The 132,149-nt window shown below is 35.2% G+C and overlaps 2 protein-coding genes across 2 annotated transcripts; one reads left to right on the forward strand and one right to left on the reverse strand.

The window, feature by feature from the left end:
* Positions 1-10,209: 10,209 nt before the first annotated feature.
* Positions 10,210-78,101, reverse strand: LOC150101089 (cytochrome c oxidase subunit 5B, mitochondrial-like). The gene is made up of 4 exons (XM_090402082.1): positions 77,896-78,101; positions 61,055-61,128; positions 36,575-36,674; positions 10,210-10,496 (listed from the first exon to the last, which is right to left on the reverse strand). Exons 1-4 carry the CDS (start codon positions 77,981-77,983, stop codon positions 10,372-10,374), a joined length of 387 nt encoding a protein of 128 aa, XP_090258208.1. The 5' UTR covers positions 77,984-78,101; the 3' UTR covers positions 10,210-10,371.
* Positions 78,102-78,294: 193 nt separating this feature from the next.
* On the forward strand, positions 78,295-112,872 carry CSN5 (COP9 signalosome subunit 5). The gene is made up of 6 exons (XM_090402081.1): positions 78,295-78,570; positions 84,383-84,617; positions 93,145-93,273; positions 100,059-100,124; positions 103,454-103,651; positions 112,411-112,872. Exons 1-6 carry the CDS (start codon positions 78,437-78,439, stop codon positions 112,645-112,647), a joined length of 999 nt encoding a protein of 332 aa, XP_090258207.1. The 5' UTR covers positions 78,295-78,436; the 3' UTR covers positions 112,648-112,872.
* The last annotated feature ends 19,277 nt before the right edge of the window (positions 112,873-132,149 follow it).

Consider the following 132,149-nt stretch of genomic DNA (forward strand, 5'->3'; position numbering starts at 1 on the left):
ATTATGTTGTCAAGTTTTCAGGTAAGGACGCGAATAGAAACTGGTTTGTCGCTGTGTTTCAATCTTAGAATTTCAATCTTAGTATATAAGGAGTAAAGTGAAGAAATTACACTGGCCAACAAAAAAAAATTTTTTTTTCTGCTGATTATGATCTGACACTTGTTTTTTACTAATTTGGGTGCGCTGATTTCAAATATCAAACCCATTTTTCTCTATCACGTCATGTTTTTCCCTCTATGGCATTTTCTTTTTGCTAATTTGTAAGTTTTTGATAGTTTTAAGGAGGCAGTACTATTTAGAGGATCAAAAATATCGATTTTTTAATATTATTTTCTGAAAGTATGTACTTTTAAAAATCTGTTCCTAACTTTTTATCAAGAAATTCGAAAAATTCCGGAAGATATAGCCTATTATTCAAAGCGGTGCGCAGATCAGAATCGGAGCGCTCACCGCTCTCGCTTGTTAGTAAACGAATAAATGCGTAAGAACCTGTAACGGTACGTACTGGTGCTTTGAATGCGAGAGAGGCCGATAACCGACCTAATACATTTAGGTGATGAAAAGTAGGCGATGACAACTGCCTAAAACAAATGAATGCTATATGCGTCATAGCGGACAAAGAACGATCGAAATCAGTCAATCGATCGTGAAAGTATGATGAGCATATAACGTTTCAATAAAGTCTCTGGTTTTTTTTTTTTTTTTTTTTTTTTTGTCTTGTTAATTGCATGTTAGTCGGCAGCGAAGAAAATACATCATGTCTACTACTCGAAATTGTGTCAATAGTGTAGATTCCTTCTGCTACATTTGTGGCAGCTTTTACTGTTCCCAGTCAAAGGACAAATATCACTGATTTCGTTAAGAAAGTTTGCATACTTTGACGTAAAAATTGCAGATCGGGACAAGTCATGGGCTCCAAATAAAGTGTGTAAGTCATGTGTAGAAAATTTATGACAGTGAAGCGAGGGAAAATGCCAAAAATTAGCTTTTGGCATTCCAATGATTTGGCGTGAACCGAAAAATCACGTAGATGATTGCTATTTTTGTTTAGTTCAGACTTCTGGTTATAATAAGAAGAATAAGAAAAAAATTGTATATCCAAATCTCGACTCAGTAATTCGGCCAATTGCTCATTCCAATGAAATAGCCGTGCCAATTTATAAAGGACTTCCTTTACTTGAGAACGAGCATGATCGGGATATGCCAGATGTTCTTGAGGAGCAAGACCCAGATGTTGATTTAGACAATGAAAATTTAATTTCTAGTTCTGGACCGCAACGTTTTACTCAAGCGGAATTGAATGACTTAGTAAGATATTTGAGCCTATCAAAGGAATCATTGGAATTGTTAGCTTCAAGATTAAATGAAAAAAACCTACTGGAGCAAGATACGAAGATAACTTTTTATCGTAGCAGGGAAAGTAATCTTGTACAATATTTTAAACACGAGTGTGGGTTTGTTTACTGTAACAATGTGTCAGGTTTACTAACTGAAATGAGTGTTGTACAATATCATCCAAATGAGTGGCGTTTATTTATCGACAGTTCAAGCAGAAGTCTCAAGTGTGTCTTACTACACAATGGGAATGTATATGGCTCAATTCCTATTGGCTATTCAGTCCACTTAAAGGAAACATATGAGGACATTAAAAAGGTTCTGAAGTTATTAAAATATACAGACCATAACTGGATCATCTGTGTGGATCTTAAAATGGTGAACTTTTTACTTGGCTTTCGAAGAGGATATACAAAGTTTCCGTGTTTTCTATGCTTCTGGGATAGTCGAGCTAGAAACTAACACTGGAGTCAGAAACATTGGCCTCTTAGAATATCCTTAAATGTTGGAGAACAGAATGTTATAAATCAACCTTTAATCGACAGAGAAAAAATCATTTTTCCACCTCTACACATCAAACTAGGTCTTATGAAGCAGTATGTTAAAGCTTTAGATTTACAAGGTGACTGTTTCCAATACATATGTGAAAAATTTCCACGACTTAGTTATGATAAAATTAAAGCCGGTGTATTCGATGGACCGCAAGTTAGAACTTTAATGAGAGACCCAAATTTCATCAATTCTATGAACGAAATTGAGAAAGAGGCCTGGACTTCATTTACGATGGTTGCGAATAATTTTCTTGGAAACAAAAAAGCGTGCAATTACAAAGATCTAGTGGAAACAATGCTTGAAAATTTCCAGCGCCTAGGTTGCAACATGAGCATAAAGCTTCATTTCCTATACATCTTGATAGATTTCCCGAGAATTTAGGTGCTGTAAGATTTTGGAGTATTCAAAGGGATTGCCAAAACAAAACACGCAGCAGAAATTGCTACAAACAAAAATTTATTCCCTAAAACTCATGTGTAAGTAAAATTGTTATTTTTTATAAATATTCTTGTAATTTTTAATGAATATTGTTAAGTAGTTATTTATCTAATTATCGGCCTCTCTCGCATTCAAAGCACCAGTACGTACCGTTACAGGTTCTTACGCATTTATTCGTTTACTAACAAGCGAGAGCGGTGAGCGCTCCGATTCTGATCTGCGCACCGCTTTGAATAATAGGCTATATCTTCGGGAATTTTTCGAATTTCTTGATAAAAAGTTAGGAACAGATTTTTAAAAGTACATACTTTCAGAAAATAATATTAAAAAATCGATTTTTTTGATCCTCTAAATAGTACTGCCTCCTTAAAACTATCAAAAACTTACAAATTAGCAAAAAGAAAATGCCATAGAGGAAAAACCTGACGTGATAGAGAAAAATGAGTTTGATATTTGAAATCAGCGCACCCGAATTAGTAAAAAACAAGTCTCATATAAAAGTCAGCAAAAATTGTGTTGGACTGTGTTATTAATGGAACGTCTAATGAATCCAAATCACGTTAATATCTGCAGTAACATCTGTCATAGCATATGCATACATATACAGAAAAAAAAATTCATAAAAGGTGAAATCAGTGAATGATATAAATCGCATTCTTTTGCATCGAGAAAAGTTTGTTAAATCAGGAAGGAGAATGGAAAAGACTGTAGAGGAAAGAAAGGGCAAAAAAAGATAGAGCCTTTGGTAGCCTAGCATCATTTGCGAAGTTTCACAATAAAGATCCTTTTCATCAACACAGGATTAAGTCACCAGTAAAAAGTAAAAAATTGCAAATCAGGATTTGAAGCTTTTGATCACTCTATCGTATTTTTCAGATGACTGTGTGATCAGATCAGAAAAAAACCAGCACGCAGTTGTGAACTGAGTGCTTTCATTTGGAATGCTGTACTCTAAACTCATCCGCATTGCAGGATTTCACATTGTGGTTGCTGTACTACGCAAGTAAAATTGGTGATTGATGAAACTAAAAGTCGAGTTTCTGTTAGAAGAAGATCTGATTTTGAAAATTGCCGATGCAAATGGACATTAATAAGGACAAAGTGGCGTTATGATATTTATGCAACTATTTAACTCTGAATGGACGCACTGGTATAACTTGCAGTCAAGTTTCTAGCTCATCATAAAGCTGATCTACGGAGTTTACCGGAACTCTGTTCAAGCCACCTAAAGTTTTTTACATCAGTCTGTTCCATAAAGCTGCTACAATGCAAGTAGCATTGTAGTTCGATCAAGGCTTAGCATTTCTGCATTGTATTATGAGACGTTCACCTAACTGATTGGAAAAAGTTTAATATTATTCATCTCTTCATATCAATGAGTTCTAACGAGTTCTTCACACTACTGTAGCGTGTATTGTTGATTGCCGTGGTTAATGTTTAGCTTACATGCAACACCCCTTCCACAGGAACCCAGACAAAGCAAATATTTGTGTAGCTGTACACTACTACTACATATATACCGACCACCGAATTAGAAAACATTATGCGTTATGCAGATATACGTAAACGTCTGCAGAGTATATGCAAAATAATTAGTCACGTGTTCTAGGCAATAGCCGTTGGTCAGTCAATCGTCAATAGTGTTGATCACAATGGGAAAAACAAATGATCTTTCGGGGTTCGACAAACGACCCATTGTGACTGTCCGTCTAGCTGGAGCCACGATTTTGAAAACAGCACAGCTGATTTGGAGAGCGGTGGTCTCAAAAGGTGAGATAGCCTGGGTATTTAATTAATAGAAAAATAACCCACATTGCTTGTCTAAGACAGCGCTTTTTTAACTTTTTCCACTCGCGATCCCCTTTTCACCCGAGAAATTTTTACGCGACCCCGAGTATATAGGTATACAAATCAAACATTTACTGATAATAAATCATAAAGAAATTTATTTTAAAACAATTCTTTGGTATACATATAATTTTACCATTTACATAAAGAATTACAAACAATAGCCTCAAATATGAATTAATTTTTGGTCGCCGCGTTCAGAAACCTTTTACTGTTGCCAAATTTTTCGTGACCCCCCCCCCCCCCCCCACACACACACACATTCGTTTACGCGACACACGATTTAAGAAGCTCTGGTCTAAGAGGCGTTAAGTGTCGTCCTAAAAGTCTGTGAGGAACGAAATCGCCGTAGTCTGAGAAAGCCTGTGCGAACAAACAGAACTTCCTGTGTGCAGTAATTGACCAAACCATTTAAAGAAGAAGTCCGACCCATATCTCACTGAACTATGGGAGGAGTATTGAAGATGATCAGTATTGGCAGTCCCATGCCTATACGAAAACCACTGATTTCCGCGAAGAACCGGAAAGTCCTCTACGGTGGTGTCAGGAACGCTGTGAATGGACAGTGGAAGACTAGAAAAAAGTCATGTGGTTCAACGACTCACGGAACACCTTGTTCTGTAGTCAGAGGTTGGAAGTGTCATGAAGCAATAAGCTTGCCTTGTAAACACAACTCAAAAGTTCTGGAGGTGGTGTTATGGTGTAGGGATTGTTCTGTTGTTACGGAACGGGTCCCCTGATATTGCTTGAAGGTCGAGTGTCCTCCAAGGAATATCTGTACAATGTTGCCGATAAGTCCATCCTGCAATGTTTGACTTTTTATCCAGCAGATGACGATCGTTTCATTGACGAAAATGCTACTATCCATCGAGCAAGAATTGTTCAGCAGAGGGTGATTCAACGAACAAGACAGCGACTTCCACCATCTTCCCTGTCCAAATCTAAACTCCATTGAGAATGTATGAGGCATATTAGATTAGAAAAACAGATCCGGGAGCAAAGTCCTCTTCCGTCAAATCTGAGCCAGTTAAGGGCCTATGTGGTGAAAGCCTGGTATGTTGTAGACGTAAATGCAATCCAACACCTTGTGGAATCTATGCCCAAACAGCATACGTAGTATAATTCGAGCTAAAAGAGATCCAACACGGTATTAAATAAAAGTTTCTAATTCTGTGTACAAACCTGTATACTCAGTGAACTACTGGTTGATCGTATTTGCATCAAACATACTGAGATTTTCGCATCATTGTATTGATAATGTCAGCTGCAATATCTTCTTATTGCAGCTGACATTATCAGCTGACATTATCAGCTGCAATATTATCAGCTGACATGTTGATGAAACCCTCAACATGTCAGCTGATATTGCACACAGCGAATTCTCCGTGATGTCCTCTTTTACCAATCTCACAACACAGATGGACCACTGATGTGGTAGCTTATAACAGCTCTCTCGAAGGTCTTTGGTTTTCCGCACGTGCCATTCACTGCTATACAGTACTCCGGTCAGCTAAGGTATGTATATTTTATATGGCAGTGTAGGTCATATACAATGACAGACCATAAATTTCATTCTAAAACAAATAAATACACTACTTTCCATATATTATATTAAGGAAGAAAGAGAAAAATAACGATAACTCAAAAACTATTTATTCATCAACATTAACAGAATGCTTGTTCCAATTATTTTTAATAGAATTTGTGTTGAAAGGATGTTTTTGAACTCTAAACATTCTTTGTATTATATATATACTTTTTTTCATAAAATGAAAGCAACGATTGGAATCATTTGCTTTTATTTTATAAAATGGCAATATGAATATTCGACTTTATATAGATCGTCACTTGATATGTATATCCTCAAGGAGCCTCTGTGGCTTATTCAGTAATGATGCCCTTTGATTAGGAAAAACCTAGGTTTAAGTCAATCTAGGATGCAATTTTTATAGAGGCTTTTCAACTGTAGGTGAAGTAGCAATCTCGTACAGAGATCGTGAGTTTCTTCTCCTGGAAACTTCTATTTTTTATTCCGAAAAGGAGGTAAAACTGATCTGAAAATATACTCAGTTACTAAATATAATCCAGTGGTTGCAGTGCTATACTTGTTTCTCTGACTGTACTTCTAAACAAGCACGCAGAATAGTATGATAGTACAATTGTATAAAATCTTACACATCGGTGTTCTAATGCATTAACTTCAGTCCAACTAGATCTTGGTTTTCCCTTTTCTCTCTCTCTGGCATCAAACACCTACCTTTCAAACTAATACCAAATTCTTTCTAATTTTTAATGATCCTGTCATTGATGCCAACTGTTCATTGTAATTTTCTTCAGAACTCTCATGTCTCATATAGTCTCCAATAATCGCTCAGGCGTTTTAATTCTAAACCTTGCTTATATTACACTATAAATTAAACCAGCTTTGTTTATTTTATAGTCTTCTTTCATATTTAGTTTCTCATCTTTGCTGAAATTTGTATCTAAGTAGCTGATACATTTTACTTGTTCTATACATTCTCCACTCGTTCTTTCAATAGTGGTTATCTCCATTGTTACATAAGAATTTTACATTCGACTATCTGCATATTCTATATAATATCAACCTCACACCATTGTAAGGTATATGATTAAGGTGTTGCCTTAATCATATACGCTGACAGCTTTTTCATCCATATTTCGGCCCTGTGAATTATGTTGTGCAGTCACTATTAAAATTCTTATACCTTCACATTTGATCATTTCTGTTAGAACATTATCTACTCCTGTATTCAGGAGTAGATAATGTTCTAACGGAACCGACTGTCACCTTTAGAATCTATGATTCTTCTTTCTTCCATTTCTAAGTTTTTTCAATAACCACCAATACATTTTTTCCACCTCCATGATATTTATCATCCTTCTCATCTTTCCCATGATTTTAATTATTTTAAGGCATATCTTTCTTATTACATTCTCTAACAGCACCAACCTTACTTGTCACGACAAGTAAAATTCACTTATGACAAGTTCAGATTATTCAATTAGCCATGAAATTGATCTTCCTACCGTCACAAACAGCTTGGCACATTTCGTTCAGATTTTACCACTTAAGGTCAAGTTTTGGTTTTTTGACTTATGGGCCACCCTGTGTGTGTGTGTATTAACCACCCTTCAATTATTTGAATTAACCTCTCAAACTGGTTTTCCACAGCACTCTGATAATTGCATAACAGTTGTGATACACTGGCCTCACAGCCTTAGTTGAACCACAGATAAACAGGCTCCTTAGAGAAAGATTGCATGAACAAAGTTTCAAAACACACATTGTTCAAATCTTAGTGGATCTAATTGGATTATTGCAATCCTATTATAAGAAATATTACTCGATGTTAATTCAGTTATTTTGTGTGTGCACATTTTTACTAAAATCTGCAAGAATGTTAATTATAATTACACCATGCCAATTTACAATTCTTAATCTGCAGTGTTAGCCTTGCTCATTTACCCATCCTTAAATTGTGCTGGTGACATATTCAGCAGAAACAGTCTGAATGAACCACATTCTATGTAAATATTCCAGCACGTATTATATATTTAAGTTTTTTCACTTGGTTAAACTATAAATTTAAGATGCCAAGAAATTATATTCTTCGTTTAATCTTGGATAAAGATTAAACAAAGATTAAATATAATCTTTAATCTTTAAAAAGAAGATTAAAGCAAACTTTAATCTTTATCCAAGATTAAAGTTTGCTTACACTTGGATAAAGGATTAAACCAAGAAAATAATTTCTTGGCATCTTTAATTTATAGGATGTATTATAATTTAATATCAACTTACATGTAACAAAAAAGCAAATCAGCAAATATGTCTCAACATTTTGTCGAATAATTTTACTCATGTAATATTAGAAATGACATTTTAAAAAAAAAAAAATCTTTTTTCTTGACCGAACTATTAATAGAGGTTCTTTCTACATGTCATGTTATTTGTAAAGCAAAAGTTGTAAATAATATAACTTTTGCTTTACAAAAGTTATATTATTTATAACTTTTGTAAAATATAATTTATTTTAAAAAAGTAAATTATTTCTGCTACTATATGACTGCTTCAAATTTTTGCTCACTAAACTTGGCTATCTCTCTCTCAGAAATTATTAACAGGACTAGCTTGAATACTTCAGATGCATGTTACTTCACCAAATTTACTTGGCTACTACAATTCATATCAGTTCAAAGCACCAATGAACTGATGCCCAGGATGTTCAGTTTATTGCAGAATTGCAAAACTAGATTCTATGGGACTACAGTAGACATTCAAAACCTACTAGATGTACAAGCACACGCACAGAATGCAATAACTATATTGTTTGAATACAGCATATTGATAAAAAAATGAGTGTGTGATAGCCTTATCAGAGATTTGGCAAACAATTTAATATTATGTACTACATCTCACTTTAAAGTGTGAATTGAGACGTAGTATAATTGTATATTGTGAATTTTCGGCTTCACCTAACTTGTTTAAAAAAATTGGCACTAATTCTCAGCTCACAATTCCTAATGAAAGCTACACATCACCAACTCCTCTATTTGCATATAAATGCAAATAGAGGAGTTTGTGATGTGTACTCTTATATGCATTTATCTGTATATAAGATTTCAAATTTACAAGAATAAATCAAAAAATAAAGGCAATTTGCACATGAGAATAATGCAGCTCATCAAAATTCAAGGTTGTCATACTTACTATGTAGTTAAACAAGTTTAAGTATGTCCTCAAGTTGTCAGTGCTCATAATCAAAAGGGCATGTCAACTCAACTTTCAAATTGCATCATGAGTAAACAATGTGCTATTCGATTTCTGCACTGAACAGAACAAATTTTGCTTGACAAAAATCATTCAGAACATAAATTTTGCAACAGCAAAGAGTGTTCATTGAGTTAATGCTCTTACAACAAAATATATTATGTTACTGTTTTTGCCAAAGTGATTAACATCAGCTTTGAATTTGCTTATTTGACCATGCATAATGATCAGAAATATCAGTTTACTAGGTGGGTCCTTAAACAGCTCAGATGAACACAAACTGAAGCACATAGAACTGTACACTGTTTTTGTAGCAGAATGCCAAAGGGAAGATACTACTATAGAAGACAAAATGAGTGCACCATGATTAAAAAAAAAAAAAAAAAAAAAAAAAACATCACATCCCAACCAAAAAATTCATTCCATCTTTTGACAAAATCTTAGAATTTCAATAAGCCTAATTCTGGAACATTATCAGAAATATGGGCAGAATGTCACATTGCAACATATCATTTGATTCTCAAAGAAAAAATAAATAAAGCCTACTTATCATAATAAATATAAAAGAGTACTACCAAAAGATGTTCTTTGTGATATTGATCAACCTCCATTAGATGATATAACCATTGAAATGATTCAAGATCTTGCATTAATAATCCTGCCAACCCATCCTACATCAGAACCAAGACCCAAGTGATTATCAATCACTTTTCTGTTCCTTTAAAATATGCAATGGATGGATGTTGATTTTTGTACAATGAAGTCAAAAAAAGTGGTTTTGCTGGCTGCAGGAACTACCAAAAACATTCTCAGATGGCATTAAGAATGCTTGTGGATCAATTTAACATGCAGTTCAAAAGTGTGGGAAAGGAGTAATAAAATACTAAAAGTTTGTGCATTTCACTTTTCTAGATTTAATACGAAACGGCTTTCTTTCACTTTTTAATTTATCCTCAATTTATGATACAAACATTTCAGGCACCAAAAAAATGTGTAATTGCACTCATTCTTTTGTTCAAGCTTTTCAGAAAAACAAAACCAACCAAGCAATCTGACCTCTTAAAAGACATTATCACTAAAACCATTGTGGGTTTTATTTTAGAATAAATTCAAATTATGTTGTAGGGTTATGAAAGTTGCAGATGTAAAAAAAAGTGGTGTTATAGAGAAAATTGAACATTAAAAAAGTTCATTTAAAAAAAAAATTCCACTGACATTCAGAAAAAGCAGTCAAGTCACAATGATAATGGCATAATACTTTTTTTTTATATTTATTATGGTTTAAGTATCCATACATCATTCTATACCTTGAAACATGAAAAGGTTCGTTATAAGATCATATTTTTTATTTACTAACAGTTTGCATCTATACAATTCTAGAATGTGGCATAATGTTTTACAAAAATCTACATTATATTGCTTACAATGGCATCATCATCATGCACTAGCTTAAACCAATAGCCACACTGACAACGTTTAGATTCTCCTTCATACAACCACATCCAATTAACATGTGTGGATTCCTCTTCACCTAAAAGAAGCAGTTCAAGTAAAAATATCAACTCAATCCAAACAATATCCTGATATTCTGTTAATTTCAATTCATAACAGCAATTTCAATGGAAATCTCTAAATATAATTCAAATAATTTTTTCTCATGTTATTTAACATGCTTTCGTAAAATAAAACAAATTTTATGATGTTTTGTTTCTGTTAGGAAGACAGACATTTTTCATAGGTGGTGTGTGTGTGGAGGTAGTAATCACTCTGAGCTCCTAAATTTTTGATTTACATATTATATTATAAATGCAGAAATTATTCAACTCCATTGAATTATGCATAACGAATCAACTTAAAAAAGTTTAATGAATGTAAAGTTTAATGAATTTTATTTTTTCTGGCATGAGTACAAAATGTATGAGAAAAAATGAAGGTAAGTCCAGAGAAAGAGAATTTGGACAAGAAAGTTTGATTGTGTGATAATTATTTGATAATATTAAGTTTATTTGTAAGCACCGTTTAGATATAGATGAAACAAGGCAAATAGTACAGACAGCACTATTCCAGACTGACTTAAGTGGAAACTTTAGGCGGGATCACTGAAGAATATCAAATTAATTAAATGTGATATGAATTAAATGCAGAAATCATTTCACTGCAGCAAATTACAGAGAAATGATAAATATAGTAGGTGATCTGGTAGAAGATAAGTGTTCCAAGTATTGAAAGCAACAAATCAGAGACAGATAATACTAGTGATGATAATAGTGATACCAAGTAAAGGGGATAAAAATCTCTTATTGTTTTTCAGCCAGTATGCGAAACTCTAAGATCGAAAACTACGATCTAAACGTTTCATGCCTTTCATACTTATCAACCTCACCAGAAAATAAAAAAAAATAAAAAAAAATAGCCGTTTGGCTTTTCATCTTAGTTATAATAGTGATACCGATTTAGGTGAATATATTTGGCTTTTAGTGGATGAATCCTATGTGAAGAAGGATTTTAATAGTCAGGAACCCTTGCTTGATTGAAGATTAAAATTTATGGTGATTCTACAATAAGAGGTTGGAAATATTTTTTGCAGGTGAGATTACAAATATGTTTGTCTGTGGGTAGAGTGATCAATGTTTACTTGAATGGGAAAAGTTTTAAAGCTGGGATTACTTTAAAAAAAAGCTGAGAGTTACAAATGTTAAATTTATTCATATAATGCCCAAATTAGATAGCAAGGAATCCATAATCAGAGCAAAGAATCCATTGCCCTGACTGCAGATATTCTAAGTTATACAAAGCATATGACTATGGCTTTATTAATATACTGGATCAGTTTTTAAATAATTGAAAATAGTTTGGTGATGGTGGTATCCACCTAAATACTGATGAATCAACAGAAAGGCCAGAAATTCCATAGCATTTTTAAAAGACTTAGAAACAATACCAAAAGGATTTTTATGGCAATTGAGTAGATTTGAAATGTATTCCAAGTAATATTAATAAGGAGGCTGCAAATCATGTTAATTGGAAGGAAAATCAAACATTAACTGTACCTTGAATGGTATCATGTTCTTATATATGTCAAATTATTAACAGGAGAAAAGAAGTTGCATATGTGAGGATTTCTATATCATGACTTACATGATGTTCATGACATCTAAGTGCATATTGATAATTATAATGTTCAAAAGAGAGTGAACAGGTGAGAGGGAAAGTCATAATAGGAGATTTTAATATGGGAGATATGAAGCGAGAATGAAAGAGATGAAATAATAGATCTGGTAACAAATTTATGGAAAAACTTCACAATAGTTATCTAAAGCAACATATACGAGAACCTACTAAAGGGTATAAGATTTTTGATTTCATAAACAACAACAAGGAATTAATAGACTATATTAACTACTCAGAATCTCCAACAGTGATTGTTTGACCATGGAAGGAGAATTAAGATTCATTAATTATTCATAAATTTGTGAATTCATAAATTCATTCACACTGCTTGCACTCAACATCCAATGGCAATCATTCCAATCATGCACCACCCTATGAGAGAAAAGTCTAGCTAACCCCCCCCCATCTTAGCAGCATTCATTCTCAGCTTCCAAGGATGTCCTCTTGTCATTTCTCCACCCTCCATAAATTGAAAAATTCTATCAATAAATCATTCCATCAGAGTTAAACTTTATACAAGAACTCCAGTGTATTCTAGATGAGATCACGAGTGACCATGTTCTCATAACTGGGGATATGAATACTGACTTGCTGAGATATAGTAGCTCCTCTCAATATCCCCATCAGAAAATTCAATGGTAGTGTATCATGCCTAATCCCATATTTGGGAGAACTTTAAGTAGCAACAAAATTCAAGCAGCAGTTCTGCATCAACCTCTCATGGATGACTTTTTAATCAGTATTAAAATACAATTGCAGCACAAAGACAATACAACCAAAAATATCTCTTAACAATTAACTATAGAGTATTGAAACATAACTTGAGCACTCTCTTGGGAAGAGGTAATGATGGAAACAAATATTGATAACTCATATCATAAATTGGTTAATATATTAAACAGTAAAATACAAGACTCAAAGTTAATAAAATAGACAAAATGAAAGAAACTAAGCACTGGATTACACAGGAAATCAGACACTACACAAAAATTAGAGATAAAGTGTATAAAAAGCTTAAAATATTATAAACCACACAATATTATAAACACAGCTTCAAGTACTATAGGAATCCAATACACTATAAATTAAAAGAAAGTGAAACATACCACAGAAACGAATTCCTAAAATGCCAAGGAATCTCCAGAAAATAATGGAAGTTTGTGAATACATTCATTGGCAAAGATATACGTGAACAAATCCTGCCCACACTTACAGATATCAATGAGAATGAAGAAAACAAAGACAGAGGATCAGATGAAGAATTCAATAGTCACTTTGTCACAGTCAGTGAAAGCATTCTAAGGAATACCCACTCTTCTGAACTGCACTCCAGAAAGGATTGATAATTCAACATACCTTTTCCCCACTTATGAAAACAAAATCAAAAAAGTGTTATAGATGGCCTAATAATAACCACCAAATAATCTTCGAAATACAATGGCATTAACACTAGCACTGTAAAAGAATGTCAAATATATATATTACAGAACCCCTAATGCATATTTTTAACTTATCATTGATGACAGGTATGTTTCCATCAGATTTTAAGAAGGCCATAGTAGTAATAGTACCAATTTAAAAAAAGGGAAACAAAAATAACTTGAAAAATTACAGACCGATCTCTGTTCTACCAGTCTTTTCAAAAATATTATAGAAATTGGTAAAATTTAGACTGACAAAATTTTTGGACAAAAATATCTTTTCAAAAAAGTAATTCAGGTTCAGAGAAAAGTTTAGCACAGAATATGCTTTGCTGAACTCTACAAACACAGTTTATACCTCCCTAGATGACCATAAACTGATATTAGCAGTACTTTTAGATCTACACAAAGCTTTTGACACTGTATCCCATGAAAATTTAATTTTAAAAAAATAGTAATCATAGGATACAAGGTACCCTAAGTTGGTTCAAAAATTATTCAACTGGTAGATCGCAAACTAAACATAAACAAAAGCAATAGCAGTTTCCAAAATGATTGACTCTGGTGTACCACAAGGATCAGTCTTAGGACCGATTTTATTTAAAATTTATATCATCGATGATTTTTGCAATCTTAAACTAAACAGTGAATTAAACACTTTTGCAGATGAAACAGTCCTAATCTTCTCTTCAGACACAGCCAAACAAATGCAAACCACAGTGAATGCTGATCTTTTAAAAGTAACAAATTGGTTCCAGACAAATAAACTCAATCTGAATGTCTCAAAAACTAAATATGTAAATTTTAATTCACGAAATACAGCAAGTGAAATAAACTCTGCAGCACATTTATTTTTACATGATTAGAACTGCAGAACAAATTCATATTGCAACTATATAGAAATAGAAGAAGTCAATGTAATAACTTATTTGGGATAAAAATTAATAGCAATTTAAGTTGGAAACTGCACATCACTGAAGTCATAAATAAAGAGAAGATTATGTTAAACAGACTTGACTTTTAAATATAGATTCTTAAATTTAAATATGTTAAAAATATTATAATCGGCATGAATTCAAAGCCCACTACAATATGGTATTTTAAGTTGTGAAGGAATCTATTGTACTACACTGAAACCTCTAGTTTTGACTTAGAATAAAGTAATTCAAATCTTAACCAAAAACAAATACAAGGATACTGCCATGTGCAATAAATACATCATACTAAACATACAATGCCTTAAATATTTATACATAAAAGAAATAATGAACATAAATATTAAATGATGTTTTCTTTAGTAGACATAAGTGCATAAAATATAATAGTTTCTAAATCAAATAAAGAAGCCATATGCAAACATACTTATTTAGCACCAAAAATATTCAACACACTACCTTTATCAATAAGAAATGAAACCAACTCAAACTAATACAAAACACTAATCAAAGAATTTTTTTTTTCAAATTAATTGAAATTATTAGGTTTCAGGTAATGGTTTCTAGCATGTCTATGTTCAAAGATCCAGGCTCATGTGCAAAATGTAAAATTTAAATACTATTTATCTACTTTGTTTTATTTTGTCTCTAAACCTAATTAATGTTGCATGCAACTTTCTTTCGGTATATATATTAGCATGTTATTCTTCTCTGTATATATAGTGCTTGGTTACATATAAACAATCCCTGTGAATAATGTGCATCATGCCATGAAATGAGTCGTGTTTGTAGCTGGTACAAATTAGAAGAATATGATGCTCCCAAAATCAGTGCAACTGTTGACAAATTGGGTCAATAATCAATGATACAATATACTAAGATGGAAGTGCAGAGAGTCAACTGTAAGTGGTGGGTTTGTCCCCCTAAGGGGACAAACCCACCACTTACAGTTTAGATGTCAATTTAATATTAGATTATTGATCTTAGATTTACTCATCAAGGTTTTTGATGGATATCAAAAAATCAGAGGTACACGGAGAAGATTGACATGTGTAAAGGCATTGTGTACCATGATAGTTATGAGAATCAGTTGGTTAGTTGTAATCTAATGAATTTACCTAACAGGAGACAGAGGAGATTTAAATGGAGTTTATAAGTTAGTTCAAGGAACATGAAGACAGGTATAATGCATTTTTGGTTGAACCAGTCTTTATTGGATGACATAGCATAAAGATAGTGAAGAAAAGCAAACAGATATACAAAGTTGTTTTTAAGGAAGAAAATCTGGAACGGCTGTTATCAATGGGTTACAGACGGGGGTCCAGAAATATCACGTAAATCGTGATATGAAATCGGTCACGAAAAAAATTTACTCACCCATAATATGAATTTTGTCAGGTGTGTGTGCATGATTGAGTGTGCGCACATGCATGCATGCACACACATGTATATACAGTGCAAATGAGTTTGGAGAGGAATACAAATGTCTCTTCCACTTTTTATCTATCCATCTCAATAATGGACAAGTTTCCCCTCAATCTGATATATCTATAGAAATATAGATATTTCTATAGAAATGTAGTGAGTCTTCTTCTTCTATAGATATAAAAGAAAACTCACTACTGAAGTCTTTCATTTCCTTAACTAATTTTTGTTTAATGACATCAGCAACGACTGACACAAATTCTTCATATTTCATGTCATTTTGATACAGTTCTACTATCGAGACTATGAGGTTTTTAGTTAGAACCCATCTTTCTTTGAAAAATAGTCAGAGGAATGTTATCCAGGTGATTTCTGGTAAAGTCTCTGTTACAGCATTTTTTGTGAAAATTGAATATCTCATGAATCCCAAGTAACTCCGACTTTAAATGGCTTCAAAAATCTTGTATTAATCTTGAGATTCTGTCAGCATTTCAAGGATATTTTTATACATTACAAAATGCAACTTAGCCTTTGTAGCACACTGCCACTTGATTTCTTTGAGCCATTTGTCTTAGAAAAGATGCATTAATTGATGACACAACAGAACTATTTTCTCCAGTATTTTTAATGCTTTCCCTTACCTTTGCCTTTAATTTTGCACTAATTCCCAAACCTAAAAAAGTGTAGTTTGCATTTCCCATCATACGTTGTGCATAATGATGGTGAATTTATAAAACAACCATATACAATAATTCAATAGGAATACAAATAATGAAACACGAAAACAACTAAAAATGGTCAAGACAAGCAAAGGAGACAGACTAACATTTCATGATGTTAATAATATGATCTGGTCTCTAATTAATCTTTGCAAGACTAGTTTTGCAAGTTGTTTCTTAAATAACACTATTAAAAATAAAAAAGCTTTTCCATCATGTAAAAATATTCAGGTATATAATTACTCCAAGCCAATTCGTGTTGTGAAAATAAGCTTATGCTAATACTCCATTACAATGCATATTTACTTAACAGTTAAAGAGAATGCTGGGAAAATAAGCATATAAATTTGCTTTATTTCATATTACAGTTGGCAATGAAACAAATAAAAATTGGCCTCTTAAATTATATATATAATAGACAGTATCTTTGTGTGAATAACTTTTCACAGGGAGGACAAAGTCTGTCTGCAAAGAAATTAACATTAAATTATCCTGGTTGAATATAAATCTTAATTGTTATATTCACTGGATGCTGTGGAGAGCAAATAACTTGATAGTGAATAAAATGATGTTTTGAAATGAAATAAGAAATATATAAATTATGCAAAGAAAATGGAGAAATATAGTTTGAATACATTTAGAATGAGGTTAAAGATTCAATTGTCACTTCTCTCTAATAACTCCTTTGGTGAGTGGATTTCTAGAAACCTTGCTACAGATGTGGCAAATTTATGTAATTAATTTATGTAACCTTCGATTTTACCTTCAACCAACTTTTTCACTACTTTAACCGCTACTCTGGAGATGCTCATTGGCCTGTAATTTGGTACTTCTGTTTTGGTGCCACCTTTCATTTGTAACTTTTAACCCTTGTAACCTTTCCAGAGTCAAGACAAACAACTTCATCAGAGGCACTGCCAATTCTCTTGCACATTCTCATAATACATGGGCCATCATGCCATCCTTCGTCCTTCCATACTCAGTCTTTGTCTTACTCACTACATAAAAAAATCTCTTGGATTTGCTTTGGCCTGCTTAGCTAATTTTCTCTCCATCTGAATTGTCTTTTTTTTTTTTACCATACTAGTGTAAAATTTTATATACAAATTTTTATGATATATAATAAGTATAAATTTATTTTTTTGATTGTGTTTATTCCTCTAATGAACTTATACCCTTTCTTTAAATTTTGACTTATGTTGTATTATTTGTATTTTTTACTTGTTACTTCTTCAACTCTAAAATTTTGTCCTATACAATTCTTACAGACTCTATCCTTATTATTACCTCTAACCCTTGGCTGCTATTAGTGTATTGCCCACGTGTGCAAAACTCTATAGACAAAGGAAATACCTCTGGCTAGAGCCAATTCCTTTGTTAGAATACTAGTGTTAACCTTGTTTCAAATTTCGGAAAATTTATTTGTTTACGCTACACCACCAAAATTCTATAGATAAGAGAAATTTCTTTATCTAAGAGCAAACACCTGGTACGGCACACGATCCTGTATCCTTTTCTTCTCTATTTCTAACCACAGTAATCGAATATATTCTTATTTTGCAGTGCAGTCGTGACTATCCCCAATATATTTACACATAGGTTCTCTTTATGAGTGGTGCATTGAGATTAGTGATGAGGCAAGTTATTTGGTTGACAAGAAAAATTTTTATTCATTACTAATAAAGCAAGTTACAATTATTTTTATAGACACTAACTTAACTAATGTTGGTATGAAAGGTAAATAAGATAACTCGACGTAACATGGACATTCTAATTCCCTTACAACATGAAATATTATCAAATACTATTAAAATGGGATGTCCTTCTAATTACTTAACACTCCTAGATTATTTTCACACAATTATTTGTTCAAGAACTACCCGACAATGACAAACTAAATTATTTTCACACTGCACTTTTCCAAGTTTTCTGACTCAGATCAATTATTCCCTATTCATGGTTTAACTCCTAAAGTCCTACAACACTTCATAAATCACAATTCTAATTAGTCCCTTTTACCGTTACAATCTAACTTTCTTTGTATACAAAAATTGAAAAGTTCTTACTTTACCGAGGTGTCGGGATCTCACTGGCTTATACTTGCAATCATCAATCGGAATTATACAGCTCGCGGTTTCTTCATCTAGTCCATTTTCGACGAGATCAGCAGGCTGATACTTTCCTTAGGTTCTTGCTTCTGGAAGGTAGATATGCGAATATGATCACGATTCATTGCCTGCGATGTTCACAAAGCACTGCTGCCGATGCTGGTCCAAGAGGTTCCGCATTTCCTTCTTGGCCTATGCTGACTTTCCACTGGCCGCATAGCCGCTCTCATTCATCTCATCCAGACCCCACTGGAACTTCCTTTCTCTGGGAACAACTGGAACAGATAAAAGGCAAAAGCCAAAAGGCAAAAGCCTCGTTTTCATGTCACAAAAAACTATATACCCGCTCGATGACTTTCACACGGCACCTTCATTTCTCTACACTCTGTTCCAACACTTCTCCTTCTTGTCCACGAGAGACCCCCGCATGCAACTTAGACCTTTGCGTACGTGATGGCCTCAGGTCATGATTTAATCTTCTTATCTTGTCTGGGATTTTAACCTAATGTTCACATACTAACACATACTTCACCCATTCCTAAATTGCTTCCCTTCCCACCCTTTTTTTTTTCACATAAGACAATTGACAGTACAATATTCAGCAAATTTCAAATCAAGGATGTTATTATCATTTCATTTACATTCAATTTCTTTTTATTAATATACAAGTATTACATCAAGAATTTAGATACCTGTTAAATCTGAATGAAAGGTAATACATTATAAATTCTCTTTCATTCAAGATTTAACACTAGCCACTCTTCTTGCCTGCACTTTGTACTGTTCATGAGCATGCTGATCACCTTATTCTTTATATTCCCTCCACAATATTTTCTTTTCTTTTTTTTTTTTTGCTCCTCCTACTTTATATCTCTACTCATCCACCTAATTCCTACTTGGTTTATCTCCTGATCTTGGGTATGCAGTCTGATACTACTTCTCAAACAATCCCTGACCACATCCCATGCACTACTCATTCTTTCCTTATAACTTCTTAAGCCATGGTACTGCTCTAAGCCACGTCTCAAGTTTGTCATAATTACCAACTTCCTTCATAGTGGAGAATTTATGGAGACACAAAAAATTATTATTATTATTATTATTACATGACACCTCCAGGGAGTCCAAGGACTCATTGATGGAGGGCACCTACTCACTCCACCAACTACACTAACAACATACAGACAATCACAAACATCCATGCCCACAGCGGGATTCGAACCCGCAGCCTTTTGGCTGGAGAGCGGATACACTAACCACTCGGCCAGCCTGGCTGGCCAAGTGGTTAGTGTATGTTACAAATGTTATGATTACTTTACTTACAATTAAGAAAATAATATTCTATGTTTCAACCTCTGTATTGAGGTCATCATCAAGGAAACATATGTACAGGACACAAGCTACATGACACTACACAAAAGTAAGATGAATCTAAATGCTTTGTTAATCAATTTACCCTAGCCTGACCTCTGGTGAAAAAATAAAATAAACTTTTCATATATATATGAAATCAGTATAATAATATACAGATGATAAATAAAAGTTTTATAGCAGAACTACATGGCATGGATGTTTGTGATTGTGAGTGGAAATGTTAGTGGTGGTAGTTGACGGTAGATGGCGTTAGTGTAGTTGCGGTCAGTTGGTGAATTGATTTGTTGCTCTACAACTTAAAGTTGTAGAGAGCAACAAATCAATGCACCTGCTCTACAACTTAGAGAGTTGTAGAGGAGGTGCGCCCCTGATGAGTCTTTGGAGGTGTCAAATAGTAATATATGGGATGAGCAGTGTCATTTATGAATCAGTATGCCAACAGCTAACAAGCTGAAAGACTGCATTCTTGAATTATGCATGGTGTTTTAGTAGTTCAGTGGTTTTCTTCTCCTACTGAAATGGCAGATTTTAAGGAGCAAAGAATCTGCATCAAATTTTGCTTCAACCTAAAAATTTTGCTACAACCCACTGAATGCTTAAGGAAGCATTTGCTATGAGTCAAAGCAAAACGTTTTGTACAAACACTTCAAGGATAAATATCTGTCAATGATAATGAGCTCTGGACAATAACACCAGAAAACATCACAAAAGTACACAAAGGTATTCTTAAAGATCGTAGGCGAACTATTCATGATGTCTATGAAATCATACAACTGTCAAGGATCGATAAATGGTTTTTTTTGGACATTTTGAAGACAAGACACATTGATGCAAAAATATGTGCTAAGACTGCTGAGCAATGACTGGAAAGAATATTGCAATTGCTGTCTGCAGAAAGCTCAAGGATCAAACCTGAGATGACCCCAACTTTATCTCCAAGGTGATAGCTGGTGATGATTCATGGGTTTATAGTTATGACCATGAGATAAAGCAGTAGTCATGACAATGGAAGTTGCCAAATTCACTGTGGCTGAAAAAAGTGCATCATGTTGGCAGCAATGTCAAGTCAATTTATCATTTTTTTGACATTCAAAAGGGTAATTTTTATTAATGTCAAATTCTTCGAATTTTGCATAGAATCTCATATGGGTCACATTATGAAGGAAAGTGGTATATTAAACCTGATATCAAATTGGAGATGTTCATCTCAGCTCTTGACTTCATGCAGATTTTATACTTCTAAAATCAAGTACCAGCTGAAAGATTACCCGACTAAGCTACAATATCTGCAATAACAAATTTGGTATGAAAATCAGCAATGAAAATAGGCAGAAACATCAATATACAATTGATGTTGGATATTTCCATATGGAAATAACAGAATTAGCAAAGTTGGTATGGTAAGAAGACTGATGAATTAATTTATACAGAATAAAAAAGCTATTAGGAAAAAACTAAACCAGCTGTCTACAAGACAATGTTCAAACCAATTTTAACTTATGGATCTGGGAGCAGGGATTAGAAATTTCACACTCGATTAGAGATTGGGGCTTGCAGATATAAATTAATTTGGAAGAAAATTGTTGATAATAAGTTAGTAATGATACAACTTTTTCATGCAGTGCTATCATAATATCCTGTACACTCCATGAGGGTACATAATTAGGAATTTGAGAGTTATTTATGTATATGAGAAAGATACTAAGTGAAATTAAAAGCCTTAAGAAAACATCTGAATTACTAGAAAAATCTAAAAGAACATATATTCTCTCTCTATCACAAAGGCTTGTGGTTGAAGGAATCATAAAACGCATATTTATATAGACAAATTGGACTGTACTGGTTGTAAATAGTTCATGATTTGGTCAAAAACTAATCAGGAGGAGACAAACATATCACTCATACAGTGTATCCTATCTCTATGCCATAAAGAGGTCTAACACCAGATTGTCTTCCCTTCAGGCAACATAATAGTGTAGGTGAGAGAGGATAATGGACCAGCTGATTAAGAAGCCTTTTAAATGTGTCGCCATCATATTCAATCCTGTAAGTTTGGTGACCTGTTGCAATCTTGTAAATTGACCAGGTATTATTACTTTTGCAGTGTGTGTGTGTGTGTGCATTTTATTTTATTTATTTATTTTTTTTTTGTATCATTACTGTAAATGACTAGCTGATCAGTTTTGTATTCTGGGGAAAAAAAATTTTCTGAGAGAAAAGCTGTGCTGTTTCTACCTTAAAGTCATTGTTCCTGTCTGATAAAGACCTTCATAAAATTCACCCCATCATCAAAGATAGGATTTGAACCTAGCTCTCTTTCCCAAATAAGTGACGCACAACAATTCTACCACGAAATATGCCCTTTATATGTGGACATACTATATGGCAGAAATATATCCAATAATATGCAATACAAAGTAAGCAAAATTACCTTGTATTACATCTCTAGTCAATCATAGAAAATAAACAAGAATCTAATAGTATCTAATAGAGCTTTTCAAAGTGTGGGTCACAAAATCAATTTAGTGGGGGTCACGACAGCATTTTTTTAATGAAATAGAATAGAAAATAATATTATTATTAAACCTCCAGGGAGTAAAGGAATCATTGATGGAGGTCATACTTCCAAAGATGTCATATCTTTTTTAAACTCATTCACACTAGATGCACTCACTACTTCAACAGGCAAACTGTTCCACTCACTCATGATGATGAGAAAAAAAAATATAGCTCTTACCCCTTTCTTAACTGCATGCAAACTTTCACTGATGCCTCTCTTGTCCTCTCCCCACTTTCCTTATAATGAAAAATATTATTGACCAATATCCTATAATGTCCTCTCAAATATTAAGACTTCTGTCTACCAGCATCTGAGGTCCACATACTCAATCTACTCTTGTAATCTACATTCCATAATTCTGATATCATCTTTGTTTTCAGCAACTTCTTTATCCCTTCGGAATCCAAATCTGCACACAGTAGTCCAGTTGCAGTTGTATCAAGGCCTTGTAGAGAAGTAAAATGATCCCATATCCTTTCAATATCAATGTTTGTTTCAACATCTGAGTTGCATTTGCAATTTTTGTTATATGACCTCTGAACTTTAATTTTGTATCCATGATAACTCCAAAATCTCTAGCCTCATCAACTACTTCAAGTATAATCCAACATATAATATGCTATCAGATATCGCATCATGCCAAAATGCATAACTTTATACTTATTAACAATAAACTGACAGCCATTTTTGTTTGTCCATACTTCAAAGCCTATTCAAAATCACCCTATAAATGCTGTATCAGTAGCATCTCCGATTGCCCTGCCTATCTTTGCATCATCAGCAAGCAACTGAAAATCTCTCATCAGCTCCTTTCCAATACCATTAATGCATAGATTAAACCTATGATCCAAGTACCGATCCATGTGGCACACCACAGGTCACCTTAAATCCAGCAGATTCACATCCCCAATATACCACTTTCTGATACCTGTCTTTAGCAACCCACTTATCCAAGCCAATAGTTTTTTTCAAATCCCATATTCTCTACTTTTTGCAACAGCCTTCCATGTGGTATTCTATCAAATGCCTTAGCAAAGTTGAACAGTATCAGAGTGTACCCATTCCCTTTATCTAACTCTGGTGTAACATTATTATAAAATAAGTAAATTGTTCAGACATGACTATGTCTGAGCAATTTACTCATTTTATAGCTTATATTTTATATTTTGCAAGGAAAAGCCATGCTGTTCCTTGCAAAGTATATTTGTTCCACTCATTTCTGAATGCAAGTTTTTATCAACTTCTCTAAAATCTTTACAATTACTTCAGAGATACTGGATAGGTCAACAGATATATCAATCTTTGCATCACCTTTGTATAATCAAATGATCATACATTCTTTCCATTAATTTGGGATTTTTCCTGACTAGGCACTTGACATCTTTGTATAATTTGAGTCTGCTAAGACTCAAGCCATTCATTCACTCAAGCATTGCTAAGACATTCTTTTAGCACACATGCTGACAGCTCATCTGTCCTAATTTTGAATTCTTATTCAAGTTATGAAACAGCTCTAGAACCTCATTCTCATGCACCTCTCTCTCTTCATCAAATGTAGTGTTAGAACTGTGCACTATGTTACATACAACAGGTTGATAGATCTTGAAGTGAGCACTCATTATTTGAACTACCTCATCTACTTCTGATAAAAGGGTACCATCTGCATTAAGTAAAGTTTTTTTGTTGCCTTTAGAGTGTCAATTTCTTTTCATACTCCAACTTAGCTTTCTGTACAATCTGGCTTGAGCTTTATATATTTCATAAGTCCTCTCACTCTTATTCTCAAGATATTCCTTCTACATTATCTTTCTATGGATCTCATGTTTAATAGAAATGCACAACCATTTCATTCCCATTCTATTTGTTTTTCAAACTCTAGGAACACATTCAGATACCGCATCATTTAAGCATCTTTTCAAAGCTTCCCCAGTGCACTGCTAATATTCCTCCCATTCAACAACTGATACCATGGAACCAAAGATAGTATTCTCCTTTTGTCATAATTTCGAGATTTGTAGTTCAATATATAACATGTCCTGATTAGAACATTCATATAGTTGGCCACTCCCCAGGTCAGTATGACATGGTCACTGTTACTATCTAGTGGCAAAATAGTCACATCCTTAACTGAGACATCTTCTGACACTACGATCAAATCAATGCTCTTTGTCCTTGAGATGCTTCTTTCATATGTTGCTTGAGAAAGTTGTTATGGAACAGTTCAATAAATTCTCCTTCATTCTTATGAGTTTTCTCTAATACCAGATCAATAGTCGGATAATCTAAGTCCCCCTATAAGAATTAGTGATCTGAGTAATTTGGATATGCATTTCTTCATTCTCAACAAATGAACTCCCAGATAACATCCCACTCATATTTCATGCTGTCAACCTCCACTTCACACCAGATAATCTCAAAATCAGTACTACACAGGAAATTATTACCATCAATGCTTTCATGTGTTTCTATCCTAACTAGACTCAACTCATCTGATAACATTAGTAGTATGTCTCATCCTCTCCTACCTATCATTCCTAAAAATGCTATATCCTTTGAACTCGATTCCAGTTACAACATCTGACTCTGAGATGTCAGGTTTCACCAATGTCAGGCCCCAACAATATTCACCAAAGCAACAAACTCAACAATTCTGTTTCTGATGCTCCTGGCATATGTGTACAGACATAAGTTACCTCCTCACTTTTTCTTATACTTAAACCTACAGTGTGCTTGACCTAATTGGGCAACTTTCTCTTTTTCCTTCTCACACACATCAAAACGCCTGAATCCAAAGTGTTGTCTATCTATTCAGCAGATTCACAACCATGATCACTGTCATCTCCATCATCTACACATCCCAGCTGAACTTACACATCCTCGGCATTTCTCCCAAGATGACCTAGTTTCCCTGACTCTCTGAATTAGGTCTCATTCCAATAAATAATTTCTCAAGACACCAGATGCCAAATCCATTCAAGTGCAGGTCATCCATCCTTCTTATACAAATCTTTTCTACCATTAAACTTACTCCACACATCCAGAAACTCACTCATTTTTTCTACATAGTCTGTGCAGTGAATCATTTGCTATTGTTATCCTTCAATTAACTCATTATTCTATATCATTATTCTTTACATATTCTATCTCAGTAATAAACTAACAATTTTTACTTTTTCACCTTTCTTTCTCACTTCTTCCATCAAGTCTCTCATAACCTCTCTCATACTAAATTTGTCGCGTAAATCATTAGTTCTGACAAGCACTACCATCTCTTTTTCTTTTCTTTTCTGTTTTTCTATTGCCTATGTTACATCTTTTATTTTAGCTCATGAGAAGCTCAATGTAATGACTCCATCAAGTGCAAATTTAATTATCAAATCACTAACCTAGTTGTACAACTTTGCTTTCTTAGCTTTTAAATGACTTACCTTATTAGATATATGAAGAGCCAAAGGCTTCAATTCGGCGACATACAACATGTTTAAGTTAAGGGATATTACATCCTATATCATTTCTTAGCCGAATAAGAAACTCAAAGAGTTTCATGCTGAATATAGTAGAAACTATAGTGATCGGAGCTTGCTCCACCTTAGACATGAGTTGCCTCAGCTTGCACTACCTTTAGGGTCAGTTGCTGCAGTATCCAGGTATTTGCTTATGCTTGGAGTCGCCGAACTTTATATAGTTTCTACTATATTCGGCATGAAACTCTGAGTTTCTTATTCGGCTAAGAAACGATAATGGGATGTAATATCCCTTAACTTAATCATGACTTACCTTATTATTATTATTATTATTATATTCACTGATAACCTAGAACTTAACATGCTTTCCTTCCTGTTATTTTTCTTCTCTGTTCTCTTTTCCTGTTTTAGTTCTTGTAAACATTTTTCTGCTTTCTCAAACTACTTGGTTGATTTTCAAATTATTCTTTTTAATCTTGAAATTAAATATATTAATTTTGCTTCCTTTATGTCATCAATATAAAGGTTATCTTTACTGGGTTCCATGCTCTCATTAGCTTCCAGGTTTTAAACAACATTTTTTAAAAACTATCTTAATTTAAAAATGACTTAAAAGATATTAGCAAATGTACTGAATATGATAAAAACAGTAAAAGCCACGTAACATAGCAAAAGTACACTAAGTAATCTAAAAAAAATCACTTATTTTACAAAACTTCAAATTACACATCCTCACATGGAATAGCCTCAGACTAGACTCCTATATCAGAAGGATCCCAGAGATTTCGTAGCTTTAAAACACTTAGATTTCAACAGTTGTATAAATTCAAATTAATCTATACAGCACAAATGAACAACACACCTATTGCATTACATATTTCCTAAATAATGGAAAATAAATGCCCACTTCTTTACTATAAGCATATTTAACATCAGTGTATATTCTTTCTAAGAATAAGGCAAACATATGATACATATGAGATGTATGTATTCTGGACAATAGGCATGTAATAACACCGTAATTCCTCTGTGTTAATTAGAATTCTCCAATTAGCACTGCATTTTATCAAGAGAGAGAGAGAGAAGATAATTCAATTATAATTGCAGCAGGTAACACTGCATTAACATAAATGCAGTGGGAACTGATGCAGCACCTAAGAAAGCTGCAGTTCAACAGTGTAGTGAATGTAAGCAGAGACTGGTATCGATCCATATTATTGTGCCAGTGATGACATACATCAACAGTGTAGACTCCAGGAGAACAGACAAATCCACATGTAAGGAGACGGGTGATGGCAATCACTGCAACTCTTTTTTGGGATGCAGAGCAATTTTGGTGAATGGTAATGCTGTTCCTCAACTCATGTTGACCTGATTGAAAAGGCATCTGAGAGAACAGTGTTTCTCATGTCTGAACCAAACAGACACCTGTCTAGGAGGATGGGAGGAACAATGCACCCATGTACTTTCAAAGTAACCCACTTGCATCTGTAATAACATTCAGGGTATCTAAACAAAAAGAAGATGCTCTGAAGCCTTAACTTGTTTTTTTATATATATATATGAGGGTCATTTCAAAAGATCTGTACAATGAACATGTGGCCTGTGGGATGACATGATAGCATTTACCTTCACATTATCTATAAGCTGAACTAATAAATATCACATATGCTCATTTTCTGCTTCTGGTATTCATGTTAAACAAAATAAGACTTAAAAATGGAGGAAGAATCTAACTCAAATATCACAGCCAGGTTCCTGTGGCCTTTTAAATGATGATATGTTTCATTTGCATAATAATATGTCCTACATGTTTCCTGAAGTATCTAATCTAATGGAAAAGTATAAATGGTAAGTGCTCACCCATCCAGTCCTGACATGAATCCTCCAAATTTCAATCTGTTTCATATGGTGTAAGAACTATTCCATGGGAAACATCTCACCACCATTCGTAAGACTTCTGTTGAAGTGACCTTACTTATCAAACACACCAACAAAAACGTTTTGCACTGACAGGAATACAAGACTACTCAAACATAGGATGATAAGGCAGAACAGAAATTATACTGAAGCCTATAAATATATTTTGTTAAATAAATGATTGGTTTAACAACATAAGTACTGTGTATAGCAATTTTGAAATTGCCTTGTATAAATGTTTCCAATCATATGTTCCTATAATAACATACACACACACACACACACAAATTTTATATAAATATTAAATGTGCATGTTTTATAATTTATATTATATTTAAGTGGGAGATGAATTTCATTGCCTGGGGGAACCAATGGCACTCTTACTGGAGGCCTGAAGTGGCTTGAAAAAAGTTCCATGTTTAGTCTCTAGAGCAGGGTTTCCGAACTATATAAAAATAAATAAAAAATTACAATATATATAATTGATAAATATGGAAGAAAAAAAGTCCTTAGCCCATCCACAGTATATATGTACTGTGGATGGCTTACTAATTTATTTATAGGCTTACTAATAACCTTTCATGGGTGAGAACAACATAATAAATATACATTATGTAAAATAAATATTTATTTATGTAATGTATTTCACACTGATTTATGGTGACCCACAAGAGAAAGCAAAATGCATGCTATTGATGGCTGAACTGAAGTCATCAACCACAGCATGACGATTCCAAATACAGTATTTGGCAAGGCACCACCACCACCACCACCAGCATTAAGTGGCATTCATGCAAGGATGAAAAAACTTGAGGAAAGCATCGTCAGCATTTTGAAAAAGGAAAAAGCAACTGAAATGGGCACAACAAATCCTTGGAATGCCTGCTACCTTCCAAGGAGGTCCATTCATTGTGCTAGTAATAAACTGCAAATTCTGTGTGTAACTATCTACAAAGTTCTGTATGGCTATGGCTCTATCCAACATAAGCTACAAGTGGTTTAGAAGATAACATGTAGTCATATCAAAAGGAAAAACACTATTCACACAACATACAGTCTGAATCACAATCCAGAGTACCTGAACTTGGTCATAATCCCCAGTGAAGCAAACAATTTACTCATGGGAAAGTTGAACAGAACTGTTGCATCTAGGAAAAGGAGAATCCACCTCCCACCCATAAGGTCAAGAGACCAAAAGTTAATGTTTGGTGTGTAAAAATTTAACAGATCACATATACTTTGGCTGCTTGTGACACTACTGACAACTTATTCTCATATTCAAGCAAGATGGGGGGGGCCCTTCAAAACTTAAATACAATGAAAAAAACGAATTTATAATTTCAAAATTATTTTTATTTTTCAACATAATCTCCCTTAAGACTAATACATTTATTCCAGCCATGCCCCTCCAGCACTTTATTCCATCCCTTTAGTGGTTCTCAGTAAGATCTGCAAAATATCCCTCTACAGATGCAGTCAGCTCTTGATCGAAGAAAAATGCTGACCAGCGAAGAAGAGTTTTAGTTTTGGGAAGAGTCAGAGGGAGCCAAATATGGGGAATAGGGTGAATGTTTCAACAATTCACAGAGCAGATCCTTTAATTTTCCCATTGCCAAAACACCTTTGTGGGCAGGTGCATTGTCCTGATGAAAGATGATTTTTTTTTCTTCTACAAACCGAATCTTTTCATCTAGTCTGGTTAAAAGATGAGAATAATATTCTCCAGTTATTGTTTTACCCTTTTCAAGATAATTAATAAACAAAATGCCTTTACCATCCAAAAACACTGATGCCATGAACTTTCCTGCTGATGGAACTGACTTTGTCTTCTTTGGCGCTGAACAACCAGCTTCTGTCCACTGTTTTGAGTGCTGTTTGGATTCTGGTGTGTAATGGTGAATCCAAGTCTCATCCATAATAATAAATTGAAGCACAAAATCAGTTTTATTCTTAAATTAAAGGGACAAAAATCCCTTATTATTTTACAGCAAGTATGCGAAACTCTAAGATCATAAACTACGATCTAAGAGTTTCATGCCGACGAAATATCGGCAAATCCAAGCGTAAGTGAACACCTGGTAGTACAACACCAAGGCAACTCAAAGCAAGGGTGGAGCAAGCTCCCTCACTATCCTTGATATTTTCTCATAATGTAAAACACAGCTCCTAGGAGATGTACTACTGCCTTACATTATGAGGAGAGGTCACTACCCAGACTGGTATCAACATTTTGTGAAGTCTCATCAGTGAGTAAGTAGACTTTTAAGTGAAAAGAACTTACATACCTTCACTATATGAATGCCAGAAAGGTGTGCCCATATATTATAAATAAGACAAATTTTTTGGAGATTCTAGGAGATAGTGAGGGAGCTTGCTCCACCTTTGCTTTGAGTTGCCTTAGTGTTGTACTACTGGGTGTTCACTTATGCTTGGATTCGCTGATAGTTCTTCGGCATGAAACTCTTAGATCTTCAATCTCAGAGTTTCGCATACTGGCTGTAAAATAATAAGGGATTTTTATCCCCTTAATTTAATTAACTTCGCCAGTTAATTAAATTAAGGGGATAAAATAGAAAAAATAACCGTTTGGCTTTTTATCTCAGTTTTATTCTTGTTGAAATGCTCGAGGCACTGTTCAGAGATTTTCATGCAAGTGCATTTTTGATCCACTGTGAACACACGTGGCACCCATCTTGCACAAAGCTTTTTCATTTTCATTTGCAAAATATATCCTACATGTTCTTTTGAAATGCCTACAGTCTCAGCAATTTCACACACTCTGACTGGCCACTCATCCAATACCATATCATGCACCTGATCAATGATTTCTGGTGTTGTTACACTTTTTGGACGTCTTTCACATGGATCATCTTCAAGGCTGGTAGGTACGGCCACGTTTAAACTCGGCAGCCCATTTCTTAATTGTCGAAAACAAAGGAGAAGAGTGCCCATAAACTTTAATGAAATTCAAATGAATTTCTTTTGGTGATAAACATTCTTTTACAAAGAATTTTATAATCGCACAATACTCAATTTTATCCATTTCAAGGGATAAAAACAACAGTTGCTTCAGACAGCTGTATAAAACAAACTACTTGATAGAATGACTTGCAATTTCACATGGATGTATGACAGATATACCAACTTAGAAAGAAAAAAAAAAATCTTGCTGATAGTGTTGCCATCTATGGTCGAGAACTTTTCAGACCACCCTCGTATAGACTGCCTATGAAGTTCAACCATCACATATATCGCATTACATACTCTATATGTGATGGCTGAACTTCATACCAGCAAAGATGTTGCTATATACCACATGAAACTGAAGTATACTATATATATGTAAATATTCCTCTTTCTACATTCTTCGGTAAAAAAAAGTTAAAGATTCAACTTTTTTTACTTTGATTTCTATATAGACATTCTGTTTATATCATCATCATCATCATCATCAAATTCCTGCCATGTACCCTCAAGGGGTGTACAGGATATGACAGTACTACATGAAAAAATTACATCATTACTAACTTCCTATCTACAATTTTCCTCCAAATCAGTCTGTTGCTTGTCAAGACTCCAACATTATCAGATCTTATATTTCTATCGTCTAAGGCACTTTGTACCGTATCAATCCACCTATATCTTGGTCTTCCTCTGGGTCGTTTTCCTGCCAACCTGGCAGAGAACACTTGTTTTGCTAATCTTTCCTCTCCCATTCTATTTAAGTGACCATACCATCTGAGATTAGCTCTGCTAACGCATTCCTGGATGCTGACAATGTCAAGTTCTTTCCTAATATCCTCATTTTTAATATGATATTGCCATTGATGCCATCTGTTCCCGCCTCTAATCTTTCTCAGGACTCTCATATCTGCGGTCTCTAGTCTTTGGTCAAGTGTTTTACTTCTGACCCAGCTCTCAGATCCATAAGTTAAAATTGGTTTGAACACAGTCTTGTATACAGCTAATTTAGTGTTCCGACTAATTTCTTTCTTATTCCATATGAATTTATTCAATTGACTTCCCACGATACCAGCTTTGCTGATTCTGTTGTCTATTTCTATATTTAGTTTACCATCTTCAGTAAAAAATTGTGCCTAAGTAGCTGAAATGTTTTACTTGTTCCACAGGTTCTCCATTCACAACACAGTTGACATTTTCAATGATTCTGCTTATTTTCATTGTCTTTGTCTTTTTATTGCTGACCTTCATACCATATCTATTACAACAGCTATTCAATTTAGTCAGAGAATCTTGCAGACTTGTAGCGGATTTATTTAGAAGTATAACATCATCCGCATAAAGCAAAGAGCTGACATTAACATCTCCAATTTTGATATCAGGTTTAATACCACATTCTTTCATAATGTGATCCATATAGATAATGAATAACAGAGGGGATAATGTACATCCTTGTCTCACACCAGATTTAACATTAAACCATCTTCCTGTACTTCCTTCAATTCTAACTGCTGACTCACAACTCAAATAAAGACTAAGTATTGCTTGATATAATGCCCCATTGACACCATATAACTGCAGTGTATTGAATAGCTTCTCTCTTGGCACCTTGTCATATGCCTTTTCCAAATCGACAAAACTTAAATACAGATCTTTGTTATATTCCCATGCTTTCTCGACTATTTGTCGTAAAGTGAAGATCTGATCCTGACAGCCTCTATTTGGCCTGAATCCAGCTTGTTCTTCACCAAGCTTTTCTTCACACAATTCTTCTCAACCGTTTCTCAAGTATACTTGCATAGATCTTGCCAGGAACACTCAGTAGGGAAATACCTCTGTAATTCTCACATTCAGTTTTATTTCCCTTTTTATATATGGGTACTATGAGAGCTCTACTCCAATCATCGGGAATTCGTCCCTCTGTCCAGGCTTTCTGAACTATGCAGTGCAGCCACTGTAAGACTCTTATACCACCATACTTCAGCATTTCTGGTCGAATATCATCTACTCCTGCTGCCTTTCCACATTTCAAGCCTTTGATGGCTTTTTCTACTTCAAGTATGGATATGTATTCCTGACTGCATGCCTGGTCAGTGTTTTTTTTATCACTGTGCTGTCATCACTGCTTGTTTCATTTAGCAGTTTTTCAAAGTAATTACTCCATACTTCAAGGATATCTTTTTCTCCTGTTTTCATTTCACCTTTATCATCTCTAATTCCTTTTACAGCACTCTTTCCTCCATTCCTAAGCTTCTTCAACAACCTCCAGAATATTTTGCCACCTTCTTGATATTTATTTTCTATATTCTTGCCAAAGTCCTCCCATGACTTTTGTTTAGCTAGTTTTACACACTGGTTAGCTTTCTTACATTTGTCTCTGTATTCTGTAAGAGTAAAAGCTGACTTATTTGCCAGGAACTTTTGATATGCTTTCTTCTTTTCCTTCACTGCCTCTTTAACTTCCTGTGTCCACCAGGGAGTTCTGATTTTTTTATCCTTGCACACAACCTCACCACATGCCTCTCTGGCAGAATCAATCAATGTTTCCTTCAGAGTTTGCCACTGAATCTCCAAGGTTTGATTCCTGTTCTCAAACTCTTTCATTTTCTTTTCAATAATATTTCTGTATTTTAGTCTACAGTTTACATCTGAGAGCTGCTCAACTTTTATTCGCTTTAAAACTTTCTTACATGTTATTCTTTTCAATATGAAATTCAATTTTATCCTGCTCAAGACTAAATAGTGATCACTTCCAATTTCAAATCCTCTGTACACTCTGGTGTCCTGCACCAGAGAGAAAACATCACTATCAACAATAACATAGTCAATGAGACTTTTCTTATTCCTAGCCTCTTCTCTCCATGTGAATTTGTGCACATTTTTATGTTGGAACATGGTGTTAGTAATAACCAGTCCATGTCCTGAGCAGAAATCCAACAGATATTTGCCATTATTATTAGCTTTGCTCTTTTCTCCAAATTTTCCCAAAATATTTTTGTATGTCTCACAATCATTTCCTACTCTACTATTTAGATCCCCAACAAGGACCAACTTTTCCTATTTCATTGTGTCAGGTGCTTTTTCTAAAGCCTCAAAAAATTGCTCCACTTCTACCTTAGTAGAACCTTCTGTGGGACCATAGGCACAAATAAGTCTCATTGTCCAGTTCCCCATTCTCATATTTGCCCACATTACTCTACTTGAGACTGACTGCCATTCAAGAAGATTAGCCTCGTATTTTGTGTTGAATACTATGGCTACTCCTTCTTTTCCTTGATTGTCATTGCCTGAATATAACATTTTGTATTTATTGCTCAGAAAGATCTCATCAGTTTTGGTCTTTTTTGTTTCAGTCACCCCTATTATGTCGATCTGGTACTTATCTAATTCCTCAGCTAGTTCCATTTCTTTGCCATTCAGGCTTCTTACGTTGATAGTACCGATCTTTAACTCTGGTGATGTTGAGTTGGGGTTTGTTTTCAGATTTGTTCCAGTAGCTGACTTTTCACTGTTCGCCCTGGTTCCCTGGCGAAAACAACGGGGGCCTTGTTTAACCGGGCGACGCCCCAGCCGGCATGAAATTTTGTCATGTTGTACCATCATTTTTTATTTTGGTTTAACCAATAAGAATACAATTTGGTCGGCTAAATCCCAAATTGCCAGCCCATCCTCGTTCGTTCAGTATCCAAGTAGATACCCAACATTCTGTTTATATGTATGTATAAAATTTGATGTTATGCTACTAACTTCACTTTTAGTAGAAAGAAAGCCAAAGAAATCTATAATTTGCAGACAATGTTTATAAATTACTAATAATTTATATAAAGTAAAATTAAGTATTAGCAAGTAACCTCAAATGCACACTTCAACAATCAATCAGTTAAAAAAAAAAAAAAGCATACCTAACTTATGACATATCAACTTTCAACTACAGGGAACTTGAAAGGATGATTGAAGGACTAAATGTCCAAGCAAAAACTGCACTACAGGGAATTTCCTTTTACAGCACTAACAACTGTCTTAGGCCAGAACTTTTTATTAGTTTGATTAATATGTGCAAGTCACCATAATGATGTTTGCAATATATATAATATGCATATACATACATAAATATGTATATATATATATATAAATACATTCTTCAGACTGTGTGTGTGTGTGTGCACACAGTCTTGCCATAAATACTGTTACAACTTCTGCACTCTGCCCACAGAATTGGGTAAGCCCAGTTCCATTAGTGACACTACACACAAGCAACACTGCGTGTGTTAATCAGTAGTGAGAGAGTGGTCTAGCTGTATAGGTTAACATACAGTGAGGAGATTATGAGGACTGTGTATCTGTACACAGTTCTCATAATCAAATGCAGCTGCCTGTTATTTTCAACACACTAGAAGCACTCGGGATCAGTAGGACATTTGCGTATCAGACTATTAACCATTATAATGATTCAAAAGACATATCTAACCACCAAAGAGCAAGTTGACCATGCTGTGTTAGGATGCAAGAGCTTGTGAGGACTGTGAAGGCATGTCTCCACCATAATCCTGTGATGATGTTGCAAGAGATGAATGCTTTGCAGAGAATGATGTCACATGTACTAAGTGATAACCTGGGAGTGAAAGCCTAACATTATTCTACTGGACACTTCCTAACACCACAACTTATGCATCAGAGGGTGATAAAATCAAAGGCACTTCTCTAGCAGTACGAACAACAGGCACAGAAATATCCTGTTCACAGATGAGAAGATTTTCATGAAAGTCATTTAACTGCCAGAATAACTGGGTATATGTCCCAGATGGACAAACAGTACATGCCACAGAACCCAGGATTCAGAGTGGTCATAACTCCATGTCAGTGATGGTTGATGGGGAGAGGATACAAGTTTCATTTCTGCAAGAAATGAGTGAAAACCTCAAAGTATATCAGGACACTATGCTGGAACCTGTGTTCTAACATAGTGTATGATCCCTAAACAACCTTGTTTCATGGTGGGCAATCAACCTTTTAAAAGGACTCGATCCCCACACACAAGGTGAGAACCACACAACAGTTGTTGGAGGCAAATGTGCCCAACCGCATATCACCATCTGACTAGCCATCTGGAGGTTTCAATCTGAATCCATTAGACTTCAAATTGTGGTCAGAGCTTGAGAGAAAGTAACATGTATTAAACGACATGCCAGCATCACCAGCCTGAAGGTGGATTTGGAGCAAGTAGCAGCAGCGTTTCCATCTGATGTTGTGCATACTGCCATTGATATGTGGCCTCAGACTTCATGTGTATGTGAAGGCAAAAGAGATATTTCAAACATTGAGTACTGCTATATGCACATTATGCATGTGGTTTATATGTGCTGAAAGCTGCAAATAATTTGCTGATAGATTAAAGGTTTATGCAATGTTCAAGTTTTAAAAGTATTTATGGCTAGTTCAGGTATATATATATAATGAAAGCAAATAATAAATAAATTGTGCATTTTCACAAGCTCATAATTTTAATCTTATCCTAATAAAACTAACTGCAATAAAAGAAACAAATACTTACATATACAACCCATTATACGCTTATCAAACGCTGAAGGAATCAAGTTGGGATTATTCTTAGTTCCTGGACCTCTCTTATACACCCTCATATCAAATGGATTCTAAAATTTAAATGGACATATGCATATGACTTTCTTTGAAATTCAAAGAAATTTAAAATGAAAATTAATAAATATTCATAATTTCTAATTATCTATTTATATTCATACACAAGCACAAATTTAAAAGATTGGGCCATAAAAGGCATCATAACAGTTCTAATAGCTAACTGTCTTCATTAACACATTCACATACTAATGGTCATACATTGTACATAGGGTGAGACATGAGAAATTCTCTCTCACTTTCATTTGCATACCCAACAGGCCATAAATTGTGATGTACGTTTTCAACTGAATCCAAAGCTACGTAGAAGAGAAAGATTCAACTAGTTTCAGGATATAATTATCCAGTAATTAAGGATTTCTCTACACAGGTGATATATAAAATTAGCAAAAAGTATGAATAAATTACCAGTGAACCAAGAACCTAGAATAATGCAATCTGAGCAAGTTTAAGATGAAAAAGAAAAAAAAAAAATTGAATACAGAAAAATAAATGCCCAATAATTTATACGATTTCTGTATGCAGGTGGTATAATAATTACACATGAACCTAATTAATCTTTCATAATACAATGAATCACACCCAAATTTTTTATGATTAAGGGAGCAGAAAACATACAAGAAAAGGGATTCATTTGCAAAAAAAAAAAAAATAAATAAAAGAATCAACAGTGTTTACACATACTATAGTTTATATAAACTAAATAACTTAATTCAGGAACAAACCTCTTTGACAAAAGTATGTATGACTGATGATTTGTCTGAACATTACAGAAAATCATGTGACAGAGAGAGGACCCCCCCCCCCCAAACACACACACACAAAAAAAAATGCAGGATTTTATTTTCAAAATATTCAAGAAAAATTATGCTAATCCTTTTATTTCATTTTTGGAAATCACATAAAGTAAAAAAATAAAAATAAATTACAACTAAAATTGTAAGAATTACTGAACTTATTGATGTGCCATAGACTAAAAAAAAAAAAAAAATTTTTTCTTTGGTAAATGAAATAATCTGACTTAAGTAAAAAAGCACAATAACAATGTGTTGTTGTTGCTTTTTAAATAATGTTTTAAATATTCTATTGTATGGCTATATCAAAAGAGCAGAGTAAGAAATGAAGCAGTCCTCACCTTAATGTTCACATTCATTAGGTAAAAAGCTGATGTGACAATTACATGTTTTCTCTTGCTACATTTGAAGATCATGCTATAATTCAAATTGAGCTCCTGCTATACATACAAATATCTTCACTCAGCAAAAAACAAATTCCAATAATAAATAATATTTTTAAAATTAAATAATTTTTAATTATTTTACATATTTGTAATATTCTTTCTTTTAAGGTTACACGGTGGTTAGCATTCATAGTGAAGAATTTATGGAGACAAAAACATGTTGGAATAATTACTTCATTTATATAATTAAGAAAATAACACTTCACCTTTCCCCTCCAATATAGCTAATAAAATAAGGATGGAAACAGCCAACATACTAAATTCCAATAAACAGCTAAGTTGCAATTTAGCCAAAATAGAAAAAATAGTCCTTAAATCTTTAAGAAATAACCAAGATATCATTATTACCAAAGCAGATAAAGGTAATACCACCGTCATCCTTGATCAGAGAGCATACCTTGAAAAAATGGACCAACTGGCATCAGACCACAACACGTACCAAATAGTTAACCACAACCCTACAAATTACATCAAAAAGAAAACAACAGAATTAATCAAGTCAGTGATCACGTAGCCAGAGAAAACAATTAAAAAGCTATTAGTGCATTGTGCCCATACTCCCAAAATTGATGGCCTGCCTAAAATACACAAAACAAACACACCACTACAACTGATAGTTGAAGGAATCGACAGCCCCAATTATCACTTAGCCAAGAAACTGGCAGCTACACTCAAGGAGTTAGTAGGTCAATCCCCTCCCCCTCTTACATAAAATGCACAACACTTCATAAACAAAATTAGAAACATCACACTCAGTGACATAGATTTATTAGTCAGCTTTGACATAACTGCCCTTTTCACTGATGTCCTGATCCATGATACTATTCTTCTCATACCGAACATATTTTTGCCCAATATCATGACCCTCCAGGTATTTCATGTAGCAAAATAATTTCTGTCTGAAAAAAAAAAAAAAAAAAAAAGCTATAGCCATGGACTCATCCTCCTCCCCCTCTCCCATAGCTAACTTTTACATGGAAGCATGGAAGACTCGAGCAACAAGCTCTTGATTCAGCAAGCATAAAGCCCAGTCTGGCTCAAACATATTGATATTTTCACCGCTTGGCTCCACAGCCGCAAAACATTAAATACATTCCTAAGCCACCTGAACAAACAGCATAAACATATCCAATTTACCATCGCGTTTGAAACAATAACTCTCTTCCTTTTCTAGACACATTTGTCATACATCTTCCCTCAGGCTACCTTTTTCATGGTCTATCATAAACCTACACACACACACAGGCCAATACATATATAAAAATTCATACCACCATCCAACACAAAAACTAGGGGTCACGGTCATCTGCACCTTCAAACATAGAGCCCGAATAATTTGCTCGAGTGAACAGGCACTGGGCAGGAACAAAGAATACGAAATTATTAGCCAAATGTTTATAAAAAATGGTTACAAAAAAAAAAAAAAAAGAAAAGAAAAGAAACAGCTCACAAGATTCTCCACAAAAATACCATTAAAAGCAAAAAAGATTACAATACCATAGCCATACCATACATTAGGAGCATATCAGAAAAAATAGAATACAATACTACATAAATATAATATTAAGGCAACTTTCAAACCTCCCGCAAAATTAAGAAATTTACTCAGCTCATCCAAAGATCCTCTTCAATACCTTGCCCACCCAGGGGTTTACAAAATACAGTGCACCTGCAACTTATTCTACATAGAAAACAGGGTGCACCATCCCAATAAGAATAGATAAACATAAACACAGCATTAAATTTCTCCACTATGGTAAAACTGGCCTGTCAGACCATGCACTTCTAACATGTCAGAGAATCAACTGGAAAGGCACCAAATTACTACACTGCACCAAAACTTGGTTTGAAAGAAAGTTCAAGGAAGCCTGTGAGATGTGAACATCATTTGAATCGAAACGAGAATGACGGATTAATATTTCCATTTCCACGGAAAAAAAAGACGCTAGTGTCCTTGGTGAATGTGGCAGTCGTGTTTAGTTAGGCTAGAAAAAGTGTTTTTAAATTTAAGTATAGTGTGGCTTTTTGTCTCAAATTGTGCTGCAGTTGTGCATCGGTAGCTACAAGTGGCCTTCAGTGGTGTTATTGTTTGAAACCGTGTTGTATATATTGTGTTTTCGCTGCCGTTTGTTTCACTACTTCAACATGTAAAGATGGCGTCCAACAAGAAACGTATGTCAGCAGCAAGCAAGACTTCTACTTTTACACGAAAGGCTAGCTCAGCGTTAGATTTTTTGCAATGGATGTGTTGCGGAAACTGCTACATGTATGCACCGAAGAATGTGAAGGATCTGTGGTCGGTCTGGCTAAATGAGAAGAACGAAAATGTCAACGTATGTGAGAAGTGTCGGGATAAGCTGGAGTGTTTAGGAATGGAAGCTGACATCGGGACCATAGTGGAAAAACTTCAGCAGGAGTTCATGAAATTGAAAAATGACCATCTTCTGCATGAAGAATTGGAAGTGCTCAGTAAGGAGATACTGGAAGTTAAAACTGAGTTTAATGTGTTAAACAGAGAAATTAGGATTATAGAGATTACTTTAGCTGAAGTAACTAGAACAGGATTACGTATGGGTGAGTCTTTGATGAATGATGAAGTAATAAATGATATGCGAGTGATTGGGAGTCAACAAAATAAAACCACAAGAGGTCTAGAAGAAACGAGATATTGTGAGAGTGGAGGGGTAAGTAAAAGGGCGTTGAGTAATGAAACTGGGAGAGTCATGCTGAATAGCATAGAAAATGAGTCCATGAGTGATGCTTGTGTGGAATTGAATGAAGTTAAGAGTGGTAAGATATATGGTGATTCTATGATTAAGGATATGGAGAGCGGTATGCCTGAGGAGTGACTTGGCTGATGGGACAATAGAAAGAGTGGTTTAGCAGTGGTGAGCTATAAGGGGCTCGCGCGAGCCCTTTGTTAAATTTTTCTCAAATTTGCGAGCCCGTTGTTCTTGTTTACTTTTTTTATTTTTTCAAAAAAAAAAAAAAAACGTTTTGAAATATATTAAGCAACACTAAATTATTCATATGGTAACCTAACAAAAATTAGTCTATTTGGAAGTGTATAGATCAGTGTTTCTAAATCTGTGGTCCGCAAGCAGACTTAAATTAATTAAAAATATTTTTTTTTAATTATTCAAACAGAAATTAAAATTGAATAAGTAAATAAAAATTATTGAAATCAAATGGAGACTTAAATAACCAACAAACAGCGTCAAAATGTTCAAAGATGGAATCAATAAAACTATATTGTTGTGCACTTCTGACTTTACCCCTCTTTTATTATTCGTCATTCTGCCGCTAAATTTGTAGCAGCAGAATGACGAATAGTAAGAGGGTGTGAAGTGAACAATATAGTTTTATTGCTTCCTCCTTCCCTTGCTGTTTTGTCAGATTTGAAGTGAACATGTGTTATCCACATTTCAACCCACTGCTTGTTGTTTATTGATTTTTATTATTGAAGGTTCCCTCCTTCAACCAAGGTTCAGATCTTCAGAAGTGCGAAGTGATACTTGGAGAAAGTGTGTCGTGAGTTAATCCCAGTATTTATATATTTTTTGAAAACTTTTTTTTTTTAATAATGGGAAAGTGGCTTAGAACTAGGACTTTGAAAAGAAGGGCAAATGAAACAGGTGATGCTAACCCTAATTGTGATGCACGTGTTGTAACGGCGAGTAAATCTGATACTATTAAAGTAAAAGAAACAAGCAGTTCAAAGAAAATATACAGTAGGAAATACATATGGAATTCAGGTTTACTTAGTGTGGGATGAAAGTGAACAGAAACCTCAATATGTTTTGTGTTATGAAGTGTTGTAAGTAAGTAGCATAATTATATCATATTATTTATTTGTTTAAAAAATTAAAGCTTTGTTCAATGATGATACACTTTTAATTGTTTACTTCCAATTTCATTATGTTTCCATATGTATTCAAAACATGCTTTTAGATTTATTATGTTATAAATGGCAGTTTATCCGAAATGTTAGTAATTCCTACATAGGTTTTTAAAAAAATTACAAAAAGTCAAAACGACGTATAGGGAAATAAATTAAAAACACTGTTTATTTTTGTTTTACTTATTTTTTGATATTTTTTGTTATTAATGTTTATTTTTGAAGTAAAACGTTAATTCCAACATTATAAAATGTTATTTTTCTTGCTTTTCTGTTCGCAAAATCATCAATGACATTGTCGAAGTCTATTTCATCACTCGGTTGCTGTTTTATAGACAGTATGGCAAGATTTCTCACACATCAAAAAAGTGCCTCCGGAGCGGATCGTCTCCCCCCCCCAAGAGACGCTTCTGTCGCTTAGTGGTCCGTAGAATTATTTTAGGCATTTTACTGGTCCTTGGGCTTAGAAAGGTTGAGAAATGCTGGTAAAGATTATTTGGAATTATTGTTTCAATTCCTCAATAACGAATGCGCAAAGTTTGAAAATAAGCGCATGCGCTTATTTTATTTTTTATCAATTTCTACCAATCGTATTTTACCATACGACTGGTAGCCAATCGGATGGTAAAACAAGTAGCCCATCAAATGTTCATAAAACTGTCATCAACAGGTTGTTCCACTGGGCATTAGTTCTGTGTTCGTCAGTACACTGATGTATAACAATTGTGTTTAAAATTTAAAAATAATAATAAATGTAAAACTGTATATTCAGCAAATTTTATTTTTATAATTATAAAAGTATTTTTACCCGTGAAACATGAAAAGACAGTCAAATTTATTAAATTTTTTTGGGAAAGAAAAAATAATGAAAAGTGATTCTGTTGATTCTACTGCAGTTGAAAATGAAGTCGAAGATGAAGTTGAAGATAATATGCACATTGATTCAATGAGTATGCAACAAGTTGGAGGAGAAAAAGAAAATCATTTACCTGATTGCTGGAACGAGAAGCAAGTATCATATTTCAAAACGCAATTATAAGTGGTTAGAAGTTAAAAATGGCAAGTTAGGATGTAGTGTTTGCTCAAAATATAAAAACTTAGGTGTTGAAGGAGAAAAAAGTTGTCACCTATCAAAGGAATGGGTAGAAATGAAAATAGAACCGAATGGATATAAACCGCATCTTTGCGTAAAAAGTTATCCAAACATAATGAATCATTTGCTCATAATAAAATCATAAAAATAAATGAAGAATGTAACAAATCTATATTACTAAATGTAATTGACAAACTAAATGAAACAGAAATTTTGATAACTTCAAAAATTTTGAATTCAGTTTATAGTCTGGTGAAGAGAAACCGACCAATGTCTGATTTACCAGATTTAATCGAGACGCAAATTAAAAATGGTATTGATCTAGGATTATCATTGCATTCTAGATTCTCAGGAATTAGAATAGTTGAACATATTTCTAAACAAATAAAATTAGAAGTATTCTCCAAAATAATAGAAAAATATTGCAAAATTTCTATAATAGCAGATGAATTGACAACATTATCAAAAATAAGTGTTTTAGTTATTCACATACAAGTTGAGCTCACTGAACCACGTATGATTTTTGTAGATCTTGTAGAACTAGAAAATACCACTGCGGAATGTATACATGCTACTATAATTGCTATTTTAAGTTCATATGGATTTTCTGATAACTATTTAAAAAATCATCTCATTGCATTTTGTTCTGATGGAGCTAGTGTAATGTTAGGAAACAAATCAGGTGTTGCAATCAAACATCTACAAAAATTTCCCAACATTGTGATTCGGCATTGCTTAGCTCATTGTTTACAATTAGCATTAGACGATTTGATAAAAAAACATTCAAGAAATAAATCATTTTGAAATATTTATGGATAAATTAAATGCTTTTCATCATCAATCACCAAAACATCAACAAGAATTAAATATGATTGCAAAAGACCTTGGTATCGAAATTTTAAAGATCGGCCGTGTATTTGGACCACGATGGGTAGCTTGCAGTTTACGAATGGCTCTTGCTGTGCGGAGAAATTACCCAGCTTAATGCTAGCATTTTGCATCGAATGATAAATATAAGGACTTTTTAAACCAACTTCTCAATTTGAATTTTTAAAAGATCTAGCATCAATGATTGATATCCTACAAGAATTATCATATCTATCAGAAGCTCTACAAAGTCGCAATATAAGTATTATAAGGACTAACTCCTTAATCATGCAAATAATTAATGCAATTAATGATTTTAAAAATTTCTGTAGGTTCTTGTAAATCTAAAATTGATACCATGTTAAAATCAAAGCCATTTGAAGGAATAGCAATTGAAAGCAAAATCAGATTTCACAAACTACCGCGAGAAACATTACTAAACTCTCTTTTTCTTTAAAGGTCTTTAAAGGATAGATTAATGCAGCAAAGAAATTTTAAACTTAAAAATGAAAATTATGAGGATTTGGAAGATAAAGAACTGAAAAACATTTTAAATGTATGTTATCCTAAAACATGGAGTATGGAAGAAGTTATGTGTCCATGGTTAGAAGGGAAAAAGAAGATAAGATCATTAAATTTTATTTTGAAATATGAAATTAAAATTAATGATTTTAGAGATTTAGTGGAAATGGCTTTGACTGGAAAGTTACAAAACGAAATTCCCAGCACAGCGAAAAAAGCCAAAGTGATTATGGCAACAATTGCAGTTTGCAGAGCTGAAACCGAACGAGCTTTTAGTGTGATAAATAATATCGTAACGACGAAGAGATCTTCTCTCACTATAAAACATATTTCAGATTTAATACATGGGAAACCCTTGAATGAATTTAATCCAAATCCCTATGTCAAATCTTTTCTAGAAAATCATCGCTTGGCTATAAATCCTCCTAGAAGAATACAAGACGTGAAGGAGAAAATAAGGTGTGGCAGCTGTTGTCATGAGTATTTCCTTAAAGTAATTGTTTGTAAATGTTAACCTGTAAAGGAGAGAGTTTTTTCTGGGTAAATGTGCACCAGATAGCGAGTTCTTTTTTTTTTTTCCATGTAAAGTCGTCTCATAGTTTTGAAAGTGATTTTATTAAATAAAATGTCATAGTGTTACTACCATTTTACAAATAAGAATTCACTTTTGGTAGTCTCATATAAATAAATAGGACTATAAAATAATGTCCCTGGATTGGTACCGTTGATTAACGCTTGAAGTATAAAAACAAAAGAGAAATATAACGTATTTCAATATTATTGTGTTTAGATAATATTTATGTATTATTTATAGATTGTTTGTCATAAAAACTTCTATTGCAAACAAAACAAATTTATTTTGTTTATAAACATCCCGCAAACATCCATTAGCATTCACAAACATCCTGCCATGGGAATGGATGTTTGTGATTATCTCTGGAAATATAGTAGTGGCGGTCGGCAATGTCCATTGATTGGTATTTTTTTTTTTCACTCGACGATGCGAGCCCTTTGTTAAAATTTCCATAGCTCACCATTGGGCTTTAGCAATAAAGAGAGGGCATGATGCAGACAAGATGATAGTTATGGTGGGTACAAATGACCTGAGTGGTGGTATAAATCGGATAGCAAAGATTTAAGAACATTGTTAGATATTGTGAAGAGGAAAAGTGTCAATGGAAGGATAGTGTGTGTGCTGCCTTGTTTTGACAATTATGAGTTAAGTAGACGAGCAATGATAATGAATGATATGATTGCAAGAATGTGCAAAAAAAGAGGTCTGGAATTTGTTGATGTCTGGAGTGTGTTGGAAGGAAAAAGACAGTTGTATGCTAGAGATGGGCTGCATCTGAACATGGAAGGACATAAGCGATTGAAGAAGTTACTATTTTCTGAACAAGTTGAAGTAATTGGGCAGGGAAACTAATATTGAAAAGGTTGAGTGTAAGAGAGAGAAACTTTAGCAGTGATTGTATATTTATTGATCCTTATTCGCAGAATAAATTGCAGAAGAGAGGGGATAAAAATCGGCATGGGACTACTGAAATCAGCGACTTGTATATCAGTTTTAAAGCCAGTACAAGAACTAGAGGGAATCTGCAATTTTTGTATACCAATGGAAGAAGCATTCGAAATAAGAGTTTGATGAGTCTTCTGACATCATAATAATAATTTAATAGAAATCTTAAATACCAAATTTCATCCAATTCCATCTATTACAGTGAAGAAATATATCAGTATGAGAATGATTTTGCCAAATGACCAAAGAAACTGAACTGAACCACCCAGATACATTTTAATACACATCCAAAATTCCAGATTCTATCCACAGCAGAATATAATAATATTTAATGTTCTCTTTGGTACCCTTGCAAATGGTCACATTAAAATAAAAATTGACTTTTTTGTATGGATTCCAAATATCAAATTTAAACAAAATGATAACATTCAGCCAGAGTTCATGAATAATTTATGGTTGGACAGACAAAACACTTTTATGTGCTTCTGCAAAATGTACCTGGTGTATTCTAGAAATAGGAGAACATTTGCACCTAATATTTGCATATGGGCAACTGCAGGCTGCTTTACTAGATGTAAACAGTACAATGGAATCCATCCATCTATTCACTGGACATCACAGATACTGTATGGTTGCTCCATTCCTCAATGATGTGCCACACCAGTCTGCATGAAGTCTTGTTATATAATTTTCTGGAGGTTCAACAAAGTCTTTCAGCTTTCTTCTGTCAAATCCTTAAGGAACCTTAAAGTTTCACCAATCCTTTCTAGCACCATCCAGTTGTCTGTTTTCAGTATATGATATCCTCAATAGCCTTCTGTAACACCACATCTCAAAAGCAGCTATCTTTTCTCTATCAGACTTCTTTAGGTTCCAAGTCTCACATCCATAAGTTGCTGTTGGGAACAGCTACATTCAGAATCCTCAACTTTGTTCCTGTGGAGATAGATCCATACTTGCAGAGTTTAGACAAGTCTCTGATATTGTTTTAGCTATTCCTAATCTACTTATGTCTTCTAAACAGCAATTTTTCATATTAATAATGTATCTCAAGTACTTGAACTTGCTGACTTCAATTCTTTCTCTGTTAAGATACACTTGTTTCACAAGAGCTTCCCTGTCTACATTACCTTGAAGAACAATAATATTTGTCTTGCTAGGATTGATTTGACATACTCTGTTCTTACTGATCTCAATAGCTTTATCAAGGATTTGTACTAGTTCTTCCTTGTCATTACAAAGGAGTACTATATCATTAACATACCTCAGATTACTGATCAATCTGCTACCTATAATGATTTTAGTGCTCGTGTTAAGCTCATCCGATGCATGATGTCCTCAGCATAGATACTAAACAGGTAAAGAGAAAGTAGGCATCGTTGCCTAACTCCATTGCCAATCTGAAGCCAATCAATTAATTCAACACCTGTTCTTATCATGGCTCCTTGTCCACTGTACAAAGTTAGCTATCAACCTGATAATGTGTTGAGGAAAACCCATTACTTTGATTAACTCCCACAATTTCATATGCTGAGCTTTGGAGTAGTCTATAAAACATATTACCATAGGAAATCTAATTCTTTATACTTTTCAATTATCGTTGCCTAACTCCATTGCCAACCTGAAGCCAATCAATTAATTCAACACCTGTTCTTATCATGGCTCCTTGTTCACTGTACCATAGGAAATCTAATTCTTTATACTTTTCAATTATCTGTCTAAGGTAAAGGATCTGATCTCTGGTACCCTTTCCAATTCTAAAACCTGCTTGTTTTTCTTGCATCTCTGCTTCACCTTTGGCTTCAATTCTATTTAGAATGATCTTTAATAAAATCTTGTTTGCATAAAAGATTAAATTAATAGTTATATAGTTCTTGCAATACTACATATCTCCCTTCTTGTGCAGTGGTATAAAAACAGACTTCTTCCAGTTTAGGCCATGATCCTGTCTCTCATATCCTTATAACCAATCTATGAAACACTTATCCCTCCATTCCATGTGGCCTTAACTCTACTCAGATTCTATTTGCATCCAGGGCCTTGTTAAGCTGTGAAACCTTCTCCTCCAATGTGGAGGAGTTTCCAAATTGAAATTTTCCTGGTGAAAGGGCTCCTTGAAATATTCATTATCCTCTCTGCTGTACGGTTCCTTACAGTACACTTTCTGTTTTGTTTTGTTTTTTTAATATTTCCAGTTATTTCCACACTTTGATGACATTCATTTTGGGCTTAAACTTGTACTTTAGGTCCCAAACTAAACGAAACAATACATTTTGGAAAATTATGGAGACAACTACCGTGTTTGAGTAAAACTTTAGTTTAACATAAACTAAAATCCACTTTTGATGTTTCAACCTTTATATCAAGGTCATCTTCTGGAGCATATGCACTATATACAGAAAACAAGCTACACTACAATCTACATGGTTTGTTAAAGTTACTGACCAACCGTTACAACAATTATTGGCCTGACCTCTGGCAAAAGAAAAATAAAATAAAATAATAAATAAAATGAAAAGAAACGAAAAATAAAAATATACATCAATGCTAGAGTCCTATTATTAATATTATCTACTGGTTGTAAAATTACATTGGGAGCAACAACAAGTCTATGTATGTATATATATATAAACACCATGATCATACATATACATTCCAACCAGTTGGTATGGAATGGTTTCCAATACTGGCTGTAGGTTGCCTAGAGTCCTGACGAATACGTATTAGGTGAGTTGAATGTGTGCCATCCAGATTCTTGGAATTTTCATACCACCATTATTGTTGATATTTGGGTGGTTTATCAGAATTTCACAGGGCTTCTTTAAATTTTCTTTCATACCGGGTTTTTGTATGGTGTAAAGAGCAGATACTTTTCCAGTCAATTTGGTGTAAGGTGTTGAGAGCATGATCCGAGAGGCCTGCTTCACCAAAATGGTTATATCTAATGTGTCCTTTCTTACGTATAGGGATTGTACATCCTGTTTCACCAATGCAAGGTAAGTTACAGGTGCAGTGGATGCAATAAACTCCAGGATGTGCTAATGGGAGGAGAGGATCCTTAGAGAAGTTGAATATGTTTTTAAGTTTAGTAGATGGTTTAACAGTGGTATTGAGGTTACAACAGTGTAGGATTCTGTTGATTTTTTCAGATAACCCTTTAATGTATGGGATGGCTATAGTTTTACTGTAGTCTAGATTCTTTTTTGTTGATGTTTTATGAAGTATTTTATTGATAGTATTTTTGTTACAGCCATTATTTATGAATGTGTCGCTGATGATTTTTAGTTCCTGTTTCAGAGCTTGCTCGTTGGAGCAAATTGTTATAGCTCTGTTTTTAAGGGTGTTAATGACTCCATATTTTTGTGATAGGTGGTGGTATGAATTAGCATGTATGTATTGGCCAGTGTGTATCGGTTTGCGGTAGACCATGAAGGAAGACATGTGACCAGTGTATCTAGGAATGGGAGCGAGTTCTGCTTTTCAATTTCGATGGTAAATTGTATGTGTTCATGTTGTTTGTTCAGGTGGCTAAGGAATGTGTTTAGCGTTTATCGCCCATGCGGCCAGATAACGAACACTTCGTCAATGTATTTAAGCCACACTGTAGGTTTTACAGTGGCGGAATCAAGAGCACTTTGTTGAAAAGTTTCCATATAGAAGTTAGCGATTGGGGGGGGGGATAGTGGCGAGCCCATGGCTATACCTTCTTTTTGTAGGTAAAATTTATTTTGCCACACGAAGTAACCGTAGTACGTGGGCAAAGAGGGGCCATAATGTCAGGCGGAAATTTGTTCCGTAGTAGAAGGATTGTGTCATTGAATGGGACATTTGTGAAAAGGGCAGAAACGTCGAAACTGACTAATAAGTCATCTTAGTCGAGTGTTGTATTTTTAATTTTGTTTATAAAGTGTTGTGTGTTTTTTACGTAGGAGGCGGAATGACCTACCAACTCTTTGAATGCTGATGCTAATTTCTTGGCTAAGTGGTAATTAGGGCTATCTATTCCTTCCACAATAGGTCGAAGCGGCACATTTTGTTTGTGTACTGTCGGGACACCATATATTCTGGGAGAGCAGGCGTAGTGGGGTATAAGTGTTTTAACCGTGTCTGATGGCCATGAAGTGACGGATGACTTAAGTAGTTTCTCTGTTTTATTCTTTATCCAGTTTGGTGGGTTATAGTTTACCAGCTGATAGGTGCTGTTATCGGATACTAGTTGATTCATCTGATGGATGGATGCAAGAACGACAGTGGCATTGCCTTTATCCGATTTCGTTATAATGATGTCTTGGTTGGCTTTCAATGACTTTATTGCTGCTAGTTCCGTTTTTGTAAGATTGTTATGTATGGTTTTCTTATTGTTTAGAATATTGCTAGTTTCTAATCGTATTTTATCGGCTATATTGTTGGGTAGGGACCTAATGCCTCTTTCTGTGGTAAATAAAATCTAATTTATTGACATGGTTCTTGCTTGTAGGTGGTTGGTCGCTCCTTTTCGCCCTTGTTTGTTGTGCACTGTTGGAGCTGTTTACTGGGGAGGAGATCTCCTGATTGGCTGGATTTGTATGATTGGCAGCCATATTTTGCCGTTGTTTCAAAATGTGAAATTTGGCCTTGAGTTTTTCTTTATTATTTTCCAGGATATATTTGTCCGAATTTTCAAGTACTTGTAGAATATCTGTATCTGGATTTATATAGCTCAATAGTTCGGATTGCAATTTTGAAACCAAATGTAAAAGTAAAACTAAAGTTTTACTCAAAAACAGTAGTTGTCTCCATAATTTTCCAAAATGTATTCAGATCACCATGTAAGCCTAAAAGAAAGGATAAACAAAACAACTTTTTATAATTGTGCTTCCTCATCTAGAACTCTATCCCTTCACATTTATAAGCATAAAAATTTTCCTGGTCCTGCATAGCTTTTCTAACTTCTCTATGTAATCTCTTATATTATTCAGTCCTTGCATCTCTTTATTTCTCCAAATGCCTCCCTTCAATGAGATCCCATGTTGAATCTGATATCCATGGGTTTATTGGGCTCCTAATTGAGCCTAGATACTTCTTGACAATATCCTGAATTATAACCTTGACTCCTTCCTGCAGCATCTCAAGTGAGTTCTCCTTGATAGTGTCCAAAAAAAAAAAGATCCTCCAACTGTGTCGATGTTACTTTTGTGAACCCACTACGGATTACTCTGATATCCAGTCTAGTGGGAGAGGCTCTTGGAAGGTTTCAGAGTGTCTTAGTTTGGCTTTTACTAGTTGGACAGTACCGCAGTGTGCTCCAGGACAAGTATGCACATCAAAGATGCTTGTTTTCCACAGTTGGAGAGCCAGGATGTAATCAATCCTGGTGCAATGACCTATCAAATATTAGATGCCCAAGAATAGGTACATTGTGGGAAGGGGGGGGCTGGAAGAAGGTATGGGTAATAACTAATCTGTTAACATGGGCAAATTCCAAGAGTCTTGCAATGACTTCACTCCAAAATCCTAATAAGGTTATGCCTTATTAGGATTGTTGTGCTGAATAATCAGAATAGCATTCAGAGTTTAGGCAGAGGGTCCAGTTCCAGAAGTTTATTAAAGTCTTCGACATGTCATCATTACTGTGAATGAGGAGTATACAAGGTATCGGATTAGCCTTAGAGGTGAACTTTACATAGGTATATGGAATGTGTGGGGTCTACAGGTGGGTACTCATGATATTGTCTAAAGATGGAGAGGTATAAAATTGGCATCCTGGGAATTACAGAGACCCGATGAAATGGAGAAAGTCATTTCGAAAGACTTGAAATGATTTTCTCCCAGAAAATAACACCCTATGTGAAAAGTCTTTCACATTGGGCGTTATGTTCACCCAGACCAAACATGCCATACTCAGTCCTAACTGTCATACTTTTTCCTGCTAAATCCTTTAAGATGAAAAGTACATCCCACCTTGGTAGGCAGTACAAAACAGTGTATAGGCTTTTGTAGAATTCCTCTCTTCATCAGACCTATCTGCACAGGATGCATAAACTACCATGATTGACACATTGGTAGGATGAGCTTTAAGTCTAATACAAAGCATCCTATCATTAATAGGATTTTAACCAAGAAGAGTCAATTTTCCTCAGTATCACAGCTACCTCATGATTGACAGACCCCCTGATATCACAGACCCCCTGAATATACAACTAGCTCACCATTAAATCTTCTGAAATGACTTTCTCCATTCCATCTGGTCTCAATAATTCCCAAGATGCGAATTGTCTACTTCTCCATCTCTTTACAGACAATAAAATTAGTACCCATCTGTAGACCCCCAAACATTTCATATGGCTATGTAAAGTTCACCTCTAAAGTTAATGCCATACCTTGTATACTCCTCATTCATAGTAACAATGACATGTCAAAAGACTTTAATAAAGTTCTGGAACAGGACCCTCTGCCTAAACCATTAATGCTGCTCTGATTATTTTGTGGAACAACCAATGTAGCATGAGATGAATAAGGCATAACTTTATTAGGATTTTGGAGTGAGGTCACTACAAGAAAAAAATGGTAAGGTTTCAAAGATCCTTTCCATATATCTGAGGAGTTTTGATCCCAATTTATTCTACATTGGCCAGGTGGGTTGGGACTTCAACCTATACTAGGTGAGGCAAATAGGAGAGAAAGCAGATGCACACTGCCTACACAAAAAGAAATAGTAAAAATTTACCCTTACCTCTCAGATACTCTAATAGCAGAGAAGGAGCAAGAAAAGAAAGAAAGAAAGCATAAGGACCAGTCTTCAGATAATATAACAGATATATATTGCATGATGTAAGACATAGTCCAGCATCAGGTACCTCAGGGTTGCCACTTCCATATTCACTAAAGTGAGCCCTTGAGGAAACAATGGAAGCAGGATTTTTTTTATGTGACTACTATGCATAAAAGGTTGTAAACTTCTAGTACATTAGTGCTATGGGTGAGCTAAGAATTTATTATTACTTTGTTATACTTATTCTTTTTTACATAATCTGGAAAACTTGCTCTAGAGAATTAATTTCAAACCACCTTCAACACTCCAATAAGTGTGGCAGTGATCTCACACCAGGAAATGAAATTTATATCCCAATTAAAAGCAATCAAACATCCATGCCTACTATGCAATTCAAACAGCAGCCTATTGGTTAGAGAGCAGAATGCCATCCAGGCAAGCAATAGCAAATATAAGAAATAATTAACAAGCATTGTATGAAGAGAATTTTAAGACCTAAGTAAAAATGTTTATTCATGTTCACTGCATCTTTTCACATATGGCATACAAATAAAGCAAGTAGCTGAGTTCAACATGCCTCTAATTTTGCTTTTTTCCCTGTACACACTTTAAATACCATCAGCATCATGCTTTCCCCACAAACTCAAACCCATACAACATTCACAATAACTGTTCTGCACAAAGTTCTAAGGCCTATAGTACATCAGTGCCATGTGCGGGTAAAAAAGGAAAAAACCATCTTTTGATGCGTTTTGTTGAACAGCTGGAAGCCATATTCTTTTGCAGTTCCAAACACCAGTGGTAGAAGTGAAAGAGGAAGAGAAAGAGAAGTTACTTCGGAAAGTTTGAAGATGGGCAGTAAATAAGAGTTGACCAATAGTTGCTCTTGTTCTGTCTGGAAGAAAGTGAAGGAATGATGGTCAGTTTAGCAGAACACACACAGTCCATGGAAATATCTATAAAGGAGAAACAGAAATTCTATGCAAGTCATTGGAGTGAATCTGTGAGAGGGATTATCAATTTACGAGGGTGGTCTGAAAGGTTCTCGGCCTAATAATGAAAAAACAAATTTATAATTTCGAAATTATTTTTATTTTTCAATATAATCTTTCTTAAGACTAATACATTTATTCCAGCGATGCTACAGCACCATTATCCCATTCCTGTAGTGGTTCTCAGTAAGATCTGCAAAATACTCCTCCACAGCTGCAATCACCTCTTGATTCGGAAAAAAATGCTGACCAGCAAGGAAGAGTTTTAGTTTTGGGAAGAGATAGAAGTCAGAGGGAGCCAAATCTGGGGAATAGGGTGGATGTTCCAACAATTCATAATGCAGATCCCTTAATTTTCCCATTGCCAAAACACCTTTGTGGGCAGGTGCATTGTCCTGATGAAAAATGATTTTTTTCTTCTGCAAACCAAGTCTTTTCTCATCAATTTTTTCATTTAGTCTGGTAAAAAGATAGGAATAAGATTCCCCGGTTATTGTTTTACCCTTTTCAAGATAATTAATAAACAAAATGCCTTTAGCATCCAAAAACACTGATGCCATGATTTTTCCTGCTGATGGAACCAACTGTCTTCTTTGGTGCTGAAAAACCAGTTTCTGTCCACTGTTTTGATTGCTGTTTGGATTCTAATGTGTAATGGTGAATCCAAGTCTCATCCATACTAATAGATTGAAGCACAAAATCAGTTTTATTCTTGTTGAAACACTCGAAGCACTGTTCAGAGATTTTCATGCAAGTACGCTTTTGATCTGCTGTGAGCAAGCATGGCACCCATCTTGCGCAAAGCTTTTTCATTTGCATTTGCAAAACATATCCTACATGTTCTTTTGAAATGCCTACAGTCTCAGCAATTTCATGCACTTTGACTCGCCGGTCATCCAATACTATATAGTGCGCATGATCAACCTTGATCAACCATGATCAAAGGATGTCCAAAAAGGTTGTTACCCTTTTTGGACATCCTTCACGTGGATTATCTTCAAGGCTGGTAGGTGCAGCCACGCTTAAACTCAGCAGCCCATTTCTGTCTGGAGATTTGGGTATTATCAAAAGTAAGGGGAACTGAAATAAAATCTTTCTTGGAGATGTGATAGAACTGTTTTGGAAGCAATGAAATTCACAAGCTTATCCTCATCCCACTGACTCTTTCAGTGGGGTGAGAATAACAATAACCTGTTGTTTCTGCCTATTTTCATTGTCTTTGTCTTTTTAATGCTGACCTTCATACATATCTATTACAAAAGTTATTCACTTTAGTCAGGGAATCTTGCAGACTTGTAGTGGATTTATTTAGAAGTATAATTCTAATGTGTAATGGTGAATCCAAGTCTCATCCATACTAATAGATTGAAGCACAAAATCAGTTTTATTCTTGTTGAAACACTTGAAGCACTGTTCAGAGATTTTCATGCAAGTACGCTTTTGATCTGCTGTGAGCAAGCATGGCACCCATCTTGCGCAAAGCTTTTTCATTTGCATTTGCAAAACATATCCTACATGTTCTTTTGAAATGCCTACAGTCTCAGCAATTTCATGCACTTTGACTCGCCGGTCATCCAATACTATATAGTGCGCATGATCAAAGGATGTCCAAAAAGGTTGTTACCCTTTTTGGACATCCTTCACGTGGATTATCTTCAAGGCTGGTTTATTACTTATTACCAGCCGAGTATGGGCGGTATAACCTTAACACCCTAACAGAGTAAATGCTGTTAGATCTGCCTGTCCAGAGGCGTTAGGTAACAGCCCTACCACTGGACTTACCCAGCGACAGGTTAGTAACCTGCCCTGGGGAAATTCAAAATACTTTCAAGTTTCATGCAAAGAAAAGCCGGACGGACTGTCAGGGAAAAGACCACAACCCAGGAAACGGTAAATGAAATTGGAAAAAGGAACACATAATGAAGATTGCAACATGGAATGTGAGAAGCATTGCACACAAAGAAGAAGAACTTGATAAACAACTAAACCAAGCTAACATAAAAATATGTATAGTAACTGAAACAAAGAAAAAACAAAAAGGTACAAAAGAAACAAACAACTATATACAAATCTACAGTGGGGTAAAAAAAGAAGAAAGAGCAAAAGCAGGTATAATGATTATGGTACATAAATCCCTAAAGAACAATATTGTATATTACAACTATTTGAATGAAAGACTAATAGAAATTAGACTCAAGACATTAAGAGGCCACATAACAATAATTGGTGCATATGCACCAGAAGAGGGAAAAGAAGAAGACAGTAATATATTTTATAAAGAATTACAGAATGCCATAGATAAAACAAACAAAACTGACTATTTACTGCTAGCAGGAGATTTAAATGCCAGAATAGGAAACAAAAAATACAAAACAAACATAGGTAAATTTGGCGAAGATACATGTAATCAAAATGGTCGCAGATTGCGTGATTTTGTCATTTATAATAATATGAGAATAATGAATTCAATGTTTAAACACAAGGAAATACATAAATATACTTGGTCAGCCAGAGGATACAAATCAGTAATCGACTACGTTATCACAAATTTTAAATTAGCGGAGTTAATTTTAGACGTAAGAGCATATCGAGGCTTTGAATTAAACTCTGATCATTATATGGTATCAGCAAAAATTCGTTTTAAACCAAAGTGGCTAAAAACACATAGAATTGAAAATTCTTACCAGCCAAGCTACAAAATTTCTTCATTACAGGATCCTCAAGTTAGACTACAATATCAAAAATGCACAAACTTAAAAACAGAAACCACACATGAATCAAGGGACATAGAAGATGAATGGGAAAATTTGAAACAAATTCTCACAAAAGCAGCAACAGAAACCTTAGGAATAAAGCACAAATGGATTAGAAAAAGAGGACTACGAGACTGGAACAAAGAAATAGAAAATATAATAAAAACCAAAAAGGACAGTTACCAGAAATGGCTAAATTCCAAAACAATAGAAGCAGAAATAGAGTATAAAAGAAATAGTGCAATTGCAAAACGAGAAGTAAGGAAAAAACATAGAGAAAGATGGAACAATTTCGTAACAGAACTAGAAAAGGATTTATTTAAGCCACACCCCAAAACTTATAAAGTAATAAAATACATGAATAAAGAAATAAAAGAAAAGATAAAAATACAAACAATAGATTTAGAAAAAGGGGTGACCTATTTCCAAAATCTCTGGACAGATGAGAAAAATGAATTAAAATTTTATAAGACAAAGAATGACCTAATAGAAAATATCACAATGTTAGAACTGAAAAATATAATAAAGAAGATGAAAAATAGGAAAACGCCAGGAGAAGACAATATAAATATAGAACTATACAAAAATGCAGGTGAAAAATTTAATGAAAGACTTTTGAAATTTTTTAATATGGTTTGGATGTCCGGAAAAACCCCTAACTCTTGGAAAAAAGCACTGGTCATCCCAATCTATAAAAAAGGAAATAAAGACAATTGCAATAATTATAGGGCAATTAGCCTGCTGAATACAGGATATAAAATATATGCAGGAATATTAAAAGAGAAACTAAGCAGCATTGTAGAAAACAAATTACTAGAAGAACAAAATGGCTTCCGAAAAGGCCAATCCTGCATAGATCCAATTTTTACTTTAAAATTATTAATAGAAAAGAGAAGAGAATTTCAAAAAGAAACACATGTGGCGTTTATTGATTATGAAAAAGCGTTTGACAAAATTAGCCGACAAAAATTGTTTAAAATATTAACCGATTTAAACATACCAAACCAACTTTTACAATCTATTCAAGAAATATATACAGGAAATAAAATAGCAGTTAAATTAGAACACACCTCAGAATGGAAAGATATATCAAGAGGAGTACGACAAGGATGTACCCTCTCACCTCTGCTTTTCAATATATATATAAATGAAATATTAACAATCTGGAAACAGCATAACCCATTTGGTATACAAATGACCCCGCAAATGAAGATAGATACACTACTATTTGCAGATGATCAAATAGTATTAGCTACATCAGAAGATGACTTACAAAGATCATTAAAATCATTAAATGATATCTCAAAGCAATATAATATGACAATATCCAAAGAAAAAACAAAAATAATGGCATTCAAAGGAGAAAACCCAATAAGAAGTAAAATAGTGATAGACAATAAAATACTAGAACAGGTAAACACTTTCAGATACTTGGGATGTGATCTATCATACGAAGAAGAAAAAGACATAGACACTAAAATATCAAACTTTGTCAAAGTAAATGGCATAATAAATAGTATATTTAAGCCATCCCTGGTACAAAAACACACTAGAATCAGACTATATAATGTCTTGTCAAAACCAACTCTACTATACGGAAGCGAAACATGGACCATGAAAAGGAAAGATGAAAAACGAATTCAAACAGCAGAAATGAAGTTCCTCAGAAAAACAGCAGGATATACCAAGTGGGACCACAAAACAAATGAAGAAATCTTACAATCCCTAAAAATCAAACCAATTAATTACTACATAAGACAGTATAAACAAAAATGGCTAGAACATTTAAATCGAATGGACAACAGCAGACTACCAAAAATATTATACAGATACAAAATAAGTGGAAAAAGAAGAATCGGAAGACCAAGAAAGAGATGGCATGAGACCGGAACAGGCCACATGGCCTATATTCCATGATAGGAAGAAGAAGAAGAACATCATCCGCATAAAGCAAAGAGCTGAGATAACATCTCCAATTTTGAATTCAAGTTTAATACCACATTCATTCATAATGTGATCCATATAGATAATGAACAACAGATGGGATAATGTATATCCTTGTCTGACACCAGATTTAACATTAAACCACCTTCCTGTACTTCCTTCAATTCTAACTGCTGACTTACAGCTCAAATAAAGATTAAGTATTGCTTGATATAATGCCCCCCATTGACACCATATAACTGTAACATTTCGAATAGCTTGTCTCTTGGCACCTTGTCATATGCCTTTTCCAGATCTACAAAACTTAAATACAGATCTTCGTTATATTCCCATGATTTCTCAACTATCTGTCGTAAAGGGAAAATCTGATCCTGACAGTCTCTATTTGGCCAGAATCCAGCGTGTTCTTCGACAATTCTTCTCAACCGTTCCTCAAGTATACTTGCATATATCTTATCAGGAACACTCAGTAGAGAAATATCTCTGCAATTCTCACATTCAGTTTTATTTCCCTTTTTATATATGGGTAGTACAGAGCTCTACTCCAATCATCAGGAATTCGTCTCTGTCCAAGCTTTCTGAATTATACAGTGCAGCCACTGTAAGACTTTTACACCTCCATACTTGAGCATTTCTGGTCGAACATCATCTACTCCTGTGCCTTTCCACATTTCGGGCTGTTGATGGCTTTTCTACTTCAAGTATGGATATGTATTCCTGACTGCATGCCTGGTCATTATCTTTTACCACTGTGCTGTCATCACTGCTTGTTTCATTTAGCAGTTTTTCAAAGTAATTACTCCATACTTCAAGGATATCTTTTTCTCCTGTTTTCATATCTCCTTTATCATCTCTAATTCCTTTCACAGCACTCTTTTCCTCCATTTCTGTGCTTCTTCAACAACCCCCAGAATATCTTGCCACCTTCATGATATTTATTTTCTATGTTCTTACCAGTCTTCTCATGAGTTTTGTTTAGCTAGTTTTAACACAAAAATCAGAACTCCATGGTGGACACAGGAAATTAAAGAGGCAGTGAAAGAAAAGAAGAAAGCATAACAAAGGTTCTGATTTTTCTATCTTTACAGACAACCTCACCACATGCCTCTCTGGCTGAATCAATCAGGGTTTTCTTCAAGGCTTGCCACTGAATCTCCAAGGTTTGGTTCTTGTTCTCAAAGTCTTTCATTTTTTTTCAATCATGTTTGTGTATTTTAGTCTACAGTTAACATCTGAGAGCTGCTCAACTTTTATTTGCTTTAAAACTTTCTTGCATGTTCTTCTTTTCAATATGTAGTTCAATTTTATCCTGCTCAGGACTAAATGGCGATCACTTCCGATTTCAAATCCTCTGTATACTCTGGTGTCCTGTACCAGGGAGAAACAACACTATTAACAATAACATAGTCAATGAGACTTTTCTTATTCCTTGCCTCTTCTCTCCATGTGAATTTTGTGCACATTTTTATATTGGAACATTGTGTTAGTAATAACCAGTCCATGTCTTGAGCAGAAATCCAACGGGTATTTGTCATTATGTCATTATTATTAACTTTAAATCAAATTATTCCAAAATATTTTTTCGGAAAATTTGGAGAAATTTAGATCCCCAACAAGGACCAACTTTTCCTATTTCACTGTGTCAGCTGCTTTCTCTAACATCTCAAAAAATTCCTTCGCCTTAGTAGAACCTTCTGTGGGACCATAGGCACAAATAAGTCTCATTGTCCAGTTCCCCATTCTTATATTTGCACACATCACTCTACTTGAGACTTCCTGCCATTCAAGAAGATTAGCCTTGTATTTAGTGTTGAATACTATGGCTACTCCTGCTTGTCCTTGTTTGTCATTGCCTGATTATAACATTTTGTATTTATTGCTCAGAAAGATCTCACCAGTGTTTGCCTTTTTTGTTTCAGTAACCCCTATTATGTCGATCTGGTACTTATCCAATTCCTCAGCTAGCTCCATTTCTTTGCCATTCCTTGGCAGCTGGCATATGGAAATATGAGTTCTGCATTGCTTCAACCTTGGTATCACCTCTGGGTCTGGCTCCCACTGAAGAGACCTTAATAAAGGTGAAACTGGTCTGGGTAGTGCCCCTTCCCATAATGCATAGCATTATACATGTCCACAAGGAGATATGCTTTGCATTATGAGATACTAAGGAAAGTGATGAGCACTTAGTCCACCTTTGCCACGAGTTGCCCCAGTCCTGAAGATACTTCAGGTGCAAACTTTGTTTGCTTACATTTGGATAAAGGATTAAACTAAATATATAATTTATAGTCTCACCAGGTGGGGGGAAAAAAAAACTTCCAACATCTTTTCTCTAATTCAAAGTAATTTAATAATAAGGTGTGAAACCTTTGGCAACCGGCATATGAGTTCTGCATTGTTTCAACCTTGGTATCACCTCTGGGTCTGGCTCCCACTGAAGAGACCTTAATAAAGGTTGAAACTGGTCTGGGTAGTGACCCTTCCCATAATGCATAATATTATACATGTCCGCAAGGAGATATGTTTTGCATTATGGGATGCTAAGGAAAGGGATGAGAACTTAGTCCACCTTTGCCATGACTTGCCACAGTCCTGAAGATACTCCAGGTGCAAACTTTACACTTGGATGAAGGATTAAACTAAATATATAATTTATAGTCTAATCAAATGGGGGAAAAAACTTCCAATTTCTTGTCAAGTCCACTATACTGGGTCTTTCTATAATTTCTCTGAGGAAAAACAATTTAATAATGCATACTAGATGAAAATTAAGAAAGTTAAGTTATTAATGTAATACCTCATTCCCTGCAATTTTTGCAAGAATTTCCTGTTTTTCTACTCCTGTAGCATGTTCCACTGGATCACACAGTTCTAGAAATTGATTTAAAAATAATACAAGTTAATAAGATGACTTATATGAATACTTTTATAATATATATATATATATATATACACATTATTCTCGGTTTCAGCCATTAAATTCTCTTTATACAAATGTATCAAAACAACCGAGTCAATGTTCCTCAACATTATATTTATAAGTTTTTTACCTTGGATATAATATATGTTAAAGATACCATCAGCTATATTATAAAAAAAAAAAAAAAAAAAAAAAAAAAAAAAAAAAAAAAAAAGATACCAAGCTACCAAAACTACCAAGCTACAAAGATACCAAAAAAAAAAAAAAGAAAGTTAAAGATACCAAGCTATTTTAAATATAAACCTGGTTTTTTTACTCCATTTCCCAAGTAAGCAAACAGACAAGTACTTGTCTGTTTGCTTACTTGGGAAATGGAGTAAAAAAACCAGGTTTATATTTAAAATAGCTTGGTATCTTTAACACACACATATATATATATATATATGCATACATATATATGACAGAGAACTAAACTCTAAAACATCAAACAGCACAAGAGTATTTGAAAGCCTAAAATACTATGAATCTATGAGCCTAAAAGCTATGAATATATTAAAATGTAGAAGCATAAACAAAAATGATAGCATTTCTGAAAATTATCACTAGCACTCATGTAGAAATGAGTGAACAAATAGAAGACAGCTGCCATAGAGCCTATGATATATCATATGTTCATTTTTTAGGCTTCTACCACTTAAGTATTACTTTGAACTGCTGGTTCTCTACTGTGTAAGCAGTTGTGATGTTCGTGACACCTCAAGCCAAAGTCCATAAGTGAATACTAGCAGAACAAGAAAGTTGTATTAACTATGAAATGCATTATATTCCTATTAGGATAATAGCCTCAAGCTGGAATGAAAAAAGCATAATTTATATTCCATTTGTGGTCCTAAAATTTTTCCATTAATATATCTAATCTTTTACTTTAAATGAAAAATCACAGATTAAAATTATATTACCTTCAAAACCCTCAAGTGACATGCAACCCTAGAAGTGTAACTTTACAATACTGAACTAAGAAAACATTCTCCATAAAAGCCATATCAAACAGCAACTTTTTATTTAATCAGTTTGGTAGGTAGATAAAAACAATGAAATAGTTTATTAAAAAAAATCAGATGAGTCAGATAATATCCAACCCTCTCAATTCCATTAGGCACTGCCATTTATAATACATGGATCAGGATTCAATGTTTGGATCAAAGACAGAACTTCAAAAACAAGCAATCTCATATGGTTGTGTGCATGTGTGGAGGAAACTAATGTTAGGTTGGAAGTTGGTATAATTAAATGCTAAGAAACTATATATAAAATATTCAAACAAAACTGGCCACCAACATACTTGATAATAGTTATATGGATGATTAAACTATGAATTCAACTACTTCATAGCATTATACATAAACCTAGAAATTTGTTATAATACATACAGAGAACTATTACATTAATAGAATGTGATATTTATAATGCCCAGAATATATTGCACAACATAGTAAGGCAACAAAAACGAGAGCCAACTCATTTACAAACAAAATAAAGAAATGTTATATGATATTAAAGTTTTAAGTGCATAGCAGCTCAAGGAATATAATTACAGTACTAAAAAAAATTAACAAAATGCCTATTTTTATAAAGTTATGGGCATAAAAATAGCACCTCATACTTTTAAAAAAGGTACAAAAAGTTATATGTTATCAATTCCTTAGTTTCATATGTGGAATTAACTGTTTGAAATAATCAAATATTAAGATGGAAGGTCCGATGTTAAGATAACAAGAACAACATAGGAATCATTGGTTTTCAGACTTCATATCATAGGCTGGAGTTGGCCTAACTGGTCTCCAGTGAATAATGTCCCTGCTTTCCAGTCAACTGATTGAAACTGATTGGGAGATGGCTTTATATCCACATTATGGATATTTATGAAAATTGTAAATGATTTTCAAAGCTTGGTGTGAAACTACCCACTTAATGAAGTTGTAAATTGCCTCAAAAAAGTCCATGTTCAGTTTCAAGCATGATTCCTCTTTAAAATAAATCCTCTAATGCTACTGTCATTTTAAACTAAGCAGGATTATAATAAAAAAAAATGGCCACCCTTCTTAAAGAGTGATCCACCTACCACTAATTAAATTACGACCCCCACCGCACCTACACACAGATCACAACCATCCATTGACTGCTAAAAAATGTCACTTCCTGGCCAGCAGATGTGACCAACAAACTAAAAGCCTACAATTCCAGATCCCTGCCCTATAATTGGGAGATGGCTAATTGTAAGCCTACAACTGTAAGCCTAATTGTAGATGGTATAGATTCACCCACCTACAAACTAGCTAAACATTTAGCTAAAGTGCTTTTTCGTACTACTGGCAATATCTCATCACATATCAAAAACTCTGCCATTTTAAGTCCAGTATACAAGGCCTCAAACTCTGAACTGACCTAATGGTCAGTTTCGATTTCTCCTCTTTATTCACAAATGTCCCACTTAAAGACACTTCGGCTCTTATTCATGCAAAATTTCCTCCCACTATCTCACAGCCCCATTTCAGTTCACTATGAACTCGGGCAACTTTGTTTGGCAAGGAAAATTTTACAAACAAATAGAGGATACAGCTATGGGCTCCCCTGCTATCTCACCCCTTGGCTATCTTTTTCATGGAGACATTTGAAAAGAATTCCTAAATTCTTCCTTCCCCCTTAAACCTGCTATTTGGCTACATTATATGGATAATGTGTTCACAATTTGACCACATGGTAGGGAACACCTTACACACTCTTATTCCATTTTTGAACAGCAAACATCCAAGGATCCAATTCACAACAGAAACAGAAAGTAACAACAACCTGCCTCCCAACAATTAGGAACTCTAAAAATCTTAGTCCACTGGGCAAAATTAATTTGCTCAGATAACACTGCATTCAACCCAGATCTCATCCACATAAAAAACAATGGCTAACACCTCCCACCAGATAAAAAGAATATTTACACCATGTACTCCTCCACTTTCCAAACATTAAATTACAGCAAATCCATCACCCTCTCTTATATTCGTGGCATCTCAGAGGGGTCCAAGATCTTAAAAAAGCACAATCATGTGGCCACTTATAAACCACACAGAAAACTAGCCCTGCAGCTGAAACCATTCATACTATGGCCAAACAGGTAGGACAGCAAACATCCGTATATCAGAACACCAGGATTATATCTGTTTCTGCCACTGCAGTTGCTTAGGATTAGCAGACTATGCTCTAGATACACAATACAAGATCCATTGGAAAAAAAGCTACCTTACTCCACCAAAGCAAATTTAAGAGGCTTTTGCTCTGCTGCTGCAGCTCTTACCAGCTATCCCAAGCTAAACAAATGTGGTTGTATCAAACTGCCTCTCATATGGGAAACTCTCATTGGCAGAGAGTCAGCTCAACAGCCAAGAACACCAAAGTTAACAGGCAGCATAATTATAGGACTTTAGGTCATCCTGTATCTCTCCTGTTCATTCTTTGTTACTGAAATGTACCTGCATGCACATGTTTAATACCAGTGTATTAATCCCTGAAGATGCCAATTTAACTTCAGCAAAATTATGGAAGTAATAATAATTAAATATTATATAAATCGAGTGGATATTAGATCCAGCATTAGTTCAAAGCCGAATACAGAAACTATAAAAGTTTCATACAAAATTTGATCAGAGAGCTTACAGGAATACACTCGCCAGCATTTACAAGTTGCCTTAGCTGGACCTTATAGGAGACATGATTGCTTAGCCCAAGTGTCCATATATTTGCCTCCTATTGGTCCATTTTGATGAGGTTTCACTGGCCTGATAAGAGAACCAATCAGTTTGAAACAGCTGTCTGGCCGGTGAAACCTTATAAAGTAATGACACAGAGGGCCCTGAAATGCAGAAATAGAGAGAGGTTATGATGCAATTGTATAAGGCCTTGATCAGGCCCTACATGGATTATTGTGTGCAGATTTGGTTGCCAGGTTTTCATGATGACAAGGATATGTTGGAAATGGTCCAGAGAAGATTCACAAAGGTGGATGGTCGTTGGAATGTGGAGTACAAATATAAGAGAACGTAAGCTGCAAAGCCTCATGGATAGGAAGAACAGGCGGGGGGGGGGGGGGGGGGGGAACACGATTAAGACATATAAGCTAGTGAGGGGTTGTTAACAGGTTGACATGGAAAATATTTTTCATAGAATGGGAAAACGGGTAGAACAAGAGCCCATCGCTAGAAACTGTACAAAGAAGGTGTGAGCAGAGGGGTGAGGAGCAGGTTCTGTGCATGGAGCATGGTTGGTGAGTGGAATGCATTGCTTGAGTGTGTATTGTCAATGTAGACACGTTAAATCAGTTTAAGTCACAGTTGAATGAGCATTGTGTGCAATAGTGTGTGAGGACCATGACATGTAAAAATGGAGACATTACGATGCTATTGTATAAGGCCTTGATCAGGCCTCACATGGATTACTGTACACAGATTGGGTTGCCCGGGTTTCATGATGGTGACGATACAAGGGTGGGCTGAAAAGTTCTCACCCTAAAAATGAAAAAAAAAAATAAATAAATAATTTATAATTTCAAAATTATTTTTATTTTTCAACATAATCTCCCTTAAGAATAATACATTTATTCCAGCGATGCTCCAGCACCATTATTCCATCCCTGTAGTGGTTCTCAGTAAGATCTGCAAAATACCCCTCTACAGCTACAATCACCTCTTGATTCGAAGAAACATGCTGACCAGCAAGGAAGAGTTTTAGTTTTGGGAAGAGATAGAAGTCTCTGGGAACCAAATCTGGGGAATAGGGTGGACAGTCCAACAATTCATAGTGCAGCTCTCCTAACTTTCCCATTGCCAAAGCAACTGTGTGAGCAGGCGCATTGTCCTGATGAAAGATGATTTTTTCTTCTGCAAAACGGGTCTTTTCTCACAAATTTTTTCATCTAGTCTGGTTAAAAGATCGGAAAAATATTCACCGGTTATTGTTTTACCCTTTTCAAGATAATTAACAAACAAAATACCTTTAGCATCCCAAAACACCGATGCCATGACCTTTCCTGCTGATGGAACTGACTTTGTCTTCTTTGGGCGGTGAACAACCTGCTTCTGTCCACTTTTTTGGCTGTTTCAATTCTGGTGTGTAATGGTGAATCCAAGCCTCATCCATAGTAATAAATTGATGCACAAAATCAGTTTTATTCTTGTTAAAATGCTCCAAGCACTGTTCAGAGATTTTCATCCGAGTGTGTTTTTGATCTGCTGTAAGTGTGGCGCCCATCTTGTGTAAAGCTTTTTCATTTGCAATTCTTCATGCAAAATATATCCTACACGTTCTTTTGAAATGCCTATAGTCTCAGCAATTTCATACACTTTGATTCGCCAGTCATCCAATACCATATCATGCACTTGATCAATGATTTCTGGTGTTGTTTCACTTTTTGAACATCCTTGACGTGAATCATCTTGAGGCTGGCACGTCCACATTAAAACCCGGCAGAGCATTTCATAATTGCCGAAAATGAAGGAGAAGAGTGCCCATAAACTTTTATGAACTTAGAATGAATTTCCTTAAATAGGAGGAAGGGGGAGGGGATATGATTGAGACATATAAGCTAGTCAGAGGGTTGTTATCAGGTTGATATGGAAGATATACAGAGTCCATCAAAAAAATGTATACACACTTTAACAGATGCCATCTATGGACTTTTTTCGAAGTTGTATTAAATTACTTTAGCAATATGTAGTACAACGTTCTCTCAAAAGATGTCATTACTCACATGAATAGTAGCATCAGCACAAGACCAGTAGGACAGTCAAACAAAATGGCCGAGGCACGATTCTCGTTCGAGTAATGCAAGACCATTTTAGAATTTTGAGAATGTTGGTGAAGTTCAACGACAATGAGGCGTGAATTTGCAACATAACCTCTAACACGCCTGACAATTGCACGTATTTGTGATAAGTTTGAGACCCATGGTACCATGTGTGATGTGCAGAAGGGAAGATCCGGAAGGCCTCACACAGCAACAAGTCCTGCTTCCTCAGGTATGATGGTGTTGATACAGTTTACACGCTCACCACAGAAGTCTACCGCACAATGTGTACATGAGACAAGAGTTAGCAGTGCAAGCATATGGTATATTCTTAAAGCAGCTAAATGGAAAGTTTACATTCCAAGATTATTACATGTAATGAATGAAGACGATCCTGATTGAAGAATGCAGTATTGTGAGTGGTTTCAACACATCGTAGATGAGGAGTTTGTGAGGAAGATGTTTGGTCTGATGAAGCACAATTTAAGCTTAATGGAACAGTGAATCAGCATAATTGTGTTTACTGGGTTCTCGAAAATCCAAGCGTTCATGTGGACAAGGTAGTCAATTTACCAGGGCTCAATGTCTGGTGTGGATTGGTATCTAGGGGTTTAATAGGACCATTCTTCTTTGAAGGTACTGGTCAAGTGTACCTAGACATGCTACGCACATCCATTTCACATGCCATTCATGCACTTTATGGTGATCAATTTCTCTTCCAACAAGATAGTGCACCACCACATTACCACCGAGACATGAGAGCTTACCTCAGTGAGCATTTGCAGGGACAATGGATAGGATGAAGAGGTGAAGTTGAGTCCCCCCCTGTTCTCCTGATTTAACACCCTTGAAAACCAGCTACACTGGTTTCAATTTCTTTCCCTTTGGAAAGAAATTGAAACAGCATGCACAGCAATCCGACTGGACACTTTGGCCAACATTGCCCAAGCAATAGTTCACCGTAATAATAAGTGTCTGGATGCTAATGGTAACCACTTTGAACACCTTGTGTAATTGTAGAAGTCAGAGGTAACTTAATATAAATTTAGTATTAAAATTTTTATACAGGTTTTTCTTTTGCTAAAGTGTGTATATATTTTTTTGATGGGCTCTGTATTTCATAGAATGGGAGAGGGGATAGAACAAGAAGCAATCATTGGAAATTGTAAAAGGAGGGTATGCAGAGAAGTAAGGAGCAGGTTCTTTGCATGGAGAGTGGTTGATGAGTGGACTGCATTGCCTGAGTGAGTTGTGTCAATGTAGACACACTGAATCAGTTTAAGGCATGGTTGAATTAGCATTGTGTGCAAAAGTGTGTACCCTCCCATGATAATTCTGACTCCATGGAGGTCAGATGATAATAATAATAAACAAGAATATAATTTGCCAAGTTCAATTTAATTTAAAATATCTTGTATCATATGGTTAGATATATGAGGCAGAGTGGAGTACCCTCCCACGATGAGTCCTTGATCTTCTTGGAGGTGTCACGCAATGATAATAATGATGATATTCTGTATATAAATCTAAAATACATAAAAACTCAAATGTTATATTCTGTTGATTTTCTGTTAGTGGTTTACTACAAATATTGCTTCTCTGCACATTCTTCAAGATCTAAAACCTGTTATAATAAATTTAGTTTAATCCTTTATCCAAGTGTAAATAAACAAAGTTTGCATCTGTATATGGAAGATGACTTAACATTAATTGCCTTAGTGTCCCATAATGCAAAATACACATCCTTTCAAGTATGTATAATGCTATTTCATTGAGACTGGTTTTGACCTTTATTGAGGTTTTATCAATGGGAACAAGAGCAGAGAACATAACAAGAATATAATTCAGGGTATTTTAATAATAAGGTGATACACCATTTCTCTACTTGTATATGGAAAATCTATGAATTTTGCATTACATCAACTTTGGTATCTCCCAAAATAGTTCAGAGTCCTGCAGCAGTGCTGGTAAGTGGTTTTTTTTTTTTTTTTTTTTTTTTTTTTTTTTTAAGGTCCACATTGACAGATATGGAACAGCAGCCAAACGAGACAACATTTGAAGAAATATATCGGGAATTTATCAGACTAGGTGAACTACTTAACAAAAATTGGCCAGGAAAAGTGAAACTTTATGATACGTTTCTCCCGGCAAGTGTCACAGACGTTGACACTGAGATTATGGAAGATCAGTCACAACTTGAAAACAATCTGCAGGCTCATTGTCACACCAGAACAACTCTGAAAAAAGGGCATCTTCTGGGCAGTGCCATAGATATCAAAAGTTTGGTACCTATGGCATGCCCAGAAATTATGTAAAGATGAATTTAAATGTTTGAAATGCAGGGACAGTCACTTAACCAATATCTGCGCAAAGCCAAAAATAACCCCGGCTAAATGTGCCAACTGCGGTGGCCCCCATCCTGCCAACTACAAGGGATGCATTCAGCACCCAAAAAATAGACAGATGGAATCAGCCAAACAGTCCTCTTCCTCTAGTACAAGAAAAAGTCCTCTAGTACAAGAAATGCGGGAACAGCCACCCAACCAATATCTGCACAAAGCCAAAAATAACCCCGGCTAAATGTGCCAACTGCGGTGGCCCCCATTCTGCCAACTACAAGGGATGCATTCAGCACCCAAAAAATAGACGGACAGAATCAGCCAAACAGTCCTCTTCCTCTAGTACAAGAATACCAGAGGCCCCTGCACCACAGCCAGAGGCTCAGCATCCAAAGTCAGAGACCTTCAAAGATGGAATGAACAAGAAGTTATGCTCACGTGGCCCGTACAAACAAACGAGCACCTACAAACCTAACGGCTGTTATTACAGCCTCTCTAGCCAACATGCTACAAGACTTCAGCTTGTCAAACAACCCTTCAGCAACCTCCACCAAAAGATTTCTCTGTGAAACACAGGTCATCCTCACAGCGCTAATTGATGAGTAGAAACAAACTTATTCCAGCCTTTTTTCAGATCATTGCATGGAATGCAAATTGCCTAAGAAACAAAATTCTGGAGCTTCAAGACTTCACTAACAGATATCAACCAGATGTTATATTAATCAGCGAATCTCATCTAAGACCCTCAGATAACCCTAAAATAAGGGGTTACCGCCTATACAGAAATGACAGATTGATCTACAGAGGTGGTGGCGGCACTGCCATCTTCATTAAGAACTACATCAAGCACAATTCTGTGAACAACCTTCCAACTACTAATCTTGAGATCACGGGTGTGGAGGTGTTCACCAGCTCGGCTGGCAGACTGAAAATCTATTCTGCTTACAACCCACCCCTAAAAACTCTATTACACTCTGACCTAAATGCCATCTTATGCATCAGAGAACCCACCATTATAGCCGGGGATCTAAACTCCAAGCACCCTGCATGGAGTTGCAGATCCACCAACAAGAATGGTTGCATCCTTTCCAACTTCATAGGATCACACAATGCTGTTGTGGCAGGCCCCACCGAACCAACTCATCTTAGTACGTTTGGAACTGTGAACATCCTGGATATAGCTATCCTGCGGGACATTAAACTTCAATACAGCCTAAGATCATTAAATGAGTTGTCATCTGATCACAACCCAATACTACTTCAGATGGGAAGACGAGAATACCTGTCTCCTCCCCCTCACTCCTATATATCATGGGAAAGATTGTCGGAAGTGCTCAAGTATTGGCCCTGTTCTTCACATACATGCAAAAGAAGATATAGAATCTGCAGTTATCAGCCTCTCCCAACTAATTTACTCTGCCATAACGGTAGCCACCTTCTACAAATCTGTCCACAAGCCTGGTCGTCTGCCTGAAGACATTATGAACTTGATCAGGGAAAAAAACAGAGCCAGGAAAAGATTTCATAACACTAGTTCACCACAAGATAAAACAATTCTAAACAGACTTACTGGGGCTGTGAGAGATGCACTCAAGACTCAGGGAGACCATCTATTGAAAGAAAGGTTAGCTCTATCTCACCTACTGATCACTCTGTCTGGAAATTACTAAGAAATATCAAATACAAAGGCAAATCTCTTCCCCCAATACTCTCTGACCAGGGCCTTGTACACACTGATGCAGACAAGATGGAGGCCATGGCAAGAAATCTGGAAGAGCAGCGCAAACCTGCATATGGAAATCTAGACTTCAATCACATATACAAAATTCAGACAGGTCAGACCTTCACTCAAACTTCCTGATACCAGTACTGACCACATTGTACCCACATCACCCAGTGAAACATATAATATCATTAAACACTTAAAAGAACAAAAAAGTTCCTGGACCAGACGGCATTTCAAACAGGGTGATCAAGCTGTTGCCTTGAAAAGCTGTAGTGCACCTGACCATTATAATAAATGCAATCCTAAGATTTCACTATTTTCCTTCCACCTGGAAACTGGCTGATGTAATCCCTATACATAAGCAACGCAAGAACCCACACCTACTGCAAAATTATCATCCAATCAGTCTTATCTCCAACCTGGGTAAGGTTGCAGAGAAGGTCATCCTCTCATGACTCCAAACCTCAGTAAACGACCTAAACATCCTCCCTAAAGAACAGTTTTCGGCAACACCATAGTACTACCCAGCAAATCCACAGATTTGTGGAATACATCACCACCAGCTATAACTGGTGCCAGTGCACAGGAGCTGTTTTTCTAGACCTATCCAAAGCATTTGACAAAATCTGGCATTTCGGACTCCTACACAAACTTATCTCAGCCGGTATCTCACTAAAAATGGTTCATCTAATCTGTTCATATCTTCAGAATAGATCAATACAAGTCAAAATCAATGGTTCTACCCAGTGGTGAGCTATGGAAATTTTAACAAAGGGATCGTATAGCAAAAAAAAAAAAAGCCGTATTTCATACAAAAACGTTTATTAATACAGCTTCTGTACAAATGCCAATCAAAAAGTATGAAGGGACAACCTGTAAAGGCTATCATTTTTAAACCAAGATTTCACGATCTAAACACGAAGTATTTGCACACAATCATCTGTTAATTTATCTTACATAAGAAAAATATTTTTTTACTATCAAAATATAATAAGAATAAAATCTTTTATAATCACACATATGAAATAGTTTGCATTTTTTTTACACAAATAAATTTCTTGTTTGCGATAAAGTTTTCATGACAAACAATCTATAAATAATAAATAAATATTATCTAAGCACAATAATACTGAAGTACATTATAATTCTGTTTGTTTTTATACTTCAAGTGATAATCAACGGTACCAATCAAGGGGCATTATTTTATAGTACTTAAAATCACAATTAATGCAATTCAATAATGAAGCAAAAGAAACTGAAATGAAGAAAATAATTAGTAGGATGATTCTTTGAGTCTACTACTGTTCAATATTTTAATGGATGAAATAACCAAAAATAAAAAATAAAAATAAATAAAAGTTAAATGGAGTACTAATATAGTAAATCCAAGCAAATATAATGAATTTGAGAAGATAATTTATAAAGAGAAGTATTTCATTTTCAACAAAAATAGAATAGCAAAAAACATTTGTGATCAGTAGGTAAACAATCCGTCATAGTTAAAAATAAACAGAGACTGTTCCTATATACAGGAAAAGTCACTGATTCAGGCAAACAAGATGTCTAGACAGAACAAGAGGACAAAATAAAATTTATATTGTTAACTAAGACAAATACACACACAGACACAGATTGGAAAAGGCCAAGTTCAGTGCTAGTCATGACAAGAGGAATCTTTATATTAGTTTTTTTGCCAACCTGGTTGGCCAAGTGGTTAGCATATTCCTCCTCCAGCCAAAAGGCTGTGGGTTCGAATCCAGCCCACGGCTGGATTCAAAAGATTGTCTGTGACAATACTAGTGGTGGAAAGCGATAGATATTGTTGGTATAGTTGGTAGAGACAAAGATGTAGAGTAGGTGCCTTCCCCTCAATGAGTCTTTAGACTCCCTGGAGGTATCATGTAATAATAATAAAATTCTAACAAAGCCAAGTTTAATTTATGTATCTAAAACAAGAGTTGAAACAGTTAAGACAAGTAAATATGATTACATAAATGGAAACATTTGTGGGAGAAGTGCAATTTCATAAGATCAGAAATTAAGAGAAAAAAAGTATCTAGATCTCTATAGATATTTCCATAGGTGCAAAACCTTCAGCAGAATATTCATCCATCATGCTCTTCCCCATTTCTGCTAAATCTACATTAACATGAACAATATCCTTTTTACAGCTTAAATTACCAATTCACTGAACTTGCTCTTCCATCTTTCATTTAAATTATTTTGGTTCCAAAGACTATAGCTTCTAACTCTTTCAAAAAGAATATCAACAGATTACTTTTCTCTTGCCTCCTACTGACACACAGCATTGATTTGCTAAGGGTCTTGTAGCCTCTCGTGTGTGTGTGTGTGTGTGTGTGTGTGTGTGTGTGTGTGTGTGTGTGGAGTGATACAACAAAACTGGCTTCACAAACTGGAACAAATGTAAAAGGTATTTGCTATCAGCAATGACCTTTCATAAATTGTTCTACTAGTTCACAGAATATAAGATAAAACTTCTTTCACCCTCCCAGAACCCTTGTTCTTAAATAGTGATAACTCAAACCATAACTTTTTCCAAGTATCTTTGCTATAGGACATCATTTACCCAGTCACTTAGTCCCGTGTACTGACATACTGACAACAGTACCAAAAAGAATGACCTCTGCAATTTCTATTCTCCCCTTTACTTGGGTTGATTACTGTTTTTGCACTTCTAATCCAAATACCTGCTCCAACTAAACTAAAATTACAATATGATATTACAATAGTACCATACAGATGGTACTATTGTAATATCACCATAAGACAGATCTCCCCTCCAAGCGTAATTCTTCTCCTCAACTCCTAAATAGATAAGGCAAAGCACCTCCACATTACTAAGAACAGCTCATTGTATGCCTCCTCTGGTGTTTCAGAAAAGATATCAGAATACTGAACAGTTTGAATACCAACAAATTTTCTGGATGATCGTACCCTCATAACTATACTTAAAACATCTTTTAATTTTTCACATACATCTGAATTCTGTCCTATAGCAAGGAAATAAACCAACATTCAAACACAATCCCAGAGAAGGGAAATGGTAAAGCAATCATTATGCTATCTTCCCATTTCACCTACTCACTTCTCTCAAAAATAATGTTAACAGATTTTCACCATCTGGAGGACCCACCAATTAATCAGCAACCATCGATATGATATGTTTCTGTCACTCTTGATCCACAGCAAATCACTTTGCCAATGTCACCCACCTTCAGACACAACTATGGAAAGATCTGGAAAAATTAGAGGTTGCTCTTGAAATTTCCAGAGCATTTTGATTGAGTATGGTACAAACAATTACTTACCAAACTACCACTTTATGGTTTAATGGCCATTCTTTACAAAGCAACTGTCAATTTCAAGGTAAATTATAGTTGAAAAAGGTATTGTTTAATTCTGTACCCAAGTGTAAACAAACAAAGTTTGCATGAAATATCTTCACAACTGGGCTGCTTACATACAGAGGCTGTTGACTTTACATCGATTGTCTTAATATCCCATAAAGCATAGTACACTTCCTTTCAAATGTGTATACTGCAATGCATTATGGAAAGGATCACTCCCAGACCAGTTTTGACCTGTTTTGAGGTCTCATCAGTAAGAGCCAGAATAAGGAATGCAGAAGTCCTATATTTCCCACATACAAGTAAAAGGTGTATTACCTAATTATTCCAATATTCTGAATCAGAAACAGTTCTACTGGTTGTAAAGTAAATTAAAGATGATAAATTTTATTCTTGTTTAATCCTTTACACAAGCATAAGCAAACTTAAAGTGGCATAGTAATTAAAATGCTTCATATGCAAGCTTTGTTTGGACGTGATGTATTTTAAGTATAATTTCTTGTCAATTTCATTTATTACATAACCAAGCAAAAAAAATTCTCCAGTTGCCAACTCCTCTCTGGTCATTCATTATGCATTATGTGGATGACAATCTTCAGATTTTCTCACAGTGCTAGAACTGGTGCTCTGTACATTCACCCACACACCTTTTCTTCCCCATTCATAAATGATATTCTCTCTCTCACTAACCTCAAATTCTATTCACAGTTTTGCTGATAACAGCACTCTTCATTTCTTTGTTCTTTTTGAATTTGACATACCTTGCAGTGCTCATATATCCCAAGCTATACATAAAAGACTGCCTTCAAAAAATGTTGGGTGAAGTTACACAAGGTTCTGTCCCCGGACTGATATTATTTTATCTGTGTATTAATGATATATATCATGAATAATCTGAAGGGAGAATATCCAATTTTTAAAATGTTCAAGAAGACCATTCTTCTTGAACATTTAAAAAATTCATGGCATCCATTCTTCCCTCTCTCCAATATTAGTATGTTGGAGAGAGGGAAGAATGGATGCTAATTCAGTGTGCTGTTAGGTATATTATTTTATATTTTAAACTGAAAGATTAACAATCCCACATATACCATATAAAATGTATAGCATGAAGATGAAACCAGTGATAAAAGGATGAAGCAAGACAGACTGGTGTTCTAAAAACATAATAGAGAGAGAGAACATTACTAAAATAATTACCAGGTACGTGGATAGGGCAGTTACTGTTGATTAACCAGCCCACACTAACCATACAGATTTGGTGTGTGGTAGAAAAGAAATAGCAGAATCATCTCTACTGTTGTTTTGTTTTTCTTTAAGGAAAATAAAGAAACAGTAGAGATGATTCTTAGATCAGATAAGTAACCAAGACATTATGGCTGCAAAATACCGAATATGATAATTGCTTAAGATGCTAGTTTCTGAATATTTATATGCTAGTTTCTAATTTTTATATGACAGTACCCACATAGCCTAGAAACATTTGTACTGTGCCTCTTTCCCTTGATAATTTTTATAAATAACTACCATAAGTACTTTATGAATCGATTTAATCAAATTTGATTACTAAGATTTTACAAAGCTATATTCATAAAAATTAATGTTTCAAATAAGAAAATACTGTAATTAAAGCAATTAATTACAGTATTAATTAACCAGCATAAGCAAAACTTAAAATTAAAACTTAAAACCATTGTAACTACCAAGATTTATAATCATTTTTTGATATGTTCAAGAAGTATACAGGACAAAATGACAGTCCTACACAAAATTAAGTTTAAATTATTGCATTTGTAATTTATATTCTTTAATAAGTACTAACATATAGTGTGATGACCTAAAACTTCTCATACTGTATTTTCCTAACTTGCCAATTTACACAAACCTTAGTGTCATCCTGAGCTGTCATATAATTGAAGTTGTTACTTGGATATTCTCTCCACTACAGGGTCATGTCCCAGATTTTGAAACCAACTAAATTTGATGTTAGTCTAGTAAACAGCAAGAAAATAAATGGTGAAGAATCTTTTAATATAATTAAAAGGCAAAATCATGACATTCCTGAAAGTTGAGTAAAAGCATGGCCAGCAAAAAAGATTGAAGAACATATACCACTACTTAATGAATTGCAGGTGAAGGAGTATTAATGAAAAGGGCTGACATTAGTTAGATTATTGGCTGAACTAAGGCTGCAACGAAAAGTATTATATCAACTGTGTGTTCACCGCCTAGTCTGCCAGTTTTGTAGGTTAAAAAAATCCATTTCTGGGAAGGAAGATACTGCTATCTGCAGATGAGACTAACTCCCCTTCAGTTGGAGAGTTCTTATAAAAGTTCCTCTTATCCTGGATAGGGCTCAAATTTAGGTCTTTCCAACCAAAAGGTGACACCATTCTCGATTACAGAAAAGAGGGCATTAGTGTAATGGATGAATTTAACTCATAAGTACTAACCTATAGTCTCCATGTAATGTATATTTCAAATCACTTGGAGGCATTATGTAATATTTCAATTTCATTTTATAATCATGCACTGCCACTCTCAGTAACTTCAAGTTGGATGATTGCCACTCGATCAGCACAATGGTATTAATGTTGCATCACTAAGACACGTTGAATTCATAGTGAAGAATTTAAGGAGACACAACACATGTTAGAATAATTACTTTACTTATCATTAAGAAAATAACATTCAACGTTTCAACCTCTGTATTGAGGTCGTCATCATCATCAGGAAAACGTACACATGTACAGGATACGAGCTAAATGACACTATGCTACACAAAAGTAAGATGAATCTAAATGTTTGTTAATCATTTACCCTGACCTCTGGTGGAAAAAAAAAAAAGGCATAACTACATTAAACAATTTCTAAAGTCCTCTTGTATTAAGATTTTCTTCTGTTTGTAGTGTTCTGGATGCTAAACGGGTTGAAGATGGGTCCTCCAAATTCTTGGAATAATTAATCCATCATTCTTGTCTATCTGCATGATGTTTCAGCATTTCGTTAAAACCTCGAATGATAAGTAATTATTCTAAAACGTACGTTGTGTCTCCATAAATTCTTCACTATGAATGCTGACAGCCGTGTAACAGGAAAAGAAAGGAAGATATGTAGAAGTCTGCGCAGAGATACACTGACTCCACATTAGAATTTACACTGTACTTTTTCTGAAGTGAAATGTTTCTTTTTGATGTGTATTACATCTCTAGGCAGGTATATTAGAGGAGAGATCACACCATGATAAATAATAACATCTCCACTCTAAAATTATGCCTTCTCTTAAATCTTAAGTACTAACCTGGAGGGAAGAATTACAGGCACAATATTGTCTGTATAACTGAACGTTAGTGGCTTGTTCTGTTCACTTAAGTACTTAAGAAAGGGTATCATGAACAAATAATATATACCGATATTTTAATTACTGCAACAAAATAACATTTAATACCCACGTTTACACATAGAACGTGCTGAGATCATGAGAGATCTATTAGCTATCTTCATTGCATGTTTTGCTGCAAGAATTGATGGGACAGCCATAATTATAATGTGGTATTTTAACGCCGCGTAATAATCACGAAAAATATTAAGCCTCCTCTTTACACTAAAATGCAACGAGCGCAGTACACCACCTTGATTTGTCCCAAGTAGGGTTCCGAAGTACCGTACTTTTCAGGATGTGACGTCACTGATTTTCATCGAGTTATAATTTTTTAAAAATTAAGTATTATTATCCTGTTGAAGTTCAAATAATCACAGAAAGATGCAAAGTTTATTTATTTACGTTTTAAAATATATAAAATATGAAATCGTTTTTAAAGGCCCGTGTTGATAATGAAGCGACATCACTCGGCTGAATATACAAATTTAGCGAGAAAAACGAGTAGGGAAGTGAAACTGTGTCGAACAATATTTATATCGATTATGGAATTTGGTTTATGTTGTTAAATTAAAATTTTTAACTTTTAATTTGCCAACATTTCCCTGTTAAGGATGGATTCCTCGATGGCTCAAAAAACGTGGGAAATGGCAAATAACATTGAAAGTTCCCACAGTGTGGATGAAATGTATAAATACAATCGAAAACAGCAACAAGACATTTTAACAGCTAAGCCTTGGGAGAAGGAGTAGGTTGAAAAAGGTTTTGACAGTGAACTATAAAATATGTTATTTATAATTTTTGAAACCTGCATGACTAATATAAAATAGTAATTCGTTATGCAGGTTTCAAAAATCCCTGGAATTACAGGTTCAAAAATTCAAGTGCGTATATGTTATCATTGGTTTTATTTTATTATATTAAGACAATTCCAGCTTGAGAAAAATGTTCTTATGTAGCTCCATTGCAAAATGCAGAATATTTATTTAGTTTTAAACTCAGTAGAACTGGGTTGTGAATTCTCAGGAATGAACACCGCAAAGTTATCATGAAGAATATTACGTTCACTTGACAATCCTCTTATGAAGGACTTTTAATAGCAATGAGATTTTTCTAACACTGATATGTCTGGTAAATCAAAAACAAGTCTACCATAAAGCAATTGCAGTTAATTGACATAATATACATTGTTCATAGCCTTAGTTTCTTTTATCACGAAATTGAAACAGACTATTATCTGTTACCCTATATAAATTCTTTATAGTATCTGAAGCTGATATATTGAATGGTTTAATTGTATCATGAGTTATTTTGAGAATGCACTGTTAGGTCCTGAGCACATGCTCTCTTAGTACTGTGGTGTTTATTGGAAGTATACATTATACAAGAGAAAAATGAGGAAACATGGCTAGCACACTAGTACTATAATTAAAGTTCTCCAGAAGCTCATGCATAGTTTACCAACAGTCAGAGTAGATGTCTAAGTAAAGGTTCATGACCTCTAATGGTCTCTCCCTTTCAACCTGTTGTTTAGCAAAGTTACCGACAATCAACATGACACATCCATATAGAAGATCGAAACCCTTATAAATTTGTAAGAATTGCTTAGATGGTTTGAATGTAACTTTACTTTTGTGTAGATAGATATTCATTTATTAAAAGAAAAGGAAAAAAAACTGAGTGACACGTGAGCATTTTCACTATCAGTTTATCCTTCTTGAAAACAATTAAGAGACGGAAATGTCAAACCAGTATTTATTGTATAGCTTTTATGGCAAACAGAGTAAAAAAAATTTTTTTTTTAAAGAAAAATAGAATTGGAAAAGCATTGTATTGTTGATGTAGGATTTTAGAAGTTTGTGGAAACAACAACAAAACTTTTAATATAAACAAAATGAAATCATGTTTAGAGAAGAATTATTATTATTTTTTTTATTATTATTAGACACCTCCAGGCAGTCGTCCATTTAATTTTTGAGGGAGGGCACCTGCTCTACAGCTCTCTCTCTAAAACCTGTAGTAGGTATGCAGAGATGACAGGGAGAAATACTGATGAGTGAAGTTTTTTTTAAAAAAAAAAAAAAAAGAATAAACACTACATGATAAATATTTTTTACCATTATTTTTTATCCTTCACATATAAAAATGTGAAGTGTGTATAAATATTAGATGATGACTTTAATATGAAAGTAAAGATCAGTATTTGTTAAATTTGAATTTAAAGCTGTTTATTCAAAAAACTAATTTGATAAGTTAAAATTCACAGTGATTTATTTATCAGTTTTTTTTTCTATCTTTTATGTGGTTTTATGCAAAAAAGCCACATATAAATCAAATTGTTCTAATTTCATATGTATAGGAATAGCTAAAACTAGTAGTACAGCATCTGCAACAATAACTAATTTTTTGCAGGTTGGCACTACTAATCACTAAAAGTGCATGCAGATGCACTTTTAGTGATTAGACAGGTGTTGTCCTGCAAAAAAATGGGTCTTAATTATTTTGTGGAGAAAAAATGCAAACTGTTGGATGCATTGAAAAGAAAAGAAGCATAAGATATATATATATAAATATGAATTATTATTATTAAACCTCCATGGAATCAAGAGACTCATCACAGGATGTCCCACTGTTACACGCACAGTTTATCATACTGTGCCTTAAATATGTTCACCATCTCAGAGTTCACCACACTCTTGGGCAGTGCATTCCAATCATTCACCACTCTCTATGCAAAAAAACCTGCTCCTCGCCCTCTTGTTCTCTCACCAATTTATGCAAAACCTTCCCCACATTAATCTGGTAATAACCTCATCAGTTTATGTCTTGATCATATCCCTCTTCTCTTCCTACCTGCCAATTTCTGCAAATTGCATTTTGTCAATCTATTTTCATACTCAACATTTCAGAGACCAGAAACCACTTAGAAACCACTTTTTCAGTACATCTTTTTGGAAACTGAGCGACCAAATCTGTGCACAGTAATTCATATGTGACCTGATCCAAGCTTTATACAAGGAAACCATAACATCTTACTTCTACAAGTCAGTGCCCTCTGCATCATTCCATTATCCACTATACTGTTCTCACAATTTTAGCAATATGTCTGCAAAATTTTAGGTCCTTATCCACAATCACTCCCAGATCTCTCATCTCCTCTACCTCTTCCAAGATATTTCCACCAACTGTGTACTCAACATTCCACCTCTGCTTCCCAAATGTCAAAACTTCACATTTCACAACATTGAACTGGCATCCCACTCCTGTGCCTATTCGCTCAGTCTATTGGAGTCTTTCTTGTAAGACCACAACATCTGCTCTACTCCTCATAGTTCATCCCTTTGCATCATCTGCAAACAATTGCATATCACTGTTCAGACCTCTCTCAATGTCATTTACATACAAATTGAACAGTAATGGATCTAAAACAGATCCTTGGAGTACACCACTAGTAACTTTCCTTCTCTGGGATTCTCCATAGACAACTCATACCTATCAGACAGCCAATCTCTAATCCAACGAACTAGTCTACTGTTTAGCCCCATCCATTCCAATTTAATTACCATCTCATCATGTGGAAATTTATCAAAGGTCTTTGCAAAATTTAAATATTCCACAGTTATGTATCACCCTTATCCAATGCATTTTGTCACCTTATTATAAGTAAGCAAGCAGATTGTTAAAACACTATCTTCCTTTAACAAACCCATGCTGGCCACCAAAGAGTACTTATCTATTGTCAACCCAATTCTGAATCTTGGTCCTAACTAACCTCTTTAGCACTTTAACCAGAACTCCAGACACACAGACTGGCCTATAATTAAAAGTCATAGTCTTATCACCTCCCTTATGAATTGGAACAATATTATCCTCTTTCCACTCCTTTGGGACTTGACCCAGTGAGAGACTCATGTTGAAAAAATATGCAAAAGCTGTTATCTCTCTGGCACATTCCCTCAAAACACGTGGTGAAATAGCATCAAGGTCTTATTTACATCGTCTATTCAATTCCTCATATACCTCCTGTTCGCTTACTAACAGTCCCTCCTCCTTCTTTTCCACTGCTTTCAAGTTCTGCATGATGTCACATTCACAAGAATGAAATACCTTTATAAATTGCTCATTAAATACCTCAACTATATCCTCTGCAGCGATTATCATTCCTCCATTTTCACCAATCAATGCCATCCTTCCATAATTATTCTTTTTTCTATAATGGCCACATATCAAAAAAATTCCCTAAGATTTTTTGTAGGTGCATTAGCTAACTGCTGCTCATACTGCACTTTTGCTACCCTTATCAAGCGAGTCGCCTTCCTCGCTTGCTCTTTGTACTTCTCATGCAACTGATTGTTATAAATACTCTTCCATATACCTTACTTCTTGATTACCTAGTAGAGTGTGTAAGCCATGATTACTAAGCATGATCTGGTCACTGACATTTGAAGGGCAGTAACAAAAACTATAGTACCATGGAATGCTGGTTATAAGGATAGACTGAGGGTTTGTAATCTGCAAAGTTTGGCAGATAAAAGATGAAGAGGGTGATATAGCTGATGAGATATTTCTATAGTAGAAAAGGAGGAAGGAGTGAGAGACCATCCCTGCTAGAAATTGCATAAGAGAGTACTGAATAATAGAGTGAAATGTAGTTTATTTTTTTATTTATATTTTATTTTATTATTTTTTATTTTTGTAGAGGGAGTGGGTGCATAGAACATATTGTTTGTGAGGATAGTAGAGTGTGCAGACAGTACATACAGTTTATGGAGTGGCATGATAGACATCATGACCGAAGTTAGCATCTAATAATGAGTTGAATAACTTCATAGAAGTCCTGAATAATAAGGATTTTTTTTCATGATAATTTAAAAAAAAATAGCAAAGCTGTTTACATTCATAGAGACTTGAAATATAATAGACGGAGATGTGAGGTCAGTCAGCAAGGAGTGGTTAAATTCCAAAATATAAAGAATAGGTTATATATATATATATATATATATATATATATATATACTATATGCATGTGTTTATTGTATATTAGACTAGCTGAGTAAGAATTTGTAGAATACCTTGAAATGACATTCAGATTTGTAGTGTTAATAACAGTTATAAATTAGAAATAATTAGTGAGCAGAAGCATGGTCTGCAAAATTCAAGTAAGAAAGGCAGTGTAATATCTGTGCTCCTCTCTTCTGTTCACTTCTCATTCCATCCAAAGTTTACAGAAGTTATGATAATCCCAGAGAAATGAACAAGCATATACTTTGTCTTCTTCAAAAGGAATAAGTGTAGAGAACTTTTTAACTAGAGAGGATTGGTTTCCCTTAGGTCATCTAATTACAAATTATTGTTTATTGTATGCATATTAAGGTACCATACATACTGGGAAAATGCTAAATATATACAAAGCACACTAGGAATTTGCTGAAATTCAGAGGTCGATTGCATTTAGTGTTCCTTATGCAGTTTGTGACAGCTATGTAGCACATGTTGTCATAAGCATGTAATTATCACATGTCCTTACCATTGGTCCACAAGTCATTTAGAAGGGACACTTAGAGCTTTCAATAAAATTATCTTTTTTTTTTCCATAATACTGAAATGAGAAAATATCCCATTTCTATATATCAAATATTAATTATTTAAAGAATAAGCAGTTATTTTTTTAATTATTAAATTATCATCATTCTTAAAATTCACCAGCCTGGTTGACTGAGTAGTTGACATATCTACTCTCCAACCGACAGGTGCTGTCGGTTTGAATCCCGCTATGGGCCTGAATATTTGTTATGGTATTTAGTTGGGAGATGAATTTCATCACCTGGTGTGAGACTACTGCTTGACTTATTGGAGGGCTGAAATGGATTAGAAATTTAGGATTTAGAGACTATATAAAAATAAAAAAAAAGTTATATATATTAATAGAAATAAAAACCTTGGCCCACCCAATATATATATATATATATATATATATATAAGGGCTTAGAGTTAGATAAATCCAGATCCAGTTCCCTGCTCTAGAGGCCAAACATGGTACTTATTCAAGCCACATCAGCCCACTTAAAAAAACAGGGTGGCAGTCTTATTCCGCCCAACAATATCTACTACTACATAAAGACATTTGCAGATACCATGTCTATGGTAGAATTCAAATCCACAGCTGGCATGCATTGCAGAGTGGAGATGCTATTCTGCTAGAAAACAGCCTTCAAAATGGACAAACCGGCCAGAACTCATGCAATTAACAGTATAATGCACTGGTCCCATTTCCTGATTTGCTTCTGCCATAAATCCAGTAGCCAGCAGTGGAGACGCTATCCACTCAGCCAACAATCTGACTAGATCTATGTATGATTCTTCGTTCTCAATGACTTCACGTTTAAACTATTCATCTCATTCAGTGTTCAGATCATGTGTAAGAAAATGACTGCAATTTACTAGATATTTGAAGCCCTTTAATTAATCCTGCATTGATTATGCTCATATTTTATGCTCATAATTATTAACATTTTTAGAATATATCTGTGTATAATTATAATTTTTTTTATTATTTTCAGTCCCCATTATTTTAAAGATATCAAAATATCAGCATTAGCTCTGTTAAAAATGGTAATGCATGCAAGATCAGGTGGAACTCTTGAAGTTATGGGTATGCTTCTAGGAAAAGTTGATGCAAACACCATGATAGCAATGGATTCTTTTGCCTTGCCTGTTGAGGGGACTGAAACAAGGGTAAATGCTCAAGCTCAGGCATATGAGTACATGGCAGCTTATACTGAAAGTGCAAAACATGTAAGTTATAATGAAAAATCTATGAGAAATATAAAAAAAAAAATTAACTAATAATAAAAAAAGTACCTCATAAAAAAATCAAACTGTTATTTAAATTTTGCTGTATTTTTGTAAATACATTTTGTATCTGAATTTATCCTTCTAGATGAGTTTAGCTGGAGATTTTGATTATGAATTACGAGGGATGTCTAGAAAGTAAGTTCCGATGAGCTGTAAGAGAAACAAAAATATGCTTGCAAAAAAAATTTATTGGAAATTAAAGTAGACATCTTTCACTACTTTTCTACATAATTTCTGCCATTATTCAGGCACTTATCATAACGGAGCACCAAGAGTTGTACACCTCTGTCATGGAAGGTTGCCGCCTGTGACACAAACCACGTATTGACTGTTTCTTGGACCTCGTCATCATCTTGAAATTGCCGGCCACCTAGAAAAGATTTCAGATGTTTGAAAGGTGAAAGTCGCTTGGCACGAGGGTAAGACTGTATGGGGGGGGGATTATTCCCATGTGTGGGCGGGCATTATCATGAATCAAAACAACACCCCTGGTAAGCATTTCAGCTGCTTTAATGTTCCTCGCATTCAAGAAACAGATAACTGACCTAATTTCACATGCAGTGGGCGATATTCGATTTTCTTAGACATTATAAACACACACCAAGGGAATAAAAGAAGTGTACACACTGCTAGAATGTCTGAAAATGGCACCAATGCCTTGCTAATGAATCAACAAACTCAGCATGCATGCGCACCATTGCAATCACAGTGCTGCAGTGAAATTATTTAAAAACGGAACTTACTTTCTGGACGTCCCTCATATAATGAGTAAAGTCTCCTCTTAAATAGTTACTCAAGTTATTATGAATCAACTGCACAAAATCTAATTGGACTGTCTTGTGTAATGATAGCTGCAAAGTTTTAGCTAATTCCTTCTATCCTTCATTATGGTAAAAGTATGGAGATATCTGTCATGTTGGAATAATAACTTTAAGATAAAATGAACTTAATTACTTAATGCTTCAACCTTCAGATTAAGATTATCATCCTATGTGTGTGGGCATGTGTGCATGCATATAAATGTTTGCTTACACCTGTATAAAGCATTAAAACAAGAATATAATTTCGTGTCTAATTAAATGTACTTTTTATCAGCTCAGCTAACACCTTTTATTCCCTTACAGGGAATAGGTGAGGCCATTTAACCATATCTAACTTTTTGGAGACTGAGTGAGCAGTTTAGTCTCCACTGGTAGCCAATCAGAGATAGCTGGCCCAAGGCTATCACTAATTTAAGTGACTGTATTGAAGAGATGGCTCAACAAGTGCTGCCATGTCGTGGTTCCTAACCCTAACAGAATATTTTTAATATCTGAAATTGTTTTGGTTCTATGGTCAATTTTCTTGAGTTGATGGAATGAAAAACCGAAGTTTCCAGGAGAAAAAACTTGCTTGCCTGTGCCAGAGATTGACTAACTTGGGAATCAGTTGAAAAAAAGGCTTAGAAAAAGTTCCTCTAGTCAGCGACTAGAATCGAACTAATGGAGCTCTCTCTGCAGTCAGTTTAGCACTGAGGAGTACAAACACCACTTCCACTGAGCTAATACACTTTCTAACCAAGTGGGGGAAAAAATATTTCTTATCCAGAGTATTTTAATAATGTGTAATACACCATTTGGCTGTATGTAGGGAAAATACATGATCTGCATTGATTTAGATTTCAGTATTTCTATGGGTTTAGCTCCTGCTGATGAAACCTCAGTAAAGGTTGAAACCAGTCTAGGTAGTAGCAACCTTTCCCATGATGCATTGCTAGACTACTTTTCGACACTGACCATGAAATATTAACTGCCAAAGTGAAGATAAAATTCAACAAGAAAAGCAATATCAGAAAAGAAGAAAACATCAACCTATCAAAACTAAAAGACAGCTCAAGCAGAAGTAGATTTTTAGAATAGATGTACTTGAAATTAAAACCCTCCATCTTCTAGAACAGCAGAAAATACTGGGAAGAAGGAAAAGAAATGGTGTTATCAATTGCAAAAGACACTCTAGGTACCAAACCCAAAATAAACAAACAGTGGATAACCCAAGAAATCGTAGCTACAATAGAAGAGAAAAGAGAGGCCAAGATACTTGTAAACAATGAAAAGAATAGAGAAAAATACAGAGCACTAAAAAATAAAGTTGACAGCCTATGCAAAAAAGCCAAAGAAAAATGGTTAGAAGAAAAAACTAAGAAATGCCAAGAAGCATACCAACAGAACAACCTAAAAGTCTTCCATGATACTGAATACACAACAAGATGACTGAAACCGGGAATATTGAAGATATAAGAAAAATCTGGTCAAACCATTTTAGACTATCTTCAACAAGGAAACAAAACTACAATGCCAACAATAGAAGAAAATAATGACCACCCAAAAATTTTACAAGATACGCAATAATACAGATGAAAAACAATAAAGCACCAGGCATTGATACTATCCCAACTGAACTGTGGTCATATGGAGGCAGCATATCAATAGAATATTTAACAACCCTATTCAATAAAATACTACAAGCAGGAGAGATCCCAGATGACTGGAGAACTGGAAAGATCATCCCAATATACAACAAAGGAGACAAAAGAGACTCTCAGAGAAATCCTTCTTAAAATTCTACTAGAAAAAGCAATAGACAAATATATAATACAGATATATAATATAATTTCTGATAAAATATTACTCTAAGACAAATGCAATAATTAAAAAGGACACACTCACAACAGAACCCATAGAGATCCAAAAAGGAGTAATGTAAGGATGCTCATTATTCCCATGCCTATTCAACATATATCTAGAAGAAGTTGTAAAGAAGGCAATAGACAATGAGACTGGAATCAATGTCAATGGTTTAAACATAAATAATATCAAATATGCGGATGATCTCGTCCTTATTGCAAGAACCCCAAATGAACTACAAAAGTTGATAAACAAGCTAAACGAAGCTTGTAAAACATGACATGACAATAAATATACAAAAGACAAAAGTGATGAAAATAGGAAGGAACAGAACTATCATCTCAGCCACTCTAAACGGAGAACAAGTAGACAACTTCATATATCTTGAATCAAAACTAACAGAAACAATAGATGAACTCAAACCAATCAAACACAGAATAGCAATAGGATGGACCACCATGGGAAAATTACAGAAAATCTGGAAAACAAACAAGAAAGATATCTAAGCAAGCCAAAATCAAATTATATGAAGCAATAATTATACCAACAGTCATATATGGAACAGAAGCGTGGAGTTAAGAAAAGAGATGAGAAAAAACTGCTGGCATTTAAAGTGAAATTCTTAAGAAAAATAAACAGAACAAGTTGGATAGAAAAGAAAACAAACATCACAGTCAGACAATAATTATTGTATAAAAAGACAATAATAGAAAAAATTAGAAAACAACAACTGAGATGGTTTGGCCACACTGTACGCATGGATGCAGACAGACTCCCTAACATGCTAATCAATACTTTTTCCAACTGAAAAAAATAAGACCCGGAAGACCAAGAATTACCTGGCTGAAATTAATAAAGAACATCTCGGGATGCAGAACATATAAGGAACTTTTTCGAACAGCAAGGAATAGAGAAGACTGGGGGATCCTGCTCAAGAGAAGACTCAACCCGTCTTAGATGGAAGAGAAGAAGAAGAGATTGGTAAAAGCTTATGTAAGGTGCAAGAGAAAAGCTGTTCAAAATGAGAAGTATATTAAGATGTAAAGAGGACATTTTTTACAGAGCAATGTTTATATTGTGCGTCTGCAGTTACAATTGAAGGAGGTACAGGGAAATAATGTGATGTAAGATAAGGGTACCTAGTATCCCTGCTCTTATTTATTATTTATATGCACATTATGAAAGAAAGTGGCATTAAACTGATATCAAAATCAGTGATATTCAACTCAGCTCTGTACTTATGTAGTTGACGTTATAATTTAAATAAATCCAGCATAAGTCTTCCAGATTCCTTAACTAAATTGAATAACTACTGTAACAAATTTGGCATTAAAAATCAGCAATAAAAAGACTTTGCTTCTTTGCATAGTCTTTTTATTGCTGATTTTCATGGCAAATTTTTACCATAGTTATTCGATTTAGTTAAGGAATCTGGAAGACTTATGCTGAAAGCATCAACTACATTCTGAATTTAGAATCTACAGAGCAAGTAAACATGTCAGCTATTTAGTCACAATTTTTAGTGAAATGACAAATTAAATATGTAAATAGACAACAGGATAAACAAAACTGATATGGTAGGAAATAAATTTATATGGAATAAAAGAAAAATAAGTCAAAATACTAAACTAGCTGTATTAAGACTGTATTTGGACCTGTTTTAACTTATGGATATGAGAACTGGGTTAGAAATAAACTAGTTAATCAGAGACCATAGATATGAAAATTCTGAGAAAAATTAAAGGTGTGAACCGATGACAAGGCTCACACAGCTACTCTCATCCATAGTCTGGCATTGTAAAAACACCAAGAGGATGAACATGACTTCTGTGATTGAATTATTGTGTTTATGCTCGAGAGAAACACATCATCAAAGCAATTCTGATTGGTATCAAAACACTAACACTATAAATTCTTGTCTATCATGTAAGCCTCGACTTTACAAGAGGTTATGTAATTTCTGTGAAATGTATTCTGTAGCACAGAATACATTTCTTTCCTTAAATTAAAGAACAAAGAAAAATCATGATAAATCAAAAACTGTATGATTAAATAATAATAAATAAATAAAAAGGCTGATAAAATTAGCCTTTTATTACCTCATAGGGAGTGGACAAGGCCTTTTTTTTAACCTTATCTATCTTTCAGAGACTGGGCAGGCAGTTCATTCTCTACCAGTAGCCAATCAGAGATAGCTGGCCCATGACATCACTAATTATAGGTGGCAACCGATGAACAGATGGGCAAACAAGTGCTGCCTTCTCTTGGTACCTAACCTTAACAGGATGTGTTACTGTCTGAAATAATATGGTTCTACGGTCGATTTTATTGGGTTTATGGGACAAAAAAAAAAAAAAAAAAACGAGTTTCCAGGAGAAAAATGCTGTTTGCCTGTGCCAGAGATCAACTAACTCAGGAACCATTCGAAGAAAGGCTTAGAAAAAGTTCCTCCAGTCAACTTTGGACAGCCTAGCACAGAGGATGCAAGCATCACTGAGCTATACAGGCCCTGTATGATGAATTGTTATGCAATTTGGTAAAAAGCAGTATGATATAAGATGTGAAAAAAACATCCATAAAAATTTTAAATAAATAGATCAATTCGGTAACAGATGGGTACATAAAGACAGTGGTCAAATGAGATTGTCAAAGTGCCTCAATCAGGAATGTGGTCACCACTCATACCAATGTTCCGTGACGTTTATAATGGTGTCCAGGCACTTGCTTGATAATAACAACCGTTACTGCAAAGCAGCTCTCCTAAATCCCTCAAAGTTTTAGGAAAGGGGACAGGGAATGCAGCATTGTCTACCTAGAACATCCCAAACTTACTCAGTAGGATTAAGGTCAGGAGACCCGACTGGCTGGTCCTTATGTACGGTAGTCTCTTTTTAAGATATTGGTCCACAAGCTTTGTTCAATAAGGACAGGTATTATTGTCATGTGGGGTAAACATCTCCCCTATTACAATCACATATGGATGAACATATGGGTTCAGGACCTCATCTCTGTAAGTTGCAGCATTCATGGTTTTGCTAGGAAGCACTTCCTAGTTGGTGCATCCACCCAACAAGATGCTGCCCCAAACCATCACACTACTTCCATCATAAGTATTGCTTTCATGGATATTAAAGGGATGATAACATGTTCCTGATTCTCTCCAGATCAGAGCAAGCCTGGTATCGCTTTGTAGAGAAAATCAAGACTAGTCTGTAAACAGTACCCACACCCATTGGTCTTGGATCCAGATGAAGTGGAGCCTGGTGCATTTCAAATGGTCTCTCCTGTGGCATGGAGATAGAGGCATGTAGACTACAGATTGCCTAGCATACAGAGCACCTTCATGAAGCCTTCTGCGGACATTGGAAGCAGATACCAATGTTCCTGTAGCTGACATGAAGTCAGATGATTCAAGGTAGCACTGCTGTGGTTGTAGCTCATGACCTGCCTTCACTTATTTTCAGGATGTTGTTTGTGACTATTGCAATTGGTTCCACAGTCTGTGAATCACTCACATGCAACCATCTAGCTATCTCTGCCTTACTTTGCCAGCCTCTATTCTTACAATGGCTGACCACTTGAATTCATCAGTTAGACGATGTCTTAGAGCCACATCTAAGAAATTTTCTATCATAAAATGTCTTGTTTTTATTCCAGACATGAAACAGAAAACCACTTCAGAATGTCTGCTTTTATACCACGGTTCATTTGCATGTACTGCTGACAGCACCATTCATTTGTATATGATAACCAGACTCAACGTCACTTTTTACATAATGTACCTGACTTTCATAAATCCTCCCCCTTTTTTTTTTTATCTGATCCACACACAAAAGGCTACCAGACCTATAGCACATCTCTTCTGGATAGAATCGAGCAATCACAGAGAGGATTTTGGTGCTCCACCCCAAATATGGGAGCGATATTCCATGGCTGGGTTTCGATTTGGGCTTTAGTTGCTGTGAAGGTGTGAAGTAGTGTCTTGTGCAAAAAAGTACACCAAGCTTTTTAGTGGCAGCAGAAGCTATAGTTGAAATGTGGATTTCAACTATAGCTTCTATAGTTGAAAACTCAGACTGACCTGCACCTCCAAAGATTGGAGGTGCAGGTCAGTCTGAGTAGAGAAATCTGATCATTTTTAGATATCTCAGTATTACTGAAAGTGTAAGGGATAGGGACGTGAGCTCTTTCTTGCAAGAGATCAGACAGGACTGAGTTTTGATGACATTGAAGTTTACAAGGTTGTCCTTGCTCCACTGGGATATAGCTAGGAGATCAGAGTTCAGGTCACTGGTCATACTTGTAATATTGAGCACTATAATATTGTAATATTGATACTTGAGCACTACAAGGTTTGTCGAATGAAATTTCACCCGAGTTATTGCAATTTTTCTCTTTGTTTTTAATTTATGGAAACCAATTTAGTTGTGGGCAAACCATCAAGACATCCAGAATTGATTTTGAAAGGACTAAAATTGATTTTGTGGCAGTTATGCCATCTAGTCTTTTACAGCTCTGTGAGCCATAACTTTTATCCAACGGTCTGTTGCATTGTTACAGAAAAACTAGTCTCCTGGCACCTTACTTTTCATCAAATTCTTGCATCGATGATATTGCCAAGTTCCCCTTGCGTGATTGTAAACATACAGATATTCAATGCTTCAACTTTTTGCAGGAAGAGAGCAGAAAAATCTTTTACTTTTGCCTTTTCCATTAGTATCTACCCTATAGCCTGGAAATTAATCCATATTTAATTAATTTTCCAGAAGTGTAACAAGTCTTTACCATCCATTTTTTTTTTTCATTTCTTTCTTAAGTAATGCAGAAAGCCATTAACGCGCTGAACTTATATACCACCTTGAAACCTCTTGACTAACAAATGGTCATCAATATGGATTTTGCTATTGTTAATAAGCAGAATATTTTCTTTCTTATGTCACCTACCTTTGGACAAATGCCATGAAAAAAGTTTACAGAATCTCGAGCTGTTGCTGTTGATATCTCTGAAACATTTGATCAGGTTTGGCACAAAAGGTCTAGTAATCCCATCGTGTAGATATGTCTTCCATCTTCTGTAACTGATGACAGCTTTCTATCTGGATGCATATTACATATAATGGTAAATGGATCTTTATTGCACTAAACAAAATCCAGAAATTTCAGACTATCAACTTCAACAACTGTAAACTTTGATCTCTGAACCATTCTACATGGTGTGCCTTGTTCTATCTTGTTAATTTCAATGCTAGTAAAACCTAGTCTTGTCTTATTTCTCACAAAAAAAGAACTCTTTTCTTCCATTCTTAATTTTCAGAAAGTTCAATCATTTAGGCAAGATGAAATTTCTCTTCTTGGATTACTTTAACCTCCATTCTTTCTTGACATAAACATATTACAGATATTGCAACTTTGGCATCCAAAAATTAAAACTCAGATGAACAAAGTTGAGAATTATGATATCACCCTGTATGTTGAGAAAAATTTCTTATCAAGGGATTCGAGGAACACCAATTAGCTTTGTGAATTCCATTTATTGCTCTCCTTGCCATGAGCATATCTGACTTCATAACTTCAGACTTGTTTTTTTTCTCTGTATAATAAAGAGATTGGTGTTGCAGTGAGTCGCACTAATGGGTTATTATTCTGTTTCATTTCTAATTTCTCATATGCAGCTAACTTTTAAATTGTTCTTATTTTTTTATAGTTTTGAATTAGTAAAGTTTTCAAATAACACCAGTTTGTACATGACCAACTACATTACTGTATTTAACAAAGTTAATCATATAGTTTTATTTATTGCCCAGGTCGGTCGCTTGGAAAATGTGATTGGTTGGTATCACAGTCATCCTGGCTATGGTTGTTGGCTTTCTGGTATTGATGTTAGTACTCAGATGTTAAACCAGCAATTTCAAGAGCCATTTGTTGCTATAGTGGTAAGTCGTATCCTGTTTTCTGTCTTGTAATTTATTATACATGGGAGCCATGTATGGAGAGCAGCAAATAAAATGCACTGAAAACAAACTGAATTTTAGAACTTTCTTTAAACGAATACTTGCAATTAAATTCATTATATTATTATATATAGGATTATAAATTAAGATGCATGGAATGAATAATTGAAACTTGTTTGATTCAATATTAGATAAGAGGATCCCTCATTCCTCCTGTTCTGAATAGGATTTTATATGCTTTTCAGTTCTTTTGTTTCAAAATCTCTATTTTAATGTTCGGTAATTTTTAATGTGCATATAAAATTAACATTTAGTTTCAGTTAATGTAAAGTTTAAAAGAACAGGAACTCAGATAGGTCTGTTATCTGTTGTAACAAGAAATTGTGATGGTCGGGCAAAAAAAATAATGAATGTAACATTAAAGATGTTGGCAAACTTGTTAAAAGACATAATTACCGTATATTATCGCATATAATGCGAAAAATTTATGGTCTAAAGTTAGGGGTTCGCATTATATGTGGATCTTAAAAAATATAACATCTTATTAGACTTGCACACACAATATATACTACCTAATGCCTATGCAGCCAAATCTACTTGACCACAGTTCATTTTAAATATTATTCGTACAGAAACATAAACGTTCATCTTTTGAAGCAGGATTTAAATTGTGTGTCATGCAATTTGCAGAAGAATATAATAACAGTGTTGCTATGAGAGAATTTGTTGTAGCAGAGAGTAATATTAGACTTTGGCGTAAGCAAAAAAGACAGTCTTGACTTTTGACGATGATGACAACTACTACACTGATGACGCAATGCCTACAGATGAATTTATAAATGAAATGTTTGATGACTCAAAAGATGAAGAAGAATTTAAAGGATTTTGACATTTTGTTTTAAAATAAATATTTCTTTCGTTAATTCGTATTGTATTTTGACATTTTGTTTTAAAATAAATATTTCTTTTGTTAATTTGTATTGTTTTATTTATAATGTTAGGGAACAAGATTAACAGATCACATTATACGTGGACATGATATTTTAGGGCTTGTTTTCAAACAAAATTTCTAGTTCGCATTATAAATATATAGTAAATATGATTGAATGTTGTAATTTAATGATTTTAAATCAAGTTGTAGGTGACTTCAATTTTTAGAGTGATGTAGTATGATTAATTCAATCCATGACAAATGACTGTGCCACATTGTCAGATATATTATCTATACAACTGCAAAAAAATGACAAGTAATGTTTACAAAAAAAGAAAGAAAGAAAGTAGACATAGAGTGCTCATTTCAACCAAAAAAAAATTATTCATACATTTAATACCGTTATGTTGACCTTGCATATTTTGGAAACAGTTTTATAAAGAGCAGACTCAAAAAGTAATGGCCAAATCAGATTAATATGTGGAGAAATTAGACAAAGAGGTGGTTGGCCAAGTAATTAATGTATCTGCTCTTCAACCAACGGATAGGTTCAAATCCTGCCATAGGTATGGATGTTTGTGATTGTCTTTAGGTGGCAGATGTATTTCATTATCCCTGTGAGACCATGATCCCACTTATTGGAGGTCTGAAGTGACTTGAAAAAGTTTTTAATTTTTAATCTCAAGGAGCAAGGTTTCTGGACAATGTAAAAAATAAAATTAAAAAAAGATACAAAAATCCTTAGCTGTAGTAGCATACTATAGGTTTACAACCCTCCATGGATGGAAGACAAAACAGACCAAAGGAAGGCTAAGCAAATTTTCTTACTGTGTAGCAAGTAAAAGGAAAAATCACCATGGAAGAATGTTCTCAGTGAATGTGTCAGGAAAATTCAGATCTGTTAGAAATATCCAGATTCTTAAGGGATCATTTCAATAACGTAAATATTCCAGGACCTGTTAGCTCTCTGGATGTATAGAGAAAAGTAGATGAAATAATATATATGACTGAGCTAGATATATTAAAGCTGTTGCAAGATCTTGATTTGAATACAATAATTGGACTGGGTAGACTAGCAGTACTGAAGTAATGTTCAAGAGAGAGTTAGCAATGCTGCTTATCTTGAGTCTTAACACATATGATTTCTAATAAGTGGAAGGACAGCAAGATAATGCCAGTACGAGGAGCAGAACTGATGCAGCAGATTATATATTAATCAGTATCTCTGGTGTGGCATGCAGTCATCAAGGTTATGGAAATGCTGATTGGAAATTACATCTAGGGTTGGGGAAATACCACTAGGATCCTTGATAGGGACAGCATTAGTAATCTGCTCATGTTCTCTAATAGAGTGACAGCAGAATTAGATAAGGGAAGTGAATATACCACGATACTTCTGGATCTTTCCAGTATATTTGACAGCAATCAACATGTGGGGTTGTTATACTAAACTTACAAACTTAGAGCAATGGGTATTCACAATAAACTTGACATGGATAGGAGAGCAGATGACTGACAGGTATCAGAAAGTGATATATGAAGGCACTGCTTCTAAGAAAAGGAAGGTGCCAATTGATGTGCCACAGGATTCTGCACTTCAGCCATTATTTAACTTATATATTAATGATATTGAGGATGAAATAGAGGATAATATTCAGTGGGGTGGTGATGATACTAAGTTGGGGTGAGTAATAAGAGACATCTGTTATCTAATTCAATATCTATCCATGCAGGTTTACTGTAAAGACTATAGGGAAGATGATAATAATGAGTATCTGTCTCTGAATATAAGATTGTGCATTATGGACAAAGAACATTGTGTGTGGAGTATCATAATAACGAGAATTTACTGCAAGTAATCAATGAAGTTAAAAACTCGGGTTATAGTGGGCAGTAAGTTACATTTTAGAGGGTGCATTGTTAAAATGGTTATGTTATCTCATCACATAATTATACTGTTGAAGAGAACACCAACTTATAAGGCAAAAGAGGTTATTATCTGACTTTGCAAGGCTTTGATAAGACTTCATCTAAACAGTGCATAGATATTATTTTATTATTATTATTACGTGATACCGCCAAGGGAGTCCAAAGACTCATCGAGGGAGGGTACCTACTCGACAACTCTCTGTCTCCATCACTCAATCCACCAACTACAACAAAATGCAACTACACCAACACTATCTACCGCCCACCACCACCACTAGTATTTTCACAGACAATCACAAACATCCATGCCCACGGTGGGATTCGAACCTGCAGCCTTTTGGTTGGTGAGTGGGCAGGCCAACCTTGCCATATGTACAATGAAGTTAAAGATGATAATCCTTGATTATCATCTTTAACCTCATTCCACCATCTGATAATTTATTCCACAATTTATTGCATATGGCATCACAAACAAAGGATATCCCATTCGGAAATCACTCCTCTACAAGAAGTAAGTGTTTTATGAGATATTACTATGATTAATATTCCACTCATTGATGTTGCTCTCAGAGAAGCACTTGCTATCATAAAGTTCAAGTATGGTGAAATTATCTGGTTCTAAGGGGTGGTGATTTCATAATATTATGAAGTCCTTGACTTCATGATATATAACATATACCCTCTCCCGCTCAAATACCACCCTCACCTTCTCGTGGTAGAACCTGTTATCACAAATGAGGCTCTGGTGACCAGGTATCGGTGGTATAACTGAAACATCTACATGAAAGTAAATGCGTGTGTATAAAAAATGTATGTCTGGATGCTGAGGTAGCAGCCCTACCACCAGAATAGGAACTCTTTGGCTAACAATCTGCAAGCCTCCAAAAATTTAAATATTGTTTTCAAGTCGGATAAATGCAGAAATCAGATGGACTCCTTCATATCGACTAAAGCTTGGAAAATTAGGACACAAAGTGGCCAATGGAATGTTAAAACTATCAAAAAGTTTTAACATTCCATTGGGATGTTAAAAATAGAAAGAGATGGAAAAATATAAAATTGAATTATTGGGGGTTAGCAAAGTAAGATGGAATGGTATTGGTAGAATAAATTTTAATGGGAATGTGTTTCTTTATTCAGGGATGCCCAATATAACTGATATACATTAATATGGAGTTGGAATCCTCATGAGCAAAAGATTTAGTTAAGCAATGATTGGGTGGGAACCAATTTCAGAGCAAATATCTTAACAGTAAGTCTTAAAAATAAATTTGGAAGGCTAAGAGTTGTTCAGTGTATTCCCCAACTGAGAATGCATCCTTCGAAGAAAAAGAAAAGTTTTAGTCTGCTTGATAAGACCTTGATGATGACACATGGTAACGAGAGCATACTTCTCGTGGATGACTTCAACGTTAAAGTTGGTGCAAATAATGATGGGCTAGTAAGCATGGTTGGGAGAGAGAAATATAAATGGAGAAATGTTGGTGGAACTGTGTGGCAAATATAACTTAGTATTAGATGGCACAATCCTCCAGCATAAGAGAATACATAAAGTAACCTGGGTGTCGCCATATAGCAAAACACAAAATCAAATAGATCATATTGCCATCATCCAGAGGTGCAGGAAAATGTTATTAGATGTCCGCAATAAAATAAGTGCTGATATTGACTCAGATCATCATCTAATATTGGGATCTATGTAGTTAAATATTCAAAAAAATCATCAGGGGAAAGCATTTAATAGATGGAAATTTGATATTGCTAAATTACAAAATGCTGAAGTCTGTAATGAGTTTAAAATAAAGTTAAAGGAAAGTATGGATATGATTTTAATGGAGGAGTGGATATAAGGAATGATGATATAGAGGCTAAAATAGAAAAATATAAAAAAGGCCTTAATCATATAGCAGAACATGTTTTAGGATATGCTAAAAGAAAGAAAGATAAACAAAAAGAAGAATTGGAGACTACTGGATGAAGAGGGGGGGGGGCTGAAATTATATGCAAGTAATACTCCCCAAAAGGAAAATGAACTTAAAGATAAATATAAGATTTTAAATAAAAAAGTTAAGAGAAGTGCTAGAAAAGATAAACAGCAATGGTTTGAAGAACTGGCATCAAGGGCTCAACAAGCTGCAGACAAGTATAACAGCATAGAGTTACACAGTATTATAAGAAGTCTTTGTATGGAGAAGTCACACAAAAGAATGTCCCAGCAAAGTATCTCAATAGAAAAATTCTAGTGTCAGCAGAAGAACAACTGGAAAGGTGGAGACAACATTTTAGATGAATTAAAAATTGATACTGCCCACCATCTAAATTTTAGATAAAAAAGGCTATTAAAGAAATGAAAAATTGGAAAGTGGCAGGACATGATGGTATCACGGCAGAGGTTCTAAAATATGACACCACAACAATCACAGATATGCAGTACCCACTATTCCAAGATATATAGGGAAAAGAGACACTCCCCAGGAATTGAAATACAGGAATAATGGTAAAAGTACCAAAGAAAGAAGATTTAGAAAAGTATATAATAATTGCTATGTGTCATTAGCAAAATTTTCTGTAAAATTATTCTTTCAAGAATCTTTAATATTTTAGATGAGAACATAAGAAGAGAGCAGTCTGGCTTTAGGCCAGATAGATCATGTATAGGCCAATTAACACTTTAAGAATGTTTGCATAGTTGCTAAAATTTTTATGGTATATTCATGTAGTATGCTCATTATAAAAGTGAGCAGTTGTATGGGAATAAGCATAAATTGAAATCATCATAGTATTTTGCTCATTACAACAAAGTTCGAATGTATATGTAGCAATCTTATATCTGCTGTACTATACCACTCTAGCATACAGCTTGCATCTCTTGAAATCCACTGTTGTTATTCTATATTTTTGAATTGTCACTTATATTGAGTTTGTTCTGTAAATTTTATATAGGAATTTCATGGAGACACAAGAAAGTAATGAACTTTCTTGTGTCTCCATGTTCATATACAGGTAGTTCCAGGTTTACAAGTTCTTTTTTTCCTGATATCAAGAATCGACAAAAAATTGAAAATATGAACATTAATTGCAATAAATAAATGCTGAACATTTATATATACGTCATTTCAAATCTTGCACATAGCTATACAATACAGTACTACTCTATGTTCATTCAGGCAGAGGAGAGCATCTAACTGACTCATATAAGATAAAGCAGTTACCATGCTCATGTTACAAAGAGTGGTTGTGTTGCTCTTGATTTTCACTGTCTTGTCTCATTTCATATTTATCTGTTTTATTAATACTGTATAGGAAGCCAAAACAAATTAATACTGTAGAGCATGATGTTAATAAAAAGAAACTGCTTAGATGAACCGTCAATGAATGTGCATTTGATGATTCTGTATTATTATAACTTGCTTGATTTTAAAAGCTATGTTTTCATTTCTGTGGATAAATAAATCATTCTTTAAGTATAAAATATTATTTTGTTGACCTTTATTCTATGACATTACTATGGTGAAATTTCATTGTTTGGAAACATAACTCCTGTTTTTAACATTAAGGTTGTGGGAAATAATTCATACTTTACAAGTTTTTGCTTTACAAGCTTATGCTAGGAACGAATTAATTTAAAAAGTCAGAAACTACCTGTATCATTTATTAATAATAATATTGGTATTATTATTAAACCATCATAAAAATTAACAAGTTTCTCGTTATTTACAAAACTTCGTATGTTTAGCCATATTATCATGTGTATGTATACGCTTGTGAATTTTGTAAATTTAATGAGTTATTCAAATATCTGTTCCTATTTCTGCTCATGGTTATTCAAAATGTAAATTTATTCACATTTTGAATGATTTTATAATTGATTGGTTCATACATACGAATTAATTATCATGCTTTTCAGATTGATCCAGTGAGAACTATATCAGCTGGTAAAGTGAATTTGGGTGCATTCCGAACTTATCCAAAGGTAATTATATTTATTTGTTGCCTTAATTGAGTAATTTGTGGTTCAAAAATTATTGGCATGAGTGAAACTTCACTTACAGATGAGGATATAGGAATAGAATAAGAGAAGTATAATATTTTCAATTAGGACAAAGGAGATAGAGGGGGAAGAAAGTAAGTCCTACAAGGATCATAATTAAGAATATAAGTGGTGGTGGTAGTATGGAGACAGCAGTTTTGAGGCTGTGTGGTGGTGTGAGAAAAAGACTAATAGAATAAAAAATATAGTTAGAATTAGGCAGAAGAAACATCACATGGAAAGAAATAAAAAAAGAGAATTTATACAGTTCCTAAGCACATTTATCTTAGGGTATATGAAGTCAGGAAGACTTCACGCATATGCAATTTTGATGTCTAGGAGATAGATAGTTTTTAAAGAATATCTTTGAAAAGTGAAAATCAGAAATACTTATATATGAGGATCATTTCAGAAATTTTGCACAAACATGACCAGTGGGATGAAATAAGCATTTCTACTTTCATGTTTGTAAGCCAGACCCTGAGTAAAAACATTATATGCTTGTTTTCTCTTTCTGGTATTTTTGTTCTGTGAAATAAGACTTAAAAATGAAGGAAGAATCTGACTCAGGATACTGTGCAGTGCCTAGTGTTTCATTCATCAAAATTTAAACCTTATATGGGGGAAGATAGATGCCAAGTACATTCTCACCTTCCCCATGTACAATGCATACATGAGCCTTCCAGACATTGATATGTTCTCTGATTTCAAAGTACTTCTGTGGGAAATGCTGTACTACCATTGACAAGGTTTATAAAGTGATCCTTATTGTTAATATTGAAAACTAAATCCAGAATGGAAAACTTATACAAAGTGAAACATTTCACATCTATACATAATTTTAAGTGAAGTTTGCAAATTAAATATGGAAATAAACAAAAAAAAAAAAAAAAATATATATATATATATATATATATATATATATATATATATATATAAGCAACACTTTTGTGGAGAGTTAACGGAAAACATTAAGAAAACTGGTTTGCTGACAGGAATATGAGATTTATCCCCAAATGTTGTGCAGTGCTGATAAGGGGGGGAATGGAGATTTTACATCAACGATGCCTTAAATGTATTTTTTTAAATAAATATTTGGTTTAACATGGATACAGTGTGCAGAATTTTTGAAATGATCCTTCATATAATAATAAGAAATTGAAAGTACTTGCATCAACTGGAACTAGCCTTTTGACATACACTGCTTGGAAAAAAGTCACCAGACAACCTCCCCCCTCCATGTGCAAAATGCATCTTGCCACGTAACAAATCACATGTTTGTAGCCAGTATAAATTGGAGGAATATGATGCTCTCAAGTTAGTGCAGCTGTGTTTGGGTGAAATGGCCACAAGAAGGGAACTGACAGAGTTTGAAAGAGGCATTGTAATACAGTAACAATCAGTAATACCATACTGAGATGGAAGCACAAGGAGTCAACTACAACTACTACCCACATACATACTCACCGAGCATGCCATCTAGGATGCTGTGAAGGATATTATGACAAAACCATCATTCGTCTGCCGATATGTTGAATGGAGTTCCAGGATCGACTGGAATATGAATCTGCACAAAAACATTCAGAAACAAGGCTCGCAACTTGGTTTCCATGGTAGGACAGCCCTACATTACCCAAACCAACTTGCAGCGGTGCAAAGAGCATGTACAGTGGGACATGGAAGCTTGTAAAACTGTGTTATGGATTGATGAATTGTGCTATCCCCTTATTCAAGCAAATGGATGGGTGTAGCAGATGCCCAGCAATGTCTCTTACTAGGGTGCGTAACCCCAACTATGAAATTTGGAGGTGACGGCTTGATGGTATGTTCCTGGTTTTTGGCCTCGGACCTTTTTTTTACCCCTCATACATGCATATATATATATGTGTGCATGTGTGTGGTTACCACCCATGAAAGGTTATTACTAAACCTATAGTACATTTGTATTTTTTTTTTGTGATGCCACAAACATTGAACTCAGAAAGGTATCTGGACAGTGCAATACTTCCTACTTTTCAGCGTTTCTGTGGAACTGACCATTGTCTCTTTCATCAAGACAGTGCATTGTTTCATAAGCCTGCTGCTGCAACTGTGTAGTTTGTAGAAATAAATGTCACCACCCTTGACTGGCCTCCACAGAGCCTTGATCTCAACCCTGTTCAACACCTGTGGGGTGTCTGGATCATCAGGTGAAGTCAAGGGACATCCGTTCAACAGTCCAAGACCTCATTACATGCCTACAGGAAGAATTGTCTGAAATTTCCATTGATCGATATCATATGCTTGTGGAAAGTATGTCCCATAGCATCGCTGCAGTGAAAGAAGATCCTATAGCTTATTAAGGTGATTTAAACCTCACACTATGATGTCCATTGGTTCTTTCCAAGCAGTGTGTAATTGCAGCATGCTATTAATTTCATTGATATCACTGATTTCAATTTTGTTTCTTTCCTTCCAAAGGTTTCAGAAGATTATTTTTGATTTTTTTTTTTGGACTAATGTATAACATATTTGAAAAGATTAGCATGCATCTTAACCACTCTGCTCAGAACAATTTTAACTCATGAAAAAAATATATATATTATATGGGATAATTGTATCAATAAAACTATTTTATGTTATGGAGAATTATTTTATATTAAAAAAAAAAGTGTTCCCAGTATATAGTGCTGTAGACCACTTCTAGCCATATCTAGCATGCATGTACCTAATTTTGAATGTTCACATGAAATTCATGTGAGATAAGTTACAAAATGTTTTTCATATAATATAATTTAGAATTAATCAGAATTACAGTAAATGGCTGAAGACTGCATTCTTTATCAGAATTAGAAAAACAAAGATTATTTATAAAAATTACTGCTGTTAGCCAAATTGATCAGAATCTATTTTACTCGCTGTTTTGTGGGAGAAAAAAATATGAGAAAAAACTCCTTTATGAAACTGGCTAATTCACCTTCAGTTGAAAATCCATTATGAAAGTTCCTTACACCTTAGATGGGATTTAAACCAACATCTTATCAACCAAAGAGTATTTTCACTTAACTGGGCAGGAGCCTTATGCAAAACATATTGAAAATACTGAATTGTCATTAAGTATTCAGAGTTAATATTAATTATTTTAATCATAAAAATTTAATGAGTTAATATTAATTATTATAATCATGCTTATTCAGAAAATATATATCTTAGTAAAAATCAATAAGTATTGAAAAAACAATAATTTGCTATAGAATATTATAATTTTTCTTCTTCTCTAAATGTTTAAACAGGGATACAAACCTCCTGATGAAGGGCCATCAGAGTACCAGACAATTCCTCTTAATAAAATTGAAGACTTTGGAGTTCATTGTAAGCAGTACTATGCATTGGAGGTTTCATATTTTAAATCAAAACTTGATAGACGACTCTTAGATTCCCTTTGGAACAAATACTGGGTGAACACGTTAAGTTCTTCCAGTCTGTTAACTGTAAGTATGAATATACACTCATGAACCAAAACATTATGTCCGTCTACCCTAGTAGCATGTTGGGTCTCCTTTGTCCAAGATAAGCATTCGCACCCATCTTGGCAGTGACTCCACTAGACCATGAAATTCTGGTCTAGTGGAGTAACATCCTAGAGGTCAACAAAGTACTGACATCAATTGCAGATGTTCTTTCTGTGTAATCTCACAAATGTTTGATAGGATTCAAATCAGGAGAATTAGTTTGCCAGGGGCATGCAGAATGCTTTGATAATATGCTCTTTGAAACACACTTGCAGTGCAAGCGTGTTTCAAAGAGCATATCATATATAGGACATTGTCTTGCTGAAAGAGTCCAAATCCATCAGGCTGCATTGTCACCATGTAGTAAAGTAATTACTCCAAAAACAATCCCGAGATGTAGTGGTGAGGATGTATGTTCAATGGGAATGAGAGGATCTGATGTTGTTCACAAGAATAATACCTATACCAGGATACCACCACTGGCCTGTTTCTGGCCAACATTAAGTTAGGTTGGGTGGCCATAATGTTTTGGCTAATGAGCATATATGTAAAATGCTACTGTTTTAAGTATTTAATTAATTGATGTTACTGAGATAAATGCTACACTCAGCTTTCACTATAACAAACTCTTCTTATGTTCTGCAGGTTCTCTACTAATAATGTAATAGTTAGGAGTTCATTATTAATTTTTTAAGCTTTCTCCTAAATTTTATCTTTGTTAAATTTCTAATTTGATATCTCCTTTGCCTTCCAGCTTCTGGAATAGTCTTAAGTATCTTTACCCATCTGCATCTTAATCGTTCCTTCAGTTGATGTTTCTAATAAAATTTTCAACTTCATTGTAAATATCTGTTTAGCTAATCTCTTGCTTCCCAGATCTTTTTTGGAAATTTTATTCATGACTGTTTTCTTCTTCTTCTTATTATTATTATTATTATTATTATAAAAACCTCCATGGAGTCAAAGACTCATCGTGGGAGGTCCACTGTTATACACACAGTTTATTATACCATGCCTTAAATATATTCACTGTCTCTGCACTCACCACTCTCCATGCAAAAAAACCTGCTCCTCACTCCCTTGCTCACACCCTCCTTATACAGCTTCTGGGGATGACCTCTTGTTCTCCTGCTATCTTCACCCATTCTGTGCAAAACCTCCCCAACATTAATTTGGTAATAACTCCTTAACAGCTTATATGTCTCGATCATATCCCCCCCCCCCATTTCTGCAAATTGCATTTTGTCAATCTGTCTTTATACTCTACATTCCAGAGACCAGAAACCACCTTAGTCAATCGCCTCTGAACTTTTTCTAACGTATCTTTTTGAAAACCAGGTGACTAGATCTGTGAACAGTAATCCACATGTGGCCTGATCAAAGCCTTATACAAAGGAACCATAATATCCTTACTTCTACAAGTCAGTGTCCTTCTCATCATTCCCATTATCCGCTGTGTTGTCTTCACAATTTTAGTAACATGTCCACGAAATTTTAGGTCCTTGTCTACAATCACTCCCAGATCTCTCATCTTCTCTACCTCTTCCAAGATATTTCCACCAATTGTGTACTTTACATCTCATCTCTGCTTCCCATATTTCAAAACCTTACACTTCGAAACATTGAATTGACATCCCCACTCATTTACCCATTCAGCTAGTGTATTCTTCCTCTTGTAAAGCTACAGCATCCGCACTGGTCCTGATAGCTCTCCCCAACTTTGCATCATCTGGAAACAACTTCATATCACCATTCAGACCTCTCCAAATATCATTTACATACAAATTAAGCAGCTATGGACCCAAAACAGACCCTTGAGGTACACCACTGGTAACTTTCCTCTTCTGGGATATCGCTCCTCCATAGACAACTCACTGATACCTATCAGACAGCCAACCTCCAATCCAGCAAACTAATCTACTGTTCAGCCCCATCCACTCCAATTTAATTACCAGCTTGTCATGTGGCAATTTATCAAATGCCTTTGCAAAATCTAAATATACTACTGTATATGCAATACCCTTATCCAACGCATTTGTCACTTTATTATAAAAAGTAAGCAGATTGCTAAAGCACGATCTTCCTTGAGTAAATCCATGCTGGCCTCCAAAGAGTATTTTTCTGTTGTCAACCCCTGAATCTTAGTCCTAACTAACTAACTTCTCTAATACCTTAACCACAACTCCAGACACACAGACTGGTCTGTGATTCAAAGCTTTACTCTTATCACCTCCCTTATGAATTGGAACAATTTTCCACTCTTTTGGAACTTGACCCAGTGAGAGACTCATGTTGAAAAGATATGCAAAAACTATTAACTCTCTGGCACATTCCCTCAAAACACATGGTGAAATAGCATCAAGTCCCACAGCCTTATTTACATCAAGTCTATTCATTTCCTCATATACCTCCTGCTCGCTTACTAACAGTTCCTCCTCCTTCTTTCCCACTGCTTTCAAGTTCTGCATGATGGCACATTCACAAGAATGAAATACCTTTATAAATTGCTCATTAAATATCTCAACTATATCCTCTGCAGCAGTTATCATTCCTCCGTTTTCTCCAATCAATCCCATCCTATCATAATCATTCTTTCTTCTACTGGCCACATATCGAAAAAAACTCCTTAGGATTTTTTTTGGCCGCTTTAGCTAACTGCTGCTCATATTGCACTTTTGCTACCCTTATCAAGCGAGTTGCCTTACTCGCCTGCTCTTTGTACTTCTCATGCAACTGGTTGTTATAAATACTCATTTTGTGTTTACAACACAAAATGAGTATAAACTTGTGCTATAAACTTCCTTAATACCTTCTGGAAGAAGGTATTAAGGAAGTTTTCTTCCTTAATACCTTCTTCCAGATTGCATACCTTATCTCTTGATTCATCCATTTTACACCTACTCTATTTACCCTCAACCTTTGGAATACTGTCTGATATTGCCTCCACCAAATAGTTCTTGAGTGTAGCCCAAGCAGCATTGATATCCTTTCCATCCAGTTCCTCTTTCCAATTTATTATTACAAGCTGTTTCCTGAGCTTTTCATAATTACGATCTTATAATTCCACATATGTTCCTCTCTAACAGATGTCCTTGAATGACTAGTCACCCTGCAAGTGATACCCTCATGGTCACTCTCACCAACTGGTGGAAGATTTGACAACTCATTTATAATAACATCATCTGATGAGATGATCAAATCCAATACTCTTGATCCTCGTATACCCTCCGTTATGTGCTGCCTAAGGTAATTGTCTTTCAAAAACTCCAAAAATTCATTTTCTATACCCCCAGATCCAGTCTCTTGCTTCCATATTACCATAATTAAAGTCGCCCATAATGATCACTCATTTCTTGCTAACTAGGCCAATTTGCCTATACATTTCCTTCTCGTTACCCTCCATATTACCAGGTTTATAGCAATACCAAACTAAATATTTCATTCTGTTTACTTCTACTTCACACCATACTGCCTCAAACCATGGCCATTTGCATCTTGCAAATCCATCTTAGATGGGCACAACTCATCTGCTACCATTAACAGTACTCCTCCTCCCTTTCTTCCCTGTCTATCTTCACGTAAAATATCATATCTGTTCATCTCTATTCCTGTCAGGATGTCATCGTCATCTAACCACGTCTCACTTATACCAAAATTTTTGGGGGAAATAAACTCAAGCAAAGCAACAATTTCGTTCCCCTTATTTCGAATACTTCTAGCATTAGTGAATATACATAAGAAATTATTACTGCCCCTACAAGTCCTACGAACGTCACTCCTACAATGTTGACTCTTCAATACCTTCCCCAGTCACTTCCTCTATATTACCACCAATTCTACAACTTTCCTCACACCTATATTCACCAACAGTTTGTTCAGTTGATCATTGTATTCTATCTAAAAAAAATACTTTGGTGGTGGTGGTGGTGGGGGAGTGTCTGCTTAAAAAGAATCAGCAACCACTTTTTGCACACAGCAGCAACATGACATGGAGCTGAATCCTGTTGAAATATAAATGCTTCATTATCTTGGAAAAGATAACGTGTGGAAGGCTTCAGTTTGGGCTCAAGTATTTCATTTATGTATTTTTGAGCATTTATATTCCCATTAATCATGAAAATTCTGCCCACACCTTTTGATGTCATACAACCCCACTAAGTGGGTATTTTACAGTAGGTGTAATGCAATCAGGATGCAAATCTTTTCCAATTCTTCTCCTTACATATTTTATGCCATCACTACCAAACAGGAAGATTTTGGTCTCATCACTCCAAATAACACTGTCTCATTATTCCATTGTCCAGTTAACATGGGTTTTGGCCCAGTTTAATCTTTTCAACCCTTGTTTGAGAGATAAAAATGGCTTTATTCGTGGAATTCTAGCATTTAGACCAAATTCTTGCAGTCTGTGCCGAACAGTCCTTGCACTCAACTTCACATTGTATTTCACCATTTCATCTTGTTTACACCCAGATGATTTTCTTCTGTCATGTAGGCACAGTCTCTCAATTCTTCTATCATCACTTGCTGTTGTGCACTTTTTCCTGCCTTTACCAGTTTGGTTTTGTAGTGACTGAATCTCCTTATACCTCTTCAAAAATTTAGAAATGCCATCTTTGGTTAAGTCCCCACCAATTTCTCTTTTAATTTCTTCATAACTGTAGCCTTGTAGGGAAAAAAAAAAAAAAAAAAAAAAAAAAACGCTATCATATATTACTAGAGTGCTAGAAAAGTGCTAGTTTTTTCTTAATATGACTGTCTCCCAGATCTTCGGCAAGTTAATACAGCCATATTTGTTGAGATTTGGAGTGTGTTTTAGGGCTTCTGTCGCCTCTAAGAACAATCTCTCTGATTTATATGGGTTTCTGTGTAGTACTTTTGTGTTTTTCCAGTTGATCCTGTGTGCAGGGGTATCCAGAGCATGGTCTGCTAGGCCCGACTTCCCATAATGATATTTCCGGACGTATCGTTTATGTTCGCTGATGCGGATATTCACAGTTCTTCCTGTTTGACCGTAGTAGGCTTGATTGCATGAGCAGGGTACTTGGTAGACTCCTGGATGTGATAAAGGAGGAATGCTGTCCTTGGGTGAGCGGATGCGGGTGGCTAATTTGCTATATGGTCTGAATGTAGTGCGTAGTTTATGTTTATTGAGAATTCTTGAGATCTTTTCGGATGTGCCTTTAATGTAGGGGATGGTGACTGTTTTGTTGTAGTTCTCTGTGGTGGATGGTGGGAGGGGTTTCTTGGGAGTGTTTAGTATTTTGTTTATTTTTTGTGGATTGTAGCCGTTGGCCAAGAAGGTGTGGCATAAGTGAGTGAGTTCAGCAGTAAGAGCCTTGTCATTTGAACAGATTGCTCTCGCTCTATGGGTTAGCATTTTTAATATGCCATATTGTTGAGAAGGATGATGGTGTGATTGTTTGTGTAAGTATCTGCCTGTATGTGTGGGTTTTCTGAAAACTGAAAATGATAAGGAACCATCTGGGAGACGTGTGATGAGTGTATCCAGGAAGGGCAGACAGTTGTTGGCTTCCAGTTCCATAGTAAAGTGGATTTTTGGATGTTGGCTATTTAAATGTGCTAAGAATGTTTTCAATGTCTCAGGGCCATGTGGCCAAATAGCAAGCACATCATCAACATAGCATAGCCAAAGTGTTGGTTTGAGAGTGGCTGTATTGATTGCTTGTTTTTCCAGGCGTTCTATGTAAAAGTTGGCTAGGGGGGAGAAAGGGGGGGGAGCCCATGGCTGTCCCATATCATTTTCAGTTTTCAGAAAACCCACACATACAGGCAGATACTTACACAAACAATCACACCATCATCCTTCTCAACAATATGGCATATTAAAAACGCTAACCCATAGAGCGAGAGCAATCTGTTCAAATGACAAGGCTCTTACTGCTGAACTCACTCACTTACGCCACACCTTCTTGACCAACGGCTACAATCCACAAAAAATAAACAAAATACTAAACACTCCCAAGAAACCCCTCCCACCATCCACCACAGAGAACTACAACAAAACAGTCACCATCCCCTTCATTAAAGGCACATCCGAAAAGATCTCAAGAATTCTCAATAAACATAAACTACGCACTACATTCAGACCATATAGCAAATTAGCCACCCGCATCCGCTCACCCAAGGACAGCATTCCTCCTTTATCACATCCAGGAGTCTACCAAGTACCCTGCTCATGCAATCAAGCCTACTACGGTCAAACAGGAAGAACTGTGAATATCCGCATCAGCGAACATAAACGATACGTCCGGAAATATCATTATGGGAAGTCGGGCCTAGCAGACCATGCTCTGGATACCCCTGCACACAGGATCAACTGGAAAAACACAAAAGTACTACACAGAAACCCATATAAATCAGAGAGATTGTTCTTAGAGGCGACAGAAGCCCTAAAACACACTCCAAATCTCAACAAATATGGCTGTATTAACTTGCCGAAGATCTGGGAGACAGTCATATTAAGAAAAAACTAGCACTTTTCTAGCACTCTAGTAATATATGATAGCGTTTTTTTTTTTTTTTTTCAGATAGAGGGCGCCAAAATCAGGACTCTGGTCTTTGTGTTGCTGCTACAATTTTAAGTACACCATGTTGTTTTAGTCTCGCGTATCGTGACAAACAGTGGTTTTTGTGCTCTGAAGATGCTGGTTATAATACCAGCGAAATATCAGCATCAAGTTAATAAATTAGTTATTTACTTAGTTTCTGTGTTCTATTATACCGTTAAAATAATAAACAACATATTCATGGAATCAGCCTCAGCCCTTAGGAACATGCCAAACCTCAACAAATTTGGATGCATGAGACTTCCCCAAATTTGGGATACATACATGCCCACTGGGGGGGGCACCATAAGGATTTTAGGAAAACGGTAGCTTCCTCGCTTCATTTCTCATTTGCTGTTATGTAGTACTTGTGTGCACGTGTCTTTATCTTAAGTTCCCATGATGATGGCAAAGTGCCATTGCCGAAATATTGGAAAGTATATATTAAAGTTGATTTAATTTATATTTCTAGTATTCGCTGTCAATTCCTTAAGTATTCAATTATCATAATTACTATATATATTGGATTCATATAACTAAAATACATTTAATACTTAAAAAAAAGATTTTACATGTTTGTAATGTATTATAATGCAAATGTTAAAAAATAAATATGTTTTACAATTATTTGTGTTTGAATGAAATACTGTTGTATCTTCTCCAATAATTGCTTTTGCCTGAGAGTTGGTATGCTGGTGTTACTAAAATTTTAAAAGGGGATACATAGTTACTGAAAGGTTAGGAAACACTGGCTTAGTTGATTAGTTGTAAGACTGACTTAGAAAGATAAAGAGTAACTGCACAGTACTGTATGCTTGGTCCACTGCTGTTCTTCTTATATGTAAATGATATAATGAATAGGTTGGAGTTGAGGTGGTCAGCTGTTGTTCATGTAGGAATATTTGAATCAACTGACAAATAGAAAAATGAGTGAGTGATTGTTTCATTGTAGCTTACTGTGATATGCAATTTATACTTTAATCAATTTCCATAGCTAATATTTTTACACTTTTGAAAATTCAGTGATGTAATGGTATACTGTAATCCCAAAAATGGTAGAGACAAAAGAATTTGTGACCAATGATGGACGGTGCACCAGAGTTCAGTGATCACATTGAACTCTGGTGATCAGATAATAAAGACAACAAAGAGGATTTTTGCTATGTTGAGGACACTGACAAGTAGAAACAAGACAATAATTGTTCCTTTGTGCTGTATAAAACTTTGAGCAGACTGAAACCTTGGCTACATATGTAGATTTGATTGCATGACTCAGGATTTTATGGAAATATAAGAAATGATGCAGATTTTGTATAATGAAGATAATTTTCAATAGTGCAGAAATGTTAGCAATGAGAGTTGATTAAGAAAGCATAAATTGCACTCTAGTAAATGGTCGAGATATATAAATTATTGAAAAGCACTTATCGGTGAGACATCATTAGGGGATTTTTCAAAGGTTTGTATGTGTGTGCAAGATAAACAACCTTACTACCTCTATGAAACAGGAATTACTCACCTTCAGTTAAAGGTTTCTTGGTTGGTGACCTAACAGGACTAGACATGATTCAAATCAAGAACTTTCCAACTGAAGACGAGATGTCACATTGTCCTTGCAACTGCTTTCTGGAGCAAGTGTCAAGTTTTATATTATAACATGAAAGGGTTAAAATAGGAGAACTGTTAGATTTTTACTGTTACTGTTTTGTATCTTCTTTATTGAATGAACATGTTTTTTAAATATTAGGTCTTTGCCCTCATCTTTTTAAGAGAACCCCTCATTCATGAAAGATTAGTCGTCTGCATAAAGACTTACAATTACAAGCAAAATTATCTCTTTTTTGAAACAAAATGAAATGAAGTAGTGTTCACATCATGAGCAGATGAGGCTTCTTCCTCAATGCAGCAAACTGCCCCACGGTCTCGTAAAAAGAAATGTCATGATGTTTTACTGCATATCATGATTTGTGGTGAACTATTTGGGTAGTTGGCTTACATGCACCCCCTTCTGGAGATACAGTATTACATATCTTTAAAAAGAAAACCTAAGTCTATATCAAAGTTCTTCCAGTATATTATTTATTATACTTATAAATGATAACTGCTATTATCATTATGAAATTTGCTTATAGTTTTTTTTTTTCTCCCTTCTCCTTATGGTTTTAACAGAATGCAGACTACACAACAGGCCAAGTGTTTGATTTATCTGATAAACTAGAACAATCAGAGTCGCAGCTTGGAAGAGGTGGCTTTGTATTAGGTATGGATCCTCATGAGAAACGTACAGAAGATAAACTTGCAAAGGCCACAAAAGACAGCTGCAAAACTACTATTGAAGTAATTCATGGCCTAATGTCTCAAGTTATAAAAGACCGTTTGTTCAATCAAGTGAATCGGAAGAATTAGGTTGTGTTAATTGAATATTTAATTCGTTTCGTAAAAAAAAAAAAAAAAAATGCATTCAAACGCTATATCAGATATATATGTATATATATATTTCTGTGTAGTATAATTTAAAAATTTTAATCCATTAAAATTATTTAATATTTATTTTGTTATGTATTTTGTACTGTCATTTAATTCTTTACAGTGTACTTTAAAATATTAAACAATCTACTATTGATTAATGCATCTGCTCTGAATATTTGTATTACTTTGTTTTAATCTGCCTTGCCATAAATGAATTCATACTTAAGTGTCACTTCATCTAGCTATTCTTTGTTTTCCTGCTTCCTATGAAGTTTAGAAAATCACTTATCATTTTCCATGCTTCATAACCTTCAAGATTATCTTCTTATCTTACTCGTATGAGCAATTTACACTGGTCTAATAGCCTTAGTTGCTTTGGCTACTATAGTAACAACTACTCATATATCCTGTTGTAGTTGTTGTTTTTCCCTCAACCTTATGGTTGGTGGGGGGGTAGCAGTATGCTACTTTACTAGGGAATATTGATTATCATACAAGGTGGTTTCCCATTGTCTTCCTTGCTCTACAGTAAGTATTCATGTCTGTAGATGTGTGTTTAATGGGCCAGTTTGCCCATTAAACACACATCTACAGACATGAATTTTTTTTAAGGTTTGTTTTAAGGGATGAAAAACCCTCCACCTCCGTATGAGACCAGCTGACTCACCTTCAGTCAAAAAGACCTGATCAAGGTTCCTTGCATCATGGATGGGAATCAAACCAAGGTCTTTCTGACCAAAGGTCTTTGTCTATACCAACTGAGCTACAGAGGCTCATCATACATCCTAACAAGAAAAATTACTTAGCGATATACTGATGACCTTCTGATTTTAAGTGATACTCTAGGGATGTGATATCATGGTTAGTAACTGATTTGGGTGCAATGATCTGTCTCCTCTTTAACCCGCTGGCAAAAAAAAAAAAAAAAAAAAAACTGGTGTCCCAAAGCTAAAGACAAACTACATTTTTACCTGATGAAAAAAATTTCATGGCTACAGCCAAATGAGGACATAAATTATACAAAAATGTGTTGTAAATTTCATACAAATTAAATTGCAATATGTTTTTGGCAAAATTTACAAATTTCCTAAGGATGCAATTAAGGAATTAATGTGCAGTGCTTGCACAAAACTATGCAGAGAGATATTTCAGTATGGAATATGTCCACCCCGAACTGCGTTGCAGCTCTCACAATGTCATAGAATTATTTATCATTCTATCTAAAAGTGACCATAGGTTTTGGTCTTGACCAAATGTCATACCATGCTTAGCACCAAGTTATTCAGAAGTTCTTGAAGCAAACTGGCTTGCTCCTATAGAGCAAGGCCTTCTTTGTTTTCTGAAAGGGAATTTTGAGCAGTGATGCATTTCCCTATTGTGTCCCAAACATGTGCTATAGGGTTGAGATCTGGGGAGCTTGCTGGCCACTCTAATTGATTAATATCCTCAGTCTCCAGAAGTCTTCACCAGTCATAGTCCCTTTTTTCCAGCACTTGCAGCTCATCATCCATTAAGCATGATGCCTCCCGACACCATGACCCCAGTATTGCCATATCTATCCCTTTTAAGAACATTCTCATGATGGGAAGTAGTACCACTTTCACTTCAGATGAAGTGTTGTCAAGAATTTGAGGAAAGAAAAAAATGACTCTCACCTGTAAAGCCTATTGGTGTCTTGTCCAATATTTTATGGTACAACACCATTGAAAACGTGCTCTATGATGAGTTGTGGATAAAGAGATGCAGACTACAGGTCTTGAGGCATCTGGGCCTACTTGTTGCAGATGTCTTGCCACAGTTTGTCAAGATATCTGCGTACCTATGCTTGAATGAAGCCGACCTGCTGTGGTGCATCAATTACATTTTGCTGTTATAACCAAAAATCTGTCTTCAATCTCTGTGGTAGAGCAAGGGCGATCTCTTAGCAAACTTCTGGAATACATTATGCGTAGGTTATGCAGACGGTGTGGTGTGGAATTTGTGGACGTGTGGAATGAGTTTGAAGTGTGAAAGGACTTATACAAGATGGATGGCCTGCATTTGAACACAATATAGGGGTGGGACTAAGGGATCACTACATTTCATGTATACTAATGCCAGGAGTATTAGGAACAAGAAGGAAGAATTTTTGGCCTTGATTGGCTCTTCCTGGCCACAGGTTATTGGCATTAGTGAAACATGGCTGATGGAAGAAGATATAGTTAGTGGGATAGAATGTGTAGGTTATAGTGTGTTTAGGAGGGACAGAGAGAATAAAATGGGGGGAGGGGTATTATTGATGATAGCTGATGAACTGCAGCCAAGGAGAATTGAAGTTGTATCGCAGGATAGTGAAAGGAGCTCATTTGAGGCTATTTGGTGTGAGATTGAGACTGGCAGAATAAAATATCCAGTTGGGTGCTGCTATAGACCAGGTGATGGAATAGATGGTGGAGATAGTATGCATAGGGAAATTGATGAAATGAGTGGAAGGAGGTAATTATTATGGGGGATTTCAACTGTGGTAACATTGATTGGAAGGAGGAGAGGACACATGTGAGGAAGGAAAAGGATTTTATTCAATTATTAAGGGATAACTTTCTGAGACAGCATGTAATTGAAAATACTAGGGGTGTGAAAGTGCTTGACCTGGTAATAGCATCTGAGAATTTGACTGTAATGAATATGACCATGTTGCCACCTATTGGTGAGAGTGATCATAAGGTCTTGACCTGGGAGGTGGCTAAAGGTGTGGAATTTTCGATTAAGACAGGGTATATGTGGAATTACCGTGCTGGCAAGTATGACAAGCCTAGGAGATTGCTTGGATCAGTGCCATGGCATGTACAACTGCAAGGGCTGGACGTCGATAGAGCATGGGAAGTGGTCAAGGAGCATTTACAGGAGGTAATGGCTGATTGTATACCTAGGGTCCGAATAGTAAAACAAGTAGGAGTTAAATGGATGAATAACACCATTAAGTGAGCTGCAAAAAAAGAAACAACTATGGAGGGAATTTAAAGAAAGGGGTGACCTGCAGGCACACGAACGGTATAAAGTGCAGGCCAGAAAGGTAACGAGTGTGGTAAAAAAAGCAAAAGCAGATTATGAAAGGAAACTAACTTTGCAAGCAAAAGAGAATCCCAAACAGTTCATTCAATATGCTGCAAGTAAGAAAAAAACTGTACACGGCAAAATGATTTTAAGGAATGACAATTGTAAAGAGATCACTGAATCAGTCGATATAGTGGAGTTACTGAGCGCGCACTTTGCAAAAGCATATCATCCAGGTGGTGACATTGAAAAAATGAAGGAACCATTAGTTTATACAGGAATAGTGATGAATGAAGTGGAGGTGACTAGTCTATTACAGAACCTTAATGTGAACACATCTGTGGGATTGGATGGTATACCAGCACGGGTCTTGCGTTAAGCGGCTAAAGAATTATCAGTGCCCTTGACCATGTTGTTTAATCTGAGTGTCAGGTCTGGTTTAGTCCCGAAGGTGTGGAAAGAGGGGAAAATAGTTTCACTGCATAAAGGAGGATCCAAGACTACGGTTGCAAATTACCGACCGATCAGCATATCAGGAGTCGTTGTCAAGGTCTTAGAGAAAGTAGTCAAGAGAAAAATACAGGAATGGATTGATGAAAATGAGATACTGTACAGGGGACAGCATGGCTTTGTGAAGGGTAGATCATGCTTCAGTAACTTGCTCAAGTTTTATAACAAGGTGATGGCTGAACTGGATAAGGGAAATGGGTTTACAGTGATAATGCTGGACCTGGCAAAGGCGTTTGACAGGATACCACTTGGAATACTAATCTGTAAACTACAACATATGGGAATGGATATAGGATTGGTAGATGGAGAGATATCAAAGAGTAGTTTATTCAGGAGTAGAGTCCAAAAGACGGCCTGTGACTAGTGGTGTGCCGCAGGGTTCTGTTCTTGGACCACTGCTGTTTAATCTGTTCATTAACGATATAGGGAAGGATCTAAGTGGAACAATTCATTTGTTCGCTGATGATGCAAAGTTGGGTAGGGCAATAGTGAATGCAGAAGATGTCAAAGTCTTGCAGGATGACTTAGATTGGAGTTCTGGGCTAAGGAGAATGGATGTCAATTTAATGTGACAAAATGTAAGGTTATGCATTTTGGGGTGAAAAGATTAGCAGCAGTATACCACATTGGTGGAACTGTATTCCAAGAGATTGATGAGGCCAGGGACTTGGGAGTGTTGGTGGATAGGGAGATGAAGTTTAGGGGGTACACTGCAAAAGTAGCTAAATCAGCTCATCAACTCACTTGGTTGTTGAAAAATACCTTGACGAGCAGAGACAAGCAAGTTATTGTACCTCTGTACCGAGCCTTGATAAGACCTCATCTCGACTACTGTGCCCAGATTTGGTCACCTCGGTTCCTTCTTGATGGGGAGGAGGTGGAGAGGATCCAGAGGCGAGTGACTAAGATGATAACAGGTCTATGGAATGAACCATATGAGAACAGGTTGAAGATTTGTGGGTTGCAGAAACTAGTTGATAGGCGGAGAAGGTATGATTGAGACATTCAAATTGCTAAAGGGATTCTATAGGATTAATTCAGAGGATATTTTTGAGATCAGGACTGGTGGTGGGAGAACTAGGGGATACCTATGGAAGCTGGGCAAGAATGTGGTTAGCAGGGGTGTTAGAGCTGGGTTCTTTACTTTTAGAGTGGTAAATGAGTGGAATAAGCTGCCAGAGTCTGTTGTGAGTGCTATGACGGTGAACGAGTTCAAGACAAGGTATGATAGATACTGTGAGAATGTAATCGCATAGTTGTGTGGACATGATGTTTAGGGCCTCCCTCGATGAGTCTAAGGACTCCTGGAGTCACCCGAAATAATAATAATAATGTCAATAGTTTGAAATGTTGCCCAGAGCCTGGATACAATACTATATGAGATTACACACTCTGGCAATATTATTCTCCAGCCTTTCAAGCTTTCCAATAATTCTTCCCTGTGGGAAATCATCTGGATGATGTCTTTGAGCCATTACAAGACATCCAAGTTTGCAACTTTACTCCTTCAACAAAAACACTTCCTTTAAACACAGTTAGTTAGCACAACCTTTTGCCTTTTAACTTGTTAAATGCTGCCATATGACCCCCTTTGTGCACAATTCAAAAAATTGATTGTGTACCTGCTTTCTGCTTGAAATTGTCAGTTATACAAATTGACACAAGCTGATTCACTGAATTTTTGGTTGTAATCTTCAGAAATAGTATTCATCTTTAGATTTTGAATGCCAGTATATGTATACATAGGCTGTTCAATAAGTAATAAGACTATATTTATGCAGAAAACAAATTACCTTTAATCATCATCACATGGTCTTTTTCGAAGTAACTACTGTGAGACGCGATGCATTTGTCCCAACATTGCGTCCTCTTCTTAAACACATGTGAGAGTCCATTTTTTGAGAGTTCTTTCAAAACCGCCTCTGCAGCTTTTACACATGCTTTGTTGCTTTCGAAATGGCGGCCTCTTTGTGGTTTCTTGGGCTGTGGAAACAGCCAGAAATCGCACAATGCAAGATCAGGACTGTATGGAGGGTGTGGTAGGATATCTGTGTTGTTCTTCTGCAAAGCGTCCACTACACAAAGCAATATGTGGCCTTGCATTATCGTGGTGCAATAAGAAGCCATTCTTCAGCAATGGATGCTTCCTTTTGACGTGCTTGATGATAATTGCTGCTGTGTTGATCATTGTCTCTGTGATGGACGTTGAAGGTATTCCCTCACGTTCAAGATCTTCCACATTTTGCCTTCCTTCCTTAAAAGTTTTATGCCAGCGAAAAACACTTGCTGTCGACATTGCTTCATCGTGGAAAGCTTTGCGTTTGATGCCGATTTTTGCAAACGTACACAAAATTTAATTTCATAACACTGTTCCAAGGACGCTTCCGTTTCGAAGACTGGTCGCACCTCATAGGCGTGCCGATGAGCACTTGCGTTTAGTCACGTGACACTCTGGCACATCCGCCCGTATACGCCATCTATCAATCTCTTTTTAATACATACAGCAGCAACATTTCTTTATTCCACAGAAATTAATATTGTGATGAGTGGCTTTGCCACAGTAAAATTATTATTACTTATTGAACAGCCCACGTATATTATCATGGATTAATTAATGGTTGTATAATCTGGTCCTGTCCTATTCTAGAGCACAAACATGATGCAAAATATGCTTTCAGGCTAAATATGCCTCTAATAAGCAGGGTGGTCTCATTTCCATAGTAATTCTGCTTTTCAACCCATGGTGAGTTTGATGCCCCCCCCCCCCCAACACACACACACACACACACTGACGTGCAACCTAAAGACTTTCACAGGCATTAGTGCCATTGTAGATGTGTAACTCCAACTGTACGTTGGAAAGCAGAGTTGATATCTGCTCGGCCATCCAAGTCAGCATCACCCAAACTTCAAGTGGTGGAGATCTTGACTGCAATCAAATTTTGATTACCAAAAGTGGTAATCAAAATTTATTCTAGTCATCAGCTGGAGAAACATTTTTTGAGGCCTTTTTCAGCTGCTGGCAATAGTCACTCGCATCATTCTACTACCCAAATAAGTAGTGTTTTTTTTTTTCTCTTTCAAAAGTAACATTCATTTTTAACTACAGTTAAGCAAATCAGCTGTATAACATACAAATCATCATATGCAGATAAATAATATTTAAAATTAGGAATATTGCTTTTGTCTAGTCAATCTTTCTCTTCGAGCCTTGTCATATGCACTTTCAAGGTCTACAGAACCTAAATGTCAATTCTTGTTATATTTCCATGATTCATTGACTATTTGCCATAAAGAAAAAAAAATTGGTATTGGAAATTCCTATATGGTTGAACTCAGTTTTTTTTTTCCTGAAACTTCAACAAATTTTATTAGCCGCTATTTAAATTAAGGGGATATTAATTCCCACATTGTTTTAAAACCGAATAAGAAACTCAAAGATTGGAATCAAAGAGTTTCGTGCCGAATATAGTAACTATAAACATATCGGCGACTGCCAGTGTAAACTAAAGCACATGGTTCAAGTATGTAGTACAAACTAGGGCAGGTCGTAGCAAAGACAACTAGTAGCAATGTTTACATTGCCAAAATGAAGCCTATTGGCTCTTTAAATTTTAAATATTTTATTAGCCACTTCTCAAGTATGCTTTTATAAATCTTAAACAGTGTGTTCAGTAAGGAAATTCCTCAGTTATTTTCAATTTCAGTTTTATATCCTTTTATAGATAGATTACTCAAAGAGCCCTACTTCAGTTATCTGGAATCTGACCTTATAGGCTATCTGAATTATGCACAGCAGCCACTGTGAAATTTATACATCTCATTATATGAGCGTTTCTAGTTCACACTGCAGCTGCTTTTCAATACTTGAGATTTTTGATAGTTTTTTCTATTTCAAATATTGATATGTATTATTGATTGTGTTTCTCTTTAATATCTTTTGCCACTTCTTATCACATTGAACAATATACTCCAGGTACCCAGAATAACCTTGTCTTCACTTTTTGTATCACCTTTATCTGTGGTTTACGTATTAATAATACTCTCTTCTCCATTTAAGTTTTTCATTTTCTTCATAGTATATCTTCAGGATATTTTACTTTATCCATAACGCTAATTCAACTACCCTCACACATAACTTTTTTTTTCTCTATGTGCTCTAAGAATGCATGCTGATTTACTTTTTAGAGACTTTCAGTATGATTTCCTTTTTTCTAGAATAAGCCCCAAAGAAGTTCTTATTTTTATACATTGCAGACTTCACCACATACCTCACTGACAATCAATCTTTTCTATCTCTCTCAAGTTATAGGTTTGTTCATATTTTTAATTCTGTATCACATTTCTTTCATATGGTATTTATTACGTGAGTCTACAATTCACTCCTGAAAGCTGCTCAACAGTGATTCTTGTGGCCTTTTGACAGAAAAGCATAAAAAGCATATTAAATAACCTGAACACTACGAAGTCGTCTGTTCCTGATGGCATCTCTTCTCTTGTACTCGTATGTTATGTTCTATAACTAACATCTGTCCTCTATCATCTATTCAATCTTCTGTACTCAGCTGGCATCTATCCCATCTCAGTGGTAGCTAAGATATAATCCAACCCATTCCAAAAATATGTAAACAAAACCCAACTGACCAGTTGCCATCACCTCAGTCCAATGGCACACCCAGATAGGGGACCAAGGGGCTCTGGCTTCCCCCAAAAGAAAAAGGAAAAAAACACTAGAAAATTTTCCAAAAATCTTTTCCTAATTAAAATTATTATTTTTTTAATTTATGTTGTGTCGTGTCTTCTATTTCTATACTACTTATGAATTAGTGGTCACATAAGGTGGGAATACCCTATAGCTCTCAGGAATCACAGCCGCTGTGAACGCAAGGCGAAGTATTGCTCGGTCGGAACGAGCGCTATTTCGTTTGCCCGAGCCCTACCAAAGGAGATCAACATTATCATGTATTAGCGATCACTGCAGATGCTCAATCATAGGTCACATGCAATGTGTATTATATATTCTCAAATCATCTACTTAACTCGACCCCCCTCCCCAAGATTAAATCTTGAGTGGTCTTTCCCCCCCCCCACCAAGATTAAATCCTGAGTGCACCACTGCCTCAGTCCTCTCCAAAATAATGGAGAAAGTTATCAATGGTCAACTTCTTCACTTCCTAGAAGATCACCAGTATGGATTCTGCCAATCCATATCTATGGCTGATATCTTAGCTTACATCACTCGCCACTGGAGATGTGCCATGGAAAGGTTTTGAGAAACGTGCTGTTACCCTTGACATTTCCAACACTTTCAATCATGTTTGGAATCAAGGTCTGCTTTGCAAATTGCCTTCCTTCAGTCTACCTGCCATCCTCTGATTTATACTTATTTTTCTTGCAGTGCAGTGTTTACTTTTATTCTACTTAGAACTAAATGATCACTTACTATTCAATTCTCTGCATGCTTTTGTATCTTGACTAAAGATATCACTGTTAACAACAACATTGTCAGAAAACCCTTTGTGTCTTGTGTTCTCTCCATATGAATTTGTGCACATCTGTATGTCGCAACATGATGTTAGTAATGACTAGACTGTGTTGTTCTTTCCTCCAGATTTTCTCTAAACCTTTCTGGATTCATTTTTTACTCTGCTATTTAGGTATCCAACAAGAACTAGCTTTTCCTTCTCATATCAGCTGTACTCTAATGATTCAGTTGAAATTTGTCTACTGCTGCTACTATTACCACCTTGGTAACATCTTCTATTGGACCTTAGGCACATGTCTTATTGTCCAACAGATAAAATTATACAAGAGTGGGCATGTGTGTGTGTGTGTTATATTATCAGTCTTCTTCAGTTGACTGCAAATCCAATCTAGTTTTGCTGATGACAGTACATTACACTCGTCTTTCTCATTTGTAGTCATCTGGAGAAGATTGAATAATTTGATAATAAAGATTAGTCACCCTTAGGAATAAGTTGAGTATGAACCAATTTCCAAGCTGCCGGATAAAGGAGAGAGAGAGAGAGAGAGTATTAATGCAGCACAAGTTTGCAGAAGAAAGTTTGTTCGTGGCCCTTTCAAAATGAGTTTTTAATGTATTGCTTCATTCAATATTTAGTATTAACAGAAAAGGAAGATTTTTTACAAAAGATTAATTTTTCTCTTGAATAGTTGACATATATCCTGGAAATTCAAGACTTGAGATATAGCCTGAATGAATATTTATAGGAATTATTTCAGTATGCAAAAATGTTTTCTCCTTATGTTTGTGTATATATATATATATATATATATATATATATATATATATATATATATTATCATTCCCAAAATCTCTGATACCATGCACAGACAAATGGTTAGAAGACAAAAGGAATTTGTGTTTTGTGAAGACCTGAAGATTGTAATCATATGGGGGGGGGGGGGTATGGTGAAGACTGTTTCAGAGAGCAAGGAATGAAGGATGAGAAATTTATTAGATGAGTCTGTAGTTAAATTGTATATAGTATTAACCAGCATTTGCTCATGTTCATGTATGATTAGAGAAAGTGGAGGGATAATAGCAGCACCAATAGAAAAGACATTGCAGTAGAGGAGTAACTGGAAGAGTTGGTGAAGGAGTGGTAATCGATTAGGCAAATTGCTTGCTTGTAAATGCATGCATTCTGAGGGGAGGACTTAGATGTACCACCCCAAATATGAGAACAGTATTCTAAGGTAGGGAAGATTTTAGCTTCTTAAAATGTTGGAAGTTGAGTAAGAAAGAAGCTATTTGGGACAAGAAGGATACCAAGTTTCTTGGAGACCAAAGAGGCTGTTGACTTGATGAGCTTATATCAGGATACATTTGATGAGTTAACCCATGAAGAGAAAACTGAACCTGATTGGGTGAGAAGAATGTCAAAAGTGAAATAGAGAAAGGTCTGGAAATGAGAGGATTGCAATTTTGGTAATATTAAAATTCAGGTTCTCACTCTGCTTGAAAATGGCAAGGAGATCAGTTTTTAATGCATTAGTTAAAGAAGAGCTTGAAAAGTGAATTGCCTGATCATTAAAAGATTTTAAAAATGAAAAAAAGAGGAGAGTATTATCATCAGCAAGGCTAGCTATGGATGGGGTTGTATGGCCAAGAGAGATCATTGATGTGTACGTGAAAGCATCACCCTGAAGTACACCAGCATTAACTGAAAAATCTGATGTAGCCATCCACCATGACTCATGTATGTCTGGAGAAGAAGCCAGCAAGCCATTCACAAAAGGAAGTAGGAATACCATAAGATATGGTATTCCTACTGTGTAATGTTATACCATGATAGAAAAAAAATCAACAATAGATTAAAACCTGACAGCCCAGAGGACATCAGCCACATTTATGCTTAAAAGTATCATAGGTGAAGATATCGAGAGATCATATTACAAGAACTGAACCGAAGAAAAATTAACACAAAGAAAGCAAAAAGTTGTAATGGTTGGGTTGCATAAAAAAGAAGGATATAAAAGCAACAAACGAATTTCAAAGTGGGCAGGAGTGGCTCGTGCATAGGCACTGCAGAACTGCAGCATCCCCAATTTTTCTCGATATATAAATATATTTATTAATTTATTTATATTTGCTTGTAATATTTAATTTTATCATCAACAACCCTTTACAATTCTCTTATTTTGTATAAAAAATAATAAAAATACATCTTATAGCACTTAGGAGGGCGAAGGACTCTAGCAGCACCGTGTTTACCACAGCGTCATTATTGCTACGCACGCAAGCATATGCACGTCATAGTGAGATGCGAGCTATTAGCGTAATGCGGCACTGTCTGTTGCGCAGTTCCACTGTTTTTTATTAGTGGCTGTGCACTTCGCAATCATATGACTGGAAGGAGTGTCCCAGGTTTCGATTCCCGTCGAAGACGTGAGGAATTTGAGGATCTTCCTCAGCCATGGCCAAGTTAGCCGATCTTGGGCGCGGGCAGTAGGGTTTTTCCCGCCAGTTTATCAGGCGTTTTTCATTCCGCAAGCAGACAAACCGGCCCCGTAAACGCACACGGATCTACAGCCATAAATACATAACCCCCCATGAGGGGACTCAACTCTTCCCAATAGGGACGGGGGAAAAAAAAGGGAGGAAACTCCATACGAATAAATAAATAAATAAACTGTTTATATGCAGTTTGCGCCAGTAGTAGGGTGTTCGTAGTGCTTATCGTGTTTACCCCATCTCTTTAAATATTTGGACATTACGATTAAAGGATTTAATTGTAATGTCCAAAAATTGTAAATCCATTCCTTTAATTACAATTAAAGGAATGGATTTTTTCATTTTTGAGTAATTTTGAATTATACTAAACGATAATACACAATATTTTTTCATGAAACAAAAGAAGAATATATTTTATTTTTAAGTAAGTTTGAATTATACAAACTATAATTTTATCGATAATAAACAATATTTTTTCATGTTAATTTTTTTTTTTAATTTTTATCATAAATTTTATATTTTATCCAAACACGTACACACTGTACTTACAATGTGTATGTATATTTCGAAAGTTGTAGCACCCCTACGATTTCAAGCCACGAGCCGCCACTGAAAGTGAGGTAATCAGATAAAGGGGATAATTTAAACTAGATATGCTAACAAAATATCGGAATGATTTTTAACGATTCACAGATGCATTTGTGATAACTAATGCTGAAAGTTTTATTTCTGGCAAGAAACATAGATACTGTTTTATGTTTAATAATAATAATATGAAGTAAATAATACTTAATAAAATGGAGTAGGCAAGACTGTTTTAGCCATAACGTTTTGAAGATTGTTAAACAGACAGTCTCCGTACTTAACTGTTATTGATGTGATTTCATATAAACATCAGGGGAAGTGATTACGAGACAACTACTGCATGTTTCTAATTCTGGAGTAAAAAGCTGTATATTGCTTTGTAAAATGTATCACCTAAATGTAGCATTTCAAACAGCCTTTCCATTGGCATTTTATCAATTTTTTTTTCTTTTCTAAAACAACTCAAATACCCATCCTTTTTTATATATATTTCCATAATTTTTTGCCTATTCGTTCTCAAAATAAAACTAAAAAACATTTATCATGAACATAAGTTACTTCTGTGGAAAAAAATACTAATATAAAAAATTAGTATTATATAAAAAATACGAATATAAAAATCTCCTGGCATAGTGATTATATATATATATATATATATATATATATATATATATATATATATATATATATATATATACACACACTGATGTGAACGAAAGATCTCGACGAGTTGCTTGGCTACCTCCGATTGCTGAAAGTTAAAAACCATTAAAGGATTTTAAAACGAATATAAGTTTCTTCTCTGATTGGCTACCAGTGAAGATTGAACAATGATTCCTTGAACTGTCCACTGAGTCTCCAAAAGCTAGATACGGTATCAAGGCCTCGCCTACTCCCTATAATGGAATAAAATGAGTTAGCTGATTTATTTATTTATAAGTTTCTTATTAAAATATATTTTGCAAAAAAAAAAAAAAAAATGTTTTCGAAATCACAATGTACTATTATCCCATCTCCGTTTATTATTGCAGAATAATACTGAAATTCAAAAAATAACAACTACACAAAAAATGTTTAGAAGATGCTCTAATAGCTGAAAAACGAATTTTAATCTCTTCACTCTGCAAAATCGATTGTAGAATACTCAAAGGTACACAAAATTCAAAATTATTAAGAGCCTCCACTTTTAACTTTTGACAGAATATGGCATGGAAGGCTGTTACATGAACTGGAGAAGATGGATTGGATTCTAAAACTATTGCCATGGCTAAGAGAATGGTTGCCTGACAGATATCAAAACGTCGTATATACGAGGAGAATGAATCTGCACGATTCAATGGTGTGCCTCAAGGACAGTCCTTTTGAGAATGCAGAATGATTTGAGTAGGCTAGAACTGTGGGCATGTGAAAATGGCTATCAGTTTGATGTTAATAAATGTAAGGTCTTCGGGATGATTAAATATCCAACATCATATTATGTTGGTGAGATTATGCTAGAAGAAGCTGATAAGGCTATGGATCTGGGAGCTTTAGTAGACAGGAAGTTGAAGTTCCAGGGTCATATAGCAAAAATTGTAAATACAACTCAGAGATGATTGCAATGAATCTTGACATGTCAACGAACCTTGACATGTAAAGATAAGGAAGTCGTTTTTCCTCTTTACAAGTCCTTGATAAGACCTCACTTGAACTATTTGCACAGGTCTGTCTCCTGATTTCCTCATTGATTCTGATACAGCAGGGAGAGTACAAAGGAGAGTATGTGTGTTGAAAATGATATCATTATTGTGTAATACTGGCTAGGTTATGAAGACAGATTAAGAATTTGTAGGCTGCAGACATTAGCAAACAGGAGAAAGAGGGGTGATATGATTGAGACTTAAAAACTTCTGAAAGGGTTATACAGAATTTCATTAGATGCAATTTTCAATATTATGAAGGGTGGGGAAAAGGTGTTAGGGCATCGTTGGAAGTGCAGAATGAATGTTATCAAGAGGGGGGGGGCTAGTTTTTCACTCATAGAGTAGTGCGTGATTGGAATGGACTGCTATTCCACGTTGCGTATGCAAATAGCGTGAATGAAATCAAGAACATATATGAAAACTGATGCGAATAGTATGGCCTCCCTCAATGAGTTACTGACTTCCTGGAGGTCTCTCTAAATAATAATAAAGTGCCTCTGAAATGCTCGAAGATCGTGAGAGATTTCGATCGCCTACCTACTGATTACAAAAAGGTGAGGCAAGAGAGTATAAAGTCTCTTGAGTCTCTGAGACTCAAGACACTTTATTCTCTCTTGAGTCTCAGTATTCAGTGTGTACCAATGATGGCAAAGAGTTGAAATCTTTTTTAGGTGACAAGATATTATTGTAAAATCTGCAGTCTAATTTTGGTGTCACTTTGTTCCATGTGGGAGTGTTAACTAATGCCTTCTCAGAAATTCTTAAGAGTATTTATGTTTTTCTTTTCTCTTCTATAAGTTCAATAAACCGACCTGAATGGAGACACTTTGACAGATATAAATAAGAAAAATCACAATCTCCTACCATTATATGAGCCAAACCTCTTGGACCTAGAGAAAAAGCCTCATGATCTAAGTAAAAGAGAAAATAGGTTTCTATATCGCCAACACCTTTCAATTTACCAAAAGCGACAGGAAGTCATAAATTTCTGAAAATTAAAATCAACTCTTTCTTCACCTCTTACAATCTTCGCGCTTCAATGCATATTCGTGAACAACAGTTTCTTGAAAACCATGCAAAATATTTCTCTAATTGAGTATTAAAATTCAACGCAAATGGTATGTCTTCTGCAGACAATAGTTCATGACAGTTATTGCAAAGCAATGGTTACCTTATTTTTATTATATTTATTACTGTTGTTGTAAAGATACGAATATCGGAGGTTTAGGAAAACGAGATAACAGCAGTAAACTGCTGCACACTTACACAATGCCTATAAAAATTATCAATAGCCATGGGGTCAGTTCTCTCTGATGGCTAAGGATAAAGGCTGTCTGCCACCCTCCCTTGCTTTTTAATTTAGTTGAGACTAAAAGAGCTTGTGTACTCCCTTTGAGAGAAAAAAAAAAACAGAAGAGGAATTATCTTTATTTATTGTTATAAATTTTAGTAACAAAGCAACATAACTTTTTAACAAACTTTGTTTTTTGGATTTGACATTTGCTAATTTTCGACAATAGTGACTCCTAAGTTCAAGATAATCGACCATTTTGCCCACTCTATTTCAGACAATAACATATTCTGTTAGGTACCAATAGATGGCAGCATTTGTTTGCCGGTCTCTCCTCATCGGTTGTCGCTTATAATTACTGATAGTCCTAAGCCAGCTGTGGAAATTACACTGCCCACTAAGTCTCCAAAAGTTAGACAGGATTAGCCTTGCCTACTCCCTATATGGAAATAAAAGACATCAGGGTTTTTTTTTAAATAAAACTTATGAGCAATTAATAGTAATCACTTCCCAAGACTTAGAGATTAGCATGTGGTTATCGTTAAGGTTCGGAAGATTTCATAGCATTCCACATTTTTCAAGGATAAGATCAGATCATATCACCTTTTCTATTTTGGACAGATTGGCCATTCTTTATTTGTCATTACATCTCATGCTATTGACACCAGGCACAGATTCCTTTGGAACCAGACAAAGATTCTTCGTTCCAGCGAAGTTCAGATATTTTCGCCTTTTTTCCTTTAACACCAGAAACGCTACGAAATCGGTTGAACCCTAACCACTCAAACTGAATGGTGCAAAATTATACAAATTAAAAGAGGTGCTACGTAAATAAGATCCGGCATTATTTCAAAGCCGAATGTAGAAACTACGAAAGTTGACCAGAGAGTTTACTGGAATACAATCCCCGGCATTCATGAGTTGCCTTAGTATGGACTCCTTAGAATACATAGGCGCCGCTCAGGTATCTTTTGAGAAGGTTTCACTGACCTGACAGCTGTTACGAACTTGTTGGTTCTCTTCAGATATCCGGTAGAAACCTTAAGAACAAGAGTTTTTGCTCTCTTATGTGTAAACAGTGAACGTTTTTTGTAAATATGCGTAGCATACATATTCCATTACTATTATTTATTAACCTATTTATATTCTCCAAATTATCAAAGCATAAATTATATTCATTACTGACCACAGGAACTTCTTCTAGGCTTCATTTATTTCCAAGCAATCAATTTTTGAAGTGAGTGAGTAGAATTTTCTCCTTCCTTAAGAAACTCTAGTTTTTTCTTTCTGCAACTCTAAAAATTGACCCTAGAACACTTACAAATAATACCTTCCGCTGTATGAACGGAAAATCCGCCGTAGGAAAATTCGACGCAAATATTTTTGTCGTAAACGTTTACGCCATAAGACATTTTGCATTATTTTTTGTAAATAATCAATGGATGATAAAGGGTATTATAAAATCATTAAAAAGGCAAATGTTTATTAAGACGAATGTCAGTGATACATAACATAATAAAATCATTTTAGAATTGTGCAAATTAAAAGAAATGCTTCGTATCGTGTTGAATTCAGCATCTGTTTGATAGCGTAACTTCAAACAAATGGCAACAATTTTGTGATAAAGATTTTGCGCCATATGAAATAAACAATCTGTTATAGTTATTGATGTAAATATGTTAAAAAAAGCGTTGATAGTTGCTTTCTCGAAGTTAACTTTAATGTTTCGGGATCTAATGATGACGTAATCTCTTTAAGGCACTGAATAATCTGCTGTAAGTTAATTCCGATTTGCCAGAAGCAAAGCAAAAAAACGCCATGGAATCCTTAGGGGCCTAATGCCAGTCTCATGCTTGGATAAAGGAGGAGGATCGGTCAGAGGAGTGTCGATGCTCTGACCGTAAAGAAAAAACACGATTGTTTTCTGATGCCTATACGATCAACAGCTACAACATGCTGGCTCAGACGGCCTGGATCAACAAGGTCCGCGATACCAATCAAGCGATCGGGGTTGGAACGAAAAGTGGGATAAAAGGAAAAAGAAGCTGAAATTAGCAGAACTATTATCAGTAGAAACATGGAATGTACTGACACTTTGTATGGCAGGAAAACTAGAATTGCTTTACTAGGAAATGAAGAGATATCGGTGTGATATACTAGGACTAGCGAAGTTGCGATGGACATCAGTAGGAAAGATAAATAGATCGAGAAAAGGTCATAGCATGACACCAAGCATAAAGCAGGAGTTGGTTTCCTTCTTAGCAAAAAAGCTATAAAGGCACTTTTAGGTTACAAACCAGTCAATGAACGAATCATAGCAGCAAAATTTCAAGCAAAACCATTTAATATATAAATAATCCGTATATATGCACCCACATCTGACAGCACAGATGTGGATATTGTCTTATTTTACAAAGATCTGACAGAGACAATAGAACAATACCAAAGCAAGATGTATTAATTAATGAAGGGCATTCCAATCTCCTTGTAAAATATGGTTTCAGAGAAAGAAATGAACGAGGTGAAAAAATGTTAGTATTTTCTGTGGACCACGAGATAATGATCTGTAACACAAGATTCCAGCAAAAGGAGTGTAGAAAATGGACGTGGCGATCAAATGATGGGAAAACCAAGAATATGATTGATATGATTACGATTAAAAGAAAATGGTCAACATCAGTACAACAGTGTCGAACCTTTCAAGGAGCAGATATAGACTCGGACCATAGTTTAGTGATTGCAAACATCAAGTTGAAATTAAAAAAGAAATATAAACCCCATCATCAGAAACGAAGAAAATATAGCAAGAATAAGTGAAGGAGAAATAGGAAGAGGGTACAGAACATTGTTAGAAGAGAAACTTAAAAGTGTGGACAAAAACAAATCTAATCTAAGAGTGATGAAAGCGACAGAAGATTCAGTTGAAGAGACAGTACCAAAAGAAGAGAAGATCAAGAAGAAATGGAGAGATCAGTGGACACATCTTCAGGAGTGATACCTTCATCTATCCCACATAGAACAACCTTCAGGTTCTTTTCGCTTGGTAAAGTGAAGGTGTGATATGGGACGTTAGCATTGTCCATAAATCTGGTCATCTGTCTGTAATCCGAGACAGTAGTGGGTTGTATTTTAACTCCCTCATCTGAGTTTTTAGCCCATGACAATGAGATGTTTTGTTCTCTGAGGGCTGATGAGACAGGGATCCATTTTTCCTTATCCCTTAATATTACAGGTGGTATCTTTTCTTTATGACCATTCCCTGTTGTTTTGGGTTCTTCCGCATTGGTGGAGATTTTCCTCTTCTTTTTTGACCAATTGGAACTCTGTATCTGTTTCCAAGGTATGATATCTGCTGTCTTGGGATGTAGCATCTTCCATATTTGGGGAGTGTGCTAAATCTGATTGCGTCAGAGTTATGGGCTCTTCATCCATGTCAACTATATTTTCCTCTGTGACTGCTGTGGGGGGGGGAATGTGTCAAAGAGCTTGACTTTTCCTGGCCAATTATCTCTCAGCAGCTTTCCTAGTCTGAGGAATTCCATATATACCTCCTCGAATTTAGCCTCATTCAGAAGTTTTGCCATGACCATAATTTAGAAATGTGTTAAGACACAGATGGAGAAAGAGTAGAGATTGCTCAGGTGTTCCGAGCAGGTAAAGATAATCCTGTGGACTTTTGAGGGTCCACTAGCAAATCCTAGACATACTAAGGTGTCTACCAGCAATAAGATGTCACGATATAAGATACAAGAATGGCGATGCTAGCGGCAGTAGGCCTAGCGTATCGCCCTTGTAAATTCAATTGACTTACCTGGATAAACCATTATGAAAATAAAGTTTTAATTAAAATAAAGTTTTTGCTTGCTGCCATATTGTTTATGGCAGCAAGCAATTAACTGCTATTGCTAATGAATAAGCATAAATCTCTAAAAACATATCAGTCAAATTCACAATTCACCATCAATAATACACGACACGAAACACTAACACGCGAGCCGCCATCTTATTCACTTATTCCTCCTCTAGATTTACGAAAATCCCATTTTATTGCTATATTGTTTTGGTATTTAGGCAACTTTGTGGTGAAGGCAGGAGCTGCTTATGAAAAAAATATAATTATTATATCCAGAGCCTTAACACTCACTTTGAATTGTCTAATTTGGTGGCGACTTTTTTTATTGACAGATGAATCTCTCCCACACCATTTTCTGTCCAAAACAAGCCCTTTAATATGCCAACTGCTTTGAAAGTCTAATGCAATTTTAATAAGTTTATGTCATGTTAATCTTGGTCTTCCCTCCATAGCACTCAAATATCAGGCGAGGAAGTCTGTCGGCTCCATTCGCACAATGTGACCAAA

The sequence above is a fragment of the Typopeltis vanoorti genome, chromosome 12, assembly GCF_054136105.1.
Source record: "Typopeltis vanoorti isolate ZY-2024b chromosome 12, IOZ_Tvanoo_1.0, whole genome shotgun sequence".
NCBI lineage: Eukaryota > Metazoa > Arthropoda > Arachnida > Uropygi > Thelyphonidae > Typopeltis > Typopeltis vanoorti.

What these genes read in the sequence shown, in the direction of transcription:
- LOC150101089 (XM_090402082.1), bottom strand. Translation starts at nt 77,983, where the DNA reads ATGGCTGTCCCATCAATTCTTGCAGCAAAACATGCAATGAAGATAGCT. An exon ending in AGCACGTTCTATGTGTAAAC is followed by an intron (nt 61,129 to 77,895) that starts GTGGGTATTAAA and finishes ATCAATTTCTAG; the next exon opens with AACTGTGTGATCCAGTGGAA. An exon ending in CAAAAATTGCAGGGAATGAG is followed by an intron (nt 36,675 to 61,054) that starts GTATTACATTAA and finishes TTTAAATTTTAG; the next exon opens with AATCCATTTGATATGAGGGT.
- CSN5 (XM_090402081.1), top strand. Translation starts at nt 78,437, where the DNA reads ATGGATTCCTCGATGGCTCAAAAAACGTGGGAAATGGCAAATAACATT. An exon ending in CATTCCGAACTTATCCAAAG is followed by an intron (nt 100,125 to 103,453) that starts GTAATTATATTT and finishes ATGTTTAAACAG; the next exon opens with GGATACAAACCTCCTGATGA. An exon ending in GTTCTTCCAGTCTGTTAACT is followed by an intron (nt 103,652 to 112,410) that starts GTAAGTATGAAT and finishes TGGTTTTAACAG; the next exon opens with AATGCAGACTACACAACAGG.